Source organism: Diceros bicornis, chromosome 3 (assembly GCF_020826845.1).
Source record: "Diceros bicornis minor isolate mBicDic1 chromosome 3, mDicBic1.mat.cur, whole genome shotgun sequence".
Taxonomy (NCBI): domain Eukaryota; kingdom Metazoa; phylum Chordata; class Mammalia; order Perissodactyla; family Rhinocerotidae; genus Diceros; species Diceros bicornis.
In genome coordinates this window covers 66,979,768-67,123,946 of record NC_080742.1, presented here as the reverse complement: position 1 = coordinate 67,123,946, position 144,179 = coordinate 66,979,768, and the positions used below count along the sequence as shown (strand labels likewise).

General features: G+C 34.7%; 1 protein-coding gene across 3 annotated transcripts; it reads left to right on the top strand.

Annotated features, from left to right (window-relative positions):
• The first annotated feature begins 52,956 nt into the window (after positions 1-52,956).
• On the top strand, positions 52,957-123,335 carry TFEC (transcription factor EC). 3 transcript variants are annotated; one of them, XM_058528711.1, is made up of 8 exons: positions 52,957-53,057; positions 80,270-80,521; positions 87,500-87,586; positions 104,947-105,061; positions 107,068-107,124; positions 110,835-110,910; positions 116,814-116,961; positions 118,146-123,335. In XM_058528711.1, exons 2-8 carry the CDS (start codon positions 80,342-80,344, stop codon positions 118,524-118,526), a joined length of 1,044 nt encoding a protein of 347 aa, XP_058384694.1. In that variant the 5' UTR covers positions 52,957-53,057; positions 80,270-80,341; the 3' UTR covers positions 118,527-123,335. The 3 variants fall into 3 exon arrangements, with proteins under 3 accessions (XP_058384694.1, XP_058384685.1, XP_058384676.1); XM_058528693.1 differs by lacking the exon at positions 52,957-53,057 and adding an exon at positions 63,595-63,802; XM_058528702.1 differs by lacking the exons at positions 52,957-53,057; positions 87,500-87,586 and adding an exon at positions 63,593-63,802.
• The last annotated feature ends 20,844 nt before the right edge of the window (positions 123,336-144,179 follow it).

Sequence of the window (144,179 nt, the reverse complement as noted above, 5' to 3'; positions counted from 1 at the left end):
TCAATAAATTGGAGACTTATGCAACACATACTTATCTAAAGAAATTGTAGGATAGAACTTCTAAATGTCTAACAACTGGAAATTTCTCATCTTGAGCTTTAGACACTGAAGATAAGGAAAGACATCTGCTTCATTACCCCCATCTGGCTTTTACACATGCATTCCAGACTCAGTATGCTCTTGTTCTTTGTTTTATCTGTGCCCATCTGCTTGTGTGGTGTGTCCCATCCTAACACATTTTCAGACCCTTGCCATAGGGCAGAAGTGCCAAGCAATTATTTGTTGAGATAGATAGCCCACATAATACTGTAAGTGACATCTGTTCGCTAGGAAATCCCTCCCTTGCGGCAGTAGTGTCATATTTGTAGCTCATAGGAATACTGGAATTGACATACAGGAACAATTGAATGTTTTGTTTTATCCTGAATTCTCACTCAGAGAACATCCAATACCAGATGCTTTAGAGGGCCATGTAACCCCCTGACTCTTTCTCTTGTTCTCTCTACACCTATGGTAATTGGCAATACTATGCTGTGAGGAAAATTTCTTCCTGACCTCAGTTGGTAACCAAATTATGCCCTAAAGCATGAAGATTGGCATATTTTAAAGTTTATTGTAGCTAAGATGGTGAAAAATGGGATGTTTTTCATATTAGTGTGCTTACTGGATTGTTTGATCTAAATAATAGCTTGAATAATAAATTCCACAAAGTACTCCTCATACCTTATTATTTGGCAAAATTTCAATAACAAATGAACATTATAATCGTTTAAGGGTGCTGATCCCTATGTTTGGAAATTGGTTCTTCTTCTTTTAAACTATTTCAAACAGAGGGTAAGAAAAATAGTCCACAGTCTATAAGGGTTCAAGACTTGCATCTTGTATAAAGGTGTTATTTGATAAAACATTAATTATGTTTTAAGTTCTGAGTAAACTGAATTTATTGATTTCTAGCCATTTGATGTTAAGAATGCAGGCAGAATTTGGAGCCAAAATCATTACTGGTAAATTAAAAATACAATATGCAAGGCAGGGGCTGGCCCAGTGGTATAGTGGTTAAGTTCACATGCTCTGCTTTGGTGGCCCGGAGTTCAAGGGTTTGGATCCCTGGCAGGTACCTACACACCACTCATCAAGCCATGCTGTGGCAGTATCCCACATACAAAAAATAGAAGACGACTGGCAACAGATGTTAGCTCAGGGCCAATCTTCCTCACCAAAAAAAAAAAAAAGAAGGCAATATACAAAGTAGGTTCTGGATAAATTCACACCTAATTCAATTTCCCAAACAATCTACGTTGATGCTGTTACTCTCTTCCATGATCCTTAGAACATCATGAACAATTTCAGATTCGAAAGAGTTAGAATGGTATAATTATGAGAGGCTTTTAAAATTAGTGTTGATATAAAAGTATTCAATTACATAACTGGATCAACCCATTTACTTAAGTTTAAGTAAGATTTAAACATTTAGTAATAGTAAGCTGTATTAGCTATGTGTTGTTGCAATACCTACTAATATGAAAATTGGTGACCTAAAACAACAACTATTTTACTTCTTTATAATTCTCTGGGTCAGCAAATGGGCTTGGTTCATTTTGGTGGTTCTTTTGCTGCTCATTGTGCATGCTATCTTATGACTACCCTGGGGTTCAATGGTCTAAGATGATGGTCAAAAATCTGATTGTTGGCATTGGCTATCTTGCTGGATCATTTGTCTCTAGTACGATAACTTGGCTTCTTCAAATGTAGTAGGGTTCTAAAAGCAGGAAGAAAGGGGGCCAGCCTAAATGTGGAAATTATTTTAAATTTCTGCTAGCATAATGTTCCATTGGCCAAGCTAACATGGCTAAACCTAGACTAAATGTGAGAGGAAACTACATAATAGAGTGGATACAGAGAGATATGATTTTTTTGGATGCTCTCACTGAAATAATGTAGCACGTATTGCTATCTGGGATTATCAATTGGCAGAAGATTACTTTCCTGATTACTTAACACAGTACAGCCATTACCAGAATATGGTGTTAAATTTCGTAAATCTACAAGAGAAGAGAATTGTGTAGATAACATAAAGATCAGTGAAACTAATTTTTTACTTTATCTGTCCCTCTTTTTATATATTTTACATACAGGTTCTTTGTCAGATATGTGGTTTGCAAATATTTTCTCCCAAACTAGTCTTTTTATCCTCTTAATAAGATCTTTCACAGGGCAAAAATTTTAGTTTTGATGAAATCCAGTTTATCAATTATTTATTTTATGGATTGTATTTTTGGTATCATGTTTAAGAACTCTTTTTATACATTGCTAGATTTGATTTGCTAATATTTTATTAAGGATTTTTGCACTTAAGTCCATGAAAGATATTGATCTATAGTTTTCTTTATTTCTTTTCTTTTTTTATATTGTTTTTGTCTGACTTCGATATCAGGGTAATGTTGATCTTATCTGATGAGTTGGAAAATGTTAGCTCCTCTTCTATTGTCTGGAGAAGATTATACAGTGTTGATGCCAATTCTTATTTAATATTTGGTAGATTCTTCTACTGAAGCCATCTGGGCCTAGAGATTTCTTTTTTGTGAGTTTTTAAACAACAAATTCAATTACTTTAACAGTTATAAGGTGTCAAAATCCCCAGTTAAAATTGTGGATTAGTTTATTTTTCCTTTCAGTTCTATTAGTTCTTGTTTCATGTATTTTTATGCTCTGTTGCTTGGTGCATGCACATGTAGGATCAGTATGTCTTCTTGGTAGTTTGACCCATTTATTATTATGTAATATCTTTCTTTGTTGCTGGTAATTTTGTTTGCTCAGAAGTCTATTTTACATGATATTAATAGAAGTACTCTCGCTTTTTTAAAAAATTAAAGTTTGCATGGAATATCTTTTTACTATTCTTTCAATCTGCTATATCATTATGTTTGAGGTCTCTTGTAGACAGCATATAATTTGTGTTTTTATCCATCTTGTTAATCTCTGTCTTTTAATTGATATATTTAGAACAGTTACAATTAGTGTAATTATTGATAGATTAGAGAATAAGTCTTCTATTTTATTATTTGTTTTCTGTTTATTCTCTCTGTTTCCTATTCTTTTGTTTCCTTTTCCTTTCCTGCCTATGGATTACTTGAACATTATTTAGAATTTCATTTGATTTATTTACAGTGTTTCTGAGTATATATCATTGTATAGTTTTTTAGTGGTTGGTCTGGGTATTACAGTATATACACTATATAGTAGTATATATATCTACTGTCACAGTCCACATATGTCTCAGTCTACTGGTATTGACATTTTACTACTTTGAATAAAGTGTAGAAAATTGACTTCCATTTAGATCCCTTTTCCCTGCCCACTGTTAAAATATAATTTTCTTAATTAGTTTTTCCACATGTTTTGAGCACACATTAGATGGCATTATAATTTTTGCTTCAACCATCAAATGTGATTTTAAAAACTCATGAAGAAAGAACTCATAAAACTCAACAATAAGAAAACAAATGACCTAATTAAAAACTGGGCAAAAGATCTGAACAGATACCTCACCATAGATGATATGCAGATGTAAATTAAGCATATGAAAAGATGCTCAATATCATGTCTTTAGGGAATTTCAAATTAGAACAACGAGGAGATACCACTACATACCTATTAGAATGACCAAAATCTAAAACACTCAGAATATCAAGTACTGACAAAGATGTGGAGCAACAGGAACTCTTATTTATTGCTGGTGGGAATGCAAAATCCCCTTTGGAAGACATTTCGCTGACTTTTTACAAAGCTAAACATACTCTTTCAAATTTTCTGCATAGACAATCACGTCATTTGCGAACAAAGACAGTTTTATTTATTCTTTCCCAATGTGTATTTTTATTTGCTTTTCTTGTCTTATTGCATTAGCTAGGACTTCCGGGAGGATGCTGGAAAACATTGATGAAAAGGGTCATTCTTGCTTTGTTGTTGATTTTATTGAGAAAGCTTCAAGTTTCTCACCATTAAGTGTGATGTTAGCTGTAGGTTTTTTGTAGATGTTATTTATCAAATTGAGGAAGTTCTGCTCTATTCCTAGTTTGCTAAGAGTTTTTATCATGAATAGGTGTTGGATTTTGTCAAATTATTTTTTGCATCTATTGATATAATTATGTGATTTTTCTTCTTTAGCCTGTTGAAGTGAAGGATTACATTAATTGATTTTTTAATGTTGAACCAGCCTTGCATACCTGGGTTAAATCCCACTTGGCTATGGTGTAAAATTATATATATTGTTGGATTCAATTTGTTAATATTTTGTTGAGGATTTTTCATTTATATTGATGAGAGATATTGGTCTGTAGTTTTCTTTTCTTGTACTATCTGTTTGTTTTTGGTAATTAGGGTAATGCTGACCTCACAGAATGACTTAGGAAATATTCCCTCTACTATCTTCTGGAAGGGATTGTAGAGAATTGGTATAATTTCTTCCTTAAATATTTGGTAGAATTCAACAGTGATCCCACCTGGGTCTAGTGTTTTCTGTTTTGGAAGGTTATTAATTATTGATTCAATTGCTTTAACAAGTATAGGCCTATTCGGGTTGTCTACTTCTTCTTGTGTGAGTATTGGCAAATTGTGTCTTTCAAGGAATTGGTCCTTTCAATCTAGGTTATCAAATTTGTGGGAATAGAGTTGTTCATAATATTCCTTTATTATCTTTTTAATGTCCATGGGATCTGTAGTGATGTCCCTCTTTCATTTCCGATATTGATAATTTGTTTTCTTTTTTTTTTCTCAGTCTTACTAGAGGCTTATTGATTTTATTGATATTTTCAAAAGTACCAGCTTTTGGTTTTGTTGATTTTCTCTGTTGATTTCCTGTTTTCAATTTCACTGATTTCTGCTCTAATTTTTATTATTTCTTCTCTTTTGCTTACTTTGGATTTAATTTGCTTTTCTTTTTCTAATTTTCTTAGATTATTGATTTTAGATCTTTCTTTTTTAGCATATGCATTCAATGCTGTAAATTTCCTTTGAAGCACTTCTTTCATTGCATCCCATGAATTTTGATAAGTTTTATTTTCATTTTCATTTAGTTTAAAATATTTTAAAATTTCTCTGGAACTTTCCTCTTTGAATCATGTGTCATCTAGAAGAATGTTGTTTAATCTCCAAGTATTTTGGGATTTCAGGCTTTTTTTTGTTTTATTGATTTCTAGTTTAAATCCACTGTGATCCGAGAGGATGCAGTGTATGATTTCTATTCTTTTAAATTTATTAAGATGTATTTTATGGCCCAGAATGTGGTCTATCTTAGTGCATGTTCCATATAAGCTTGAGAAACATGTGCATTCTGCTGTTGTTGGATGAAGTAGCCTATAGATGTCAATCGTATCCAGTTGATCAATGGTGTTGTTGAATTCAGCTACATCTTGAATGACTTTCTGCCAGCTGGATCTGTCCATTTCTGATAGCAGGGTGTTGAAGTCTCCAATCATAATAGTGTATTTATCTATTTCTCCTTGAAATTCTATCAGTTTTTGCCTCATGTATTCTATAGTTAGGTGCATACATGTTAAGGATTGTTATGTCTTCTTGGAGAACTGACTTTTTTTGTCATTATTTAACACCTCTCTTTATCTCTGGTAACATTACTTGCTCTGAAGTCCACTCTGTCTGAAATTAATATAGATACTCCCATTTTCTATTGATTAGTGTTAGTATTGTATATCTTTCTCCATTCATTTACTTTTAGTCTGTGTATTATATAATATATAGATATATATAAATATAATCTTTGTATTTATAGTGAGTTTCTTGTGACAACATAGAGTTGGGTCTTGTTTTTTGATCCACTCTGACAATCTCTGTCTTTTAATTGGTGCATATAGACCATTGATGTTCAAAGTGATTACTGATATAGTTGGTTTAATATTTACCACATTTGCTACTGTTTTCTCTTTGTTGTCCTTGTTCTTTGTTCCTATTTTTGTCTTCTACTTTTTTTGCTTTTTGTGGTTTTCACTGAGCATTTTATGTTATTCCATTTTCTCTCCTTTCTTAGCGTATCCATTTTATTTTTTTAACTTTTTCAGTGTTTGCCTAGAGTTTTCAGTATACATTTACAACCAATCCAAGTCCATTTTCAAAAAAGCATTATATCACTTCACAGTAGTGCAAGTAACTCCTAATACCAAAATGAGTTCCTCCCTCTTGTTATTTGTATTATGCTGTCATCTATTTCACTTATATATAAGTGTGCACATACACACAAGCATACATATTCGAATACACTGTTGCTATTATTATTTTGAATTATCTGTTTTCTGTTAGATCAATTAGGAATAAAAAAAATAAAATCTTTTATTTTACCTTAACTTACTTCTTCTCTGATGTTCTTCCTTTCTTTATGTAGATCTGAGTTTCTGAATTATATCATTTTCCTTCTCTCTAAAGAACTTCTTTTAACATTTCTTGCCAGGCAAGTGTACTGGCAACAGATTCCCTCAATTTTTGCATGCCTGAGAAAGTCTTTATTTGTCCTTCACTTTTGAAGAACGATTTTGCAGGTTACAGAATTCTAGGTTGGTGTTTTTTTTCTCTCAGCTCTTTAAATATTTCACTCCACTCTCTTTTAGCTTGCATGTTTTCTGAGGAGAAATCAATGTAAATCTTATTTTTGCTCCTCTATAGGTAAGGTGTTTTTCCCTCTGGTTTCTTTCAAGATTTTTTTCTTTATCTTTGATTTTCTAAAGTTTGGATATGATATACATAAATGTATTCTTTTAAGGATTTATCTTGCTTGGTGTTTTTTAAGCTCCCTGGTTCTGTGGTTTGGTGTCTGACATAAATTTGTGGAAATTCTCGGTCACTATTGGTTCAAATATTTCTTCCGTTCCTCTTTCTCTTCCTTTTCCTTTTGGTATTCCCATTACGTGTATATTACACCTTTTGTGGTTGTTCCACAGTTCTTGAATATTCTATTCTGCTTTTTTTCAGTCTTTGTTCTCTTTCCTTTTAGCTTTGAAAGTTTTTATTGTCACATCCTTAAACTCAGAGATTCTTTTCTCAGTTATGTCGTCTACTAATAAGCCTATCAAAGGCATTCTTCATTTCTATTATAGTGTTTTTGATCTCTAATATTTCTTTTTGATTGTTTTTCAGGATTTCCATCTCTCTGCTTATATGATCCATCTGTTCTTGCATGTTTATTTATTTTTTCTACTAAAGCCCTTAGCATTTTAATCATAGTTTTTTTTTTTTTTTTTTTTAAATTCCTGGTCTTATAATTTCAAAATCCCTGCCGTATCTGACTCTGGTTCTGATGTTTGTTCAACCTCCTCAAACCATGTTTTTTGCCTTTTAGCACGCCTTGTAATTTTTTTGTTGCAAATTGGAGATATTGAGTGAAAGAATCTGCTGTAAATAGGCCTTTAGTAATATAGTGGTGAGTTGTGGGGAAAGGGAAATATTCTATAGTCCTGCAATTAGGTCCAGTCTTTTGATAAGCCTATGCCTCTGGACTGTGAACTTCACACCTTCTCAATCCCCACTTCCACATACCTTAGGTGGGAGAAGAGGGCTAGGTGGGGCTGATGTTGAGAATTTCCTTCTCCCAGGCAGGTGGGTTAAGATCTGGTAAAATAGTTTCTCCTGAGGGAAGGTCTTGTTAATAATAACAGAATGCTCTGGTGTATTTCAAAATAGTTACTTTTCCCCTCCCTCTGCCAGAAGCAGGAGGGAATTTTTCTCTGATTATTCACTACGAGAACCTGGTAGAGCTCCTGCAGGTAAAGATCATAAACGCATGAGGGCCCCATACGTCTGGGAACCCATAGAGTTTTTAACACTCAATCTTGTCCTCACTGGGCCTCCAGCAATTTGTCAGTTACAGTTTAGATTTTCCTACCATGCTGCTGGTTCCCAAGGAGGTGTCTGCATATGGATTTCTGCTTGGGTAAGTCGTGATTCTCTATATCTGCCTGTCTGTCTCTCCAATTTAGGGAACAACAGTTTGCCCTGTGACTTCACTTTTCTGACAGATCTAAGAGGAGTTGTTGATTTTTCAGTTGGTTTAGCTTTTCACTTGTTTTTAGGATGGAGTGGCTACTTTTAAGCTCCTTACATTCTGGACCAAAGCCAGAAGTCATACACTTACTTTTTCTTTTGCAGTAGGTATAGTGGCATTAGTGAAATGTTTTTCATTTTCAATAAAACAGAAACACTTCACAGAGAACATAGGTTTTAAGGTGAGCTAAGGCAACAAAGTCTTGAAAATTCAGTGGTGGCCAAATATTAGACTGCATTTTGAAAAGCTCAAACTCTAAAAGGAATATTAACTAACCAACTCTGTATTATAAATTCTGTAAATCTTGGGTACCATTTTAATGATATCTTTGCAAGTGGGTATTGCACCTGTTAATTAAAGTTGAAAAAATGACCAACATCCTCATTATTAGTATCTATAAGTAGCAATTCATCTGCTGAGTATACCAGGTATATATATTTAAAGCGCAATGTGCCACGTAAAATCAGTGATAGTCAGTTTAATTAGCATCTGATGGGAGTTAACAATTTAACTTCAATTTACAGCATAAAGGTTAGGTGTGGTGAGCTCATTCTATAATCCTGGTGCTATTATAATAATGAACCGTAAATTGACCACTGAATAAAAAATAACAATAGAGGAAAACCATCCAGAAGTTTGGTAATCTATAAAGCTACTACATCCCAATAAAAAATGTACTCTAATTTTTAATTTTTAAATACATTTGTCATTACATGGTAGTGCTTATGGGAAGCTAAAACTTGGAGACTAGTCTAGATCTAGGCATAATGAGAAAAAAGTAATCACATTACCAGCAGTTGGTCTTACTCATCTGACTTCAAACCAATTCTGATTTTTATAAAATTGTTCAGATTACCAGATGCTGGGGGTAAATTCTCTGTAGTGTTTGTGATCTCACACTCAGGAATTAAGATTATTTACGTCCTTTTCTATCTCCTTAATGTATTTAAAACTATCTTATATATTATTTTGTTGGTCTCCAACCTGTTTCAGTGGTTTCTCTATGTATTCCTTATGCTTTTAAATTTTTTTTGTGGCGTTTGTTTAATAATAACTCACCTTACTTTCATAAAAAATAATGAATTCTATCAATTTGTACTGCCTGGGGGAAAATGGAAAATGAAACAAAACAACAGCAAGACCCCATGTTCAGCAGTTTAGCAACCACCTTTAAAAAGTTGGTATCTCAGGAAGATGAGACAAGTGAACGTAATCAAATTGTTGACATTGATTTTTTTTCTGGGTGGGGTTTTGCCTATACCAACTTTCAATAATCAATGAAGTTGTAATATTTGGAAAAAAGGTAGGGGTTTTCCTATAAAAAGTAAGAGATTATTTTAGGCGTAAACAGGTGTAAGGAAAAAAGTATGGAAAGTGAAGTTACAAAGAGAGCATGCATTTGGTAAGAGCATGGTGACATAATTTTGTTTAATAAAATTAAACAAAAAAGAAACAAAAAGCAAAAGCAAATCCACTGTAAAACCATCTAATAGGGTAAGTCGTATATTAAATTGAAGATTAGGTAAATTTAATTTTAAGAATTCAAAGCTACAAATTCTGCCTTCTTTATTTTTCTTCCTAGAGCCCTTTCTTGCCCATTTTGTTGCCTTGTGCCTTTACGATCTCTCTTCCTCACACGTGTGTCCTTGAGAAATTTTCTTTTGCTTTAAAAAATAAAAATGAAGGCCTCTTCTATTAACTCAACATGTAGATTTTTCTTTTTCTTTTCCTTTTTCAAGTGTATCTATTCTATAGACCACACTGCAGAGTTCATGTATCAACTTACCATGATTTCATGGATGTCACGTCTTACATCTTACTAGAAAATTTTCCCTTGAGGATAAGGCCCAAGTCTACTGCTTTCTTTGAAACTTCAAAGTATTCAGTCTGCGGATGTGTTAACTCAATAGGTACTCAGTAAATGTTAATTGGTTGAATAAATGAGCCAGTGAAAGGAATGCAAATTCTTTTACCTTTGTTAAAAATGGCTAATCTGTTCTTCCTTAGGACTGGTTTAAATTGCTGTAAGGGCATTTGTTGGGGCTGTTTGTTAAGTTAACATGCTTTTTATTGTAGAGCCTATGGACCGATGCTGGTTTCTGGTAACGATCATATTCAATTACGTAGTGCACTTTTTGGACACAGGATTAGAGATCCAATCTGGCAATTACTCAGTGACTCTTGAGGTGACCTACATTTTCTACACTTAAAAAAATAATATAGATAAAGGGAGCAGTAGTGACCATCATGGAAATCTGCCTTGTTTACTTGGTGGAGATTGCCCAACTCAAACAAATTAATTAAATTTATTAATGTGGTGAGTATCTCCTTTAGCCATGGCCTTGGTTTTAAGTTAGAAGAATACTACCAAGAAAGATCGTATATTGAGTAAAACTTTAATTCATACACACACACATATCAATCTTTCTTTTTAAACTTTGGGTTTTAAAACTTCTCTATAATGGGAAAACATATTTTAGGTGAAAAGTAAAATACTAAAATATCTGATTATGCTTATTTTGCCTCAGGTAAGCTATTTATTTTAGAATGAATGGGATACATGAAAGATGTATTTGCCAAGATTTTTGTCCATTTAAATCTGCAGTTCCAAGGCAGGGTTTTAATCCTATTAAAGCTAATTGAATGGACTCTGCAGGCTTTGTCAGTTAGGTGAAGTTCAAGTTGTAACTAGTACTAAAGTAAGAAAAACATAAGAACCAAACAGTAACATCTAACTTCTGCCATTTATTCTTTCTACTTGAACCTTAGGGCAATGTGAAAGAGTGCTTTCTGAGTTCACAGGGCAAGTCATTGGAGACATTGGGATGAGATCTGATCCCTGAAAGGATGATTAGTAGGTGAAAAAGACCCCTGTGTTTGGATGTTTATATTGTGTCTTAATGGGGGATCCAGTAGCTTTACTGGAGACAAAGGTCTGGCAGTGTTTCCATCAAAACACCACTTCCCACAGCAAACACTGTCAGTTTAAAAATTTGCCATGGGCTAAAGTGTGCATCCAGATTCTAGCCTAGAAGCTATTTAGTTTTAGAAATTCAGCTGGGCCAGTTTAGGTCAATGGTTAAAAGGGATGAATATATGTGTCTGATAGCCATTTTTTTTAGTGTAGTTATTAAATTATTTTTCCAATGGCATTTGCAAATGCACTTTTTTTTTCTATACAACTAAACAGACACATGTTTATAAAAAGAGCAGTTTGGAATGAGGCAAATTTTCTATCTTGAATGATTTTGTAAATTGAGTTAAGTGATTAGAGTTCTTGTTTATTTTTATTTTCAAACTTCACGTTGGAGATGTTTCTCCATTTAGAGTGCAACTCAGTCAATTTTGACTTCCATTTGGAAGCCAAATGTCTTTGTTTATGTAGAATCTTGAGTCTCTGTTCTTATTCTCCCATGGAAAGATTTTGTAAATAAAGAATGCTGATTTTCTAATGGCAGGGACATTACAACTGTTTATGAATTGCCTATAGTAAGAATTTCCTGTTAGTGATGACCTAAGTGGGGGAAAAGCAAATGGGGGATAATACAACCCTAAATTTTTATATGAATGGCAGGACCAATAACTTGTCATCATTTACATAGTATTTGCTTTTATTTAGGATCTTATATCATTTAACAGGTTTTGCAAAAATTGACAGCTATGTATAATCTAACCCGCGAGATTTTAGAAAGGAGACCACTCTTGAAGCTAACGCTCTCTCCCACTATATTATTCGATGTTCTTCACACAATTCTGATCTATATAATGAATTTCTCTAGAGGATTTTTTTCTGCATAAGGAATTGGAAGAAAGGGCATTTTCTGTGTATTCTCTTTTAAGTCCACAGTTGAGATCTCTAGAATAACCTCTCCAATGTTTTAATATTGCATGACTCTATTGCTAAGACATTTTTGAGCACCTGCGAATTATGTATGTTTTTTTACATTTTAAAATTTATACTCATAATATTGTACTAATATATTTTTCAGATAAAAATAGTTTTATCTTTTATTTTTGAGAAAAAAATAAACAGTAGTAAAATTTCTAGTATTTTCAACTTTCCCCCTAATGGTGAGAACTCCTTTTGGAGACCAGCATCCTAGATATCAGCTGCCCGTTTGTCTGATGGTATGATATGTCTGGGAGAAGCCACGCTGGGCCTCTGGGGTTAGGGATCTCTTCCAGAGGGCTGGACGTATGTGATCCAAACCTTGACAGCCTGGGCCTCTGGACAAAATAGAAGTTCCAGTGGCTAGGTGGACAGAGGAAAGAACTTACCCTTTTCATTTTAAAATCAGCTTCTCCACACATTCCTATTTGTGTGCATCCTTGTGTAGACATAGTTTAACATTAGCTTATGTGAAAAAGGAAGGGGTTTTAGTCAACCACAAAAAATAATAACCAAGATTTATTGAAACCTTCCTATGTTGTAAGGACTTTTCTTAGATTTATATATATATATATTTACTCAATTGATCTTTACAATACCCTCAAGAAGTGAATACTGTTTTCATTTCCATTTTTTTTTGGTGAGGAAGATTAGCCCTGTGCTAACATCCGTTGCCCATCCTCCTCTTTTTCCTGAGGAAGATTGGCCCTGAGCTAACAGCTGTGCCCATCTCCCTCTATTTTATATGTGGGATGCCTGCCACAGCATGGCTTGATAAGTAGTGCATAGGTCCACGCTGAATCTGCGAACTCCAGGCTGCCGAAGCCGAGTGCATGAACTTAACTGCTATGCCACCAGGCTGGCCCCTTGTTTCCATTTTATGTGTAAAGAAATTGAGGAACACAGATGTTCATCATCCTGCCTCATTCTTTGGTTTTCCAATTATTTGACAATTAGCTGACTTTTACCACATTCTCAGTTTTGGAGACGTATCAGTGATTAAGGCAGTTCCTGTCATCAGAGAGCTGGCAGTCTAATTGGAAAGATAGAGAAAAAAAGAGAGAATTACAACACACTATGAAAAGTCTCATAATGGGTCAGCACACAGTTCTATAGCAACACAACACTAAGGGTAGAGGTGGGGGTGGTTATCCAACCCATTCTTTGAGAGCATTAGAGAAAGCTTCCCAAAGCAAGTTATCCCTAGGTTAAGATCTGGTGAATGAGAACCAGTTAGCCTGGAGCAGTGAGGGGCCAGGAAATAATGCTCCAAACAGAGGGAACAGCAGGTGCAAAAACTGAGGTGAAAGAGGTCATGAAGAGCTTGATGACAAAGTCATACAAAGAATGATGAAGGAATAAGTACGTACTTATCTCAGAGATTGGATTTAAGGGAAATGTGGTAGCAAATAGTTCTTGAAGGATTGTTATATGGAGAAAATAATCTTATTCTACAAGGAAGAATGACCAACAGAAATTAACATGTTAATTAACATTTTAACATGTTAGAATGTGGTGATTTACAGTTTAAGATTAAAAATAAACATTTAAGCTATTAGATTGATCCAACAGTAGAATGGATTTGAGATCCCCGTTACTAGGGTCATTTAATTACCGGTTGGAAGATTTTCCTTTTTCATGAATACTGGAAGGTTATTTTTTTCTTTCTCCCATTGGAAAGGAAGTTTTGTTCTCAAACATAACTTCCCACCTCACCTACCCCTGAAATCATTACTATGTTGGAAAGGGTGATGTTAAGAAAAGATGAACAATGGAAGTAGCACTCTAATTTACCCAGTACAGAATTTGTAGAAAAGGAGACATATCTGGTAATATTTGAAGTTCAATTTGTGAGCAATCTTGTAGCCTATGGGTCAAAACCCTATGTACTTTGGAGAAGTAGTGAAGGAATATAAAGTGACGGTCTTTTATTACATATGTTTTCAGTATAGATGTGGAGAGTAGGATATATGTATCATAGGCAATACTAGTCAATATTTCTTAGTATCCTAAGCATTCTATTTTGATAGGATACATATTTTAGAGGGCCCAGACATTAATGGAGCAATTTATATATATATATATTTATTGTGAGGAAGATCAGCCCTGAGCTAACATCCATGCCAATCCTCCTCTTTTTGCCGAGGAAGACCGCCCCTGGGCTAACATCCATGCCCATCTTCCTCTATTTTATTTGGGATGCCGCCACAGCGTGGCTTGACAAGCAATGTGTTGGTGCACGCGTGGGATCCAAACCTGCGAACCCCGGGCCATTGAAGCGGAGTGCGCATACTTAACCTCTGTGCCACCGGGCCGGCCCCAGCAATTTATACTTTTTAATTTTCACCTGAAAAAGTCCCTTAAAAGAGAAATAATTTCATTGAATTTATGAAATGGTCTAGTAAAATAGATATTTAACACTATTTTTAATGTAGTTTATCCTGAATAAGTGTATTTTAAGCACAGTCTCATTGGGATAAAATTCTGAACACAAGAATGTGAGTTGGTGGCATCTAGTTTTAGTTGGAAGTTTTTAACATTAGCTGAGATATCTTCTCTTCTCTGATCTATAACTGATTGTGGATCATATACCAATTTTGCCATAAAATTCCCAGTAATGGTCCAAATAGTGGCAGATCAAGCCAGAGAGTTAACAACTTTACCAGTGGAAAATAGCTCAATTATTAGTGTTGCTGCTCTAAGGATATCACTTCACTTCTTTTACAACATTTTGCAGATTCAGGACTATCTCATCTATAGATCCAAAAGGGAATATATTGGAAGACTAATCATGTTGATAAATGACGAAGCAAATATAGGAGCAGAAATTACATAATTATATAATTTCCATTCTATTTCAGTGCAAGCAGTTTACTAGTAGCTTATAAATAGGGGAGGGAAGTTTAAAATCATGACCTGGCAGAACATTCCACTTTCTCTCTTTCCTGTTGAATGCTGAGTTACCCTTCTTTTAGAATCTGATTTGTAAAGGTAAGATTCAACTTTCTCAAAGTATAAATATTGTCACTTTGCATTTGCTAACAATTCATTGGGAGAAATGCAGTGTTTTATAGCATTGCAAGTTGAGAAACAATGGGGAGGGTGATGATAAAGAAACATGAAAGATCTTAAAAAATGAGAACAAGAACAACTGAATGGTCATTTGGAGTTGGCCTTTCTCAAATTCCCTGGTCCTAAATATAGTATCATTATTTTAGGAAAGTGCCCATTACCATGACTAGTCAGAAATAGAGAGATAAATATTTAGTTTGACAAACTGGGCCAAGGGAGATGAAAGAGACAGGAATGAAGCAAATAAGTCCTTTGAATTCTGAAGGGGGTGGCCAACCTCAATCTAGAGCACTCTTCTTTACTTCAAGTATGGAACTTTGAGTTAAGACACGAAAATCATCAGAATGAAACTACTTTTTAAAACTACCATTTACCTTTAATTTTTATTAAGAAAAATAGCTTAACATCTTAATAAATCATGTGTGAAAGAAGTTAAATTTAAAAGAGAATAATTGGCATTCTAAAAATGAGGACTAGACAAGCAACAGGCTCTGAAAGATGTATTTTTGCAGATGTTATGTAAGAGTCAATTAATTCATGGAACTATTTTTGCCATCCTAATGTTAATGTTAGAGCGTCTTATGAAAGAGAGGTTAAAAGGATACATTTAATAACTTTGGAATCATGGTTGGTTATTTTTGTGTTAGCTTTATCAAAAGGTCAATCTTAAAAGTTCTGTCAGTGATAACACTATGAATAAACTAACTAAATACATTTAATACACACTTTCAGCTAAAGGTGACTTCTATGTAACTTTGAATGAATGGTGGGTCTAACTTCACTGGAGCTAATAATTTCATTTTAGCTTCATTTTGGGCTTATTTTATTCTTGTGACATTTAATGAGATCTATAAACAAACTTTTAAAAAATCTTATTCAACAATTACATACTTTGGGCTTTTAAACATGTTTTTATTAAAGCCAAGATGTTATTGGCCTGTTCTTCTGACATAGTTGCTTTGTGGAGTATGCGATTCTATCATCTGCTTAAGGCAGATTAACAAATGCAGTCCATGTGGTCAAACTAGTTCTGTAAATTAGAATTTTAAGTAAAGTTTTATCAGTATGGGCAAAGAACTCTCTCCACCGTGGCAGTAATTACAAGGCTTATGAAATTTACACGTAAAAACTGATCCCTGGCTTCACTTCTCTCTTGGTTTAAAAACTCTTCGATGTATTCTTCTCAGCACTACAAAAATCAGTCACATCATATGCATTGTTCCTTAAATAAAATATAACTTCTTGTCTGAAACACCCTGCGTGATCTGGTTCCTATCCATCTTCCTAATCCAGTCCCAAATCCTTCTTCTCCCGCTCACGGTACTGCAAACTGACAGAAACTCAGTTTCTCAACTTCAGCAGGCTTACTTCTAACGAAGAGCTTGTGCATATGCTGTTCCTTCTCCCCTACTCTTTGCCTACCTGGCTCCTTTTCATTCTTCAAGTTAATGGTCCTGTTTGTTCACGGGCCTCTTTATTCTTTGTTAGCCTCTGTTTATTAGTATTTATACTGGTGCTTGTTTATCTGTTGGTCTTTTGACAATGCCGTTAGCCTAAAGTTCTGTGAGGGCGGAGACCCTGTTGACTAATTCACTGTTTATCCACAGCAGCCAGCAAATGCTTGGTATGTAGTAGCTGCTCAATAATTACCAATCAATGAAAACACAACTGCAATAACTGAAAAGAAATCAAGTACTTAGTTAGTGCATGCTCCTGAAACAGGTACCTTCAGACGATTGCCAGATACTTATTGAAAGTGAAATATATGGAAAGCAATGGATTCTTAAAAATTTTGAAGGATATAAAGAAGTATAAGGCATGGTGTATCTTATACATCCCAGGAAACAATGCAAGGCATGATTATTTATTTTTGGAATTGTATTTCAGAATTATAATAACGGTCAAATATTGAAAATTACCAGAAACTGTGTAAACTGAGCAGTTGATTCCATTAAACATCCTGTATATTATGGAAACCTCATCAACATGCCGTACAAAAATGGAATCTTCTCAGTTCAGATCTTGGCTAGCAAATTGCAAAAAAGTCATTTTTACTAGAATGGGCTATAACTCAGTGTAGGAGGGGAGAATGAATGATTTGATGTTGCTAAATGCTCAGCAGTTGGTTAGTTAAAATATTTTTATTTGTTATAAATAATGTTGTATTTATGATATAGTTAGTACAGAAGAAAATTTAATTGTATCATTAGAAGTTTAGGAAAGATTATATCATGAAATAAGTTTTAATCCAATCTTAAAGGTGCCTTGGTTTATTCCGTAGGCAACCCAGTGAAAATATTTTAGGCAAAGCTTGAAAAGATGCTTGAAGGCCAAGCAAAAATGCCAAGAATTGGGTTAATTGGCATAATACAAGGTGGCTGGGCACAGTTGGGGAAAAGTGTCAGAGTAGGGAGAATCCCTACCAAGAAAGACGGTTTGTGCAATTAGCTCTCTGAACTTTAACCCTTCCAGAATAATTAATGAGTAACAGAGGGGATCAAGACAAAGACACAAAGTGATACGGTGGGTGCTAGCAAGTAATACATCAAAGAATGCTCGTAATTGGCCCTGTGGCTTTCATTCTTTGCCCTATTTCTTTCAATTCATTGACTCAAAATAATGGGTTCAGGTTCATTATCAACAGGTTTTTAGCTGTAAGAGCACAACATTACAACAAAGCTTGGATTGTGGCAGTGTTGATGGCTGAGTAAGAAGTTGTAGTTGGTAACCACTCTTTGAGGAGGGGAAAATAGCAGATTTCTTCTGAATGAATCAACAACACTTATACATATATTCAGAATCTTGAAAGCCTTATATTCTCCAACTTTACAATGCTGGAATATGGTTGGTGTGGGCAGGTATGTATATTTCCATTTGAATGATGTATGAAGCTGTGGTGGAAGGTTTATTCTTCCTATATTATTTTAAATAAAACTGAATTATTGGCATATGACATGTAAAGACACCAAGAGTTTTGTCACTCCAAACATGTAACTGTAGACTATTTCTTATATTTTTGAATTATATAGTTTGCAGAAGTTTTATTTACTTTAGGTCATAATGGGAGAAAAAGTGAAGAGTTCCCTAAAAATTTCTAAGACAAGTGCTCTGAATTATTCTAAAAGTAAACTAAATTTGTTTCATATATAGATATGTTTTAATAACAATTTATATTGTTGTGCACAACATGTATGCATATATTTTCACAATTTATGCTTTGTTATTTTATTTAATTTTGTGTGGTCATTATGTAAGGGAAGAAACATTTTATTTTTGCACTTGGATACTTGAAAAATATCTTTCTTTACTAATCACTCCAAAGTCTTTAAAAGAAGTTAGCATTATGGTTATTAATTTACAATACCTTATTATTCTACTAATTTCAATTTTATAAATTAGACATCATTATACAATTGCAAGTATCTGAGTCTAAAGATAATTGACGCATATGATGATTATTATTTAAAATTTCAAATATTTTCATAGTAGTTAATATTATCATTTTATCTAAAAACTTAGCTATATATTTTAAACTAGAATTTTATTAAAAGCCTCTATATTTTTAGCTATTTATTATATTTTCTTTCTCAAAGCATACTGTATATTGGTAATTAAGCCATATATTTGTTGTTAAATGTTTCGATCAAATTTCTTTCAAACTTTAGACACAAATTGGAGTCAAATACCAAATATGAGATTGAGTTATTAATTTAGAGAAATTTAGATTTGTGATTCCCATTAGTTAAACATCTATTAAAATGCATTGAAAATGATGAATGGATATGAGACTGACTAGAAACATATATATATATATACACATATGTATATACATATATATATATATGTTCATTATCTCATATAATAAAATCTGTACTAATTACCTAGGATGTGTCTGCTGAGAATATAATTTTCCAACAAAAAATTTTATGGCTTCATCACTAATTCGTATGAGCATATTGTTGGAAAATAATTATGATTCACTATAATAAATTCATGAATCTACAAATTTAGCTTTTACATTTCCTAGTGGACAGTTTTTAACTTAGCGTGTTTTCTTTTGTTTTAGATCATAATGGTACATTAGATTTTAAATGAAAAAGATACTCATTTTTTTCTTCATCAGTAACAGAAAACGCCTTTTCATTTTGGTTAATAAATGATTTGTTAATACATAATATTGTCCAAATACTTCCTGTGGTGAGTTAAAATTTTTTTGGACTTATAGTTTAGGAGTGTTAAGAGTCCTTAGAGACCATCTTTTGACTTTAGTTTATCAAGTTAATCTATCAAAAGGTCCTCCTAGCTTTAATATGCTATGCCAAATCTGGGTGAAGTAGGGAATTTGGGAGTGAGGTTTTTGGAGGATTCGCCTCTCTGGTGTTAAAGTCTCCACTCACCCTGAAGCAAATGTGCATGTACACACATTTGTTACTTCTGCATACATTCATGCTTTAATTAATATTAACTAAGCATTTCCTGATAACAAGCATTGTCAAAATGGATTAGAATATCAAAGATGGATAAAAGCATCATCGCTAATCTCACAGTCTCTTGGGGGAGACAGAATTGTAAACAAATAATAATATGATAGTGTTCAATACTGGAATGAAGATATGAATAAAATTGTTCCCAAGCAAAAGAAAGAAGCCACTAAATATGTCTGAGGGGTCTCCTAGAAGACTTCATAGAAAACGCAGCATTTAGACTTGAGTCTTGACTGATAGATAAACATGAATCAGGCAGGAAGGGTCAAAGAGGAAGGGGACGTACTACACGAAATTGCTGAGGCATAAAGAGCATACTGTATTCACAAAGCAGCAAGTTAAGTTGCTTAAAAGATTACCTTGAGTACTGAGTTCTGGTTAGAAAGTTGCAGGGATATTAGGCTAATTCATTGCGTGGAGTCAGGCTGAAAAGTACCTTGTATCTGTGCTAAAGATTTTGGCCTTAATTTGGGAGCTATGGGGGAACTTGGAATATCTACAAGAGCGTGTGCTTTAGGAAGTCCAGTGTGGTGGCAGTGAGTAGCTGGTCTGGAGAGAGTAAAGACTGGTGATTTGTAGCAAGAACTTCTGGGAAGCTATTGTGATTATTTAGACGCTAAACTATGACCTACTCAATGGAGGCAGGGGCAGTGAGCATGGCAAAGAGTAGGGCTGATTTATAGAAGATTGCTGAGATAGACTCCACAGGATTTGATACTGCCAGGTAAAGAAGTTGGTATCGTTGAGGGAAAGCCCTAAGATTCATATGTTTGGTATTTGGGACAATGTAGGTGTATCATTTCTTTGTGAGAAGATAATGAGATGAACATTTAAAAAAATAGTGTCATTAAGACATACAGGAGTCCCTCATTATCTGCGGAGGATATGTTCCAAGACCCCCAGTGGATGCCTGAAACCACAGATAGTACTGAACTCTGTGTATACTATGTTTTTCATATACATATTTGCCTGTGATAAAGTTTAATTTATAAATCAGGCACAGTACAAGATTAACAACAATAACTAAAAATAAAATAGAGCAACTATAACAATATACTGTAACAAAAGTTACCCAAGATCTTAGCAACCTCAGCATAAGATTTTTTTTCCTTTCCTTACTAAGTTGAGAACTTTCACCTTTTCACTTAAAGGAAGCACTCTACAGCTTCTCTTTGGCATATCTGAATTGCCAGCATCACTACTCTTGCGTTTTAGGGCCATTATGAAGCAAAATAAGGGTTACTTGAACACAAACACTACCATACTGTGACAGTCAATCTGATCACTAAGCGACTAATGGGCAGGTAGTGTATACAGTGTGGATACAGTGGACAAAGGGATAATTCATGTCTCAGGCGGGATGGATTTTATCATCAGAAAACATCGTACCTCTTAGCAGTCACTCCCTATGATCCCTGTTTTCCCAATTCTGAGCAATCACTGTTGTGTTTTCTATTTTTTGTCTATTCTGGCCATTTCATATAAATACATATGTATCATACAATATACAGTCTTTTGCAAATGGCTTCCTGGACTTACCATGTTTTCAAGGTTCATCTATGTTGTAGCATGTATCAGAACTTAATTCTTTATTATTTTATTAGCAAATAATATTTCATTATGTAGACATACTACTTTTTATTCATCCATTGACTGGTTGACGGGACATTGATTTGCTTCTACTTTTGGCTCTTGTGAATAATGCTGCTATAATATACGTGTATAAGTTCTTGTTTGGATGTGTGTTTTCATTTCACTTGGATATGTATATACCTAGGTGTGGAATTACTGGGTCATACAGTAACTCTTTGTTTAACATTTTAAAGAATTTTCAAATTGTTTTCCAAAGTGGCTGCAAAGTTTTACATTCTCACCAGAAATGTATGAATGTTCCAATTTCTCCACATCCTTACCAACACTTGTTATTGTCCTTTTGTCATAGCCATCATAGTGTGCGTGAAGTCATTTTGGTTTTGATTTACATTTCCCTATTGAATAATGATGTTTAGTGTCTTTTCATGTGCTAATTGATGATTTTTATATCTTCTTTGGAGAAATATCTATGCAAACCCTTTGCCCATTTTTAAATTGGATTCCTTAGATTTTTTGTTATTGAGTTGTAAGAATTCTTTATATATTTTAGATCAAGTCCATTGTCAAGTATATGATTTGCAAATATTTTCTGCCATTACGTGGGTTATCTTTTTGCTTTCTTGATGGTGTCCTTTGGAGGACAAACATTTTTAACTTTGGAGGTTTGGTTTATATATTTTTTGTTTTGTCACTTGGGCTTTGAATGTCATATCTAAGAAACCATTGCCTAGCCCAAAGCCACACAGATTTTCTTCTAAGAATTTTTCAGTTTTAGCTCTTATGTTTAGATCTATGATCCATTTTAAGTCAATTTTTGTGTTTGGTGTGAGGAAGGGGTTTGGCTTCATTCTTGTGTATGTGGATATCTAGTTGTCTCAGCTTCCCATTTTATTGTCTGAGCACCCTTGTTGTAAATCAACTGACCATAAATATAAGGGTTTATTTCTGAACTCTCAATTCTATTCCACTAATTTATGTCTATCCTAGGCCAGTAGCTTCGTTGTAAGTTTTGGAATTGAGGATTGTGTCTTCCAACTTAGTTCTTTGTTGTTCTTTTTCAACACTTATTTTGGACATTCTGGGTCCATTGACTTCTATATAAATTTTAGGAATGGCTTGTCAATTTCTGCAAAAACAGCCTGCTACGATTTTGATGGGATTTCATTGAATCTGTAGATCAGTTTGGTGAGTATTGCAATCTTAACAGAATTGAATATTGCTATCCATAACCATAGGATATCTCTTCAAATATTTAGATCATTATTTTCTTTCAACAATATTTTATAGGTTTGGATACACATCTTGCACTTTTATTAAATTTATTCCTAGGTATTTTATTCTCTTTGGCGCTGTTGTAAGTGGAATTGTTTTCTTAATTTCATCTTTTGGATTGCTTGTTGTAGTGTATAGAAATATAATTTTTTTTGTTTGTTGATTTCATATCCTGCAACTTTGCTGAACTCGTTTATTAGTTTTAATAGTTTTTCTTAGAATTTTTTATGTACCAGATCATGTCATTTGCAAATAGAGATAGTTTTTCTTCCTTTCCAATGTGGATGCCTTTTATTCATTTTTCTTGCCTAATTGCCCTGGCTAGACTCTCTAGTACAGCATTGAATACAAGTGTTAAGAGTGGACATCTTTGTCTTTTTCCTGATCTTAAAAGGAAAGCACCCAGTCATTCACCATTAACTATTATCTTAGCTTTGTTTTTTTCAAAGATACTCTTTGTCAAGTTGACGATGTGCCCTTGTTATTCCTAGTTTGTTGGCTGTCTTTTATCATGAAAATGTGTTGGATTTTATCAGACGCTTTCTCTGCATCTATTGAGATGATCCTGTAGTTTTGAGGAGATGGAATTAAAAAAATCTTAAATTTAGCAGTCCCTGGATACATATCAATACAACATTATAAGCCTACTTAAACATATTTGTAACAAATCTGTATTTTTAATAATGTATATTTTAAAGAAAAATCTTTGAGCCCAGTTACAAAGGCATGATCTGTATATCCCATACTTCAGTATCCCATACTGAATATACTCTTCTGTATAAGATTTTAAATACGTTTTTTATCTATAAAATAAAATTAACTTATTTCTTAAACACACACGAGTATACAGCAGCAGCTATATTTTTTATGCATTTTTCAATAAAGACAGAATAGGGGCTAATCTTTGGGAAAGAAATGAACAATGAATAAATTTACTTCTTAGAGTCTTGTATGTATTTCTATTATGACAAATACATATTTTCTAGTTTAAATAATATTATAAATTTTACTTAAAATGGCAGCATACATAACGTAAGTGAAAATGGATTTCTCTTTGATATGTGGTGTTTAAACTTGAGCAAATCCAAGCACATTATAGACAGTGAAGCATCATAAGCAGATGTTTAGATCAGAATAGGAAGTTATTAGTATTCATAAGAGAATTATTTAAAATAGGATTTGTGTATTATGTGGCAGTTGTAGTTCTCTCACTGCACCCTTTACGTAAATATAGCAATCAATATAAATAGACTAAAGAAATTTCTTTATATTTAGTCAAGTACACTTTTTAGGAAAAGGAAGGAGGGATATTTTTCAAATTTACTATTTATTCTTAAAATAATAAGTCATTTCTTAAAAATACCTTTGATTATATAGTATATTAAAATTTCAGTTCAAGATAAATATTTCTGTATTGCTACATACCTAAGTTGCCCTTTAAATGCTTAATACCTTGATTCATATTCAGGTTTTTTTTTTTTTTTTTAACTTTAGTTTGCCTGCTGTGATGAAAGAGTCATCTCATCTTGTATTAGTTTCATTTGATATATAGAATATCATTATGTCATAGCTATTGGGGTGAGCTGAAATTTCATAGAATCTCTAAGCTTTAAAAGTAATATTTTAAACTTTTTTTGTGTTGGGAGTACTTTTCTTTTCATTAAGGTGTCTATTTTAACATCACCTAAATATAGTAAAAATGTTAACTTGTTGATTATCAAAGTATTTTATCTAAAAAATTCCCTTTCTTATACAATAACCAGATAAAATATCTTAAAATGTGTGTGTACATGTATTTTATCATTTGAATCTTTTCCCTTTTTTCCCTTAATCATTCTGCACAGAGAATACAGACCATGTTTAGGTTTATAGTTAAGAGGAATATTTTAAGTCAATTTCATTGTGCATTACTTGAGTATGTGTGTGTTTCTATGTTACTTTGGAGTTTGTGCCCTCACTTTTTTGTTCTGTCCTGCTCTTCCAAGGGGGTTATTTCTTTAAATACATTTTCAAAAAAATATTTTTTTTCATGCTTCTCTGATAAAAGTAACGTGGATAGTCACATTGTTAAATTTGATTTTAAATACATGATAAAGATATCTAAAGTGTTCCATAATTTGGTCATAGGAGAATCTTATCACTTTAAAACTAAATTTTTTCATTGAAATTTCAACTTAGATCTAATAGATCTGTTTTTCTTCAGGTTTATCTCACAACCCAATGATATTCACTTTTGGCGGTGTAATACTAGATTCCTAAGCATCAAAATACTAAGGTACCTAACACTATAATTTTGTATTAGGTGATCTGAGTTTATTAGCCCAATATTTGTACATAAATATTAGATTTGTAAATAATCTTATTTTTTCAGATAAATACATATTAGAGTATTTTTGTATAAATAAAAATGATCCACTTATTTGCTCTAGGGATTAATTTGATCTCTTGCTTTGGTGACAAAGAAGTAATAAACGAAAATACTTGATATTTTAATACAGCAAAGCATATTGAACTTTATAGATTTTACTAAAAATGAACAAGATTGGATTTCTTTAGAAAGTTTGAAAATGGCTATACACACATATTTATATTACTTATATATTGCTTTATATATGCATACATTTATATATTTATAAAATAAATATGTATATATATTTGTATAGTTTTTATATTATTATATAAATGATTTTATATTATTTTATGTGTGTATATATTTATATGCATATATATATTTATATTGTTTTAAAAAAATGCAGATCTGAGAGAATCAGAGTACACTTCATCACTGGAGGCTAAAAATGGTCAAATATCTTGGTAGATTAAAATTACTCTCAACCAGTAATTTGAGGTAAATTTCTAAAAATATTTTAAAATTGATTAGTAGAAAGATTAATTAATTGTGATTGGCAAAAAAACGTTTAGGAAGCTTTTATAATTTTTCAGATAAGAAACCAGGGACCCATCAACTAAGGCAAGAACAGTAAGAAGGAGAAAAGTGAGAAGATTTTTAAACTGCTGATTAACACATTAGTGGTATAGGATTAAACATTAATTATGACCTCTTTGAAAAGGGAAGCAGTGCTCACTAAAAACCTACATGAATAAATCATGTCATTCTAAAATTATAGTTAAGAATCATGACAACAGACTATTACATTGTTGATTAATCTTGTTCTCTTAACCTGGAGGTAAGGCTCTAGCAGCATTTCAGAGAATATAGGCTTTGAATTTTTCAACATTTTTATCATCAACATGAAGAGGCAATATGTATCAAATATGTGCATAGGATTACTCAAGCTTTTCATTTCTTATTGAGTCAATTCCATTGAGACATATTTTTAGGAATTTGTAAATTTTGTTTTCAAAATCATGGCCATACAGGTATTGATAATATTCTCTTTTTAGTCTTTTCTTTATCTGTGGTTATGGTTTGTTTATGTCTTCTCTATTCTTTTGATCAAGTTTGCCAGAGGTTTGTCAGTTTTGTTAGGCTTTTTATCCTGAAAGAATCAACTTCAACTTTGTTGATCTTCTCTAGAGTACCTCTGATTTCTATTTCATTGAATTTGAAAAATAATTACTCTTTCTATGTGTGAGGCTCAGCATGTTAGTTAAGAATCAAGTATGGAGAAATGTAACACTACAAACCCGAAATTTAATAGCCTTTAATGAGTTATATTTATTTTTCCTATTTTTTAAAAGTTGTGTTCATATTTCTATTATTTCTTTGTGTGTAGTGTTTGTATTCATTTTTATTATTTCAATATGTTCAAGTTCAATATATTCTATTCTTGGAAATATCCTTTGAAAATAAAAATTTTATTGTAAAAATGAGAAAGTGGATCTTTATTAAATAGCCTGCATATAAATTGAACTGAAGAACCAGATATATCTAACAGATTTTATGCAGTTGCTTTGTGACTTTGGGATGTATATTTTGCCTTTGACTTTTAGATTTATTGTTTATTATTAGGACTTGTGAAGGCAAAGCATTCTTTTCTGGTAATGTTAAAATAATCATTAAAATTTTATTTCATAGGTAATCTGTTTATATACAAGTCAACTTTTCTTTCACTTTGTTAATTATTCCAAAAATCTGCAATCAAATTATTCAGAGAATTGTGACTATAATGTATTGTACATGTTGTTTGGAATATTAGAACTTTTTAGTGTCAGGAACTTAGCTTAATTATTTCTTAGACATAGATGTATATTTTCCAGCTTTTTGCCGTGCCGTTTACTTATACACCAAAATTTCCTGTCCTACCCTTTTAGGTTTTTAGAATCAGTTTCTCTGAATGCTTGTTTTTAGGTTGCACTTAATGTGATACTTAATCAAACTATTTCCATGCTTAGCAACATTGAAATAATTTGCCCAGGTTCTGCGAAATCAGGGCTGGGCTTATAGGAAAAAGAGGTAATCCTTCAGTCAAACAATGTAAGGGAAGAAGGAACTCCAAGTCTCCCCACTCCCTTCAAAAATACAAAAAGGAAATTGCTTCTGTCTTATTTAAAATCCTCATTTCATTTTGCAACACTCCCTACCAATTAAATTCTACCAATTAAACATTCCTCTGAAATGCTATGTACTCCCTTTCAAAACAAACAAGAAAAGATTCTCAAATGGTGGGCACTTATATAGATTTATCTTTTTAAAGTATCTTAGATAAATTGGAGAGATAGAATAGGACTTCCGAGAGGAGAAAACAGTGAGAAAATTCTAGGTCAAGATTTTCAGTGAAGGACAGGCTTAGGTGACATGTTGTACTTTAGGTTAGAAATGAGATGAGAGCTCCTCCCCTTCCCTCCTCCCTCAGTGAATTTGATTTACCAAGGAGCAGCTTGACAGCACTGAGCGCGGCAGGTTAATGGCCAAACACAGTATTAGGTGGGGGAGGAATATAGAGTAAGTGGAAGAAAGCATTTAGTCGAGGACACGTCCATTTTGACTAGAGATGGATTATATGAATGAGTTTGGGAGTAATAGCTGCAATTAGCACATAGTAGATCTTAATAAATATTTGCTAAATTAACAAATGCATTTTCAAAGAAGGTAGAAGCAGATGTCAACATTCAAAGCAATTGAGACAGGACGACGTGCCATTAATTGCCCTGTGCACCTGGTCTAAGCAATACAAAATGAAAATCGGTCAGGCTGAATGCTTGTAGTCATGGGTATCCAAAACGCTTCATCTAACTACAGGTTTTTCTATATTTCTTTTGTTGTCATTTCTTTTTTCACCTTCTGTTCTATAATTCAGAGCCAAGGATGGTCAACATCTCACTGGAGGTGCCATTGTGTTTTTGCAGAAACTAGAGGCATCGCAGACATTCTCAAATTAGCTCCTGATGCATCTCTGCCTTATACACGGAAACGTTCATGAAAATTAGGTCTTGCCTAATCATCTGAAATGAGTAAATCAAAGTTTTTGAAAAATCAGGGAATCCTAAGGAATAATAGCTATGGAAGATGAAGAGCTTTTCCCAGGTCCTGCCCCATGTTTTATGGTCTTATCCTTCTGGGCCAGAAGGGGTGTCCCAAGGATCCTCCTAACTCTCCCCTTTATGAGACTCCATATGCAATAATTAGAATCTAAGAAATGTCAGTAGACAAATCAGAATTTAAACATTCATTTAAAATATACTTAATATTTTACACAAATAGATCTCAAAGCTTGTGATATCCTTTTGGTCTTTTTTCTTTTTTTTTTTTGTGAGGAGGACTAGCCCTGAGCTAACATCCGACGCCAATCCTCCCCTTTATTCTTAAGGAAGATTGGCCCTGGGCTAACATCCGTGCCCATCCTCCTCTACTTTATATGAGACGCTGCCACAGCATGGTTTAGCAAGTGGTGCGTCCGTGCACGCCTGGGATCTGAACTCGTGAACCCTGGGCCGCTGCAGCGGAGCGCGCGCACTTAACCACTGCCACTGGGAGGCCTCCGTTTTTTTTCTTAAATACAAATAATTCTTAGGTGACAGAATGACTGAAGTCCAAATATTTCACTTGAAATTGCCACTTGGCCAAAATGAATTATGGTCTTTACATAAATTGTACTTTGACTTTAATGGGTCATATATCCCTATTGTGTAAACTGCCTAGGGAATAATTTAGTAAATTGTAAATTGCATTATCTTCTCAAAGCTACTAGGGCACCATTCAGCTTACTGAAGAGGTGATTTACACAGTAGACATAATCCGTGTTATGTATTCAGGTCCAGAGCTTTTTCTTTTTTAATTTTGTAAGTGTACCTTTTTAAACATCACACAAAACAATTACAATTTGGCTAAATTGCTTTATCTGAACTACTTTAACACTTTCCCAGTTAAGTTCAAAGCTCTTGAGCATTTTTAACTTTTCCCAGGCTCATTACAGCTCAGAGAAAGAAAATTTTTATTCCCAAATGGAATCTGATATTTCAAAATTAGAAAGTATGTTGCTCTTTAGATTTATCTCGTATACATGTTCCCTGACAGTTTTTAAAACATGATCTCCTCTTTCATCTCCACGAACCCAGCATTACAAACTGAAAAAGATCTTATTCTCTGGCATATTAACTGTTGACTAATCTCTTAGGGAGAAACCTACATTAACCTAGATCAAAAGAAACATGTAAATTATATTAATTTCCAACAAGAAATGCAATACCAAGAGTGTTACATATGTGTCTTCTGGGGAGTACATATGATCTTTATAGCTTTGTGGTAGGCGTGGAGTCAGAATAAAGGGGAGTTGGCTACGTGACTCAAATGTTTGATGGCAGCAGGTAATGAAAGATGGGTGAATTCATTTTCTCAATAGGGACAGAAGAACCACTGAGACCATCAGACTGTGTTCTGTAAGCAGGACATCTTCTTCCTTGGATGGACATTGCCATCAGAAGATTCTAATTTTACTTTGTTTCCTTTGCTGACCAAACTTCCTTCTGTTAGAGGTATTCTTTCTTTAGGTACGATAATAGCTTCAGTCAGGATGTACTCAATTTTTTTGCCAGCTGGGAAGCCCTTTTGTGTCTTTAAGATGACACTGAGTAACTTTGATGTGATCCGTTATATCTCAATTCTGCTGCAGAGGGCCATCTGATATTCCTAGGGGAACATCATCCACATCAAATCCATACATACGTGTGTACATATGTATACACACCTTTGTATTAGCCACTATCAGACAGTAGATAATGAAGACTGTGGCAAATTTAAATGGTGAAATATTTTTTGCTGTAAGAGTCGATTTCTAATTCATGCTATAGTAAGTTCATGTGCTATAATTAAAAGTCTCTACTGGATATAAATCTGTTTATTGGTTTCCATTTTTACTAATTATACATACTCAAATAGTTCAACAAGGCTTTTATGAAAATTAGTAGTAGTCTACCACCCTCACTTCCTCCCTCCATTTTTCCTGCCCCGGAAGCAACTCCATTCACAACTTTAGCTGGAGCTGATTTGTTTGGTACTAGTCAAGTCTCTAAATAATGTACTTGTAGGATGGACTCCAATAAGTCATGATTATTTTTTCCATTTGATATATTGTTGAATTCAATTTGCAAAATCTTTGTTTAATATTCTCACTTTTATGTTCATAAAGGATATTGATTTATAGTTTTCTTGTTTTGTAAAATCTGGTTTTGGTTCAGGGTTATACTGACCTCGTGGAATGAGTAGGAAGGTATTCCTTCATTTTCAATTTTCTGGAGGAGTTAGTGTAGACCTAGTATTATTATTTTTATTTTTTTATTGATGTTTTAATGGTTTTTAACATTGTGCAATTTTCGGTTGTCCATTTTTGTTTGTCCATCAACATATACATGTCTCCCTTCATCCCTTGTGCCCACTCCCCGCCCCCACTGCCCCTGGTAACCACAGTACAGTTTTCTCTGTCCATGTGTTGGTTTATATTCCACATATGAGTGAGATCATACAGTGTTTGTCTTTCTCTTTCTGGCTTATTTCACTTAACATAATACGCTCCAGGCCCATCCATGTTGTTGCAAACGGGACGATTTTGTCTTTTTTTATGGCTGAGTAGTATTCCATTGTATATATTTACCACATTTTCTTAATCCAATTGTCAGTCGAGGAACACTTAGGTTGCTTCCACTTCTTGGCTATGGTGAATAATGCTGCAACGAACATAGGGGTGCATAAGCCTCTTTGGATTGTTGATTTCAGGTTTGTTGGATAGATTCCCAGTAGTGGGATGGCTGGATCATAGGGCATCTCTATTTTTAATTCTTTGAGGAATCTCCATACCATTTTCCACAGAGGCTGCACCAGTTTGCATTCCCACCAGATGTGTATGAGGGTTCCTGTTTCTCCACATCCTCTCCCACACTTGCTGTTTTTTGTCTTGGTGATTATAGCCATTCTAACGGGCGTGAGGTACTATCTTAGTGTTGTTTTGATTTGCATTTCCCTGATGATTAGTGATGTTGAACATCTTTTCATGTGCCTATTGGCCATCTGTATATCTTCTTTGGAGAAGTGTCTGTTCATTTCCTCTGCCCATTTTTTGATCGGGTTGTTTGTTTTTTTGTTGTTCAGTTGTGTGAGTTCTTTATATATTATGGAGATCAACCCCTTGTCAGATGTATGTTTTGCAAATATTCTATCCCAGCTGGTGGGTTGTCTGTTCATCTTGATTCTGGTTTCGTTTGTCTTATAGAAGCTCTTTAATCTGATAAAGTCCCACTTGTTTATTTTTTCTTTAGTTTCCCTAGTCTGGGTAGGCATGTCATCCAAAAAGATTCCATCAAATAGTGTGTTGCCTATATTTTCTTCTATGAGTTTTATAGTTTCAGGTCTCACCTTCAGGTCTTTGATCCATTTTGAGTTAATTTTTGTGAATGGCGATAGCACATGGTCCACTTTCATTCTTTTGCATGTGGCTGTCCAGTTTTCCCAACACCATTTATTGAAGAGACTTTCCTTTCTCCATTGTATGTTCTTAGCACCTTTGTTGAAAATTAGCTGTCCGTATACGTGTGGTTTTATTTCTGGGCTTTCAATTCTGTGCCATTGATCTGTGTGTCTGTTTTTGTACCAGTACCATGCTGTTTTGATTACTATTGCTTTGTAGTATGTTTTGAAGTCAGGGATTGTGATGCCTCCTGCTTTGCTCTTTTTTCTTAGGATTTCTTTAGCTATTCGCGGTGTTTTGTTGCCCCATATAAATTTTAGTATTCTTTTTTCTATTTCTGTGAAGAAAGTCATTGGGATTCTGATTGGGATTGCATTGAATCTGTAGATTGCTTTAGGTAATATAAACATTTTAACTATGTTTATTCTTCCAATCCATGTGCATGGGATATCTTTCCATTTCTTTATGTCATCATGGATTTCTTTCAATAATGTCTTGTAGTTCTCATTGTATATAGACCCAGTATTATTTTATCCTTAAAAGTTTGGTGAAATTTGCCAGTGATGCCATCTCAGCTTGGAATTTTCTTTTTGGGAAAGTTTTTAAGTTTATATTCTTTTTCTTTAATAGATATAGGTTATCAATTTCTTCTTGAAATCTTCTTTGTGTCTTTTAAAGAATTTGTCCATTTAATTTTTTAAAAGTTCTGATTTTTTTGGCGTAAAGTTGTTTATGGTATATACTGATCATCCTTTTAATATCTGTAATATCTGTAATGATGCCACCTTTTTCATTCTTTATTGGGTGATTTGTATTTCCTCTCTTTTTTCTGATCAGTCTGGCTAGAATTTTGTCAATTGTATTGATTTTTCTCGAATGACCAGTTTTTGGTTTCATTGATTTTCTTTATTTCTATTTCACTAATTTTTCTTCTGATCTTATTATTTCCTTACTTTTTCTTACTTTGGGTTTAATCTGCCTTCTTTTTCTAGTTTCTTAAGGTAGAATCTGAGGTCTTTGACTTGAGATGTTTCTTTTTTTCAATATAGGCATTTAGTGGTAAAAATTCCTCCCTGAATACTGCTTTACCAGCATTTCACATGTTTAGCTCTATTTTATTTTTATTTTCATTTAGTTCACAATACTTCCCAATTTCCCTTTTGATTTGTTTTTTGACCATGGGTTATTTAGAAGTATATTATTTTGTTCCTAATGTTTGGTGATTTTCCAGAGATCTTTCTGTTTTGATTTCTAATTTAATTACTATACTGGAAACATACTTGGTATGACATGATTCCTTTTAAGTGTATTGATATTTGTTTTATTGCCTATAATATAGTCTATCTTGGTAAAATTTCTATCTGCGCATGAAAACAATGTGAATTTGTGGTTGTTGTGTGGAGTGTTCTATAGATATCAATTAGGTCAAGTCAGTTGATAATGTTTTTCAAGACTTCTACATTCTAATTGATTTTCTTTTATCAATTATTGAGAGAGGGTTATTAAAATCTCTAAAATTGCAAAATTTTCTATTTCTCATTGTAGTTCTATCCGTTTTTGCTTCATATATTTTGAACCTCTCTCGTTAGGTACATAAGTTTAAAATTGCTGCGTCCTCTTAACACTCTGGTTATTGTGAAGTGATCTTCTTTATCTTTGTTAATATTCTTTGCTCAGAAACCTACTTCAACTGATATTAATATAGCCACTCCAATTTTCTTTCAACAAGTGTCAGTTTGGTAAAGCTTTTTTCATCCTTTCATTTTTAACTTTTTACTTTATATTTAAAGTGCATTTTTTGTAGGAAGCATATACTGTAGTTGGGTCTTTACTTTTTTAAAAAATACAATCTTACAATCTTTGCCTGTGAATTGAGGTAATAAGACCATTTACATTTAATGTAAATTATTAATTCAGGTCATTTAAATCTATCATCTTAATATTGTTTTCTATTTTTTCCACTTATTCTTTGTTCCCCTTCTCCTCTTTTTCTGCTTCCTTTTGGATTAGTCAAACAAATATTGTTTATGATTCCACCTTATCTTCTTTGTTGGCTTATTCATGATGACTCCTTGTTTAGTTATTTGAAAGGTTACTTTAGGGTTTAAAGATTACATCCTTGACTTATCACAGTTTACCTTCAGTTGATGTTATACTTCTTTATGGGTACTATTAGAACCTTACAATAGTAGATTTCCAGTTCTCCTTTCTCCACTTGTGTGCTATGTTTGCAGTAATTTTACTTTTACATATATTATAAACCTCATATTGCATTGTTATTATTTTTGTTTAAATAGTCAATTATCTTTTAGAGAGATTTAAATAATAAGAAAAAATCTTATGTATTTATCAGTAAATTACTATTTCTAGTCCTCTTCTTCCTTTAACATTTCTTGTAGTATAAGTCTGCTGGTGATGAATTCTTTCAGATTTTGTTTGTCTGGAAAAGTATTTCACCTTCATTTTCAAAAGATATTTTTGTTGAGTTTAGAAATCTAGGTTTACCATTTTTATCTTTTCAGTAACTTGATGCTGTTTCACTGTCTCCAGTGACAGAAATGTGCTGTCATCCTTAGCTTTGTTCCTCTGTACATAACATGTTTTTCTTCTCTGGCTGCTTTTAAGGTTTTATCTTTATCATCGGCTTTGAAGAATTTGGTAATGGTATGTCATGATGTGTAGGGCTTGGGGTTAATTGAGCTTCTCAGATCTGTGGGTGTGTAGTTTTCATCATAGTTGAAAAGTTTTTGGCCATTATTTCTCCCAATATTTTTTCTGTTTGCCCTCTTTTTCTAACTCTGGGGACTACAATTACACATATTTTAGGCTGCTTGAAATTGTCCCACAGCTAACTGATGCTGTGTTCATTTTTATTGTTGTTGTTATTCTTGTTTACTCTGTGTTTCATTTTGGATTGTTTATTTTATGATGACTTTAAGTTTCCTAGTCTTTTTTTATCCCAGCAGCGTCTAATCTGCTGTTATTTCCATCCAGAGCACTTTGTATCTCCCACGTTGTGATTTTCGTCGGTCAAAGTTCAATTTGAGTCATTTTTATCTCTTGTATATCTTTTTTTTTTTTTTTTGTGAGGAAGATCAGCCCTGAGCTAACATCCACGCCAATCTTCCTCTTTTTGCTGAGGAAGACTGGCCCTGAGCTAACATCTATTGCCCATCCTCCTCCACCCCATATGGGAAGCCGCCACAGCATGGCCTGACAAGCAGTGCGCCAGTGCGCCCCTGGGATCTGAACCACGGCCGCCGCAGCGGAGCACGTGCACCCAACCACCACGCCATGGGGCCGGCCCCCTCTTGTATATCTTTACAAAATTTTTCAAACATATGCAGTACAGTTTTATAATGTTTTGTGATTTTCTTCTTATTCTAACATCTGTATCAGTTTTGATTGTTTGATTTTTCTCCTCATTATAGGTTGTGTTTTCCTGCCTTTTTGCATATTTGATAGTTTTTTTTTTTTTTTTTGGTGAGGAAGGTCAGCTCTGAGCTAACATCCGTGCCAATCTTCCTCTTTTTGCTGAGGAAGACCGGCCCTGAGCTAACATCTATCAATCTTCCTCCTTTTTTTTCTCCTTTTTCTCCCCAAAGCCCCAGTAGATAGTTGTATGTCATAGTTGCACATCCTTCTAGTATGTGGGACGTGGCCTCAGCATGGCCGGACAAGCAGTGCGTCAGTGCGCCCCCAGGATCCGAACCTGGGCCGTCAGTAGTGGAGTGCGCACACTTAACTGCTAAGCCACGGGGCTGACCCCATATTTGATAATTTTTTATTGCATGCCAGACATTGTGAATTTTACCTTATTAGGTGCTGGATATTTTTGCATTCTTGTAAATATTTTTGAACTTTGTTCTGGGACACAATTTAGTTACTTGGAAAGAGTTTGAAATTTTGGGGTCAAGTTTATAAGATTTCTTTTAGATGGGACCAGAGCAGTGCTAGATCTAGGGCTAATTATCCTCATAATTGAGGCAAGATCCTTCTTTCTCTACCAATGCCCATGAATCGTGTATTTTCTAGTATGGCTGTTACCTCTTCTCATTCCATGTGGTTCTTTTTCTGGTTTGGGATATTTTCCTCACACACATGCACTAATTAGTACTTAGCTGAATACCTGGACAGAAACACCTGCAGATATCTGGAGTTTTCTCTCTGAGTGGCTCTTTACTCCCCACTATACTGTCTTGAGAACTCTTGCCATCTTGTTCTCCTCATATTCTCAGATCTCCTCCACTCATGGAGTCTGCCAGCTTCTGCTTGGGTTTACTCTCTTTGTACCACATCCTGAAACTTTCCCATGGCAGTGAGCTAGGGAAATCATTGAGCTCATTTTTTTTCTTTAATGTTTCCTGCTCTTAGGGATCACTCTGTTTATTGACTTATGTCCAGTCTCTTGAAAGCTGGTGTTCCAAGTGTTTTGTCTGTGTTTTGGTTGTCTTATGTAGGAGGGTAAATCTGGTCCCTATTACTCGGTCTTGGTCAGCTATAGTAACATCCAGTTTGTGCTTTCTTAGCAATATTTTTGCTACTGTTTTAGTGAGATTTCAACAATGTGCTAGCAATAACTACAAAGTGATCTGTAACAGCTGTTAATTATAATACCAATAAAAAAGAAAAAGTATGGTACAGTATGCACCCAATTGGAGCATCTGAGGATGTAGATTATTGTAGTAAAAAGATCACAGAAACAACAATAGGAATATCTGGTCCTTGAATGAAACTTGCCATTGATTAGCTTGTCACATTTTAAACTTTCTGTATATTCTTGATTTTCTTATTTGCAAAAAAAAGAGATTATTACAGCTATACTATCTTCTTCAAAAAACTGTGCAATCATTGGGATGATGTATGTAAAATTACTTTGAGAAATCAACATTTTATGTAAATACAAGATCTCCTTAAATGTCTTGTTTTAATTTTATAAAATATTTATTACAAATATTTTTGCTGTACATAATCCATGTATATTTTCTACATTACTTATATGTTTTTCAGGAAAAACCCATAATACGAAAACACTAAAAGAGTCCTAATAGATTATAAAATCACCATATAAGTAATATTAGAAAATATTTGTACGTTTAATTCATTTGAAATTTAGATTTCTATTCTTTTTTATACATATATATTCTTACCTTTCTTGATTTTGTCTACATAATTCAATAGGGATTTAAATTAAAGATGAAATAACGTTGGAAAAAGCAAAAAAAAGAGAGCCATATTCAAATGACAGACATTACTATAGCATTGATTCCAAACTATGGGGCCTATTGCTTTTAAAAGCATAACTTCAAACACAATGTTAAATTTGTTTTAAATATAACTATGGAATTACTGAGAGGAATCTTTTCCCATTTATGTCAAAGATGAAAGGTGATTTGTGATAATGCATAGCTATTTTCCTGTCATCATAATTGGACTTATTCACAAAACTGTATTAACAACAGAGATGATCGGGGAGCCTACCCATTGATATCTTTAACTAGTGATAAAAATTTTAGATCACAGTTAATGCTTTTAAAATACTTTTGCTTTCATAAGATGCCATATGCATTTATATATTCATGTGAATATGATATTGTAAGATCATGGAATGCTTTTACTCTGATTTAGCAAACTAGGAGTATAGTTTTGACTTGGTAAGACTTATTCATTACTTTATTTGCTTACATTAATACTCGTAATATAGATATATCAAGTTTAGGAACACAATCTGTGAGTCAGACAAATCTGAATTCAGATGCTGGCTACATTAGTCAAGTTGCCAGATGAAATACAAGATGCCCAGCTACATTTGAGTTTCAGGTGACCAATACATAATTTTTTTGGTATATGTATGTCCCATGCAATATTTGGGACATATTTATACTAAAGAAAATTCATTTTTCTTATCTGAAATTAAAATGTATCTGAGCATCTTGTATTTTCATTTGCTGTATCTGGTAACCCTATCCATCAGTCACCATCTGAGTATCAATCTCATTTATTCTCTGGACATTTTAGCCCCTGGTCTATGTCATTCTCCAAGAACCTGGTTCTGTCTTGATGATTTCAATACCTTTACAGATAATATCTCCAATATTCTGATCTCTTACTTCCCTGATCTCTTTTCTTCCAGTGATCTTACTCTATTATGTTAACCACTCTTTTACATGATTATATTCTTGACCTGATCATTCCAAATATATGCATCTCTCTCATAATCTTTAATTCCAAGAATCCCACACTGTAACTAATACTTCCTATTTTTTTATTTTACATCATTGAATACCCACAATTCCAGCATTTTTTCTTTTTTACTCCACTGGGACCTACAATCCATTGATCCTTCCACCATTTCATTGCTTTCATTCTCCATGTTCTTAATTCTCTCCTTATTTGACAGATTCCACAGTTCTTCATGGCCGAATGGAATTATTGTTATATGGAGCCAGACTACCTGGAATTAAAGGGCTTAAATCCTGCCTTCACAATTTACTAGCTATAACCTTCAATAATTTACTTACTCTCTCTGCCTTAGTTTACTCATCTGTAAAATGGCAATAATGATAGTTACACATGCCACATGAAGTTACTGTGAAGAATAAATACTTTATATAATGTGCTTAGAACAGTTCCTTCCTGGTACATAGTATGCACTATAAGCTTAGCTTTTGTTATCATTTTCATCATCATTAACATTATCATCATTGACAGTGTCAAAATGTTCATACTCTTAAATCCTTGTTCATCTCTTAAATCCTTTGTCTATCTCTTCCTTCACCTTTCTTGTCTGGCAAAACCTCAATCCTATTTAAATCCAACTGTACTCTACGTGCATAAAGAAAGTAGAGAGGAAAAAACACCCAAAACAAACAGGCTGTGTGGTTTCACTTTAAATTAATAACTGTGAACATCAAATTGGCCCTTTCTGCTACCCAGAAATCCAATTACATGTCCAACATTCATTCCATCTCTGTTTCCCACCTCTCCTTTCTCACCAGCCTTGAATACTTTTCCCCCACCCTTACATTCTACTTCACTGAGGAAATGTAAGCCATCAGAAGAGAACTTCCCCAAACGGTTTCCCAGCCTCTCTGAGCCTGAAAACACTCTTTGGCTTCCCTTCTTTCACTCCGAATGGACGTCCGTTCCCCCACCTTGCCATCCCTGCATCGCTGCACTGCATCTCTGCCCCTCCTGTATGGTTGCATTTGGATATCTGACAGGCTCCTCAAGTTAACATGTCCAAACCACGCTGCTGATTTCCCCAGCAGATTACCCCATCTCAGGAAATGGCAGCCCCATCCTTAGAGCTCCTCAGGACAAAGCACGTGGCTCCTCCCTTCCTCTCACACCTCACGTCCTTTGTACGAGACTCCAAAGATCACCTGACGTACCAAAAAGTTAATTTATCCAATTCTTAGTTTTATAATTTGAAAAAAGTAGATGATAAAAAATAGTAGCACCTATCAAGAAATTTTGGGAGAATTAATCTAATAATGCATGAAAAGTACTGACCACAGTGTCTGGTATGTAGTAAATATTCAGTAAATGTTTGCAGCTAGTTTTACTATTATTAATACTGTTTTTTTTTCTGTTTCTCCTCCTCCAGACTGTGCTAATGTAGATAATACACACACATACACCTGAATATAAAGTGGCTTAAATGTCATCAGCTGTGTATTAATACAAAATACACCATTTGCCCCACTTCTGTAGAAGAGCAGTTCATTTTGGACTACTTATATGAGCTTAGTTTGAGAGGCGCCCAGAGATTCTCACTAGAAGTGATGTTGTATAATGTTAAGAATTCAACTTGATCCAGAATTCTTGAGCTTGAATTTTGCCTCCAGTATGGCTTTGGTGACTTATTTGAACTCTATGCATCAGTTTTCTCATCTGTAATATGGGAATTATAATAGTACCCCCTCATAGGATTGGTCAATTTTTTCATATTTGGGCAGTTTTTAGTGCAGCTACTAAAGAGATATTATAAGTGCTTTGTAAGTGTTCACCATTTTTTTTTTTTTTTTTTTTTGCTGAGGAAGATTTGTCCTGAGCTAACATCTCTTGCCAACCTTCTTTTTGCTTGAGGAAGATTCACCCTGAGCTAACATCTTTGCCAATCTTCCTCTATTTTGTATGTGGGTCACCGCCACAGCATGGCTGACAAGTGGTGTAGATCCACGCCCAGGATCCAAACCTGTGAATCTGGGCTGCAGGCAAAGCGAGCACGCCAGACTTAACCCTTAGGCCACAGGGCCAGCCCCAGCACTTTTGTTTTTATTGTAATAAAGTGATCTTCTCCATAAGACACAAATTCAAAGGATTGTATTATAGCTCATCTCTCTTCCAGGTGTTATGGTCTATGCATATGGGAATAGTTTTTCACAACTTCAAAAATGTAAATCACAGCATGACTTTGCCCCAGATCTTTTGCCATTTTTTGTATATACATATTTTGGAACAAAAAAGGATGATTTCAGCTGTGCTAAAAGTGTGGGGAACATAATCAGCATCAAATGTCTGTCAGTTTCATCCATTCAACAGAGAGCTATTAAGCACTAATTGTATGTTGTGCCCTAAGTTTTGTAGTGGGGTATAATGGTGATTAAGCTGAAAAAGTTTCTGCCTTCTTTGAACTTATGGTACAAAACAAGGAAGAGATATTTTTCACTTAAAATACTATAAGCCCAACTATTTCTTTTCTTTTTGATACCGGTGTTGGATTAAGGATCTGGCTAACTTCACAGCATCATAGGGTGCCAGTTTTTAGATGGCACTGCAACAACACTGGGATGCTTGGATCCAGGGTGCTAGTGTGCTCAGGTTTCCCCCATGCAATTCCTTACACAACTGGTAAAAGCTAATTTGGTCTCCCTTCCACTAAAGTAGACAGTGCTGCTCAGTGGAAATAAATTTGGAAAAGGGAAACCTCTTCACGGATGCTGGCCTGTCCTAGTTGAGTATTTTGTATTTTACATAGGCAGGTTCTAAGCGTAACTGCAGATTATGCCTCCGAGCCTGAGACCAGGCAGCTGTCAGAGGCCTGAAGTCAGCAGGTGTAGGCAGTCAAAGTGCCGAAGCGTCTGAATGACGTTCAGCATCTGGCTGTTTACCGGGAACCAGGATTCACTTGATTACCTAAACTTTAAATCTTTAAATATGCTTCCCAAATAGTTGCTGCTCAAAAAGCTGAGGAGAACACAAGAACTAAAGAAATAAAAGACATTTTGCTGATAGAGTAACCAGAAGAAAGTAAACACATTCTGATAAGATTTTATAAAAAAATAAGTATAGGTTAGTTACGTCTATTCTTAGTGACTATAACACTGTGAAAGGAAAGAGTATTCCGAATAATTTAATTTTATGTTCAGAGCATGTCAGAAATCTCTTAGTTTGAATGTAAAGAGGTATACTATTAGTACTAATTAATAGCAAATTCTTGCTCTCATTAAATAAATTTTGTAGAAATACCTTAAAATATCAGTTGGAAAGGGGTAACACATTATTAGCCTGTGCAGTAACCCATAAGCCTTGCTCTGGCCATGATGGAGAACAGGCACAGGAAAACTTTAGAATATTCAATGAATCCCACTCCTGTCCTCTTTGGGGCAAGTCACTTCTTTGTTTAATGTTCAGAGGCCCGAGTTCACAACTTCTGGGTAAAACTTCACATCGTTCACTTTGGAAGACTTAGATTCTAATCCTGCCGTAAATTTAAAAGATATAATTTCAGAGACTGTAGATTACCTTTTTATTTTTGAGGAAATACCTAAGCATTATATGGCAGCTGAAAGTCGCAGAAATTGGATACTAGTGGCTTTGTGGTTTACAGGAAGGTCCCATATAGCACCCAGAAGAGTCTTTCTTCATAGTATCACTATTCCCTCCCGTACATTCTACTTTATTAATCAAAGAGATCAATAGTGTTTGGTTCATTTTATGGCCCCCAAGTAGACCGAATATGCATAAGAAGTCCACCTTGGATTCGCCATTGTAAACCCACTGGTGACCTCCCATGACATTTCCTAGTAGCAGCATCTCAAATAGTCACATTTGGTTAAATACTTAGACATGCAATTTCATACGGGTTTCTTTCGTTTTTCTTCTTTTTTTTTTTGTGAGGAAGATCAGCCTTGAGCTAACATCCATGCCAATCCTCCTCTTTTTTTTTTGCTGGGGAAGACTGGCCCTAAGCTAACATCTATTGCCAATCCTCCTTCTTTTTTTCCCCTTTTTTCTCTCCAAAGCCCCAGTAGATAGTTGTATGTCATAGTTGCACACCCTTCTAGTTGCTGTATGTGGGATGCCGCCTCAGCATGGCCGGACAAGCTGTGTGTTGGTGCACACCCAGATCCGAACCCGGGCTGCCAATAGCGGACCATGTGCACCCAACCACTAAGCCACAGGGCTGGCCCCCCTTTTTCTTCTTAACTACTATTTGCAGGTAAAACTATATTGTTTTTAATACTTTTTTGTGTGTGTGTGTGTGAGGAGGATCAGCCCTGAGCTAACATCTGCCAATCCTCCTCTTTTTGCTGAAGAAGACTGGCCCTAGGCCAACATCCATGCCCATCTTCCTCCACTTTATATAGGATGCTGCCACAGCGTGTCCTGACAAGCAGTGCATCGGTGCGTGCCCGGGATCCGAACCGGTGAACCTGGGGCCGCCGCAGCAGAGCGCACGCACTTAACCACTTGCGCCACCAGGCGGGCCCAATACTTTGTTTTGAGAATAAGAAATGGTTTATTTTTAACATATTTTGAAAAATTTAAATGGCTATCTCAAATTTGATCATAGCTTGCATAGCAAGATTTGCTAGACGAGAGTCCCCTATTTTTTACTTAAATCCTTATGTTTTAACAATTCATGTTTTAGCCCATCATTTTCTTGTAAGAATTTGATGAGGGATTTTTTAATGACTTTTTCCATTTATGAGCTTATTCCCTTTTGTATAGCCTTCACTTATAGTGCACATAGTTTTTCAAAAACTTTGGTCCTCTGTTTGTAGAGTGTGAGGCATCTATTATTAATGAAATATTGGTGGATTTTTTTTCTGAGTTGTCTTGAGAGAATAGTGTTCTCTTACTCAGAAAAAAAGTCCTTCAGAATGAGGTATTCTTACAGAAAAATCATTATATCCACATATGTTCATAAGATACACTATTAAATTTAGTAGTCCCATCACATGTAAGCTCCAGATATTGTTGCTTTAATGCATTCCCTCACTACTTTGATAAAAGCCTTAAGATGTTGCCACTAGTTCTTTGATGATTTCCTCTGATGTTACAGAATCTTTCTTTTTTTCTCCAAAAAATCTGTTTTGCATAAACATGAGAAGTCAAGGCAGTTTGAGTTAACGAGTAAAAAGATTCAAGTTTTAGCAACAAAAGTACATATATTTGTGATCAGTTCTCTCACACATTATAACCTTCTCTCTCAATATAAGGGTAGTTTATTTTAGGTTTCTGGAAAATCTGAGCCGTTAGCTTTAAAAGGAGCCCAAATATGTTGTTCAAGTTTATAATTTTTGAGGTTTATTCTGCTATTTCCCCATTGAATTGAGATTTATTAATGGAATTTAGAGGGAGAAGAGTCAAATTGACCTAGATATTGACTTATTCTTGTTCATTTTCCCAATCATCCCTGCCTGACTTCCAAAGGAGTCCTGTATTCTGTCGGATTCAGGCATGGATGATTTTTTAAACGTTTAGTTCTAGCTTCCAAATCATTTTGTGGCAATTATGTCTAATAAAAAGCCATTGTGGATTACTTATTATGTGCATAGTTAGGTTTAATATTCCTGTAAGGATGAACTATTAGCAAATTAATAATGAACTTAAATTTGTCCATTTTAACTGCAAAGTTCTGCTTTCAACTAGACTATAGTTAGTAAAACGTTATTGTATACTTGAAATTTGCTGAGAGTAGATCTTAAGTGTTCTCACCATAGAAAACAGTTAACTATGTGAAGTGATGGATGTGTTAATAATCTTGATTGTGGTAACCATTTTGCAATGTGTATGTATATCAAATCAATACCTTGTATACTTTCCCTATATACAATTATATTTTTTCATTATTCCTCAACAAAACTGGAAAAAAATAAAATAAAAACACTTAATATTCAGAATTAAATAATATTAGCCAAACAACTCAAAACTTACTTGTGATATGAGATGGTGCCTGTCTCACATTACTCCTCTTTTTATCAATGTCTGGTCAAAATTGTCTACATTGTGAATGTTTCCCTGAGCCTACGTAACCCATTTAATTGTTTCCTCTTCATATGCAATGCAATCTTTCTAAGGCTTATGCTGTATTATATACATGTGTATCGTTTTTTTGGTGAGGAAGAGTAGCCCTGAGCTAACATCTGTTGCCAATCCTCCTCTTTTTGCTGAGGAAGATTGACCCTGGGCTAACATCTGTGCCCATGTTGCTCTACTTTATATGTGGGACACCTGTCACAGCATGGCTTGATAAGTGATGCGTAAGTCGATGCCTGTGATCCTAACCTGCGAACCCCGGGCCACTGAAGCAGAGTGCGCAAACACAACCACTACACCACTGGGCCGGCCCCCGTATTATACATTTTTTAAAATCAAGCGTGTTCTTCTGAGGCTCTATTCTAGAAAAGAATGCCATTCTACCAGCTCTCAGTGGTACCTGTGAGATTGCATTTATTTCATTGGGCTAAAATGTCATTTTTACTTTGCTACCTATACTCTGTGAATTGATAATACAGACATCTAAAATCTAACTATAGTGCCTGATACTTTTACCTGTTTTTTTTTCTTTAAAATTAAGGTTACTAGGCACCACTTTCACTATTCTTCCTTCTTTGTCACACCTGTTGTGTTTCCCCACTACCTGATTTATAGCTTTATATCAGATTGCCAGCAGACGGTGGACTGTTGTCGGTCTGCATATTGTGTGAGAAATGCATCTCCTGCCCCTTGTTTCGGGAACTGGCTGATCATAAAGCTCTGTCTTGGAAGAATTAGAGTCACCAACAGCCGTATTATTTGCATATGTGCGTGCATGTGTGCATGTGTGTATGTGTGTGTCTTTATTTCAGAACTGTCATCCAAAACATGCACAGCATAACAGCGTAAAACCTGTGAAATCCGTGACAATGAATTACAGCTTTCTACATGATTAGCGAGATCTACACACAGGAGAAAACAATCACTTCTGAGCACACCATTACTTGTCATAGATTTACAGATATACCAACATGGTCACTGCCACTTACCAGCTCTCTTTTTCTTTTATTTAACATAGGAACTTTTCAAGTCGTTGAATTTCCCAATCTTCTAACTTTATAATTTCTGAAGTCTGTTACCTGTTTTATTTATTAATCACTGCATTCCATAATATATGCAAGTGAAAGCCCTCAACACAGCTCCTGGCACATAACACACATGCCTTCAATTACTTGAATCTAGATCTGATATTTGAATAGAGTTGTGCTTATATTTTATAATAGTTGGCCTTCTCTAGCACTTAATTGGATACACTTTCATTTCTTTTTTTTTTTATGTCTTCTTCCTTTTTCCTCATTAGTTGATAGCAAAATGAAAGGAAGCATTATCATATGGGAAGTGTGATACATGCAAATGTTTTATTGAAAGATAAGGCAACTCACATGGTTCGCAGTGTAATTAGCAGGTTTACATGCTAGTCTAGACACACCCAGTTATTTATATTTTGGGAAATATTTCACTTGGCAAATTTAGCAGATTCTTCTCATTTCAGCATCATGATAGGAGATAGATACTCAAGCAACATGAACTAAGTATGCTGGGAAATTAAGTATTAACATTCACTTGATGGAAACTGCTACCTAATAAGAATGTATTCCATTTTAAATTTCCTAAGCCATGGCAATATATCTAATTTATGTTGTCATTTGAACTCTGTCAAAATAAAAGTGAATAATCCAATGTTAATTCTTTCCCATTTGGCATAAGAATCACAATTCTCACAAATGCAAAGGCCACCCATGGAGTATGGCAAATCTGGGGTAAACCATAACAGATGAGTCCCAAATGGCAAAGGTGGGATTAGAAAGGTGGTTTGGAAAGTGTAGGACAGTTTTCATTGTCCATGACATTAGTGGCTAGACTTTGTGAATGTGCAACTACGTGTTTGTGCTTGCCAGGTTCAATGTCATTGGCCTGGACACTCAAAGTTGATCATCACAACACTGTGCAATTTCAGCATTATAATAGATTCTTAACCTGGGGAGAGAAAGTAAATAAAAATTGAGTACTTAAAAAGCAATTGTAAAACAAAAATAATATTAAAATATCAGGTCTTGCTATTTATAATTAATTTCTATTTTATATGTCCCTGTAAAAATTTAAGGGAAAGAATATTTCAAATGCTGATTTGGGTATTTATTTTGGCTTCTCTCTTCTGAACCCGAATGAGATTAAAAATCTTGTTAATAGAAAATATTAATCCTTCTCTCTCTCTCTCCATATATATATATAATGCATATTTATTTATTAAATTAGAAAATAAGAACAAATCATGTTGGCTACTTCCTAAGATACTACCAATTAGAAAAAGACTATTCCTGCCAGTGCAATCATTTTCTTGGGATTTGTTGACACTCGTACTGAAGTCCTATGAGCCGCATTTTCCTTTGTTTTATTCCTGCACCATGAGGCACCTACTGACCAAAGTGAATTTAGATACCCCTGACGTTTCTTGTTACCAAGAGTATGAGTTACTCCTAAGAGAACATTTATATCTCACTTTACTCTACTCTCTTTGTCCAGGTCGCATCTAGATTTTGTTAGATTGTTGCATATTACAGCCTGTCTTACTTGAGGAACAAGAGAATCTTACTCCCTTCTCTTCCCTCTTTTGTTTATTCTTATCTTACTTTGTCAGAGTGCAGTTTTATCATAGTCAAAAATGTCAACCAAAAATTATAAATTAAAACAAGAAGTGGTCATTGATGATTCTTTGGTATGCATGTACATTTTTTTTTTTTGCTAAGGAAGATTGTCCCTGAGCTAACATCTGTGCCCATCCTCCTCTATTTCTTTGTATGTGGGATGCCGCCACAGCACGGCTTGATGAGTGATGTGTAGGTTCACACCCAGGATCCAAACCCTGAACCCCAGGCCACCAAAGCAGAGCAGGCAAACTTAATCACTATGCCCAAGGGCATTTTTTTTAAACCTCTAAAGGAACAAAAAAAAACCACCCTCAAAGTAGAAATATGGGAAAATATTTCTACATTTTCTTTCTCTATATATCTGATCTTATTACCCTTTCCAGATTTTCTTCTTTTAAAAATAATTGTATTATTATAATTATTATAATTTCCTCAGGAAAACTTTGCTTATAGCAAAATATGAATTTGTGAAATATCTCTCTCATATTTTTATGCTCTTCTGAAAGATGACAATTTCCCCCTTGCAGATAGATTCTGGAAGGTGTTTTTGGCATAGATCTTAGGGACAAAAATCATGATACTGAGAAACACAATACACTCATACAGTTTTTCTTTTATTTTAGTTATCTCCCCAAATCAGGATAACCAAAATTATCCTCTTCGGTTATCCATCTATCCACTCCCTCTCTTATTCCTGTGCCTACTCTCTCTTCTTATTTGTATTTATAGTGAAATGGTTCTGAATAAAGCTCAAAGCTTATTACTGGATGGCTGAATTTGTTTCCTAAGTGACATTATAGAAGAACCGTCTTTGCTAAAGAGTGATTCCCTGGGAAAAGTTGATATGTTAACGGCTGTTAGGAGAGTGTTATAGTCGTTTGTCCTAATAGCAAATATCCTAGTTCTCCCTTCTTAATACATGGGAAGACTGCAGGTTAGTTTCCTTTGAACTAGGGATGGCCATCGACAGCTTTGGCCAGTGGATGAAGAACAGAAATGAAGAGTGTCACTTCCTTCAGAAGCTTTAAAAATCTGTACATGGTTCTCCACACCCTGTTTCCCTGCCTCAGTGGTGTTAAAAAGCATATATGGAGATGGAGCCTCTATTATCCTGGGTCCTGGAGTAACTATGTGGAGCAGAGCTCCCCACCAATCCACACTGCACATGTAGAGCATGAAACAACATTTTGTTTTTAAAACTCTGTTTTTTTTGTAGTTGTTTGTTATGACAGCATATCCTATCCTCCCCTGTTTGACAGAGAGCAACTGTACGGTTTTGGCAGACTGTAGAAGACTTGTCATTTTTCTAATCTCTAGGGAGTGGCAGTGTCAATCATGAGAGATGCCATCTCATTTGGAACATCCTAATATTACAAAAGAAGAAACTTTATACTTTTATTTATTTTATGGATAATACATTGTCTAGTCTGAGTATAGCGGTGCTCAGGTTAGGTGGCAGCCTCCCTGGAATATTTTTGATTTCTGGAAATTTGTATATAATCATCCTTTCCCAATTTTAAATGTATCTTCCCTTCTTTACCTTAAGGATTCATTATCTTCCAAATGCAAATGCTTTTGGGAGGGAGAATATTTTAAGTCTTATCAGTCGTTTATACCTTAGTGAATAAAGTATGTAATGAATTAATTAGAGTTTTCTAAAAATAGTTTTAGATAGTGGCAAAGTGGGGAGATGATAAGGGATCATGGCACCTGTCTGGCAAAAGGGAAAAGGACATAGAGATTGCATGCTAAAGACAAATTTCGCCTACTTCGTAATTTTCAGAAGGGCTGGTTCTTTGTTTAATACTCTAGCGCATGCCAAGATTAAACATAAGCTCTAGAGAAATCTTAAAGCCCTTGGCATCATAGAAAAATTAAATTATATTAATGCCTTAAAGGTTTCTAGAGACTCGTTGTTCTTCAAAACTGAGTTGCTGGGACAGAAAAACTTGGGAAAGTCATTTGATTCTCTTGATTGAATTGACCCATTTCTCATGGAGCAATGATAAGTCCATGCGCTTCCGCTGACACTGGTGGAGTGATGAGTTGATGTTTCTGAAGTTCACAGAGGTAAAGGAAGAGCATTTTGGAAGTGCAAAAGTCCTACTATTGCAACTGTACGGTGATACGCACATTTTACATGTGTCCACAGCTCTCGTGACTGTCATGCTTCCTGTTAAGGACATAATAACTTTAATGGAATAAACTTAAGTGCAATTTTAAAAGATTTTTTAGAAGTTTACAAATGTTATACTTGCTAAGTGTGCTAGTGAAATAGTAGAAATCTAAATTAGTTTCAATGTTAGTATTTTAACGGGAAGAACTTCTGTATATTAGATAGTCTATATTTCTTAAATAATATTGGAATTCAAGATCAGATTTGACATTTAGTGTTTATCTTAAAGTGCTATTCAGACAAAGTCTGGAGTTATCACATAAAAACGGGGAACATTCACTTTCTAACTTCTGCACTTCCCCAAACTGGTAATGAAATCAGACTTTTGAATAATCAATGCCAATTATTTGCCAAGTGATTTAATCATAATATTAATCTCTCTAAAAGTATAATTCCTATTCATGAATGACATATAAATTCCAGTTCTATATACTCACACCTGATTTTGTTTGCTTATTTTCTGTGGTAATATTGATTCTGGACATCTTTTCAAATTTCTTAGGAGAGATATCTTTTCCTTTGATTTAGCTTTTTAAAAGAGAAGCTAGATTTCTTTAGTGTTTATCAGATTGTAAATTTTTCATAAATTAATGATGTCTTTAACTAGGCTACTTGTTGGTAAGAAAAAAGGCATACTTAAGGGCATAAAGAACTTCAACATCCCAGGGGTATATGTATAAAATCAATGATCATTAAAGGGATTTTTACCAATAACCTTCTATCTTGGAGACTTGTGTGAAAGCAATCTGAGGTAACAACGAATGTATTGTTTTTCTTTTTTGAAGGGCTAATATGCTATATTCTTGTCTGCTTTTTATTTACCTGTAGAATTGCTTTAGGAGGCAGTTTCCAGAAGTGTGTTAGCTGCCATTTGGCAAGCAGCAATTTTTTTCTGTATGATCTGTTAATATTTTTAACTTAAACATTATCTAACTTAGGTATTATTTATTATTGATTGTTACCTTAGTGCCCCCAAATACATTTGACTTTAGAAACCAAACAATCTCTGCTTTCATGACATTTCTTATGTCAGTGTCCTATTGCCTCCCAAAAGTCAGATGTAAGAAAACACTCCTTTTACTCCTGACATCATTGTTTGTTTGCTATTTCAAATATTACCACATTAAATTATTGTTTTTCTGTTTTTAACTAATCTAAACCATGGGGTAATTTATCTTCTGAAATCTGTCTGATTTTAATCTCCTTGAGGGTAAGGACCATGACTGTTTGTCTTTGTATCCTAGTGCTTGATACACGGTGGACATTCAACAGAAGCTTATTAATGAATGAATAAATATGGTATTAGTTTTGATGGGGAGGTTAATGTAAAGAATATTAAGGCTTAGTATTTAACATACACTGTTTACTGTGTGACAGGACCAATTCTAAGTACTTGGAGCAGATGCTGTTGGTGTTCTGTCTGTATTTCTATATACTCCTTACCATTTCGGTGAATGACAGCTTGTCTTGCAACAGCCTGCAATGGAAGTTTTGTCAGAGGGCTGCCCTCAGCGTGACGGAATCCATTTTGCTTGTGTGTAACTTGGGCAGGATGTGCCTGGGAATTAATGTTCGCCTGGAGGCAGCCTGAAACCAGTGACTGATAGATTGTGCGGGGTATAGCTATCCCAGATCCTTTGCTCCCTTCCTGGGATAAATCTGAGATATGTATTTTATATAATTTTCAGTGCCATAAAACTAAGACAGAATTATTAATAAAAGAAGAAAATGTTATGGTCTAATCCAGTAATAAGCACATTTGCAGGTAAGAAGATAAACAAATAATCAAACATTTATAATGCAGTGTAACAATTATTTACATATTATATGTTTTAAAGCTATGGCAAAGAGCATTTTCCCAGTTTTTGTGTTGTCAAATTAAAAAAAATACTTCTTTTCTTAGAGAGGTTTTAATATTTATGTGATCAAATATGTTAGACTTTGTTGATATTTTCTCCACTCTACAGATTACAAAATAATCACTCATGTTTTTCTGAATGATGTTTTAAAATTTTTATATTTAAATCTCTAAGATTTTGAAATTGAATTTTTGGTATAGTAGAAATATGGGTCTTTCTCTACTTCTTTTTTTCTCTTTCTCTCAACAAATTGTTAGTTACTTGCCCTTAAAGTATTTATGGAAGAATATATCTATTTCCTACTGATGTGAAATACAATCTTCAATATATACTAAGTTTCTAAAAATGCACAAGGTTTGGGTTTTCTGTCTACTATATACCAGCAGTAAACCATCTTAATTAGTGTGGTTTTATAATATGTTCAATATCTCCTTGTTCAAGTTCTTCCTCACTATTTTTTATTTTCAAAATATTTAGCTATGTTTTTCATTTATTCTTCCCAGTAAATAATAAATAATAGTAAATAATAATAAAAATTCTTTTTACCCAACAGAGTGTAACTAGAATTTTGATGGATATTATATTGGATTTATAAATTTATTTGGGATTAAAATATATTGACATTAACACTTATACTAGATGTATGTGTAAAGTCCCATCTGTTCACACACACACAAGTCCATTTAATTCTTGTCTTTCAGGGAAAGCTTATAGACAGGAGGTCAGATATAGTCTAGACTTTGAAAAAAGGAGTCTTGCAGCAGGACATTCTAAGCAGAAGGAAGGGAGGATGTTTATGATAAAGCTTGACATCCAGACCCAGATTTGGTTGTGAGGACTTTTATAAGCTATTCTAGATAATTTGGACTTGAAGTTTAGGCAGTAGGAAGTTTCCTATGGTTATAAACAAGGAGAATAAAGTGATCAAATCTGATTTAGAAAGATAACCGTCTAATCACATGGTTGGTTCCTCTGCAACCAGTCCCCATCCTGAAGCTATCTAGGGGCTCATCAAGTCACTTCATTAACATAAACTCATATATGATTGAAAGGGGCTTACTATGAATAACAAAAGAGGCTCCTTTCACTCCTATAAGGGACCAGGAACCAGGAACTAGGGATGAAGACCAAACGTTTATTCATTATATCACAAAATCACACAAGTAGTATAATATCCCTAAATGTCTTGATGTATAAACTATTTTTAAAATTAAAACTATATTTCAGTACAAATAATGTACATGTTTATTATATAAAATACAGAAGCTATAGGTACACAAAAACTTTTACAATCATAACTACTTCATTGGACCACCATTAGCAGATAAACACTGATAACACATAGGTGCTTGTTCCTTCAGTTGCATGTATCCATATGTGCATTTCCAATTTTTCAAAACCAAAATGTATGCTCATATAGTAATACAGCTTCAAAACTTACCTTCTGAATCCCATAAATGTATTTAAACTCTAATGTTAGTTAAAGTAGTTTCTAACGTAGGTTTCTAATATAAATGAAAATCTCCAATGTTTCTCTTTGTTAACAATGTTTCATATTAATCTTGTTTCTTTATTTCTAATATTAATCTAAGTCAATAAATTTTACTCTAAATTAAATATTTACTCCTTTCCATCACCTTAGGAAATTTAAATGTATGATAACATCATCAGAAAATGTAAGGTGACTCAAAAATTTGCCATTGATAATGAGAGAACTTTTTTTTACTTAATAGTTTTGCAGTTCTTCAAGAAAGACATAAAGTGCTGAGATATTTTCACATAGCCTCCACTCCTCGACAAATGTAAATGTCAATTTAATTGCGTGAGTTTTTAAAACACAGAGGCAAGGGAAATTTGAATGTAACCTTTGCATGAAACTTCAGTAATTAACACAAATTCTTTGCTTCATATATTTTTTTCAAAATATAGATAAAATAAGCATGTGGTGTAACTGTTATAGAATGAATGCAAATTTTCACAGCACAAATTATACTATGGGAACAAGATGGTATCTTTAGATTTTTAACTTCATGCAGACAACTAATACATAAAATGAGACCTCTTGAGAAGTTTCATTTGTAAAGGCAGTGAGTGAGTAACCAGTGTTCATATCCCTTAAAAATACAGATCACACTGGGATATGAAAAATAATAATAATAAAAATTAGAAATCTTACAAACTAAATTGTATCTCTCCCATCTACATGGGAAGATAAAATATCCTTGGACAAGATGAAAATTATCCTGGGGTCACTTTAAGAGCAAAATCATATGTAAGGAAAATGTGATTTTAAGAAATATGGGAAATCTGATGGCTGTAAGCAAAAACTTGAAGTCTGTTAATAATCTAAACAAAACTGCAATTCTTAAAAACAGAAAACTGGTGCAGGCCAGTTTGATGAAGAAATGTTAAATGTGAGACATAACATGTTGCAATAAATGTGGGATCTTAGTCCATTTTGACAACAACCATATACCACTTGTGTATATTATGGGAAGAAATGTTGATTATGGGGCAATAATGGGATCAACGAGAGCTTTTACTGTGGCCACCTTACTGTGGAGTAGTTTTGTTGAAGTGCTGTTTCTCAAACTGGTAGCATATTTCAGACAAAGAAAGGAAGTCCCCGTACTTGAAACTGCTGTGTCATTTCTTCTTCCTTAACTGAAATTCCAACCAGGGTTCAGGAAATGCTCTAATGAGCCACTTCTCTTTTCTCTTTCCTCAACTAAGTGGATTCCAACCAGCATAAACTATTCATTATTCATGACCAGATCGTTGACTTTGGTCGCCTCTTTTGGCGTTGTGCTTATGTTATGGGCAGAGGGATTATAATTTGGTGCTGTTTGTAGAAGTGATAATACTGATAGAATCCAATCATTGCTGGTAGGTACCTAAACTGACAGGTTAATTTTCTGTACTTTAAACAAACTATGAAGATAAGTCTAATCAATACCTATTTTACTTTGATATGTGCAGCTTGCTTATAATTATGGTTTCATCTTGCATGATCACTAGGTATCATGATATTAGAGCAGTCAAGCTGTGATTTGCTGTAATTTGGGTAAAATATATCTGAAACTCTATTAGTGTCTTATTTTAATCAAGATGTAGAAATCACCGTTTTAGTTCACGATAACCAAAGCAATTTCTTTCTTGCAGTTTAATATTCTTGGATATTTACTAAATTGGAACATGATTTAATATTTTATTGCATCTTATATATTATTTTATGAGTAAATGTTAATTACCGTTTACATTTTAGCAATATATATTTTATTGGCTTTTAAAGGTAAGAAAATATGAATACTGTTCATAGCAGAAATAACACTAGATAGTACTTTAGCGTATGTTATTTTTCCAGGGTTAAAAATTATTCTGTTTTTTCATAAAGATTTGGATTTGAAGTTTGTGTAGGAGATGTCAAGTATCCCAAAGCAATAACTTTTTATGGTAATAGTTTTCAATTGTAATAATTAGTGGAGTCATAGTAGGGACTTGAGGACTATATATCTGTATATATACACATATATTTTCTATATATTTATCTATAGGAATTATAATCACATACTTTCAATATTGTCTTAAACTATTTCATTGGGAATAGACATTTTGAGAAAAAATAAACCTGAGGTAATCTTTAATTAATTTTGGGTAGCTTATTAGTAACTTATTTACTAGAAACTTCATTTAATGTTGAGACTTTAAAATAATCTTCACAATTCTTCCCTGTTAGAAACTGTGTCAACAAAGCAAAGTGAAACAGAATGTGGAGTTCATTATCAAGATTCTTCAGACAATTCTGCTTCACTTCTATTTTAGATGAATCTGAGCATAGCTTTACACTTTCAAGTAGCTTTTGAATTAATACTACGTCTTTTACATTTTTGGTGGAAGCTACCTTAAATAGGCCAAACTTTGTGATGTCCATTTTGACAATAAAAAATATTTTTTAGCTATAAAACAAATGGAATATATATAATTTTCATGTTGTCTATTTCTTTGATTTTTAGTATTACTGTTTTTTAAGTTTTCATTTCATTACAAAGCAGTAGAATAGTTCAATTCATGAGTATATTTTGTTGAACTGAAACTTGGAGCTGATGTCAAAACTGAAACAAGCTGAGAAACGTTTCTTAAAAGTCAGCTTAATTTTAACAACTGTGGCACAAGGGTTTGTTATAAGTTCTGGATAGCCAAAGTAATTATGAAGCATTCATATGGTGTAAATTTTTGGCGTAAGTGAAATTTTCAGAAATTGTGGTAATTAACACAGTGGAAGTGGAAAATAATTTTGAAAACAATGGTTTGAATAGTCAGAAAGGAGAAATAAAGAAAGGAGAAATTGAAAGAAATGAAATAGTCTTACACAGTGTTTTCAAATAAACTAATGAAATACGATTAAAAGGGAATAATGATGGACATTGATAAAATAATAAACATACATGTGGAAATGCATTTATTTTTTTATAAATCAATGTACAAATAAAATGATCTGAAATCAGCTAGACATGCCAGATTCTTCATGGAGGTAACTATAACTCTTATACTAAAAAATATTGGATTAAGCGCTGGAGTGATAGAAGATCCAGAAAGGTGATTTTACAAATACCAGGTCGCAAATTTTATACTATTTGGCAAAATAAAACAAATGTATAGTGCCAAATGTAGTTCCTACTCTGGTTTTACAGATTATGTTGACTAAGATCAGGAAGAAGGGTCTGTGAGGATAGTGCAGAGGACATACAAGGAAAGCGGTAAAAATCACATATCTTCAAAAATATAACCTATGAAGGGAGAGCTTAACAGTCTTGCAGGAAAAATGAGTGGCAAAAACTAATGTAATAAAATATTTCTTATTTTATAGAGTTGTGAATTACCAGCCAGTTAAGGAATCTGCAGGTTGGGGTGCAGATGTTTGGAGATATACCAAAATTTGGCGGACAGTACTTTGCCTATAAGAGCTTGGTTGATAGATAATTTTGTGATTCCGTTAAATTGTATTTATTGGAGCATGGAAAGTCTTGGCTACTTACTCATCAACAAAACGGAAGAATGATATGAGAATGTATCGCAGGTAGTTTATGTTAAACGTTAGGATAATTAGGGGAATCTGTATTATTGAAAAGTGAAATAGTAAGGAAGGTTGTAGAATTTCCTCAGGTGACTAGTTTTAAGAGTAGATGGGTCAAGGAGAGAAAGACCTTGTTCCTGATTTTGTAATTGCTCTCAAGATATGGTGGAAGGTTGAGCCTAAAGATCTTAAAGACTCATTAGGTTGCTGTTTTTCTTTTTATCTCTTCAGGTTTGAAAGAATAGGTGAGAATTTGAAAATAGAACCAAAAAAGACAATTGAAGGAAATGAGTCTAGGAAATAGGATTGAGTTTTAATAAGGATTCCCATGCCCCCTTATGTTGATTCCTAAGAGTTACCATGGAAGAGTATTTTCAAATCTTCTCTTGACTTCCCTGAAATACTCCCTCCCAGCATGTGTACTGGAACAGACTGTGACTCACTTTCTAGCTTCTCCCACTGGGCCATAGAATCCTTCTATCCTTCCTTTTGTTTTTTTTTTCCTTTATTTCTTATTTTGTGAATGTTTCCAGTACAGAAGTTCATATGCACATGAACAAACTAAGTTCTGAAAAATATTCAGCTTCCTTAGACGTATTTCCATCCAAATAAGAATTTGAGCCAGGACTTTCTATCTGTTCAGTCAGATATTTCACTGTATCCTTTTTCCCTCCGTTTGCCCAAATTTATTCTATCAAGCATCTTTCCCCATTCCCCGAAAGTCTAGACCAGTATCTACCACAATGAAAGTTTGTCTTTAGACAGGTAATAACCTCCCGTAGTGTCTGTAGGGAATTTCTCAGCAGCTAAGATGTTCACACTCTCTGCTTCTTTTGATCCTGTGCAAATTCAAATGGATTTGAATCTACTGAACCACCTGAGGTCTGCAACAGAAATTTTGTCAGCAGCATCAGACTTTTTGGTTTTTACCATCAGACTTCAAGTTCTGGTAAACTTTTAGTCTTCTCCTTAATCAGTTTTAGGCTAAGAGGCATCTGATGCTTTAATCATACTCTCAAATGTTTCTTTCTCTCCATGTAGTCAATCACTTTTCCTCTTCTATAGCTTATGATTGTCCTTCACAAATGCAAGGCACTTTTCACATGATGGATGATTTGCTCTTTCCATCAGAATTATACCTACCATTAAAGATTTTTCCTGTAAGCATATTCAACCTTCTTTACTTTCTCTCTGCTGTCAAATTGTAAAATAGCTATTGTTTTTATTGCAAACAATCATTTTTTCTTATTAGCCTTTTGAACACTTATTGTGGACATGTGGGGATACAGTGTTTGGGAAACTCTGAGCATATCCACCCTTAGAGTAGGAACAAACCAAGGGATGAGTCTGCTCAGTGAGATGACCGGTGACATTATTCTCTGGAGAAGGTAGAGAATGTGTGATTTTGCCTTGATCAGTAACTTAGTAATAACCATGTAAGTTTGGTTAAGCTGAAGGTGTATAAGTGGAAGAATGTACCACGTGCTATACTAGGTTTCAAGAATGCTACGATGCATAAGATATGGTACCTGTCAATGAGCAGTTAAGGCATTCAACAATTAATTGCACTGACAAGTGTTATAAAAAAAAGTATATATGAATTCTCTATGAGTCTGGGGCTTTGGGAAGGGTTCAAAGAGATGACGGTTGAAGTATATTTTGAAAAATAATTAGCTATTCTCTAGGCAGGCAAAGGGTAGGAGAAAGGCATTGGACTAAAAGACTAGCTTGTGCAGAGTTGTGAAAAGCATGGCACGTTCAGGGGTCTTTGATTAGAACTTGGGATCATTGTGGGGAATAACGTAAAGTAGGGCTGGAGAGTTAAGGCAGGGGCAGACCATAAGAGCTATGCTTTTAAGGGTTGTAGGATTTTAACAAAAGGAGTAGCTTGATCTGATTGTGTTTTAGCAGGCTATCTCTTGGCCATTTGGAACATAGATTGGAGGGGTGAAAGACTCGCGTCATCAGTTTTAGATTTTGTGTATAGTGTGCGTCTGTATCTGCTTTAAGACAGCAAGGACGAGTAAGTGTCTCTGAGTAATACTTTGCAAAGTGGTTGCACCTCTGGCAAGAACAGAAGGCAAGTGCTTTGCTAAAAATATGATAGAACCTACTTCATAAGAAAATCAAAGTTAGTGGACTGCATCATTTTCCACTGTAGAAATAACCACTTAAACTGAGCATGGATTAGCTCCCAAACCAGTGGGCAAAGCAAATATTTGCAAGTGATTCAGTGATTTCCTTGTGGTTGCTTAGTTTAGTGCTGATAGATCAACACCGTGAAATAGGAAGTCAGAAGTTCAGCATTTTTAGCTTGCTACTGACTTGCCATGTGACTTTGAATAAGTCTGTGTGTGTGTGTGTGTGTATGTGTGTGTGTGTGTGTGTTTGCTGAATATTTTAAGTTGAATTAATATCTAGTGTGGAGTGTGAAGGACGAGGGGTCTGGTGGTGTTCAAGTTTAGGTTTCCTGTGCCTGAAGAGTAGTTCTGAATTTACTCCTGGGATATCAAAGTTAGATGGGATATAGGAGCTCTAAGATTGGAAATCCAGGTCACAGCCCAAAGCGAGGACCTCTCTGCTTCTCCTTATGGGATCCTTGATCTCACATGTCTGACAGATTTTCAGAGCACGAAAAATAACCATGGGCAACTAGCTCATATGTCCTCTTCTATGAAAACAGCCTTAGAGGACTCTGCATCAGGACAGTAGAGAATGAAGTAACTCTGCACAATTTGAAGTAAACTTTAGTTTGCCTTTTCCTTACAGATCACCTCTACTTTTCCATATTTTCTAAATATGTATTTGCCAATTCATTCTCATTTCTACTTGTTTCAACATGAAACACTGGTTGTACTAAGTAGTATCTAAATTCACTAGATTCAGCCCCACTGAACACACCTAGTAAAATGTGTGACAAAACTTTTGACCAGTTGCTTAAGCTGTGTTTGTCCAAAGACAAAACAAACAACAATAATAGCAAAATAGCAAGCAAAGATATTCCAGAATATGCTAGGAGAAGGAAAGAATTTATAAAATAAATGCATAAGCCAAAATATTAAGTCTTCTACTGGGGGATAAAAGAGAGAGAGTGAATGTTAACCACTTCTGCTTGAGTAGCCATCATCTTAGAAGAGTTTTAGTGAGTATCAAAATCAGCTATATTACAGGAAATCTTTTCTCTTCAACAGTTGATAATAGCTAACAGTGATTGGGCTCTCATCATGGACTAAAGGCTTTACATGTATCTCTTTGTTTGAGCCTGACAATGCTCTTGAAGCAAGTGCTGCTATCTCTATTGTTCAGAAGAGAAAAGTGAGGTTTCTGAAGGATAAGTACCTTTCCCAAGGTGACCAGTGAGTAAGTGATGGGGCAGGGACTTGACCTAGGTCTGTATGGTGGTTAGACCTAGGTAAATTATACAATCTTTTTAAATTTTAAATATAAACTTTATCTATGTTCTATTTCATTCATTTTGAACAAGATTCCATCTTTATAGCAGAGAAGGGGAAATAGTTCAAGCGAGAAGGGTTGGGGGAAATTAGAAGCCACGGCTATGCTAAAAATGGTTCCTAGGCTTACACACGGATAACGAGGTCTTTGACTGTATTAGATTTGCAAAAATAGCAGTTGCAGAGGTAACAAGGGACCAGAATAGATGGCTCTATTTCATAAAAGAAAGGGGCAAAGTGAAGAGACTCATTAATGTTGAAGCAGTAGATGGATAACCAGTGACAAATATCAAGTAGATTTGCGTCAGTTTGGTCACAGAAAGGTCATTGATTATTTTTGGTTAAACTGGTTCACAGAGGCCAGGTCTCCACTAAAAAAGAGAATTAATTGCTTCCATTTCCCACTAATTGCCTCAACATTTCCCTTTGCTTTGTCATTGGAGATTTGGTCAGAGAGGCAAAAAGTCAAAAGTCAGAGTTTGATGGAATCTACATAAAAAGGGAATCTGAGGAGACCAAATTATGGCGTTTGGTGTAATAATGATAATGATATTTAGCATTTTTCCCTGGGAGTGCTGTGGATTTTTAGAGACCTTTTCAATCTTTAATCAGACTATAGGGCACATTTAAGAGAGTTCACTGTTTTTATTTCCATCTAGAGGATAAGGCATCACAGAGAGATGAACTGACCTAGGGCAAGTCTCCTGAGATGTTAATCCTGTGTGTTGGATTACAGCCTCCTATGTTGAGTTTTAGCTAGAAGCTTGGGCTCTTCCCAGAGGTATCATTCATTCATGTTCCTTCAGAGCCTTTAGGCTTTTTGCACTTTATTGTCTGAGATTACTACCTCTATCAATGACAGAAAAATCACCCAAGAAAATAGCATGAAACAACATCTTGACGTCACAAGAATTGCTTAGTTTTCAGGCTATTAATTGATGCTTGAGCCATCTTCAATTAACGAGACATTCTACCTTGTATTTGCTTAATTAACCAGTCTTTGAAATCCTTTCCAGCTTTAAATCCTTTGGAATATGTCAGTTTTATCTTCCAGACATTTTGTTTTATTTTTTTGGAATCTAAAATGGCAATGTAGAAAGTGGAAAGAACATGGTCCTCTGGATATGACAGGTCAGTGTTCGATCATTCTAGCTCCTCTGATTTGCTTGTAATACCTTCAGAGGCCCAATAAACAAATGTTTCTGTTTAGGAACTCCCAAACCTGCAATATTGTGGGGGAAGAGGGAGAATCCCCCTCTGCCCCTTCCCTTAAGGTTCTTCTGGCTGGCCAAATAATTAACAAGACAGGTTAGCAGGAGAAAATAATACCAAGTTTAATAACATGTATACATGGGAGAAAGCAAGGACACTGCGTTTCTCAACACAATAGCAGAAATTCTCATCTTAAATACCATGTTCAGCCAATGGCAAAGGAGGATGTTGGGGGTGGGGGGAGTCAGTTACAGGAGATTACCACTAAAGCACAGTAAACAAGAGTAAGGTTATTATGCAGATTTAAGGCCTCACTTTCCACATTGATAAGTTTCTAGAAATGAGGTCATCCCCCCTCTTCCCAATACAGCGAGGGAGATACCTTTACAAATGGAGATTTCCCTTATAAATGTAAATGTTTGTCTGGCAACTCCTTGGCAGGGCCATCCAGAGAATGTGGCCAGAGAGACAGAATTTCCAGTAAGATGGGCTTGTTGGTGCCTTTTCTATTGTAACATCTATTTTACATTATATTACAGCCATCAGATAGAAAATCTGTTCCAGGAAGGAGTTACTATGTCAAATTCTTTAGGCAGGTAGTGGGGGAGGTCAAATGTCCGTCAGAGAAAATGATCAAGGTGAAGAGATATATTTTAGGGTGGCCAAATCTTGATCTCCCACAATATCAACTACCCTTCTTTGCTAGAAGAACCAGAAATATAAGTTATTATTTATTAGATGTTTATTACATTATAGGCTCCTAGAAACATGGTGTATTAGAATGAGCATAGGTTTTAAAGCAAGATGGTTAGGTTTTAAAACCAGCTCTGTCATAACCAGCTGTTTGATCCCAGACAGGTCATGTAATTTGATTGAAACTTAATTTCTTCATGTGTAAACCTGACATCCCTCATTGGATTTCATGGTTATTAAATGAGAAAGTGAGGGCAAAGCTCCTGGCTCAATGCCTGCACAGAATGGGGACCTAGAAACATTAGCCACATGCTTATTAGCATTGTTATTAGAAATTGTAAAGATATTAAGTGATAAAATTGGGGCATGAGCTAAAACAAACATAAGATGCTGGTATAAAAGTCCAGTACCTTATAAAAAATCGTTTATTTGAACAAGATGCTCTCACAGTTAGGGGGAACTTGAGCTGGACCACCTTCTCCTAGTCTGATGCTTCTCCACAGCGAGTCCTCCTTACCCCATGCTATTGAAAGTGCTTTGCTCACATTAATTCATTTCATAATCAGAACAATCCTGCAAATTGAGTAGTGTTATTGCACTCATTGTACGGATAAGAGTTTTTCTATACGGGGAGAGAAATATTTGGCCCAGAGCACACAGCTGATCAGTGAGGAGCCTGAGTTTGAAGCCAGGTGGGCTGGTTCCAAACCCTTCGATCCTAGCTGCTGCTCTAACAATGCCTTTGAAACATCAGGCTGCAATTCGAGGTTGTCATTTGTGCAAGCTGAGAAATTAAATCACTCTCACCTCCATTTTTAAATGAACTAAGGGGATTCTTAAAGCTTGTCTTTCATCTGACAAAAATGGCTATTCACACTAAGAGTAGAAAACCATGGTCAACAGTGACATCTATGTCATCAAGCCCTACATTGGGTTCTTTCTAAGTGTTTTTATTTAATCTCAAAAAGTACAGCTAGTCCATTCCCTGATGAGAACATGTGTCTGTGTCCTCTGACCAAGAAATGTTAGGAGCTGAGCATGTGGGTCTTTCCTGCTCCCATGGTGCTTTTCTCTTGCCTGCCCCTCCCCCTTGCCTCCCTTCTGTAGCTCACAGACAGGTCCAATGAGCCATTTCTCCACAGTGCCGAAGCTGAGCACCAACTCTGAAGAGAGCCCTAACGGTCAAACTAGTTGCTCGCAACTTTTTTGACTTGTTTCCCTTAAACAATGTAACTTAATAAAACTCCTTTCAAATATCTAAACAGGGCACATCTACTAACACAGGAAGAGCTAAGACTGTGTATACATGGGAAACCTGGTTTGACTGTTTTGATTAACTTGACTGCTCGAGTCAGTCAAAAAGTTAAGCAAACCATTTTGACAGATTTTTGGCCCACTTATTTGACTGGCTTGCCTGTCAGCTCGAAGTGGTCAGATTGACTGGAGACAGTCATACTGGAAAATTTAAGTTTGGAGGACGTGGGTGTCTGTATACCAGAATCTACTTTAAATAACTTTATTTGAAATCTGTATCTATTTTCCTGGGACCAGTGAGAGAAGTTTGAAAGTGACACATTGCAGCATTTGACTTTCTAGAGTGAGATGACTTGTCGCCTCCTAGGGCTGACAATATATTTATAGGCTACAAAATAATCACATTTTTCCTGTGCACATATAGAGTTCAATAAGATTGAAACTCTACCCTAACTTGGCCAAGTCCTAATAACGCATCATATTTTCTTACCCTTCTGAAGGGTTGATGATAGATGTATGACAGCAAATGACTTCTCAGATATCAGGTTACCCATTCAGTCATTAGTGACTTGTAGTAAGGCACAGTCGACCTTGCCGCTAACAGTAGTCCTTCTAAGAAGAAGAATTTATGAGAGAAAGAAAAAAAATCAAAACACCAAACAAAGCTGTTGATGAGAGGCAAGAGAATCTGGTTGACATTATTATTTGAGCTACTTTTTAAAAGCAAGCTCCTTTATATGTCCATGCTTATGTTCCTTTAGGATATTTACTTTGAAATGAGCTCCCATGTCTGCCCAAGACATAAACAACACCATAGGGTTGGGAAGAATGATTTATTCTCATAATTTAGTGCTGGATTTTATGCGGAGAACATAATGAGGTTATTGTCTGCTGTAAGCACATTTTTATAAGGTCTGGTTTACATTGGTTGAGTATCCTGATGCATTGACATCGAGAATTTGAAATATCCTATTATTGTTTGAAAGACCTTCATATACTGCTCTTCAGTGCTCCTAAAATTCTAACTTTTCCCATGGAAATGTTTTGTTAATATTCAAGACTTAGGTGCTATCTTATGTACTTTTATTAAATACGTTCAATGGCAAGATTAGATAGAAGTTAGGGCCAGAGTGTCAGTAGTAACTAAAATAATGACATTTTTCTTAAAACAGCTTCCTTAATAGTCATAGTTTATCTTGTGTTAGAGTCACATGACGTATCATTCTATTTTTAAAGATTTTGTGATTAATAGAGAGAAAGGAAGCTCACTTTAGCTTTGCTTTCAAAGTTTATGCTTTCTAGTCATTTTATGATTAAGTGTTTTCAGCAATAAAGCTCTTTGACCCGAGTAAAAGAAGGAAATTAAGTCTCACAGTTTGAAGAACGCTATGGAGATTCCATCGGGGTATATATTTAAATTTTATATGTTCTCTACATTATAGAATTATTAATAATGTTTCAGTGATCATCTTGATGCTTCAAATCTTTTACACATTTAAGATTATTTCCTTAAGCTTTGCAAATGTACAAATTTACCTCCCTGGCAGCAACTCATGTGGGGGCCTGTTGCCTTGTTCCCTCCTCAGCACTAGGTATTCTCATTTAAAATATTTGTTCATTTGAAAGGCAACCTGCTTTGTTTTAATAATCACTTTTGATGAGGAACAAAGACTCAGTAGTGAGACTTGTGAGGATCTGAACTCTTGCTTTGCTTCAGAGCTCCTTAAACTATCCTTAATCTCCCCATTCTCATGTGGACTGCAGAGAGAACAAGACTGCTCATCTCACTGGCTTGCTGTGGGGATTACATGAGACAAGGCGGGTAGAGCTGCAAGCTCTGTGCCTGACCCAAAGCAAACCTGCTATACTTATCAGCAATGTATGCCATTATTATCATTATGATTATTAACATAATTTTTGACTTGGAAGAGAGCGCCAAGACAGAGGTGAGCAGACTTGGATTGATTTTTAACTCTGGTGCTACTTTAATAACTTGCTTAATGTCTCTGAGCCTTAGTTAGCTTATCAATAAAATGCATCAGATGAGGAATCATAATTATAAGGGATCAAATAAGAGATCATAAAAGGGATCAATGGATAAAAAAGTGCTCTATAAATAGTAAAATACTGTATAAAATACATTACACTGTAAGTCTTATTCATTCTATTCATTACTGTCTTTGGATTCCATGCCAGTTGTCTGCTTGCTCTATAATCTTGTGGCTGCATATTAAAAAATTCAATTTCAATGACAGAGAAGACTCACATAAACTGTGACACCGATAGTGAAAGCTATTAAATGGTAGAAATGCTTAGAAACCAAATTATTTCTGCAAATAATTGGTTAAGTCTCATGAAAACATATTTAAAGTTAAGAAAATGGCCACCACTTTGTCATTGTAAGATATTCTACAAACAGTAAGGAAGAGGATTAAAAGCACGTTTGACAGTGCAATTTTTGAAGATAATTTCCCACTGGGAGGAGGAAGCGTGGTTGACAGACAAGTATACTTTACCAATAAATCTTTTATGGTAGAATTTTTGCCACTACCAAACAAGTGATCATGTTAACAAGCGTGGATATTTATGGGAATTTTGAGTGGTCTCCTTAAGCAGTGGGTTAGTGAGCAATTGAAGAGAAAGATGAAAATGTAAAAGTCGGTGGGGGTAGGTTGTAGAGCACTTTGTTTCCCAGGCTCAGGAGCTGTCAGAGGACGATCCAATGTCCTAGGCTGGGCCACAGCTCTCAGCCCTCCAGTTCTGTTGCTCTCTCACTCTTTATACTTTCTCTTTTGTCTGATTGAGTCTTCTAACCCATTGGCTACTCCATTTTCTCAGCTTTTGACCTTTGCTATCTTCCACATCCAACCTTTACCTCACTCATTTCAGTCAGTTCTTATAATTAGAGTGACTTTTTGTCCCATTGTTCTGTTATAAGTGACCATCCTTGACCAGTGCAGCCTCTCAGCTCAGCCTCCAGGCAGGTGTCCATCTCACCTAGCGGTCTCCAATCTCAGCTGGGCCCTCCACCCAGCTGGCTTCATTCTAGGCTATTATCTTCCATTCCGTTTGGTGGATTTTGTATACTTTACTTCTCTCATCCGACCTTATACCTTATCACCTCCACCCACACTCAGCAGATGAATTTGCCTATAATTTTACCGAGAAAATTTAATAAAAAAATAAGAAATTTTCAACTTGCTCCCCAGAAATCTAAAATATCTTTATCAAAGCATATTGTTTCTTTTTTCTCCTGTTTCATTGAAAGAGAATGTTTCTGCCAAAGCTAGGTCCCTTGCTTTAGGTCCCACTCAACACCTGTTTTTTCAGTCTCCTACTTAGTCATTCTTTCTTGCTTATATCTACTGTCTCGCCTTAATTACATGTTACCCTCTGCATGTAAACAAGGTGAAGTCTCTCTGCTTATAAACACACACACACACGCACGCACACAAACATTCCTATGTATTAAACCTCCAGCCATATATAATAACTAAAGTCTCCCAAGATTTCTCTTTCTGTTTATTATCAAGCATTCTGAAACCTTTAAAGCAGATTAAGAGTGTAAATTCTGTAACCGGACTTCCTAGGTTCAAATCTTGGTTCTATTAGCTGTTCTTCCTTTGGCATATTAGTTAACTTCTCTTTGCCTCAGTGTTTTCATCATTGAAATTGGGATAGTAATAGTTACTATGCCATAGGAATATTGGGAAGATTAAAAGATTATTACATGTAAAATGCTTTGAATAGTTTTTAGCATGTAAGCACTCAATATACGGTAGTCATTATTACTTTTGATTTTTTCCTCATTCACTCATTTATTTATTTCAAAAATCTTTATTGAGAACCTACCATATACCAGACGCTGTGCACAGCACTGGATGTCTAATTATAAATGAAAGAGACAAATTCTCTGTCCTAAAGCAGCTTAGAATGTAGTCAATAAGACTGTTTATAAACAAATAATGACATGTGAATAACTAGTTAGAAAATGCCAACACTATGCAGGTTTCAAAAGTGGAAAATATTAGAGAAGGACTTATTTAAACACAGTGTTCAGGAGACATTATAACCAAGTCCTGAAAGGTAAGAAGTCAGCCCTTTAAAGAAGCAAAGAAAAAAGCATGTCTACAGGCTGTATGGGGAATAATGCTTTGCTTATTGCAATAACTGAAAAAAAAAGTCCAGTGTGGCTAGACCTCAGTGAGCATAGGGGAGAGTGGTGTGAGATGAAGTTGGATAGGTAAGTGGGGACCACCTATGCAACTTGTAGGCCATGATAAGGAAACTGGATTTTATTCTAGATGAAATGGGAAGCAACTGAAAGATTTTAAGCAGGAGAGAAGATAATCCATTGTATGATTTTAAAAGTCCATTCTAAAGGCTGCATGAAGAACGATTGATGAGAGCCATGGAGGGAGCTGGGAGATCAGTAACAAGGGATTCACAGTGAGGGAAGATGGTGGCTTGGACTAACTAGAGCTCTGGTGGTAGAGAGAAAGATAGATCTGTTTGAGATACATTTGCGAGCTAGAATGGACAGGTGGATTATATATTGGGGGTCTGGAAAATGAAGAAACAGGTTTAGAAAGGATAATCATGAGTGCTTGGGCATGTAAGTTTTAAATTATGAGAGATTTGTGAGATATTTATCTATCATCTGTTTATCCAATATATACAAAGCTGGCCCTCCTAGAAAGAAGGAAAATTTGGGATTTATGTTTTATTAGTATGTAAATGGTATTTATAACTGTGGGAATAGATGATATCATCTACATAGACGAGAAAGAGGAGCGGGTGCCCAGTGCAGAGTACTGTGGCATCTCCAATTCACTTCTCAAGTCATTGCATTCCAGCATCCTTCCTCATGGAGAGTTCTAGAAGAGAAATGCAAATTTGGGAGTCATTAGCATGTAGGTGATATTTAAAGCCATGGGAACCGATGAGATCCTCCTCCAGGAGAGTGTGGAGACAGGGGAGAAAGTGCCTACTGCAGAGCCCTGAGGTCTCCTCATTTACGATTGCAATGTCCCTCCAGTCCCTGCAGGCTGACTTCCATTCTAAGTCTCTGAGATGATTCTCCTGAGGGTCACCAATGATCCAATTATTTCCCAGTCTGCCAGCAATATCTCCTACTCCTCTCTTCCCTCATCCCTGTGGCATTTGACTTTGTTAACCACTTTTTTCTTGAAACTCTATTCTATATTGGCTTTGTGGTATCACTCAGTCTTGATTTTCCTTATAGCATTTTGAGATTCCTTTAGTCTTTCCTGCCTATTACATGTTGATATTCCTCAGAGTTCTTTACTTGGCATTCTGTCTTTTTAATTCAACTTCTTGATCTTGTGTGATTTTAGCTAAAACTCTGATTCAATGACTTCTTCTAAGCTGGCCACCAAATCTGTATCTGTAAATCCACACATCTATCTGGTTGTTAGGCCTTCCTCTTGAATGTTGCACAGGCACTCTGATTTCATTAAGTCCAATACTGAAGTTGTCATCTTTCCTTCAAAACTTTTGCCTCCACTTTTATTCCTTCTTTTGATGAATGCCATCTTCTCCACTACTTCCCGTTTCAGACTGATGCATCATATATGAATCTTCCTTCCCCTTCACTACATGTATGAATCAATCAGAAGTCCTGTACATATTTTTCATTTAATTTCTCTATATTATGGGTAATATTTGACCTATCTTTCCAATATCAAATACTATTGCCTTAGCTTGGGCCCTCTATTCTCTCTCCTGGAATATTATTGAAAACTCGTAATTGTTCTCCTTGTGCCCAGTCTGGACTTTCAATAATTCAGTCTCTATATTATTGCCTGAGGGATATGTCTGAATACTATTTGATCATGTTACTATCCTGCTAAGAGCCTTATATGGCATATCAAGGCTGTAAGCACAAAGCTTAGGGTAGTATTTATTCCTCTTTATGAGCTGGCTTCTGCCTAGTTTTCTATTTTCATTTGTCCCACTTATAATTTTCTTCAGATCATACTGAGAAAGGAAGAAGTAAGACAGACAGGAAGGAAGGGAGGAAGGGAATAAGAAAGAACCTTTTGCCTGTATAGCTTCTACTACTGGAGCATTTTAATAACATCAAGAGGTTAGTTAAAGGCATTAGATTTAGGGAGCTGACCTTTGTTAGGATTTTCCTCAAGTGATGGCAGCTAGGATGGGGAAATCCCATAGTACCAGCATTTCCAGGCAGGGTGTTTCTTAGAAGCCATTAGCAAATTCTTAATGCTGCAAGAGTAAGAAAATAAAACTCAGAATTAAGAAGAACTATGTATCAGTTTCCTATTGATGCTGTAATAAAATTACCACAACCTTAGTGATTTAAAACAATGCACATTTATTATCTTACAGTTCTAGGGGACAGGAGTCCAAAATCATTTTCACAAGGCTAAAATCAAAGTGTCGGGAGGGCTTAGTTCTTTTCTAAAGGTTCTGGGGAGAATCTATTTTCTTGCCTTTCCAGCTTCTAGAGGCTGCCTGAATTCTTTGACTCAATGCTTATCACTATGGCATCTGCTTCCATAATCACATCTCCTTTTGTCTGATTCTGACTCTCTTGTCTCCCTTTTATGAGGACCATCTTTTGAGATTACATTGGGCCCTTCCAGATAATCCAGGATAATTTCCCCAATTTCAAGATCCTTGAGTTAGTCACAACTACAAAGTCCCTTTTGTAATGTAAGGTTACATATCCACAGGTTCTAGGGATCAAGATGTGGATATTTTTGGTGAGGGAGGCATTATTTTACCTACCACAGAATAATTGAAAAAAAGGTAAAAAAAGCTAAAACAAATATTTTCAAATATATTTTTGTTTTCTCCTTTTAGTTTTCAAGGAAAAAGTTTTATTTTACTTGGTTTGTCTGCTCAAATTAGTATGGAAAATAGAATCCTGGATTCTCATCTCTGAAGTTACAGTAAAAATATTTTCCACATTTTCCAAAGCTATAATATTAACTAGCATTTTGATTTTTTTTCCTTTATTTCTCAAAAGTAATTGACACAAAAGAAAGATCTTACAGAGAACTTTTCTATTATTTCAATTCTTGCCAACTTTTTATATGCATTTGTTCATTTCTCAAATTTATCCCTTGGTGTAAGAAGTTTAAAGATACTAAATAGAATCGTCAAGATATTTAATTAGAATAAGCCAAGCTGAAAATAATATTATTTTCTGCCTTCTCCACTCCCTCCATCCCCATCCACCCTTTCTCTCTTGTGAAAAGGAGTTAGAGGTTTTTAGAAAGAAACACAAAGGTAAAAGTAAAGATGATATAAGCAAAATAAAATTTCTTCTGGGGAAGAGGGTTAGGACCCTTCAGAACAGTGTACAGTTAATACATAGATCTAGAGACTAAAGTAGAAAAAGTACCTTAAAGGAAATGCTCATCTAGAGTGAATATTTTCTGATGGTAGATTTCAGTTATAGCATTGTCCCACACTGTGTGGAGAACCTAGAGTTTGCAACACATGGTGGTTACAAGATAGATGAAGTGAAACACAAAGTAAGAAAAAAACACAGTCAAGAGTGAATCAAGTCCAACTCAATTAATAGTTGGGAAGCAACTCCAAAGGTTTTTCCTCCAGAGAATGGAGTCAGTTGATTCATATTTGTATATAGATATAAGACATGTTTTTTTTCCTAATAATGGGAGCTGGAGTTAAATTTTATTATCCTTGTAAGCATATAATAAATAAGAAAGAATGCCCTACTTGGAATCAAAAAATGGGAAATAGAGGTCACTATTTTGCCTGTGTGGTTGTGAGCAAGTCTGACAACCTGTCTGAGCTTCAGTTTCTTCATCTATAAAATGAAGATAAAAGTCCTTACTCCAATCATTGGAAAGTTTGATTCAACTTGTGACTGTAGCTACTATTATTTTGCATTCTGGGGCTTTCAACTAGTCCATGAAGTCCTGTGATCAACCTCCTCAATGAATTAATGTTTCATGGCTATGTACTTTCTATAACCATAAAAAATTTAAAACAGAAGTATGTTTCTTTGATTCTAAAGGAACATTGTTCTTCAGTGACAAGGGGAAAGTGAAACTACAGCAGCTGTGTAACTGAAGGCCTTTCCTACGTGAAGGCACAATTACTTGAAGAATTTGATTTATGTAAATAATGTAATAACGGGTGAATTTAAAACATAGGGAGCAAAAAATAATCATATTTACTAGTTAAGTAGAACAAAGAAAATATAAATATTATCCTCTTTTTTCCAGAAATACTAGTAATGTCTACAAAAATTGAGTGATAGAAATGTACTTATGAAACAAAGCCATTTTCTGCAGTTTGTCAATCAAAATGAATAATTTCAAAGTCTCATTTTCAATTAGATTATTTTAATATTTAACTACCTAAAATGCCCCAATCATATTCTTTAGAAAATGGTTAGACTAGAATACTGCAGTTCTAATGATGACATTTTATTATGATAAAAATGACTTTATTAATTGATGATCATATATCAACTCATAAAGTAGATAAAGGATCTAAAAACTTTTTAAGCCTAAGATGATTTAAACATTTGAATTCTTTAGAATTTTTTTTCAGGAATAAACCTTTATGATCCCTTTATTCTTACAAAAATATATAAATTTACTTGTTATAAATTCAACTACATCAAGTGGTCTGTGAGTATCTTTAACAAGGTCTGCCTAAGTTGGCTGTGTATTGATATTATCCCAAATCTTACCATTAAGATACAATAAAAGTGAAAAATATAATGCATTTGGAGCAGAATTGTACAAGAGATGACAAGGATTATAGGGAGGTTTGGATTTTTTGTCCCAGATGTTCCTATTTATGGCTTTGGATCTATTTTAGAACACATAAAATGAAAAAAAATGCATTGATGACTTTCCAAGATATTTGAAATATGACCTTTTAAAGAAGTCAGTCTTATTTCTCCTTTATTCTCTGCATTCTTGAAAGAACATTCACAACTTCATAATGAAAATGATATCAAAAGGTCACTATACTGAGGATGAAAAATAGTACATTTAAGCATTACATGAGAGCTTTAAGTTGAAAGTAACTGTGAAGTGTAAAGCATCGTCGAAATACAATTGTTGATTTCTGAAGCAGGATGTCTTTTGCTTTATAAAAGTTTTCTTAATAAATATTAATGTTTAAGCTTTAATGCAGTCAGATAAACATTTTTTTAAAAAAAATTTAAGACTTTTTACTGAATCTAGCATAAATAATTAACTTATACATTTCCACATTTACAGAATCAATTTAATTGTGTAATAAACTTCTAAAAAGCATATAAACTGTAATATTAGTTTATTTAAATACAGCCATAAACATAAATATGTCTAATAATATCGAAATATAATGTTACACCTGGACAATTCCTTCTTCTTAAAGGAAAAATACATCTTTAATTCATTCAATTGTTTTGTTGAATTAGAAAGAACATTTTCTCATTTCATTATTTCTCCAAGAGATAGCATATGCTCAATTTGAATTTTAATTTTTGATACATTATAATTTTTGAAAATAAAATACACTTAAATATTGCACTGAAGTTTTAAAAAATACTTGTGGAGGCCCAATTGAGTTTTTATTTATGATATTGGTAAGATTAAACAAGATAATATATGCAAAGCCTATAGCATAGTCCTTTCTGCAGGCTGTCCACTTAATAAACAAAAAGAGGTACGAAATCTATTATCCCAAAATCTAAGGCTAGATGTGTTTCAGAATTCTCAATATTTCAAATTTTGGTAGGTAATATTGTACACATGCTATTTATTCCTTGACACCCCCAGAGAGGCCCCAGACAGCATCTTGTAATCAAACCCATTAATAGATCTGCAGCAATGCATGTGAATAGCTGCTATAAGTGGTATAAAGAAAGACTATAAATAGCTTTACTTCATTTCAGGTCAGATTTTGCCATCAAATGAATTTGTGCCAAACATAAAAACTTTTGATTTTCAGAGTTTCTTGGATTTTCGAATTGCAGTTATGAGGTTAAGAACAGATAATATGAGAGTTGTAATGCAGTTCGACTAGAAAAATAAGGCTTTACCTATATCAAAGGGTCAAATGCATAATTTTGGGAACAGGGTAAGCTAATAATTATTTAATTAAGGAGGATTTACCTAAAGGTGTAACACACACAAACTTCAAATAAACATTTTGCAAAATATGTGAAAAAAAAAATCAGTGGAACCCAGGGGAAAAATAGAGTTTAGAACTAGAATAGATTGCCCTATGTGTAATTAGAACTTGGGAGTCCACCACGTTCAGTTCTAGGCCCTCTCATCTTCTAATTCTGTACACCCTCCAACGACCATCTCATCAGTTATCACTTAAGTGTAAATGTCATATGAATTTTATCCACAGTCCATACCTTACTTCCGAGTTCTAGACCCATATATTCAGCTGCTTACTTCACACACCCTCTTGGACACCTTCAAAACATCACAAACTCAATGTGTTCAAAACCAAACTTGTGATTCTCTCCTTCCCCAAAATCCCAATCTTCTCTGTGAAGAGCATCACTATCTATTCAGTCACATAAGCTAGAAATTCGGGCATCATTTCTTAATCCATTTCTAAGCATCTCTCAAATCCAACTGCTTGTTTCCATGTGACTACCTCACCCTTGTCACAGGATCCTAGTTCAAGCAGCCTTTTTTCTTTCCTGGATTCTCATTTTACCCATCTAAAATTCATCCAGCTGAACTACTACTGTCCCCTTCCTTGTGATAAAGAGAATGAGACACTTTTATATACCCAAAGGATTGCATGGACTGGCCCTACTGGCCCCCCTGCTCCATACCACACCATAATCTCTCTGCTCTAGTCCCATCACCTCCTTTCAGTGCATTTTTCTCATCTTGCTTCCTCCCACCAGGGTCTTCGCACATGCTGCTCCATCTCCCTGGAATGCTTTTTATACTCTTCCTCTAGTTACTTCCTACTCATCCTCCAGATCCAGCCCTACCCTTCAGCCTTTCTTCAGGGAAGTTGTGCCTAACTTCTGTCTGGATAATCTTTTTCTACATGCTCACAGTGGTGTGTATCCCTCCTTCCTATCACTTACAGCGCTTGAAAATTACTCATTTGTGTGACTGTTTGATTAAAAGCTGTCTCTTCCACCCGTCCGTAAGCTGCATGCGGGGAGGGACCATGTTTCACTTTGCTCACCATTGTTACCCACACAAGTGGCTAGTGTACATAGACACACATGTATCGATTAAGTGAATCAATCAGTGAAATTAGTAGCAGAAACTGACTGCCATTTGAATGACTTGTTCCCATTTTATCTAGATCTTTCTGCTTGGTTTCATGACACCTTTTACTTTCACAGAGTTTATCACATCGTGTTGTAATCATATGGTTAATTATCTTTCTCTCCTAATAGACTGTGAACTCTTTGAATGCCTGTTTTGTTCATAATTATATCCCCAGAGCTTATTACAGTAGCATAAAAGCTGATGTGTAGAAGGCTTTCAAAAATATTTATAGACTTAATGAATGCTAAACCTGCGAATGCAATGTCAAATATATTTTAAAGTATTATGACTTAAGTTATCTGCATGTTTCATTTGAACTTATTTTGGTTCTTGATTATGTTGCCAGTTGACTTTAGCATGTATGTGGCTGTTGTGTTGTTTTGAAGCCAACATGAGATGGCCAATCTCTGATGTGATTCTTAATTGATATTTATGGCTCAAAAATTCCAAATACACAGATTTTAAAAAACACATCAGACTAAACAAGCCCTGGTTATTACTGGCATTTGTTTTAATTCTTTTAAAGGTATAAAATGGTAATTTTCCTGAGATACTAACATAAAACAAATTAATGCAAGTATAAATGGAGCTAGATGGAGTTGTAAGGGAAGCTTAGACTTTATAGTATAAATATGAGTGCTCATGGAGTGCAAGCATTTTCACTGCTAGAACACTGTTGAATTAGGAAAATTCTGCTTTATAATATGCATGCCTCTTTAAGTCTCTTAAGAGTGAGTCTCTCCTCTAAGAGACACCATTGGAATTATCCAAATTCAAATAATTGAGACTGAAGGAATATGTTACAATCACATTTTATATTCTTATCCATTAAATGGCTTTGGATTATATAATACTCTGCTGAAATATGCTGACAGTTGTTCAGAAACCTAAGCAAAACTTTTGATGAACTGGCCCTACTTTGTTCAGTAGTTACATCTCAATCAGACCAGCTCGACTGTATAATTTTAGGTTTAGTCAAGATGAGATTTATGGGTATATCATATCCAAAGACTGCTGTGAAGAAAGTAAGATTTGAAGAAATGAGTTATTAATCTTTGCTACAGAACATTAACAAGTGTCATGTGGCTTTTATGAGTAGGTATCTGGGAGGTAGTTGATTTGTGAGCCCCCCAAAATAGATTTCTTCTTATATACCTCTGATATTAGGAACATAATTAATAGTTACCTATTACTCACTTGTGAAGTCTAAGTTTTTACTTCGTTTATTAAACTCATGCTTAGTACAAAATTAACAAAATGAAATAAGGACCATCATGTTGTAGTGAATGAGATTGTCTGTCTTGCTTTTTGATGAGTGTGTGTGTTTGTGCGTGTGTGTGTGTTTGGTGAGAGTCTATGTGTTTTTATTTGCTATCACCAGGTAATATATTTAGAATAGATCTATTTCTTATTTAATATTACTTCTGTTTCTCTCCTCCCAGATAGTCTAAACATGCTTATTAGGTAGGCACCCATGTTTGCCTGATTGATTTGTTTGGCTAGTCAAATTAACGGTGATAAAAAGTCTTGTTATTGACACAATTGCTTGTGCAATGTTTTCCATCACTTTTTAGTTTTGAATTTCAAAAGACCCGTACCCAGAAGGTGTTTCATCTTCTCCCAGGTTCCGTGCCCTCAGTTTAGATAGGTGGTCTCCAGGTGGATGGTGACACATGCGTCACAGACCTGCTTTCTGGAGAGGAATGACTTTCTCTTGTGACTGGCTTTAAAACAAAGAGCAAACTCTCATTAAATGTTTGCTGAGTGAACACTGAAGCAATTAGCTGAGGGCGTTCACCATTATTTTATGATTTTTCTATAAAAAGATAACATTTTTGAAGAAGCTAATGTATATATATATCTATATATGCCTGAATAAATGTGAATTGTTTAAAAGTATTTATATGATGTGTAGCAATATTTAAGGAGATATGATACAAGTAGACAATGTTATAGATAGAGAATCACAGGGTTGGTGAAGTCTTTCAAAGTTTTTTTGGTACGGCTACCCATTTGTTTCTAAAGTTTCCTCATACAATATACTCTCCTGTTGTTATCCATTAGATAGGATCTAAAACCCATGTAAGAACTAGGTCAAAAGACTATAGCACAGAACACTAAGAAGTAAATTGGGGGGATGAACTCATGTATCTAGGAGCATCATTTGAAAACCACTGTGTATAAATAGAAATGACTCCTTGTGGGACACAGAAAGCTCTTCCAGCCAGAGCTGCTTGGCTGGCCTGCATTACTCCACAGCTCTTCTACCTACCAAGAGATTTTAAATCCAAATGCAAATAGGGCCACATAACTTTTTGTTAATCTTAATTAATTTCTAACTAAATATTTGCTGATTTATAGAGTTTAAAACTCCCAAGACTGATTTAAACTTGAGGATTTAAAAATAAATCATCAGAAATCAAATACCCTAAATCATCATCTGTTGTTTCAACTGCTATTGTCAGAGAATGAGATCTGACTTTTTTCTATGACATTAGGCTGCTTTCTCAGGGATCGCCATCAATTCTCTCAACAGTCAGGATCCCTGCATCTATTCTAGTCTAAAAACAGGAATTGAAAAAGGAAAAAAATAGAAACCGCAGATTACATACGTTTTGTATTTGCGACTGTGACTCCCCAGTGATGACGTTTTCCGCAACCAAGAGGATGCTTTTTTTTCTTCCCGACCAACTCCTTCCCTTCAGCTCGTACTTGCAGGAATTTTTGTGACTCAAATTTTTAAAAAAATACTTCAGTTTACCCATTAAGCACATTACCCTGGTTCGCTTGTTAATGGATCTAGCATTTTCATAGTTTACCAATACATATATTTCTAATTTTTTATAAGACCCACGTCTCTTTACTGGAATATGAGAATTTAACTACATTTGAAACATATTTCAAAAAAATAGACTTTTTAAGCTAAGTTTTTCATTTTTGTAACTCTAAATGATGGAACTATTTTTTTTAAACAACGTAATTTCTATACAAAGCCTAGTTTGAGACAATTGATGGTGGGGTAATGATCTAACCAGGTGGTCCAAATATGGCATCTGCAGTATAAATTGGTTTGGAAAACAGTGTTCTGCCCTGTCTAGGTGCTATCTAAGGGTCAAGTCAGATCAATACAAAGTTATATATTTGGGTTTTTCACTTGAGCTGATTCGTATTATACTTTGGGCCTTTGATCAAAAATAAACATAGAGGATGTTATGGTGCATGGCCTAGAGTATCCCCTTCATGACTGAACCCCGTTCCCTCCCCCGACCCTGCTTTCCTCACTTTGCTTTGGCCCAGGTTCTGAAAGCAGCACCCCCCCCCATTCCCCCGATAAACCTCCTGCAGGCAAGTCTCAGAGTATGTTTCCCGGCTAACCCAATTTAAGACAATAAATATTTTTTTAAAACACGAGGAATTTCACTGCATATTTTGCAAAAGCTGCTATTGGAATTTTGTTCAATATATCATTTAAGTCCTCCATGAAAAAATCTAGTTTATAACTTCTCAGATATTATTCTTAAAAATATTTGTATCTCTTCAGAACCTGTATGATTTAATTACTTAATAAGAAGTATGTATTAGGTTGAACCATAAGGAACTGACATTTTGTAGACCAAAAATGGCCAAAAGTCTGCAATTTTATAAGATTCCACCTAAGAATCTTTTTATTTTCCTTTTCCTTGGCTGCCAGGATGCTCATGGGTAAATTTTTTGTACTTGATTATAAAATTAACCTTCCACCTACATTTTCTGGTGTAAATACCTCTCACCACATTCATATCTCATATTTATTTACAATATTTTGGAAAATAGGGAACTATAAGTAAATAAATTCTTTTAAGTGAAATAAAACAGATTTCTGCACATAGACAAAACTTTGGACAAAAACCAACCATCATTATTTTTAGTTTGCAATAGCAGTATGTCAGAGTGATAATGTTGAGACATAATTCAGAGTTCTGGAGATATGATTTATCTATTGTTTTCCATAGCAAAATTTCCCGACATCTGGATGGTCTTAATCTCTTGACAGCCCAATGAACCAAATCACAATCTATAGCTGCTCCAGCCTTCTAGGTGAAGACTTCAGTATTCTGATTATGGTTTACCTGCTCAAGTAGATTCCCAGAGCTCTCTGTGGTTGCCATAGTTACTCATACACTATACCTTAATGACTCATTATTTCATTCATTCATTGAACACGTATGAACACATATTTTAAAATGCCTGCTGTGTGTGCCCTACTCTGGGTTATGTATAGAAAGTATGGCAAAAAAAAAAAAAAAAGTATTGCAGTACGGCAGCCAGCGAGATAGACACAGTCCTTGCCCTTGGAGATCTCATATTTTTCTTCCCTGTCTAGACTCTTTGAAGGCAGACAAGGTGGTTAGTTCCCTTCCACCTTCAGTTCACCACTCAGTGCACACACACTTGGCACTCAAAAAATATTTCTTGAATAAGTGAATAAATGAACAATGGCAACTTATAATTTTGTTTACTTCACCCAACCACATACTGGACCTTCAGTAAAACAAATCCAATAGATAGTTTTATGGTTGTGTCTTCAGACCCTAGGCAATTTAAAAGTATCTTAAAATTGGCTGCACATGGTTTAACTGGTGTTATACACTTAGCTGTCTCCATTGTTCTGATGTCAGTCCATGATTGGAAAAGACAGAGATTTTCTGGGGAGTGGTTTAATCACATTCCATTGAATCTTCCCCTGCTCTCTAAGCTTTTAGACTCTTATGCTTACTTTACAGATGTTGTATAGGTAGGATCCAAGACAGTCCCCCCCGCCTGCTAAACCTTTGTGATTCCCTATAAATAACTGATAATTTAGGCAGAATTAGAGTTGGTTCCATTTTATATTTTATTCTGTGTCTGTATAGGGTGGTATCAAGAGGAGATGGTAGTCTTGCTTGGAGAAAGAAAAAATATCTGTGAGTTCCTTTTCATGACTAACATTTCTGACTGTTTCCCAGCTTCTCGTCTCCTTTCCTTTTGATCTTTTCATTTGAGATTTCCTTCCTTTTGCCACCCTATGCAGGACCATCTCTTTCCAACACCTGATTTATAACCATCTTCTCTTCCAATTAGTTTTTAAAAATCATGCTTTCTATGGCACTTTTAATTCATTGTATACATGACTGAGGTTTTGCTTTGTATTCCAGTCATTTCAGTCAGGAGGCAATATTGTACAGTGTTTAGGGAGGCAGGCTTTGCATTCCACTTCCATCCCTCCCTAGCAGAGTGATAACAGGCACGTCCTTTAACCTCTCTAAGTCTCCATGGCTTCATCTCTATGGTGCAATGGAGATACTAATGATACTTATCTCCTAAGGCTGTAACAAGGGTTAAATGAACCACTGTATGTAATTGCTTAGCACAGTGCCTGGTATCTGTTGCATATTACTATTATCATTATTATTGTTTTTGCTGTAGTTGATATTAACCTTGCCCAACTAGATCATAAACGCCCAGAGCCCTGGGATCACATTTCCGACTTCTCTTGTACTCTTGATGTGACACAACATGCAATAAGTACTCTAATGGCTTTTAGAGTCAATGGATGAAAAGTGGAAAATGAATCAGTCAATGAATGTTGTAAATTCCAATTCAACGTACTTTTCTTAGAACAAGAGATATTTTCCATTTGTAGGTATACAGTGTTCTTTAGCATTCAGTTACATTGTTTGAAAGATCATTCAGATTTGTGAATCTGGAAATGCTATTTATAATGTACATTTTGTAAATGTATACAGATTAAGAAGGATTAACTTAAAACTGGAGGATAATCTAAATAGCTACCCTAAAAAAATTACCACTGGCATTTTAATGAAATGTTATTCTACAACTTTAAAGCTCAAAGCAATATAATTAGTAATATGTGTAATCTTTATTACCAATCTTAATCTTTTTTATATGACTGAAAAATTATTTTATGGTAGTACAATTAAAATAATGCTAAAAATGTCAGCATAACAGAATTAAACTAAAGTAACTACTACAATATTGTACCCCAAACCAGCTAATTTAAATGCAAAATACTCTGTAAAGGCTATTTATCTGGGGTAATGCATGTTAAGGGATTTAAGGAGTAGTTTATGTAACTGATATAAAAGGAAAAATAAGCGCTGTACAGCAATCTTTACTATTGTTTAACATGAGGGAAGTATTAAATAGGTTAATATATAGGCCACTTGAGGAAAATGTATTAGAAGCCAAATCCTAGCATAGTAAATATAAAGAGAACTGGCAGGCAATACTACTTTCAGAGGTTTTTAATACGAAAGCTTGAAATGTTTAAAATTGTTCTTATACAAATAAATCGTTAACTGTGATAACTAGATTGAAGATGGCCAGAACTTTAAGTTTATGTTTTGAAAAAAGGATTTCAAAATACTGGACAGTTTAGTTAGCACATGACCCTGGTTAGATCTTTCTCTGACTATTTCTTTCTGTCATTTCACAATGACTCTACCAAATTATTATTATTATAAAGTAAGAATATGGAAGGGTTTAAAAATAAGCTCAGTATAGAAATCTTGGAAAACATAGAAAAGTGAAAAAAAAATCGCCTAAATTTTCACCACCCATAAAGCATCACACTTAATATTAATATATTAATTAACATGCTAATATTAATTAATTAATTAATATATTAATATATATTTCTAGTTTCTGCTCCTTCAAGGATAATTTTTTAAAATTCTTGGTAAAAAATAGTAGTGATTATATCCCACGGAATATTTATATGTAATATAAAGGAATCCAAGAAATACGTAATCACTAGTAATAGTGAATCGGCTGTATTTTTCTTATGTTATTTTACGCCTCTCAAAATGTATTGCTGTTTATATATTTTTTCCAAATTTTGTTTCAGTGGCATGTTATTTTGGGGGCTATTCCTAAAAATTTGGTTAGCATTTAAAATACTTTAGTAAAGTTTAAATTACTTCTTAAAAATTATCATCCATTAATATCTTATGTAAATTATGACAGAAGCATAGACTGTAAATTTGAGAGAAACTAGACATTATAGTGTGTTTATTGTCATAATTCAATTGTTGAAAGTGGAACTCTGATTTACCAGATGATGCTACACGTTGCATTTGTTTGTTTTCTGTTTTGTAGGTCTCAGCACACTTGGAAAGTCCTGCGAGGACTCAGCTACAGAAAGTCCAGAGGCAGCAAGTAAAACCCTTCATGACCCTTGACCACCAGATTGTCAACCAGACTCTTAAACGGTCACACCCTCCAACCCCAAGCAGTGCACTTCTGGTACAGCAGGGACACCCGTCGCCCGAGAGTGACACTGGCTTCACTGGAAATCCGCTCACAAAGTTGCTAAGTCTTAGGAAAGAAGATGACAATGCGGAATGGCATGTATGTCTAATAGCTGCTTATAAAAATATATAATCAGTTTTTGGAAAAAAAACACTATTAAAGAAATTGAAGTTGACATTTTTATAGTACACATTCCAAATGCAAATTCAGTTCACAAATGGGTTGTCTTTATTAATTTTTAATAATTAATAATACCTATATTAATTACTATGCATAATAAAATATAACAATCCATTTTTAGTATTCATTTCAGTTATGTATTAATGTGAGTCAAATGGCCTCTAACATTAAGAGACATCTGATGTTAAGAAGATTTAGCTTTAATTGTAAAGATTTTCTGGTAACTTTAGTTAAAATATTTATCGATAGTTATATTATCTTAGATACCCATTAAAATAAAACAGGCAGAAGTTGTTTAAATAGCAGTAAATACGTGCCCTAGAAATGTTCATTAGAATAAGACTATAGTCTTCTTGCCCTTAATATTTTATGGAATTATATCTGGATTTTTTACTATCAATTATCTATTCATTTATTTCTATTTTCAACTAATACTTGCCTACCATTTACTAAATAATGGAAATTTACAGGTGTTGAGGATGTAAAACGAATAAGAGTGTCTATCCTAGTGGAGTTTATGATGATTTGCTTGTAAATGCACCTTTAAAAAATACTGAAATATGAATAGAACTGGGAATAACTAGAACTGAGAAAAAGATTTCCTTTAATTTCTCAATGCAGAAAAACTACATTAATAACTGAGATTTCTTGTCTTGTCTTTTTCTTTTTTTCCATTTGATTTGTTAGATGGAGCCATGGTCCTCTGATCTCCCAGGTTTAATCTCCCAATCTACATTTCTGGTGCTTATTACTGATTTCAGGTCGCTGCTTTTTAGCTATTAAGTCTGTAGCCTCCAGGTACAAAAGAGTAATGCTCAGTATCCCATTAGTTGAATTCCAAATGATAGAGGAAGTTTCTTTTTTTACAAATTTTATGTTAGTCTGGAAAAGGGAAAAGAACAAGGATCTGTTAGATTGTTTAATGAAATATAAAACAACCACAAAGAAGGACTTGAAATCCAAATCTGAGCATAAATCTCTACGTGAGTTTTGCTTAAATTTTTCAGTAGTGGATATATAAAGAATTTTTCACACACAAAAAGATGAATATAGAACTAGGTTCTCTCTTCATTCTATGAGGATCATAAAAATATATTTAGGATAAAAATCATCTGCACAGTAAATATTAGAGCTCACCCAATACAATTTATCTTAGAACCACCTTCTTCCAAAGTTCACTTTATTGTGTGGGAGATTGATTTCTAAAGGGAAAAAAATCCCAAATGATATACATTTGCCACTGAATTCTAGGCAAAACCCAGAAAATGATCTTATTGTGTATCTTATGAAATATGTTTTCTAAAAAATAAGAAAGAATAAGTAACATATATCAGTTTTTTCGATTTTTCTTAGTAAATATTTTTATTCCTAAGGCACACAGTTTACCTTTTCCTTTATAATAAATTTGTGCATTATAAAGGAAATTTACGTGATCTTAGTGGTCCTTCAAGTGGTATCAGTCAAAGGGAGTTGCATGGCTGGGAAAGGTTGAAATCCCCAAGAGGTATAGTGGGCTAGGAGCAATGTACACACTGACTACACACAAAATTTTTTCCACTTTTTTTTTTTTTTTTTTTCGTGAGGAGATCAGCCCTGAGCTAACATCCGCCAATCCTCCTCTTTTTTTTTGCTGAGGAAGACGGCCCTGGGCTAACATCGGTGCCCATCTTCCTCCACTTTATATGGGACGCCGCCACAGCATGGCTTACCAAGCAGTGCGTCGGTGCGCGCCCGGGATCCGAACCAGCGAACCCCGGGCCGCCGCAGCGGAGCGCGCGCACTTAACCGCTTGCGCCACCGGGCCGGCCCTTAACCATTGTACTTTAAACTATGTATGTAGAAGTCTCTTCCATCATTAATGTCCATTTAATCATAATTTTATTGTCAGTTATATTTTTAATCAGTGTGTGTTCACTTTGAATTTGACTTATCGAGTGCACATTTTCACGTACTGCCATCATTCACAGTCTTGTTATCTTTAATAGCTAGGGTGTATCCTAAGTTCTTGCAATTTCCTAGTATTCTCTGATTGGTGCTAGGAGTCCACGACACAAAGCAGAAGGTGTGCGGTCTTTAAGGTCAGACAGCAGGAGATTAGAACCACTACTTGCCAGCTGTGTGGTCTCAACCCTTATGCTCTCTCACCAACAATTCTACACCTTGAAGAGTTGTTTTGATGCTTCCATTTTTAAAGTTCCTCATACAAGGACAGAGTGGGGGCTCAGGAGATGGTGGCAGTTGCCATCTTTTGGTGTTTCTTTCTACTAAGCTTGTCCTCCCGTGACAGCAGGGAACATTGCGTTAATTCAAAGAAGATCCCAGAAATCGTGGCTGCCACAGAGTAAGTCTGTGAGAACATCTTTAGATTCAGTATTTAGAGGTTGGAATTAGGAGTAACTTGGTGATTAAAGGTCTCCAAGACAACAAAATATAAAATCAAAAGAAACACTTAATAGCATGTGTCTTTCTGGGATAAAATCCAAATTTGTACTCATGGCACACAGGACCCTTCTACACCTAACCCTCGCCTCCTGACCCAAACTTATCATTTGGCATCCCCAGGTTGCTCTGTGCTTTAGCCATAGGAGTTCACTAGTAATTCTCATGGTGGCCAGGTTCTCTCTTCTTATATCCTTTCTTTATCAACTACTCATTCAATCTCTACCATTCGTCTAGATAATTCCAACTCACTCTTCAAAATTCATTTCAGGTTTCTTATCTAAGGTGCTTTTCCTGGTGGTTCTCTGTGTGGATTAGGTGCCTATTCTCTGACTTTACATGGTAACACCTATATCATATGGATAGAAATTGTACTTATAGCATTTTCATAGCTCATGATACATTTTAATTATTTATTGTCTTATTTTTCTTATCCACTGTACCCTCTAGGAGCTCCAAGTTGAGGGGAGGAGAAAAAAAGTAAGCAAATAATTATAATATTATGTAGAAAGGGCAATGGGATAATAGGAGCACAGAAGTGCTGTTCTTATCAGAAGTATATCAATAGTAAGACTTCGAGGATGATGGCTAGTAGGGCATTTGGCCAGGTGAGATAGCATAAGCAAAGAATAGAGATGGGAAACAGCATGAGGTGAGCAAAAATGAGAGGCAGATGGTGGTAAAAGGTGACACCAGAGAAGTAGGTAATAGACAAATCACAGAAAGGCTGACACTCCATGTTAAGCAATATCAAATCCTTGAAGGGCTTTCTCTTGTGAGGGCTGGGGTGGCATAATCAGATTTGACTTTAATATCGCTCTGTCAGCTATGTGGTGGAAAAAGCCTTGAGGGAGGGCAGGTTATTTCCATAACACAGTGAGAGATGATGGAGTTGATTAGAACACGTTAGAGCTGAGGTATCTGTGAGAGCATCATACGGAGATGTTGGTTTGCCTTGAGGAGAAAGAATCTAGACCAGAGGAAGAGATTTGAGAGTTGTCAGCATGTAGGTGGTACTAGAAAACTTGAATGAGAAAGAGAGCTGGAGAACATGAATATAGAGAAGAGAGTGGTGAGCCAAGGGTAGGATTGAGGAGATCACCAACATTTAAGGGGTAGTCAGAGGAGAGGGGCCGTGAAGGTAAAGTATAAAGATAACCAGGAGAGTGTGGTGTCCCTGAAGCCAAAGATAGAGTTAGTTTAAAAATGGAGGGAATGATCCACACGCTCAAATGTAGCAGCTGAGTCCAATAAAATATGGACTGATAAATATCTATTGAATTTGGCAGTCAAAGAAAATAGCAACAAAAGGAATTTTGGTAGGATGGTTGGCAGAAAGCATTCTACCTTGAATTCAGAGTTAACAGGAGGTGAAGAGATTAAACTCCTGGTATGTTTGGGATGGTTGGGCAGAAAGATACTAGGGCAAAGGCATAGAGGGTCATAAAGTGAAAATTGTTCAGTTGATCTGCTACAGCGTCTAGACTGGATCTAAAGGAAGATTGCATCTAATGAGTGAGATAATGGAATTTAAGATTTCAGAAATGAAGCAGTTTAGAGGATGAGAAGACCCAAGGCATGGGCTGGAGAATAGGTAAAGAAAAGGCTAAATTCAGATTCATGATTTTGAGAGGGCTGAGCTAAAATATTCAGCATTATTTTGCCATACAATGCTGACTGTTGTTGCTGTAGACGTTTTTAGGTGCAATGTGCATTCCTTTGTCCTTGAACCTCATCCTCTCTATGCCTATTATCTCCATTTTGATTTTAGTCAAAAGAATTTATTCCTTCTTTGTATTTCATTTCATTTATCACTCTGAAGTACTTATTACGCTGACTTGTAATTCTTTTGTCTAATCTTTTAATTCTGTTTCATTTGATATAAAATGTTGTGTTTGTTGTCTTTTTTAAAGTAACAACTGGATTCTGTAGTGATTAATTATGAAGATTCCTGGAAGCTGTGAAGCAAATTTTAAATCTTAAAATCAATTTAGGATAATGGAAGAACCAATATCTTCAATAAATTAGAGAAAAATATAGTCTTGTATGTAGACGACAGAAACGAGGGATGGAGGTGTTGAAGGCAAAAGCAGAGCCTCCAAGAAGGATGAACATTCATATATAGGAAAGAAAGATTTCCTTCTGGAAGAGGAGAAACCTAAGCATGTTTATAGGCAAGAGGGAAAAATTAGAGATTCAAAAGACTGGATCATTTGTAATGTAAGCTTCCAGAAAGAAAAGGATAAATGACTTATGTGTAATTTTACTGAAACTATCAGAAGTACCCCAAAGAAAAGCATTTACCATAAATTATGCATAATTAGTATCCTTCTTCCCTTCGGTCTTCTTCACATCTGTTCAGTGTAAATTTGTTGTCCATTTAATGGCGGAATGTGAATGAAAGAAATATTGTGAAATTAAAATTTGAGTTTAGTAACAATCAATAATGTACTTTAAAACCTTCAGAGACTGGACAAACCAAAAGATACAAAGCATGCATATGTATTATCCTAGATCCTTTAAAGATCTCTCAATGCACACAGAATTACATCTAAAGTCCAGACCACGGCCTCTGGCTACACTTTTGGATATGGTACCCACTAGCCACATGTGGCTCTTTCAATTTAATTTTAAATTAATTCAAATTCAACGCAATCTTCAAAAATTGAATGAAAGAAAAAATTTAGTTCCTCAGTTATACTAGCTACATTTCAAGTGCTCAGTAGCCATATGTGGTAAGTTGCTACTGTATTGAATAGTGCAGACATAGGATGTTCCCATTATTGCAGAAATTTTTGTTGGACTCCATTGGTCCAAAGGGTTGTACAATGTAAGTTCCTTGCTTACTTTTCAGCTTTATCTCAAATCTTTCTTGCCCTTGCTCACTCCGCTCCATTCCCATTGGCCCTCTTACTCTTTCTCGTACACTCTGAGTTTGTTCCTACCTTACAGTCTTATTTTTTGCTTCCTTTCCAAGGACTATCCTTCTCCATGTTATTCATGTCTCTGTTCAAATATTGGTAAATCCTTTTCTGACCATTTTCTAAAATAACACTCATTCCCATTAAACTCTATCCACCTACCTGCTTTAATTTCTTCAGACCACTGTTTGTTATGAAGCTGTTTATTGTCTATTTCCTCAATAGAGTTTGAGCTCCATGAGGGCAGAGACTTTGTGCTGTTTGCTTTTATAGCTCCAGTACCTACAACAAGGTCTTGCAACAAATATCGCTCAATAAATATTGTTAAATTAATATATGAATAGTGTTCCAATTTTTTTGGCATATCACCTTTGGAAGTATCTTTGTAGAAGTCTTTGAACATTTGATTTTATAAGGTTCTCAGAAATCTTGCTTAGAAAATAACATTAACATAATCATAAAATAATTTTATATCTCTTCCAGAATTTACTACTGGCTGTTTCTGCACATCTTGGGAAATTCAGAGTACTACAGTTATATAAATTCAACATTCTCATGATCTTTGAGTTTACATCATATTTAAAATTTCACTACAGAGAATATGATGGGAGAGAAGAGAGCTAGAGCTAGAGAGAAGAAAAGGGGGGCAAGCATGCTATTTTAAAAATGTAAGGTTTTTAAATCTCCTCCAGCTAATGTACAGAAAAGAAGGAAGACTATTTTAGAAAGGAGTTGAGAAAGGGAGTAGAAAGCTGATTTAAATTAGGACTACAGAGCCAGATTTCCAGGATTTCAATCCTGCCTCTGTTACTCACTAGCTATATAATCTGGAGCAAGTTATTGGACTTCTTTTTCTCTGAGTCTCCTCATCTGTGCAATGGAGATAATGATGGTATCCACCTCATAGGATTGTTGTGAAGAGTAAATGAGCTGATGTATGCAGAGCACATAGAACAGTGCCTGGCACATCTCCTGCACTGTTACTTTTAATGTTTCAAGTGTCTATGATTATCATTGTTGTTGTTATTATTGCTGTTATTGTTATTGGTCATTAGGGAAAGTTGGATAATATGTTTACATGTAGTTGTATCCATGTGGACTAATCAGCTAAAGTTCAACCACTGATGTTTGGATATCTACCTGTAAGATGCAATCAGAACATTTTAAAAGAAAAATAAGTTTGTAGGAAGTCATCTCTCTACATGTTAAGTACATGGGCTCTGGCTTGAGGTACATCGTGGTAACCACTTGGTTTATATAGATACTGACTTCCAAGGGACCAGCCCAGGGTAATGTGCCCAGCCACCACCTGTCAGCGGTGGAAGCAAATGCAAGGAAAAGCAGCACAGGGCAAAGGGTGTCAGGATTACTTCATTTTAAGTTCTAAAATATTCTGGGTTTTGATACACCTATAACCTTAATTTATACATGCTAAAAAATACTTTTAAAGATTGCTGAAATTTTTCTTTCTAAATTCAGGCTGAAGTACAACCTTTATCATTACGTGCAGTATTCTAAATGTATTATATTTTGCTAGATGGAGGACGTTATTGAGGATATAATCGGTATGGAATCAAGTTTTAAAGAGGAAGGAACAGACTCTCCTCTGCTAATGCAAAGAACAGTAAGTGTTTCCAGACCTGAGGAGGTCAATTAGAACGAAATACATAATAGTTTCTGATGATAAAAAAGAAATTTATTTGATTAGCAAATGGTGCTTTCTTCTGTACGTTTGGAACAGACACAAGATCACAGAGGAATATTAGAAAATATTTATTGGTGCAGGAAAAAGATTCTATAATGTTATTGAGGAAGATAGATGATAGGGCTTGTACTATCCTATCTATCTATCATCTATCTATCTACCTACCTACCTTCCTACCTACCTATCTATCTATCACAGATTCCTGGGATATTATGTAATGAAGGGATGATATCTCCTATTTGATTGCTGTTGTCTTCTCATTGTTCATTTGTTAATTACTAAAAATGTTATCTGTAAAGGGTGTGCAAGCTCTTTCCACACATTTTGAAGAGTTATTTTGGGTTTGTTTGTTTATGGTTTTAGATCTTTTAGAAAACATGAGAAAAAATATGAAAGATTATAATTGAATTGCTACTTTAAACATTTCACTTAAAGAAAGTGAATTCTGAATATAATGCATAGTGTGGATACTTTTTATCAGCAAATCAATGGGCAGGTCTATGTTAATGATGGACCTCTTAAATTTAAGACCTTAAGAAAAAATTGGAGAAAGCACCCCTTTTTTCTTTATTAATTCCCAAATAGACTATCTAAAAAGAGAAATATCTCTTTCTTCCACTTCTATGGTATGCAGGACCTCTACTTTATAACGAGTCACTAATACTGGTATTATCTGACAAAGATCAAATGAGGTTTAAAACTTTGTGTTTTATACAGATTTTTTGTTTAGAAGGGAGCGACAATTCTTTCTACCTCTTGTCTTCAGATTTCAAGCAGTATAGTGAGATGAAATCTAACCAATTTTCTAGATAAATATGTTATTAATGCTAATTTCTGCCTGTCTAATTTCATAGCATGAGTATACAATTTTCTTAACCGGTATTCAACTTCTGGGTTTGAGGAAATGACATTAATTTCCCACAATCTTCTCTCTCTTGAATGTGGTACTTACTTCATTGAAATTATATATTGAAACGTTCTCTTTGTCAGATTATCTTACTTGTTTTGTAGAGGCTGTATAGAATGGCTTACTCAGTACAAATTGGTGGCAATAGCCATCCTGAATTTGCTTTTGATATACAGAATGTACTTTTAAAAAGATAGATACTACTGGCCTATCTGTAGCTATATAAAGAAATACCTGCTGTTGACCCATTAGCAATCATTGATCAATCTAGATCTACATATAAAACCAAGCAGTTCAATTAACCAAATATTTATTATGTGCAAAGCATAATACATACACCATAGGAAACTAAAAATTGAGACACAATTCACATGTCATGAGGCCACTTGACAGTGGGGCAGGGCAGTGAGGCCCACCTGAGAGGCAGGAGGGAAAGAGTGCGGATCTTGGTGTTAAACCCAGGTCCTAATCTAGACACTGGGTAAGTCACTTAAACTCTCTTTGCTTTGCTTTCTTCTGCATTAAGAGAATAATAAAAATATTAGTCTCCAAGGCTGTTTTTATATTAAATCTTGCTAGACTACAGGTGTATATTTTAAATGCTCGTCAGAGAGTTGCTCTGGAGTTTGAGGGAGAAACCATGTTAAATTGAGATTTTTTGGGAAATGCTTTATGAAGAGATGATGTTTGAAATATAGTTATGAAAGGTGGTTAAGATTTTAAGAGGAAGATATGAAGGCAGAAAAGTAGCAAGTCAAGAGAACAACATAAGAAAAGGCAGCAGTGAGATAAAAAGAGAATATATCAGAATGGCTGGTAGAACAGAGGTAGGAAAATATATAAAAAACTATTAAAGAAAAGAATTTTTATAGTTCATGTGGATAAAAATAAAGACCTGTTTGATTCAGAGGAATGCTTTGAGTAAGCACATTAGCTAGGGAACTTTTGGCTGCAGATGGCGGAACCTGGCTCATTTGGGGCTTAAGAATGAAAGGAATTTGTTGGTTCACGTCATCTAAAAATTCCTAAGTAATATTGTATGTAGACATTCCTCCATAAAACTTTGCTTTTGTTTTCTTCTGTGCTGGCTTTACTCTCAGCTGCTGAGCAGACGCTATCGTAGCATATTCCTAGCTGTGCACACAGTTCTTTCTTGCTAACACAGTTTTTTTTTTCAGACATTCACTCCTTCACAAGAAGGAGGAAGTTTCTGATTAATTTAAGCCAACCCTGGTGGCCCCATTTCCCTCATCAGAGATTGTTTTAAGCATGCGCTTGTCTTGCAATTCTGGCATGTTGAGCAGGTTACTGGGGCCTTCCAGGAATTTTCTTCAGTCTTTAAAAGAAACCCAAGAAAGAGAAGATTTTTGCCTCTCCATGATGTTGTAAGACAATGTGACTTATGTAGTCATTTTGTGGCTCAGAAGGTAAATAAACTAAGGAGAAACAAAAGAAAAGGAAAGGAAAAGCCAAGAGAAATGCAAAGAAATGCTGCTTATATGCCCCTGGAGAATTCTTTACCTATGGATTTCACATTATGTAAATTTTTTTTCCTTTATTTTATAAGCTAGTTGTGTCAGGATTTTTTGATTGTCATAACCAAATGCATCCCAATGAATACATTTGGCCAGGCTTGTCAACCTAAGAGAAGGACAGCTTCCTTTTCTCCTTAGTTCCAGTTCAATTCCTGGGATAATTCTTATTGGAGCAAGTTCTGTCATATATCTATCCCTAAGCTGATTTCTCTGGGTCTTGGGCCCACCCTAGAGCTGTGGATTGAGCAGCCCTACACAACAAATTACCTAGACTAAGAGTGAGAACCAGGAGAATAGGCATTTTTACCAAAATAAATGTGAATGAATTCTAGAGACGCTCAACAAACAGATACCCATTATGGTAAGCTTCAAAAGTGAGAATATTTATCAATAGTAGTAATTATTATTGATTTCTCACCTCTATATGGCAGGTACTTTTCTAATTATTTTACATATATTTTCTCTTGTTCTCAGAGAAATATGTGAAGTCTCAGGGGCGATCTATTGGGTGGGCTATTAGTCACTTTGGGGCTCCCTGGCTGTAGCCTAAGCAGAAAACCTTGGATGTCACTTAGCTAAGATTTATCCAAGGACCACTGCACATAGGCTTAACTAAATGTCATGTTATAACTTCTGTGGGTGGGAAACTTGGAAGCTGCTGAGGGGAAGCTTGGACCACTTGTGATGGTTCTTCAAATTTATCCAGGTTGAGTGAAGTAGTTCAAGGTTTTCATGGACCAATTTAGCCCAGGTATTTCTGACCCAGAAGTGACTGTTCAGTGATTAGTGACTAGACTCTGAATAGTTAAGCAGAAGCTACCTCTCAATTCTATTTGATCAAGAGAGTTAGTCACCTGTCAATTAGCTCTTACTGCAACAACTGTGTAAACTGGACTGAAAAGAGCCCAAGTGCAAGGAATATTCAGCCCAATCGGTCATTCTTTCGTTAACACCTCGACCTCTCAGTTTCTCAATCTCTTTAATGTCAATGATATTTTTCTCCTCCCTATTTAGTCATCTCCTCACATGATGATATCTTAGATCTTGTTATCGCCAATTCCTCTATCTCATAACATTTTTATTTCACACATTTTGACCATTATATTCTATTTTTTCGGTGTACCCGCACTAGTGCTCTTACTTCACCAATTGTTCAAACTTGTGGAGACTCCAAATCAATGGACTCTATCAATGTTTTCAGTGGCTATTACTTCCCACTCACAACATATTGGAAATTTATTCCTTAACCTGTCTAATGTCCTTGGTCAAACACTATAACTAATTTTCTTGCAAACAGTCTTAGCATGTCCCCATTTTCCTTCATTTTACTTTCCCAGCAAAACCGCAACCCAACTCATTTCTCATCTCACTCTGCATCTTAACCCAAGCAGCTGAGGGGCTAATATTTCACCACATTAGTCATTATACTCAACTCAAATATATCACCAAAATTTCACAGGGGCTTTCACTACTACCAGACAAATACTACAACTATTCCCTAGTGAAAAGTCCCATTAATTGAGACAACTCTTTTATACTTTCTCTCCTCAAATTTCCATAATTCCCCATCCATTCTCCATTCCTCAGCTGATTTCTCTTTCACAGCATATTTTAGAGAGAAAATATATGCAATCAGATTAGGATTTACGCATTAGCTTTGGTTCACCAATTCTACTAAACCACTTGCATCTATTTTCATTTTTTTCTGCCATCCCTTCTATTACAATAGAATAATTGTCCCAGCCCATAATTTAAAGCCAGCCTCACCACTTGTGTCCTGGATCCCACTCATTCTTACCTTCCCAAGGAATTTCCTTCTCTAAGTAGCTCTTTCTTTTCATATATAATCGGCATATTCTGATCTATTGGATTATTAATATCAGCATTACATTAGTCTTTAATAACACTCCCTGAAAATCAAAACAAACCAAATTCCTTTTGAACACATTTCCTTTCTAACTACCATGTCATTTCACAACTCCCTTACCCACCTAAAACTCACTACTTCCATTTTCGCCCTGCCTCCATTTCCTCACCTCCCATTCTCTACTCTCTAATAGAGCTTTTGTCTTCATAATTCTAAAAGAGCTCTTAAAACCAACCAATGCAGAAGCCAATAGTAAATTCTCCCTTCTCATCTGACTTGGCTTTTCAGTGGCATTTGCCATGGTAGACCACTCCCTCCTTCTTGAAGCACAATATGGGCTTCTGGGCACCATACTTTCTGTTTTTCCACCCACCTTGCAGGTTCTTTCTCCTCTAAAACAGATGTCTAAATGCTAAAATGTCCCAAGGCTCAGTCTTCAGCTGTCTTTTCTCGTGTATCTATATACCTTATAGGTGATCCCAACCCATCTCCAGCTGGACATCTCCTCTATATGCCAGACTCAAATATCCTGCTGCTTACTTGACATGTTTTGTGCTTTTAACAGACGTCTCAAACTTACAATGACTAAAAAAAAGCTTTTGCACCCCCGTCCCAAATCTGCTTTTGGTTCATCTAGAACCAAAAAAGAGTCATTTTTCTCTTCTCTTTCTTACTTGCATACCCCCACATCTATCAGTATGCCCTTTTAATCAGCAGCCAAGATTTCCTGAATCTCACGGCTTCGTTATCATCTCCTCTACTAAAACTCTTTTCCAGGCTACCATCATCTCTCACTTGAACTTCAGAAACAGGCTCCAATCTAACTTCCCTGCTACTTCTTGCCCCCTTACAGCTGTTCTTCACACAGCAGCCAGATGATCTTCACAAAGCAAAAATCAGATCCTGTTTCTCCTTGCTTAACATTCTATTCACTTCCTGAAATCCTCAGAAAGTAATCCAGACACTTTACCATAGTCAGCACTTCCCTTTAACTTTAATCTCTGGCCTTGATAGCCTTCTTCCTGCTCCTTGAACATGACACGCATATTATCACGGTAGGTCCATTAAACTTCCTTTTTTGGGGTTGGAATACTTTTGTCTCAGATCTTTGCATGACTGCCTCTTTATGCTTCTTTAGTCAGTTATCACCTTGTCAGAGAGCCTTCCACAATCTCCTTTGCTAAAAGACCCCCCGATCACTCCCTAAATCAAAGTCTTATGATTAGAGTAACAAAAATCATCTTATTTATTATTTTATTTATCTATTTGTTGTGTACTCCTATCCCTAAAATGTAAACTCCTTGAAGATAGTGATTTTGTCCGTCTTGTTCACTGCTGTGTCCTGGAGCCCAGAACAGTGACCTGTTCATTATTCTGTTCTCTCGCCCAGCACAATCCCCAGCACATGATAGGTGCTCAGCAAATGCATATTCGAGAAATAATCTAAAATTCACACATGATATCGAAAGAAATTTTCCCATTATACATTACTATTTAGGATTTTTTTAACAGCAGCAGTAAGGATAAGAACAATGATAATAGTAGCTACTATGCCTTGGATACTTGCTACATGACGAGGATTGTGCAAAACACTTTTTGTGAAAAATTTAATCACCACAACCAACCTATGAGATAGAGACTATTACCACCTGTTGTCATTTTACAAATGAGGAAAGAGGCTTAGACACGTTCAGTAACTTACTCAAGTTCATACAGTTAGTGAGTTGCAGGGTAGGAGTTTGAATCCAGTCCTGTATGACACTGAATGCAACAATCCTACCCACGCTGCTGTGCCAGCAGCCTAAGAAGGAAGCCATTTATAGAACTGTGGAATCTTAGAATCTGAAGGGACCTTAGGCTGATCCTCTGTCCCACTCAAGCTGAATAATTGTTTAGCCTCTGAGTTTAGATCTGTCTCCCTATAATTTCCACCCATTGGTATTAGTTTGACCCCTTCATTTCAGAACTGTGGTTGTGCATAGTAACTCATTCTTTTATCATAGACGGGTATTTTTCAACCAGGTGCCTAAATGCTGGTGGCATTTGGCAATCTCAGTAAACTATTATAGTTCAAGACCATTCCAGAGACGAGGACTGAGTAAATATTAACAAACCCCTGTGCTTGGTTGGAGCTTGAAAGGACTACACAACTTCAACAAGAAAGCTTTTGTCAATCACAGTCTAGACGAGATTAGTCTTAAAGTCCAAGGAAGAAACAAAGTTCACCTTAGTGCAGAAGTTTCTGCATGACTCTCTTGGTTATTGTTTACAAGTTTAAGGAAAAGAAAATGATGAAGGAGAAAGAGAAAACCATTGCTATTGTGAAGGTTATAGACACTTCCAAGTTAAAACTGGTGAGCAAGTGCATTTTGGAATTCTTTCAATGTTTAGAGATAAAACCACCTTAAATACTGAATTTAAACTTTATAAGCTAGTAGTCAATAAAATAAGATATGTAGAAATTGAGCTTTGAAACGCATAATATATAATCTGCTGTATTGACAAGCTTGTTCACCTACAAGATAGTTTTTGTGCTCTGACTATAGTAAAAATATTTTTATAGTCTATTTAGTGAAAACATTGTTAAAAATAATGTTTTATTGTGACTTTTTAATCAAAAAGTGAGGATTCCACTGATTATTTGTTGCAGTGTTTACATTAAATTAATAACTGTTTTTATTAATTTAGTACTAAATAGGTCATATGCATATAAAGTGTGTGATGCACAAGTATTTGTAAGTTACCATTCTATGTTTTGTATTTTATCTTTTCTATTCGAGTTATAAGCCAGCTGCCAAGGACAAGGGATCTCCCACTCCCACTCAATGCATTATTTTTATTCATTCATAATATAACAATAATAATAATAATAATAATAATAATAACTCAGAGGGACTTCTCTGTTCAATGTTTGTCATTCAAAACCCATAGCCATGCTTTAGCAAATAAGATAAAGTCAGAGGGAGATCAACTGTGTGTGTCCTAAAACTGGAAAAATCTAGTTTATTGCATTTAAATGAATAAATACACAAAGGAAAGAAATAATGTTTTAAATACCACTTTATTGTGTATGCATACATTGTGTGGTATATGTTCCCCACAGTGCTCACTCTTTACGCCTGAAGTTTATCTTCTTTTTATGTCTACGGTTATTCTGTCTAATAGTCTCATGCTCATTTTTACCATTTGAGGTTCATAATGAAAGACTTCTCAAAAAGCAAAATACAAATCCAAACAACTCAAAATTTCCCCTCAGTTTCCCATGAAACTCACACTAAATATGTGATATAGGTATAGATATATAGATATAACACATACACATATATATGTAAGGTTTAGGGTTATTTTTTCCTTTTAGTATTTATACTGAAAAATTATCTGGAAATATAATACGTAACCACATAAATATATATAAATAAAAGATTTTATTTCATTTTTTGTATTTATAATGAGATTTTCTAGGAGATAGATATATCACACATACACCACAAACACATACATAATATATATAATACATATAATATATAAATATATACATATATTATATATATGTATACATATACACACACAGACATGTATCTCCAGAAAATTCTTAGGGTTTTAGATAAATAATCAATTTTCAGGAACATGATGAGTATATACTATGGTACCCTCTCTCTTGCTGAGTAAATATAAGTGAAGACAGGTAAAACAATAAATAAAAATTAAATTATTAAATTTATGGCCAGCTTTATTAGTCCTATAGTGTTTTGGTGAAGAGAAAAATAAACGAGGCTGCCATGAGGGAGAGTGTTGGAGGTGGTTTGGAAGTTAAGTTGAGAGTAGCTTGATTTTTGATACTTAAGGAGTGAGGCCATTTGAGGTGTAGAAAACAGCAATGTGACAGAATAAAACAGAAAAATATAGTTCAATGGCTTCCAAGTTTTTTGAGTATTCAAAACACTTACCTTTAAAAGTGTTAAGGGAAGGACTCTTCCACAATAGGTTAGGTAGTAAAGAATCCAGCCTTTGTGTTAGACAGACCTAGTTCTGTATCCCAAGCCCACTAGTTATGCAACTATATGATCTTGAGATAATTACTTAATTTTGCAAAGTTTTAATTATTTTATATTTACAATGGGAATTATGATACTTACCCCACTGAGGTGTTATAAAGATTACTTGAGATACTGTTATTTGTTATTATTATCAAACATGCGTAGCTTAATACCTGGTATATAACAAGTAAACAGCTATCTACGACAGAGTATATATGTTATGATAATGTTTGCATTTTATTAATTTTTTAAAAAAATTCCGCAATGTGGATTCATAGGTTCCTTGTGGCAACACTCTTTCCTCCCACCCCTGCCCTCCCATTGGAGTCTGAAATCTACTTTTGGAAGCCATGGCATTGTGTATATGTATGTGGCGACGAGATATTTTTCAGAACTGGAGAGTAGTGGTAAATAATGTTGACTAGATAATGTGAGGCCATTTAATGAGATTTAGAAAGCTAGATGCAAGAGTTTGAGCTTAATATATGAGTTAAAGGGGAGAGATTTTAGATTTTAGATTTTTGAGCTGGGAGAGATCAGAAGACAGTTATATTTTTAAAACATGAATTGGTCTGAGAGGAGCAGTTGGGAATTAATTGAGAGGGATGGAGGGACATAATTTAGGCCTAGGGCTCTGAGAATCTTAAGATATAAGAATAGAGAAGAAAATTCAGACTGATAAAGGACTTAAAAGAAAAAAGTGTCATAACTGGGTGATAGATTGGACATAGTATATGGAGAGGGAAGGGGTTGGAAAAAACACATGTGGAATTTAGGTCAGATTATTTATGTTGTCCTTTACTATGTGTGGCCTGATAAGAATAAATGAATATATGAACATTTTCATAGTTTACTTAGATGTTTCTACAATAATTTTGGACGAAGATTTTATTTTCTCATAGCACAGCACTGATTTTAAACATAGGCAAAACTATATTTTTCTAGAGTCATGAAAAGTTATCTTCTCAAAAACTAAGAATTTTATTGTAAATGGGATTGAATTTTATCAGCTACTTTTTCTGAAACTATTGAGATGATCATAGATTTGTTTTTCTCTTTTAACATCATAAAGCATATTTATGGGAAACCAAACTTAACTATGGCAAATTATCTTGTTTATATTCTCTTGGTCTCAAATTGCTAGAAATATTTTGCTTAAGATTTACAGTCATGAATGAAATGGGGATAATTTTTCTTTCTTATAATGTCTTTGTATGGTTTCAGTCTCAGTGAATCGGGACATATTCTCTCTCGTCTCTGTTGTCTGGAAATGTTTGTACAAAATTGAGATGATATATTTCTTGAAAATGTGACACTTTTGCCCATAAAACCATCTATTACAGATTTTTTTTGTGGAATATGTTTAAAGTTTGTTTTGATTTCTTCAGTAATCATAAGACTGATCGATCTATTAATTACTTTTTTAGTCAGTTCTACTAAATAACATTTTTTTAGAAATTTATGTACTTTGTCTAAGCATTCACAACCATCAGCAAATAATTACAGGTAGTATCTCTTATTATCTTTTTCATTGCGGCAAAATATACATAACATAAAATTCACTGTTGTAAACATGTACAATTCAGTGGCATTACATGGATTTACAATGTTGTGTAACCATCACCTACCCATTTTCAGACCTTTTTCATTATCCCAAACAGAAACTCTGTACCCATTAAACAATAGCCACCCATTTTCCCCTACCCCCCAGACCCTCGTCACCTCTATCCTCTTTTCTGCCTGTATGAATGACTGTTCTAGATACCTCGTATAAGAGGACTCATATAATATTTGCCCTTTTATGTTTGGTTTATTTCACTTACCATAATGTACAAGAGTCATATGCGTTGTAGCATGTATCAGAATTTTATTCCTTTTTAAGGCTGCATACTACTCCATTAGATGTGTATACCACATTTTATTTATCTGTTTATCTGTTGATGGACATTTGGGTTGTTTCCACCTTTTGGCTATTGTGAATAATGCTTCTATGAACATTGGAGTGCAAGTATCTGGTTGAGTTTCTGCTTTTAAATCTTTTTGGTATATACCTAGAGGTGGAGAATTGCTGGTCATATGGTAACTTTATGTTTAACTTTGAGGAACTGTCATACTGTTTTCCACAATAGCTGCACCATTTCATATTCTCAGCAGCAATGTAGCAGGGTTCCAATTTCTCCATATCCTCACCAACACTTATTTTCCTTTCTTTTGATAATAGGCAACTTAATGAGCATGAAGTGGTATCACAGTGTGGTTTTAATTTACATTTCCCTAATGACTAATGCTATGGACACCTTTTCATGTCCTTACTTGCCATTTGTATATCTTTTTTTGGAGAAATGTCTATTCGAGTCCTTTGCCCATTTTTTAATCGGGTTGTTTTTGTTGTTGTTGTTGAGTTGTAGGAGTTTTCTTTAATATAGTCTGGATATTAATCTCTTAACAGATATATGATTTGCAAATAATTCCTCACAGTCTGTGGGTTGTCACTCTTTCGCTAGTGTTCTTTGATGTACAAAAGTTTTAAATTTTGATGAAGTCCAGTTTACCTATTTTGTTATTGTCATTGCCTGTGCTTTGACATCACATCCAAAAAGTCATCGCCAAACCCAATATCATGGAGATCTTCCCCTATGTTTTCTTCTAGGAGTGTTATAGTTTTAGTTCTTATGTTTACGTCTTTGGTCCATTTTGAGTGATTTTTGCATATTGTGTAAGATAAGGGTCCAACTTCAATCTTTCACGTGTGGATATCCAGCTTTCCCAAGATCATTTGTTGAAAAAACCATCCTTTCTCCATTGAAGGGTCTTGGCACCTTTGTCAAAAATCATTTGACCGTATATTTGAGAGTTACATTTCCAGGCTGTCTATTCCACTCCGTTAGTCTATACGTCTGTCTTTATGCCAGTACCATACTGTTTTGATTACTGATGCTGTGTAGTAAGTTTTGAATTCTGGAAATGTGAGTCTTCCAACTTTGTTTTTCTTTTTCAAGGTTGTTTTTGCTTGTCAGGGTGGCTCGAGATTCCATATGAATTTTAGTATGGGTTTTCCTATTTCTGCAAAAACCACTGTTAGGATTTTAATAGGGATTTGAATTGAATCTGTAGATTGCTTTGGGTAGTATTGTCATCTTAACAATATTAAGTATTCTCATGAAAGAATATGGGATGTGTTTCCATTTATTTATGTCTTTTTAAATTTTTTTAAGCAATATTTTTTAGTTTTCAGAGTACAAGTCTTTTCTTCCTTGGGTAAATTTATTTTATGTTATTCTTTTTGATATTATTGTAAATTGAATTGCTTTAATTTCCTTTTCAGATTGTTTATTGTTAGTGTATAAAGATGCAATTTACTTTTGCACATTGATTTTGTATCCTGCTACTTTGCCGAATTCATTTATTAGCTCTAATAGCTTTGTGTGTGTGTGTGTGTGTGTAGTCTCATAGTTTTCTAAATATAAGACCATGTCATTTCTGAACAAAGATCATTTTACTTATTCTTTTCCAACTTGGATGACTTTTGTTTTGTCTTCTTGCCTAATTGCACTGGCTAGAACTTCTATTACTATGTTGAATAGAAGTGGTGAAAGCAGGTATCCTGGTCTTGCTTGTTCCTAATCCTAGGGGGAAAGGTTATTATCTTTTAAATCTCAACTTGTAGTGTAGTTATAGCCTCCTTTAATTTAGAATATTATTTATTTAGTCTTCCTCCTTTTTAATGTCTTGCCAGAAGCATGTCAAGTTTGTTAATTAAAGAAAAAAACTCTGCCTTGTGGGTCTTCTCTTGTATTATTTTTGACTGATTTATTTTATTAGCTATTCTACTTTCTTTGGGTTTATTTGTTAGTTTTTCTAACTTTTTGAAAATTATACATTTATCAAATTTTAAAATTTTACCTGTTTTTATCTTATTATTATTTAACAGGTATAAATTTCCTTCAAAGCACTGCTTTACTGTGTCCCAGAAGTTGTTTTATGTGTGTTTTGGTATCTTTCACTTTTTTTAAATTCCAGTGTGATTTTGACGTTACTCTTCAGTCATTTAAAAAGTTTCCAAATATTTGGGAAATCAGGGACTCTATGAAATGTGTTGAAGGTTTTTTTGGCTGAATACATAATCAATATTTTATATGTTCCATATGTAATTGGGAAATCTGTGTATTCTCTAATTTTTAGACATAGAACTACATACATGTCTATTAGGCCACAATTTTAGTTTTATTGTTCAAATCTATAACATTACTGATTATTTTTTGTCTGCTTGACTTTTCAAAAATTGGGAGAAGTGTGTTGAAATATCTCACTACATTGGTGGATTTATTGATTTCTCCTTGTAGTTCAAAACATTTTGTGTCACATATTTTGAAATTATTTTATTAGGTACATTCATGCTCATAATTGCAGTGCCTTTTGAAGAATTGAATTCTTTATTATTTTATAGTGACTCTCTCTAACCCTAATAATTTTTATAATTTGAAAGCCTATTTTCTCTGATGTTAATATAGCTACGTCAGTTTTCCTATGGTTATTGTTTGCTGGATGTATCTTTTTACACCCTTTAACTTTCAACCTTGTGTATCTTTTTACTATGTAGGTATGTCTCTTGTAAGCTACATATATCTAAATACTGTGTTCTTACCCAAACTGTCAACATTTTAGCTGAGGAGTTTGCTCTATTTAAACTGATTATTATTATTGATATATTTTCACCTGTTTCTCTCATCTTAATTTATTATTTGTGTGTCCCATATTTTAATATATTTCTCCTTAGTACATTTTTACCACTTTCACATTCTTTGGTTTCTTTACTACAGCAACCCAATCATACTGATATTATCTAGACTTTAATACTGAGTTAAATGGTGATATATTTCACTTTGTCTTTGGTCTTGATTCCCTTCTTCTTTTTATGACTACAACCACTTTACCAAGATATTTGATTATTTTTATTTTATATTTTTGAAGCATATCTTTTAAATATCTCATTCTATTTAGGCACTTCATCCAAAACTGTTTTCAATGTTTGTCTTTGTTGGTAAACATTCCTAAGCATTTTATGCCTCTAAGAATGTTTTTATCATGGCCTCATATGTGAATGACATTTGGGCTGGATATAAAACTCTGTGTTTTAAGTTCTTTTCTTTCAACATTTAAAAAATACTGATTCACTTTCTTCTTTCATCCAATTTTGCCATTGAAAAATCTTATGTTAATCAGATTCCTGTCCTTTGGATGTAATCTTCTCTTTTTCTCTTTAGAGCTTTTAGATTTTTCTCCTTGTCATTGTATATTCTTTAATTTAACTATAATGTGTCTAAATGTAGGCTTTTCCTATTTTTCTTCTTTGGCATTCTATAGGCCCTTTGATTTTTAAATAAAAATAAAATAATGATAAAATAAGATAAAATAAAAGCCTTTAGGGTTTTATTTGGTGTTAATTCCCAGAAATGTATCTCCACTATTTCTTAAAATATTTTCTTCCTTCCAATTTTATTTTTCTCTCTCTGAGACTCCCAATATCTATATTTTATTTCTAATAATTCTATCCTCTATACAGATTAGATTTTCTTTCATATGTTCTATTTCTTGGTTCTTTTATTCATCCTCTTGAGAGATTAATTTGGTTTTATAATTTACTAATTCCTTTATTCTTTTCTTAGTGTATCCATTATGCTATTTTTTCCATTCTATAGTTTTCTTTTTTTCAAGTATTATATTTTCATACCTCCTATTTCTGCTTGATCAATTTGGCCATTTTTATGTTTACTTGTTGTTATTTTATATTATAAATATCTTTATTTCTTTTAGAATGTACATTAGGCTAATTTAAGAAACTTGGTTTCATGTGATTTTTTATTTTTGCTTTTGATGTTACTTCTAACAGTGCATGTTGTTTTACTTGTGAAATAGTTATTTTCTTCAAATGTTTTTATATTTTGACCTGTGAGTTCATTATCTTCAGGGAATATCCACTACTGTGAGAGGCTGTATACATGTGAGAAGGTCACATCCCCACCCATTTCAGTCTCTATGATCTTAGTAGTGGAGATGTGAATAAATCTAGGGTAGAGAATCTCAGACACCAGGAACCACTGTCAATCACTCCTCACATAAAGGAACTTCTCAGATGAGGAGTGCACGTTTTTGTATATGTAGTATTATCTTGAAGTATTGAAAGAAAAAAAGAAGTATTGTCTTGAGGAATATGTTGTATCTTGTTGGAAAGATTTTATGATAAATTCTTTATTATATGTCTTTAAAATTTTGGTTTTTAATAATAATATGTTCTCCTACTGTTATGTCAAAGATTTTGCTTTCTGTTCTTTTAACCAGAATAATAAATATTTCTTCATAAAATACCTAGCCAGTTCCTACTAAACTGCAAAATAAAGACCTAGATCTTATTATCTAAGTCACTTATACTTTTGACAAAAGTAGGTATAATTTTGCTTTGTAGGCCCTTTCAGATGTGTGTGTAATCTTTAAATTTTCACTAACATTGTAGTCGTCTATCTTTTAATGGAGAAAATGCACTTTAGATTACATGAAGTGTATTACATACTTCGAAATTGAAACCAATTGTCTAATGATATTCAAAAAGTGATTAGCCATTTACATGAAATAGAGTAGTACCTACAGCATAAAATTAAATAGGATATTAATCATTGTGCTTCAGGGCATAAATTAGACAATAACCAAGGTCGAGAGAAGATGTAATGTAGCTATAGTTATACAGGATTAGATTCATTATCAGAATTCTAGCCCTATTTCTAGGGAAAAACACATTGGGTATAGTCTGAGCAAGTAATATGGGCCCAGTGAAATGCTATAGTTAGGAACCCATCACTTTATTGTTGCAGAGTGTATGTAATATGGTTCCTTTTCTTCTTAAACATTTCTGCAATTTGCCACTGCTGCATTGAAATCCATCTGAATTCAAGCTCTTCAGAGAAAAGTGCCATTTCCCTAATTCCTTCTCTCTTACTCCCTGTCTTTTTGTTCAGCACGTCCATTATGTTTCTCAAAGGCACAGTGGAAATGTACAATTCAGGTTAGTGATGCCTTAGTTTATAATCAACAGAGTTTTCAAAAAAGATCTTGGAAACTTTATACTTTTACAAATATGACTAAATGACCCACACATTAGGGAAATATCTGCTTTTAGGATTTCTTCCTAATTGTATTGTTCTGATACTAACACTCACCATCTATCCAATTTCATCAACTTTGTCGCTATTTTTCAGATGAGGAAATTGAGAAGGAATAAATACTCTACTTAAGTAGCTCCCTTCCAAGATCCAAGAAGTAAAAATACTTTTTAAAACAATGAGTTTATATAAAATAGAGATGAGGAGTCCTTATAGAGTAAACAATGAAAAGAACCAATATGTGAAAATATACATTAAAATACCATATGCAGTCTATAGTGTCCTTACTGATATGCATATATACTTTCATATTAGCCTGATTTCCACTGTATTTTTAAAGTTTTCTTCCCTGTGAAATATACAATATTTATATCATATAGTTTAATGGATTATTATGTCAGAAACTAATTTTGGTCCTCAGATGTCCTTTCTTCACATTTATTTGCAGTCTGATTTTATAAGTATCAAAAAAACTCCCTCAGGAAAAGAAAAAAACAAACTCCCTCAGTCTGAACTGGAGTTTTACAAAAAGTGGGAAAGGGAAGTTAAAATCTCCATAATAATCTGGCTATGGCGTTGTTTGATTATTTGTATTTTTTCTAGACCTCAAGGAAAGAAAAAAGTTGCTACTTATTACTGCCCAGAAATGAAATAAAGATACTTAGAATGGAAATATTTTATTTTATTATTATTTTTTTTGTGAGGAAGATCGGCCCTGAGCTAACATCTGCCAATCTTCCTCTTTTTTTGCTGAGGAAGACTGGCCCTGGGCTAACATCCATGCCCATCTTCCTCCACTTTATATGGGATGCCACCACAGCATGGTTTGACAAGCGGTGTGTTGGTGCACGCCCGGGATCCAAACCGGCGAACCCCGGGCTGCCACAGTGGAACGCGCGCTCTTAACCACTTGCGCCACCAGGCAGGCCCCAGAATGGAAATATTTTAAATGTTCAAATCCTACATTTTAAATGTGGCTTTTTATGGAATAATGAATATTAACTTAAATTATGGATATTATTTACATTTAATTTTCTTTGGAGATAAGTCAATAAGCATATTTTAAATAACAAATTGGTACAATTTTGAATTGTGTATAAAGCATCTTAGCTTTCTGAAAAACTGTTCCCAAGAAGTTCTTTAAGAATTGCAGTATTGCTATAATTAGATGTACCCTATATCCACTAGAGGCAAAAGTAGTTTTAGGCTACTTTTAGTTACCAGCTGGGATATTTATAATAATCCAGAACATTAAGTGTACAATGAGAAAAAGTATGCCTTCCAGGAAGGAAGTTTCTCACTTAATTAACAGTGTAAAACACCTCCTGACTGTGTGTTGCTGGTAGCACTGATGGTATTAAGAAGGTTTCCAAAATGTTCAACCATTATACCTAACTTATGATACACAATGAACTTTCCAGCTTTGCTAATATGTATATTGATTTTTGTCCAAAAGGGTATTTTTAATCTTATTCATTTATAACCAGATAATGTGCTGGATCAAACTTCCATAACTTTGTAAATATCGATCAGAATTTCCCTTCGTGAGTGAACTAATTTCTCTTTTTGCTTAAATACAAAAAGTTTTTTTCAACATATCTTATCTAAAAGCATCCCATAATGATTTAAAAAAGTTAATGCATACTCATCTCTTGTTTAAAACTAAATGCTATATATTACAAATTATTGTTAGTAAAATGGCAAATTTAAAATATACAACAAAATATATCAATGTCTACAGAAGGTTTGATTGATCTTTTCTTCCTTTTTCCTCTGAAGTTATCTGGAAGTATTTTGGATGTGTATAGTGGTGAGCAGGGAATTTCACCAGTTAATATGGGACTTACAAGTGCTTCCTGTCCAAGTAGTCTACCAATGAAAAGAGAAATTACAGGTAATGTTGCTTTTATAGTTTTATCTTTCTTTATCAACTGCATAAGATATGAGTGACATATATTATCAAGCTAAATAGAATTTTAAAAATATTATCAAAATAGTTAAAATGGGAGACGTTTGGAAAGTAAATTCATTTTTTTCTATGACAATCAAGTAGTAAGTTAATATAACTTACGATTCAACTGAATTGATTCATTATTTTAGGAATTGCTCAAATATATACATATGCTCTACACATATATATAGACAGCTTGACTAAGTTCTTCACTTAACATAGGTTCATTTTAATATAGAATAGATGCAATTTATTAACATGGTTGCAAAATAATAGATTACTAGATTAGGGAAAATTAGTCTTTTTATATGTAGAGTTTGATATAAAACAAACAACTAGATTTTTCCCTTTTTAGCTTGTTTCACGAATTTCATAATAGACTTGCATTTAACTTTCCGAAGTGGGTAAAAGCCCCTCAATTTTCAAAAGTGCATTTCAAAATTGTTACAACCCAAAGATATTGTAGGGGCACTGTCAAGTTCCTTTAATACATAGATGAGGAAATCAAGGGTTGGAGGAGTTATTTTCTCAAAGTCATACAGCAGATTACAGGCAGAAGTGGATCAAAGTAAGGATTTCCTGACCTACAAGCCCAGTATTAGTTCCTCCATAAGAATAAAATAAAATTCAGTTGAAATTTCTGTAACAAGCTTTTGGTTTGTAGCCCAAACATGGATCTTTAATAATTTTTACACAGTTGACATGAACATTTTCAGTGAATACAGTATGTCGATTCTTGGAGTCTAATCAGTAATCCAAAAGTGTCTGTGCATTCAAATTATTTAGATTAAAATTAATGAATATAGTTTTAAATAAACAAATTTAAATAAATGTATTCCAGTATTACCTATTTTAAAAACTAGAATAATTCAAGGAACACTGTATTAATTACCTATTGCTATATAACAAATTATCCCCAAAACCTAACAGCTTGAAATAATAAACATTTATTATCTCATACAATCTCTATAAGTCAGAAATCCAAGGGTGGCTTAGAATATGGGTTCTGACTCAGAGTCAAGACATCAGCCAGAGATACAGACATCCGTGACTTGACAGGCTGGAGGATGTGCTCCCATGGTGGCTCACTCACAGGTCTTGCAAGTTAGTGCTGCTTGTTGGCAAGACGCCTTGGTTCTTTACCATGTGGACGTCTCCTTAGGGCTGCTTGTGTCCTCATGACATGACAACTATTGATCCTAGAGACACCAAAATGGAAGCTGAAAATGTCTTTTATGACCTAGTTTTGGAAGCCACACTAGTCGTTTCCACAATATTCTATTGGTTTCACAGGTCAGCTCTAGTCATTGTGGGAGTGAGCTGCCAAGGGTGTGAATATCACCAGTGAGAATCAGTGTGGGCCGAGTTAGAGGCTGACTACCACGAACACAACCACACAGCACGCAAAGTATGGTGTCATTTACTGGAAGTGTGGAATTGTTTGATAGGAATATCTGAGAAATGTAGTTAGTTCCAACTCCTGGGATGTACAAATCATAATTTTTTATGAAAAAATGTAAGTTGTAAAAATTTAGATTGGAATAATTTTGAATAATCTTAAAATTCTGAAAATAAAAATTAAGCAGTTTAATATGTGCTGTGCACTGAACCTCTTTTAATCATCACAATGATTATCAGGCAGGTACTATATTATACCAGTTTTATTCAGAAGAGGAGCCTGAGACACAGAATTTAGATAATAGATCACATGGTGATTAAATGGAGGGTCAGAATACAAATCCAGGTTTTACTACTCAAAGCCTAAAGGGTTTGCCATTGTCTCTTACCAGGGTACTCTGCTCCAAATTTCTAAATATTTGCATAAAAATATTATTATACCGTTTGGAGCAAGAAATATTGTATTTTCACCTAACATTTCTGAATTAGTTTGACTGGAGAGGTTATAAAGTAAAACTAAGTGCTGTTTCAATTATCTTCCCTTTGATCAGAAACTGATACTCGAGCTTTGGCAAAAGAGAGACAAAAAAAGGACAATCACAACCTCAGTGAGTATATTTTCCTTTTTTCCAAACAAAATTAGTTAATGCAAGAGGAAATGAATGGAGGTCAAAATGTGTGGTCTTTTATTGTCACTCCGTAAGTATTTTGAGGTCAGATGACCAAAATTAATAGTACATGCTCACTAAGTGAGCTATTTTTGGAAATTCAAATGATGTGAACTTGCAGAAAAGCTATACATTTTTACGAAGTGAAACATCTCAAATTCTCTCCTTGATCGCTCTCTTTCAAGAAGCCTGCATGTGACCGAGATGATTGCACTTGGCTACATTTGAACTCCGTTGTGACTCATTGACTCAAAGGTTTAAAGAGATAAAAATGACTTTAGAAAATGTACACCACTTAAATAGCAAGAAACATAACTCCAGGTCTTCAGCTTTCTGTGTCAATCTGATCCTCCCTTCCTAACCATGAGTTATCTGAAAGGTATTGCTTATGTTGCAGTGCTGAATTCCACCTCTGCAAAAAAATGGCTCTGAAGTCTTCCTGGAGTCAATTTGACTCTGATAACGGGTCACATGAGATGGAGAAACGCAGGCAAGGGAAGTAGTTTAGCTGCAAGGTTGAGCTTGAAAGTGCTTGGTCATGTCTCAAGTGCTTAACTGTTTCAAGTGAGCTTGACTAATTGAGTGTGAAGTCATTTTTTTCTGGGAACCAAATCCAAAAATGAGACAGAATAAAATAGAATAAAAATAAATAAAAACTTTAAAGCTCTGAAACAAACCAGTAATTTCTTTATATGCAATTAGCTGAAATTGATTTTACATCTACCTGTGAAACCTGCATCTGATTGTTCACCATGCACCTTCCTATGTCACAGAGGGAGCAGAGTTTGCTGACTAGGTGACTGCAAGGAAAGAGCTGTCATGTGGTTATAACAGTTCTTTGGGTAGTGATCTGATTCTGATAGCCCTTAGTGGTAGAGCAGATAAGCTTTGGTCCAGATTACAAGATAAGCAGAACATGAAAGGGAGAGCTAATTGTTTATAGCAAGGAATTAATGCATCAAGGAACTACAGCTTCTCTCTTAGTTTTAAATTTGCTAACTATTACTCTCCTTCCTCCTTTCTTCTCTCTTCTGTGTCCACAACTTAAACAACAGGTCATTTAATGAAAGTATGATAGGTACCTGGTATGTCTATTATCAAAGTGTTTTCTAATCTAGATTCCCTTACTGAGTGATCTTGCTTTTTGGAGATATCAATGCAAAAAAAATCAATATCACATTTTAAATATAATGAATCTAGGAAAACCCCTAAAACTTGTAAGGATCATGGCAAGAGGACAAATGAAGTCTCACTTACCAGATGTCTAAATATCTAAAAGTCATAGCTCAAGCTAGAAAGTGCTACATTAAGTATGCTCTGTCTTTCCTAAAGACAGGAAGGCCAGGTGTGAATTAGATTCTCAGGTCCTTGGAGTTCTGAGTGGGAATGTCAGGATGGGACAATGCCAGCCCTCAGCCAGCAGCCTATCTCTCTTCTCTCCCCACCCCCAATTCCATTCTGTGCTGCAAGTTGCCTCAGACATGAGTGTGAACACCTCATCCAGTACATTCAATACATACACATCTCTGCGAACAACTGCCCCTTGTCCACATCTTGGGTCTAGGGATGAGCACACTGGTGTTATGGTCCTCCCTCAGGAGGATAGACCTGGGAAGTGGCCTGCATAGGTTCTAAAAGTGGGCTCAGGGCATTTGGGAGGATATTCCCAGTGCAAATTACCCGGAGTGTAGTTTAGAAGGGGTTCCCTTGACCCTGTGGCTGCCTTGCTCAGTGGGAAGGTGTGTGGTGAGAGAAGGCCAAAGTGGCTTCTCCTAAGTATGGGATCTGGGATAGGGGCTCCTCTTGCCTGGATCTAAGGACGAGAACGAATGAATATATCAAAAACTTTGTGAAGAGTGAAACCACACATGGCGTGAAATAACAAAATTTCTTAAAATTTGACTCCTTTACAAATAACTAGTACTGAATATGAAAACATTGAAGAACCAAAGTTCTCATTATAATTATCCATTAAAAAATTTATCAATCACAATCTAAGAAGAGTAGAGTAGAAACTTCTGATATTTTACATAAGGTGAATTTAAATAATAGATTTTGGAGAATTATAGGACTAAACCAGCCCCCTATTTTGAGATAAAACTGTGAACATCCTTAGTAGCTGTTCTTCATCCTATATTTAAAAGTCTGTTATATAATATAAGAGTGAGTATGTATGAACATAGAATTATTAACAAATTCTCACTGTGAAATATATATATATTTCTATCAGCTTTACCTTTGTTTATTTTCTTTTCAGTTTTTTTATGTGGTGTCACTGTTTTTTGCATTACATGTACAAAGAAAACAGGAGTGGTAAAGAGGCAAAATAAACTCTCTCAGGAATCAATTATGTCCTAATTTTAGAGGAATCCCAATGTATTTTTCCTGAAGGTCAAATCCATTCATGGTAAATTGCTTTGTAGGGTAGGTTCACCAAGACAACTGATATTCTTTCACGACTTCCCATGTTTCCATAGCAGATCTTAATTTTCAAGTGTGTATTGTTTAAATATTTTCCAATATTTTTGATATATGATTTTCTTCTTCTTCATGACTTTTTTCTTCCTTCATTTCCCTGGAAAGCTTTAAAAATATTGTCTATTAAAAAAATATTATGTATAAGCATATATTGTAGTTCTTGACTCTAGGAATGTAGAGTAGACTCAAGAGTATTCCCTATGAGACTGTTCTAGATAAGTGTTAATATGGGAAGTTTTACTTATTTATATATATATTGTTTATTGTTTATTGAAGATTTACTAGATGCATAAACTTTCCATAAGCAATAAATGCATGGAAATACAAACAGAGTAAACAGTCTCTGAATGAAAACCTATATCAGTAGTTCTCAAGGTGTGGGCCCTTGACAAACAGCATCGATACCACCTGGGAACTTGTTATAAATGCAGATTCTTGGGCCCCAATCCAGATCTACCAGGTCCCTAGGTGTGGGGGTAGATCTCTAGGTGTGGGTGCAAATCTATTTTAATAATCCCTCCAGGTATGTCTGATGCATACCAAAGTTTGAAAACCACTGCTCTATATATTATTGAAAAATTTTAAATTAGAAAAATATATTTATGGTCTAATTGACATATATTTATTTAGCATCTCCTGTATGCTAAATATGCTCATCATAAGCTTCCTCATATGCTATACGAGGAAGAAATGGTCCCTGCCCTCAAGGAGGTGATAGTTTAGTTGAGCACACACATCTACTAACACAAACTTTGTGTTAGGCTTTCTGGGGAGTATATGAGAAGAGTAAAGCATGGTCCAGACCTCAAAAGATTGTAATTTTGGTGGACTGACAAAATGCATGTGTTTGAAATAATGATCAAATAGGGTATATATATACATTTCAGTATAAGTGAATATTACAGCATTTCAAAGAATGAAAAAAATGTTGGTTTTGAGAGAAAGTGTTTTTAAAGCATTGTGAATAATAGAATCACAATTCTAATAGTGTTATTTTTACTTTTAGAATAAAATATGTTTGAATTTTTATTTTATTTTTGAACATACTCTTTGGACTGAATGGAAATTTTTTGCTTATTGTTTTTTAAAGACCGTGAAGAAAGTTTACCAAAAGTGACCAAAAGTGAATTGTGCTTTAATGAGAATAATCAATAATATTTCTTTTTTAATAGTTGAAAGAAGAAGAAGGTATAATATTAATTACCGAATCAAGGAGCTTGGCACTCTTATTCCAAAGTCTAATGATCCGTGAGTTTAACATTCATTTCTATAATAATGTTATGGTTTCAATACCCCACAAAATGGGCCAGAGGGAAGAGGGGGAGGGGAGAACCAATGACTAGAAAACTAAGTAGCTTATGGCAAAGATAGGGCTACTGTTGGTCTCATTTTCAAATATCTATTGAAGGCTGATAGTTATTAAGCATCAAGTTTGTTATTAACGCTTATCCTTTTGAGCTATAGGAAATAAGTAAATTATTTCTTCTCAGTTCATAGTGGGTCTTTCTGTATGACAGTGTCAAATGCTGTCTACAATATTGATTGTTATATACTTAATTTATGGTTATAGCAATTCTTCTAATTTAAGATTTATGTGTATATGAAAATTGAATTGTTGGATTTTCAGAGGTTCCAAAATTCTGGAGACATACAAGTAAAAAATGGAATTGTAAAATATGCTGATTGATGCCAACCAATAATTGGTTATTGTAATTAAGTTTTCAACCAGGTTTTGGTGTCATATACACACACAGTCAGTTAAACAAGATGTTGGAGGTTGTAAATTTCAAGAAATACTTGATTACTCAAAGTATCAATTTAGAATGTTGAATGTTTCTCCAAAAACACGATCTATAGAATTAATGGTGACTTGAAAAAATGTTTTGTTCAAACTAAGAACTGGCCTCTCCAAATACTGGCAATTGTCCGTTATTCAAAAACAATGATATTTGATAGATAAAGTGATATTTGTGGAACTTGGAAGCACTTTTTCCCTAAATCCAAATGTGCTAATTCACTCGGACAATTCAACCATCTGCAGTAGAAGGGAATGTAATATTTATCCTCATGGATAGACTAGATAGCAAAGGCATCTAGAGTAAATGACAGAAGGAGCACTGGGTAGAGAGTCCACAGAGCTCAGTCTTAGTCTAGGCCCTACCAAGAACCCTTCAAATCTTTTAAAGTCTCTAAGCACACAACTCTTTTTATTAGCAGAAGAGAATACCCATTTTCCTGATAGGACTTTTTTTTAACACTTAAAATATAAATGCACGTTTATTCACCACACATTTGATGTAAGGCCAAGGCCTTTTTGTTTGAATATGTGTTTCAATTTTTCTTTCTTAATAAACTGCACTAAAATGTATAGTCTATTTCAATTTCTTTAAAATAACACAAAAACTTAGATAACCTAAGTAGAGATGGATTTTAAAAATGTTTACTCCCTAATTTGTTACAGCATTTTTTTCAGCAACCTACATTTACTGACATTTTGAGTTTTTCCAAAGCTTTTAATATAATTTTCCTAGAAACAGTAACTATTTTTTATAAATACTCTTTCTTTTTTTGTGTTCGTATTTCATTAATGTACATATAATTTAATTATACTACTATAATAACGAGTGCAATGGGCATTAATTTAACAGCCTCTCAGTAAGCACATGCCACCATAAGGATAACAGAAGTACCTGGGTGTATCAGAAGGTAGCCTAGTGGCCTCTGTTAACTACTTTGTTCTGACAACAGTCCATAGGTGTCACAAAGTGGATGGAGAATATTAATTAATCCTGAAAGTGATTAGATAAACGTCAGTTAAGAGAGCTTCTCTTAACTGGTAGAACTAACTGTCGGTGCCAGGGCAAGGTTATATGCAGAAGGTGGATGAGCCTATGAGATTAGACTCTGAAGCCTAACTAAACGTCTTCAGATGTCACCATGCCTTGAAGGTACCAATTGTGTGACTGGGTTTTTATAAAAATAAAATCAAATAATATGTCTGAGGATACATATTATAAAGCTTGTGTGAAGGATTGTTAGTACTCTACATTTTTATAGAAGCTTTGGTTATAAAAAGGCTCCTTTCTAGTTCTAATTCATTGTCTAAAGCAGAAGATGGCAAAGTTTTCCTGTAAAGGACCGGATAATAAATATTTCAAGCTTTGTGGGCCTTATGGTCTCTGTTGCAATTATTCAACTCTGCCACTGTAACATGAAAGCAGACAGAGACATGTACATAGATGAGCATGACCATGTCCAATGAAACCTTATTGACAAAAATAGGCTGTGGGCTGTACTTTGTCTACCCCCAATCTAGAATATGGAAAATCAATTTATCATAGAATCGTATCTGAAAGGGACCATAATTGGGAAAACTTCATTGTAAGCACTCTTAAGTGTCTTTCTCTTCTTTATGGATCTCAGAAAGGAGGATTATTATTTGTTTTAATTGCATTATGTTATATGTAGGCAAATTATATTTGAGTCTAATTGAAACCATTAATTAGTCAGATGTTGAATATGTCTATATGTGGATCTGTCTGCATAGCACAGACAGAAAAGACATTTCACTGATGGCTGTGGCATTCCAGACATCTCAAGACCAATTCTGTTTCAATGCATCTTATCCCTTGGCATGCTGTGGCCTCACCGGTTACGCTAGTGCCTCTTTTTAGGGTTTACCAATATAAGTCCTATTGTTGAATCCAAAATTCAGCCTCTTAAAATGGACTTTACTTGAGAAATAGAGTCTGGATCCATGGACTTAAGGAGTAACCATTAACTCTATGAAATTATTTTGGATTCATTTGTTGAATTTTCAGATGCTACATTGAATAATCTAAAAATGACAGATAATGAAATTAATAGAGAAAGAGTGTGGAGATAAAACAGAGGAGGCAAGTTTCACTTTGAAATTGGAAAATAAATGAATAACTGTTATTACCAAGTTAGGGCAATGATGAAGTTAACAAAAAGTGGATCTAAAAAAAAAGCCAAATGATTTTAGTTTGAGTTTAACAAGTTTCAGACTGATTTGTTGAATGGGTGACTACAACCATTAAAATGAATAAGATCAGTTCCTTTTTTAAAAAGTGAGAAAATACGTCAGATTATAAAATTATCTAGTGTGAGATTTTTCAAATTGTGTGTCATAACCTATTAATGGATCATGAAATCAATCAAATGGGACAGATCCAGCATTTTTAAAGAAAGAAGGAAGAAAGCATTGAAAATATCAGAGAGTATTACATACTACACATAAGGAGGATAGTAATGTCTTGTGAAACCTTTGTTGCAGTTTAATGCACTGAGTGCTCTGGGTCACAATAGAAAACATATTTCTTATGGCAGATGCATTTGAAAAAGGCAGGAAAGCCACAGATTTGCAGAAAGAGCACTGAATTGAGTGAAGACACCTGGGGCTCATCTAAACACCACAGGATCTTGGGCAAATAGCAGATACTGTGAAGTCATTGACCTCTGAGGACCTTTCCAGCTCATGATTAGAATAACTTAGGAGTTGCCTTAGGAAATCAAAGTTAATACCAAAGATATTTTGAATTCTATGGAGATGCCATTTTATGTTTCAAAAACATTCAGAAATGTGTATTTCTAGGTCAAAATATTAAGGTCAGAAGGGAAAATGATGTAGCAAACAGCTGTAGTTGAGATATATAGATTGGGAAAACTAAATGAAAAAACCAACTACCAGGAATCACAATCTCTTCGCCACTGGTAAAAAAATAAAACCAAACAAAACTAACGAACACAAAAAGTGAAGAGCTTCTATGGATGTGTGGTAGTGGTCTATTTCATATGTGCTTTTTATGAATCGTATTTATGAAAAAAATCATAGTAGAAATAAAAAATATCAGATCATGAATTATTCTATTAGTGATATCAAATTACTCTTGTTTTTCTACTTTTTTATTTATAAAATAGATTACAGTTGTTTTACTAAATTGATCTTTTTTTTCCTCTAAAGTCAGAACTTTCTCCTCCTTGTGTGTAAGAATGGTAGTTGAGATAGTAAATGAGACCTAACAAGACTTTCTAAATTAGAAGTTGTAAAATGTTGATCAAAGCAAGAAAACTCAAACCTGTCATGGTTTCTTCTTTCTTTCTTTTCTATTTTTTAATGTTTTAAGTGGATGTGTACTCCTAAGATGACAACAGATTGTACATTTTCCATAGTTTTGCCCAGCTGCACTCCTACTTCAATGTACATATTTCTATTACTTTGCCTTAGCCTTAAACGCATTCAAGCTTTTAACTTCCCAAAAGTTTTAAGTTCTTCAAAGAAAATTATTTTGTGGAAAGTGAAAAGCCAGGATCAACATTCATTTTTAGGCATGTCTTTATATGTGTTAGTGTTACTGTCACATAAGGTGTTTTTAATGCTTAACTGCTTGAAATTATCTTGGGAAACAGGAAAATATCTCCTTAATAAATTTGGAAAACTTAGAATATTTTAAGAAGAAACCTCATATATTAAAATGGCTTTACAGTAGAGTGAACTTTTAAAAATATAGTGCAAATGACATCAGGTAGAAATTATAGAAAGACCCATAGTGTGGTCTCTACCACCATTTTGAAGGTTTACTTTAGACCTAAATAAACAGTACCTTAAGCTTCAAAGTTGACTAGAGTTATCCTTTTTATTTTATTCCTTCTGTCCTTCAAGTTTTTCTTCCCATGAGAAGAAATGAAACACAATTAGGGCCATAAGGCTCCTGCTGCCACTTAGAGTTTTAATTCAGGAGTTCACCGCACTCTTCAGGTACAGATAACCTTCTTGGTTTGATGACAAAAGTAGCCTCTCTTGCTCTAGCCTTCCCCCCACCAGATAAATCACTGTGAGTGGAATGAGACCAATGGCTATTATGGCCCTAGAGAACTGACAAAGCATTTTCAAACTTGAGACAGACTCTGATAATGGTTTGGTGCATTTCAGTAGAAGACAGCTTATCTAGGCCCTAAAAAGCATTTTCCCCTGTCAGTGGAAAAATGTATCTTCTGTTAATTTGTTACAGCTAATGGGGTTGTCATCTAACCTGAACTTCCAATGAGGCATTTGCAAGTCAGATTTTTCATAAACTATATTTTCCCAATTCTGTTCACTTAAGAAATACATATTAAGTTCAATATATTTCATGTAGATCACATAAAATAAATATATATGCAGTGTAATGTCTTTTTAAAATCTCCTTATATGCTTACTTTATGCTGTATTTAAAAAAAATCTCAAGACTCTAAACTGAAAATTCATCAAGGTTTTCCAACTGTTCTGATTAACTTTTAGCAATTAGTTTGGCCTCATTCTCCACACATATTATCAATTCTCACACAGCATTAAATTCATTGTTGTATGCTTTCAGATATTAAAATTGGTAGCCTGTTCCATAATTCCAGATTTATCATTTCTCCTGTCTTAAAAATAAGTTTCAATAAAATATTTTTTCTATGCTACAGTCTGAAAGGTTATCCGGTAATGTTTCATTGTATTTACTTATCTTAAACTTATTTAAAAATAGATATCCAGCTTTTTAAAAAAGGATTGATGCTTTTTGTGCAGAAAAATTTTCCTAATGCTTTTAGAAAGTTTTGCTCTATTGCATAAAGTGATGTTGCCAAACTCTGATTTGTTTCACAATCACTCAAGATCACCATTGGGAGGAACTTTATTATTTTCTTAGAAGCATAAAAGCAACCTTATTAGAAAGTAGGTTAAAAGATTGGTACATTTGAAATGATCTTAAAAAATTTAGGCTTAAGTCCTCAGTAACTTACATTTCCTAGTTCATTAATGCAGAAATACCGCACATAGATTTTAATCTCGGAGTTAATAATAAAAGCAATTTTCACTAAAAATATAAAAACTGTAATGGTAGAATCATGATATTGCATTTAGCTCTCCCACAAAAAGTCACTTTATTACTTTCTTTTGACACTTATTTTCATTCTGGGATTAATTTTACTATATAAGGGCTTCTTAACTATTCTATTAAAATTTCTATTCAGAAGCAATAATATCTAAGAGTGAATAATAGTCATGTAAATCATGATTTCATATTAATGTAAAAGATTTTGTAAGTTCTTATGAATTCTGCTGACATGCACAATTGTGAAAAGGTTATCTCTCCGTTCTACAGTGATATGCGTTGGAACAAAGGAACCATTCTAAAAGCATCAGTGGAGTACATCAAGTGGCTACAAAAAGAACAACAGAGAGCTCGAGAATTAGAACACAGACAGAAGAAATTAGAGCAGGCTAACAGGCGGCTTATACTCCGGATTCAGGTTTTTATAAGAATGTTGCCATGAACCACATAGCTTACAAATGACTTACCTACGTCATCTGTTTTATTCACTGGTCTCATTTATTTTTTTCGTATTAACAATTATTTTTGTTCTGAAGGATAATTTTATTGACTTTTAGAAGTTCATGAATTGGGTTGTTTCAATTAGGTTCTCATTAGAAATCCAGGATCATGATGACTTAAAAAATATATAATGAATGACAACAACTAATTGCAAAATGCAGAAAATAGAATCCATTTTATAAAAACATACAATATTGGGCCGGCCCTGTGGCTTAGTGGTTAAGTGCACGCGCTCTGCTACTGACAGCCCGGGTTTGGATCCCAGGCGCGCACCTACGCACCGCTTGTCTGGCCATGCTGAGGCCGCGTCCCACATACAGCAACTAGAAGGATGTGCAACTATGACATACAACTATCTACTGGGGCTTTGGGGAAAAAAAAAAAAGGAGGAGGATTGGCAATAGATGTTAGCTCAGAGCTGGTCTTCCGCAGCAAAAAGAGGAGGATTAACATGGATGTTAGCTCAGGGCTGATCTTCCTCAAAAAAATAAAAACAACAACAAAAAAACCCAGCCCAAAGAAAAATAAGCAGAACATTTGTTTCTGTAGAGAATACTGGACACTAAATTCTTCCCTCCTCCTTTTATTTCTTTAGTAACATTGCTATGGATTTCATTGCCTCTAAGCATATTGCGCTAATTTATATTAGGTCACTCCTCATCTCTTCGTGTGACACAAAATAGCAAAATATGGGTTTTCATAACTCACAAGTTTGTTTTTATATGAGCACATTTATTGCTAGGTAAAGCATTGTGAAATTGTCCTATAGTGAGAAATTATTCGGGAAGAATAAATGGAAGATTTTCCACTATTTCCAAATAACTGTATGGTAGTCTGAGCCACTATGGGAGCATTATACATCATCTATTCCTTTAAAGAACAATGGAAGGAGAATTTTTAAAAAGTCTTAGTGTTTTTCTCAGGGTTATTTTTCAGGCGTTAGAAATATATCACATTCCATTATTTGCAAAGAGTATTTATAATATGTATTACTCTTCATTTTCAGTGCTTGTTAATATTTTGGTTCTATTTCTGCTGTATTCTTTAGAGTTAAGACCACTTTCAAAGTCAATATTTAATTATTTTTGTTTGAAATTGCAGGAACTAGAAATACAGGCTCGTGCTCATGGTCTACCAACCATGGCTTCACTCGGCACAGTTGATTTAGGTGCTCACGTCACCAAACCACAGACTCATCTTGAACAGAATTCAGTAGACTATTCCCAGCAATTGACTCTGTCTCAGGGGACAAGCCCTGACCTCTGTGATCAAGCTATGGCCTTCTCTGATCCTTTGTCACATTTCACAGATTTATCATTTAGTGCCGCTTTGAAAGAGGAACAAAGATTGGGTGACATGCTACTGGATGACACAATATCTCCGTTTGGAACCGATCCTCTGCTGTCTGCTACTTCCCCTGCAGTTTCCAAAGAGAGCAGTAGGAGAAGTAGTTTTAGCTCAGATGATGGGGATGACTTATAAAAAATAAACAGGCTCAATTCATCAACCGGGAAGCAATTCTATGCTGGTGCTATGCATTTCTGTCCTATGTTTTATATATTGCCTTGGCTTAATTTTTCTGAAAGGAATATATTGTTCATAAAAAACTGATTAGAAACAACAGAAGAATTCACAGGAAGAAGAAACATGGTGTTGAAGAAATATTGAGGGCTAAAAGAGATTTTTTCCTCTTTGACTACGGAGTCCAAATCTACTTAAATTTTGTTTTCCTGGAAGGAGGTACAACATAAGGAATAGCTCTCTACTGATGTTGTAAAAGATGTACTATTGGAATTAACAGACTGAAAAGAGTAAACCTACCGAAATATACAAATTTTTTCTAAGTTGTTCACTTTCATCTCCTTCCTCTTGAACTCTCACAACATTAGTTTTCAAGAATCAAGATCAACAAATCTGGTGGTTCATTGCCTTTTTCCACTGTCTGGTGGACATTGTCTAAAGTTCAAGCCTTATATGGGAAATAATTAAAGGATAGATTATCTGTCACTTGTAATTGAAAAGTAAATCTACAATAAACATTAGAATTTTTCACAATAAAATATAGAAAATTTATAAAAATTTTAGTTTCTAAAATTAGACCCTAATTCCCTTAGTCAGTTCAATTACACTAATTCTAAAAGCATCTTTGCATATTCATGGAGACATGCTCTGTTCAGAAAAAGGAGCACATTGAATAATTTCCTCAAGAATCTGGGCTAGAATTTTATTGCTTCACGCAAACATATCCCCACACACAAAGGCACACAATGCAGGTAGTATATGTTCTTTTTTTTCCTTCGCTCTCTTGATTTTCTAATCAGCTTCAGAAATCACATTCCAAATCTTCTTTTCTTCATCAAGAAGAGATACTGGATAATCAATTTCAGTAAATAAAATATAAAAAGTCTCCCTAGTAGGACAATTTTTCAGGTGTTTAAAATTTATCACTGTCTCCAAAATTGGATGTAAATTAGTTAGTTGATACAGCTTTTCTTCAAATTGACAAAATATTGAAAATTGGATTGACAACTGTTAAAACAATTAGTAAAATAGAAACTTTCTTGTTACATTCAGCTTCGAGTGGAGAATAAAGTTCCATTCTCATAAGTACCTAGAATACCCTATGAGCTTTGCCAACTTTGTAAGTTTTTATTAAGAATATTTATATCTATTATGCTTTACTCAAATTTTTCTCTTGAGCTTATTTTAGGATTGGGAATTGACTTACCAAGCATGTTGCCCTGTGCTGGACCTCTGTGAATGATCATCTGATCAATGAGTATTTATGGAGTGATACTCGAAAGTGCAATGGGTCCTGTACAATGTAGAACAGATGAGCAAGATATGGTCTTACTCCTCAGGGAGTTAACAAGACTACAAGAGAAACAACAACACTTAGAAGACATACAGAATTAAAGATTACATGGTGCAGCACAAGCTGTAAATACAGGTTAGAGAAAATGAAAATGAATGAAGGTTGGAGAATCACAAAAATCTATGGGAAGAGCAAAACTGAATTTCTTTTAAAAGCATTACTTTGGTGAAGGGGAGGGCATTTAGGGGAATAATATAAATCAAATGATAAAAGTAAGAATAAGTTGGGGAGGTATCTTCATGGGACGTTCATTAGAAAGATCTGGCCACCCTTGATGATGCCTGTTGGGAGTCCTGGAGAATCATATTGGCAAGAGGTTGTAGAAGCTCTTGAAAACTAGAATGAAACGATATAGTAGAAACAGAGTTTTTTTACTAGGAGGGAGAAGCCTAAAAATTAAAATGCTACTGTATATTACTAATGTGATTGAGATGTAATCTTTCATGGATATTAACTTTGGGATAAGTTTTTGAAAGGATGTTTCAGATATTACTCACGTGGAAAATACACCATCACAAAACTTGAGACTGTAATGCTAAAGAAAGTGGGAGAATAATAAATCCTTATGGTATAATAATTATCTCAGGCTTAGCTTATAGTAATAGCTCAGAGTTTGGAGAATTAAAATAATTTTCATTGTTTGACATGGCAAAAAATAATTTTTAATTTATAAGAATAATCGTTAAAGCCAGATAGAAAAATTTATCTGAAATATGCCACATGAAAGAGAGGAATAAGATACACTTCCTCAAGAAATTTAAGAGAATATTATATACTTTTATGACAAAATTCCACTTTATTATCTGAGGCGATAATTTAATTTGACATTGCAAGTCACAGAGAAGGAATATCTCTTGAGTCCATGGAAAACACATCACTTTGAATAAAGGCTAATTCTGTTCTCATTTTATCCATTATTCTCATTTCTTCATATTCTGAGAAGAATTGCACTGATGATGTCATTACTCTGTCATCATTTTCCATTTTGTTAAAATGCTGCTACCCAGCCCTGAAACCCATTCCTCATAATCTCAGCAAATGTGAGAGCTTGACACAGGATGGTAGAAGCTGGATGAAAGAGATCTGGAAAGAGTACTGATATTTGCTTCTACTTTCAGATTACAGCAGCTATCAGGGGATTGTAAAATGGGTAGTGGATCTTTAAAGGCAGAGTAAAGAGCGGTGCTGTGTCACAGTCGACTGAAATAGATTAAAAAATTGATTTTAGTCAGTAGTTCTTAACTTTCTAAGGCCTTGAGGATCTAGTGCAAGTTATAGACCCTCTTCCCAAAAAAATACAGAGTTGTGCATACGGCCCCCATTTACATGCACCGAGAGGTTTTAGGGACCTCCTGAATGTCTCCTTGAATCCCAGGTGAAGAATTCCTGCATCAAGTCTGTTACTAACAGACAGCATTGTAGCTATGCATCTTTCAAGAGCCAAGGACACAGTTAATGTCGTATATAATGATGGAGGAGGGAGCCCTGGTTATCTGAATATCATTATCCCAACCCCAGTAGTGATGAGGTTGTGTAGGAAACTGAAACTGTACCAAACACTAGACTATTCACTAAGGAACTTGTTTACTTACAAAGTAGTCCCTTTAAACATCCCCTGTTATATATATACGCCTCCTGTTATATACATATATTATATATTTATGGGTCAGTTTCTTTATGGTTATTGGATATTGTAAATATATGACATTAACATTTTCAAATGATACACATATAAATACCAAAGTAAAAAGAACATAAATTCAAAAGCAAATTACTTGAATATCTAAGAATCAAGAGAAATCCTTGGGAAAATTGATGGATGTCTAGAATATTTTTGCAGAAATGAGACTTATAACAGTAAAAGAAGCATATTGTTTATCAAAAAACTTTGTCACAAAAAGCATTGGATATCACTGGTCTATGAATATACAATTAACCAGGTCATGTTCATTCAAAGAATTAATGCATAATTGCATTACTTGCATAATTGCATCTGTTAAAAAATAATTTTATTTTTATTATATTTAGTTATCTTTTCAAGAAAACATCCCATCCAATCTCTTTTCTCTATTGTAAAATACTGGCCACATTTTCATGGATTTACCTTAAGCAACATTTCCAACTCCCAATTATCTTAAAATAACGAGTGCCTCCTATGAATAGATATAGCTCTTCATAATCTTTTTTTCTTTTTAGTGTCCTTTCTTCTTGAACTTTTCCCGTTAACTGGAGAATATATGTATACAGACTATATTTCCTCAGTTTACAGATGTGATATCAGTAACTGTAGCCTTCTTTGTGTGGGTATAAAACCTCTAAATAATAAATAGACAGATGAGCTGAGGACATTGAGAAATAGCCTTCCTCCTCCTTCTTTTTTAGCTCATTTTTTTCACTCACATGAGTGTAAATAAAATATTTAATAGCTCTTATTTAAAAAAATTAAATACAATGAGTTTCTTGATTTGGCATGCTCATTTGCCTTCATGTCAGGGGAGAGGTTAGATTTTATAAAGTAAAAAAGAATGTATTTTTTCTTTGTTTCGATAGATTGAGTCTTATGAGAATTTTCTTATACTTCAAGGTATCGTGAAAATACTTTTTGTTGTTCTGATATTGTGAAATTTTGATATTTAAATAAATAAATGACAGAACTGTTTCAATGTTTGTATAATATCTCCAGGCTGATATTTACTGACCTCATTATATGTAAGATGTAGATGAAAACTGGAATCAATTAATCATTTTGCTGTGTTATCAGCACTAGATCAACCATCTGGATCTCTTGAAAACACCTGAAGGATTGAATTTTGCTTTGATATTAATAATGGCACAGCCTATATGCTACGTGGGATTACATCATTTGCCCCTCCGGTGCCCTGCATGTTAAATATAAGATGTCAATTTGAGTTAGTGTAAGTTAATATATACAGAGATTTCCTTACACTTACTTAATAAATACTAAAGACTTTTAGAGTGTTGTTGATCTAATGTGTCATATGACCTTATAATCATTATTTATTGCCTACACCAATATTTTATCATGTGTATGATGTTTAATTTGTAAACAAAGACGCCATTCAACAACTGATAGAAATAGTTTTCTTAAAATTTTTCTCTGCTCCATTTGTTTTTCTGTGAGGTTCATAGAGAATTTGAGTGTATAGAAGATTATCAGAAAATAGTTATTTTGATTAAAAGAAGCTCCCACTGGATTCAACTAATTTAATGATGAAATACTATTCTCTGTTTTGTACATAAAAGGGAACTTTTTATCTTCTTGCAAAAGGATTTGTGTACATATTTCTACATATCCAAATGATTTCTATTGTGTTTTTTACTGATGAAATCCTCAGTAAAATGTCTTTTTACTACATTGATCCAACAGGCTTCAAGAATAAAGTTAAAGACTTTTGTATTTGCAATCCTACCTGTCTCATTCCTGCATTACTATTTTATTTAAAAAATTCTGTATTTTCAACTTTGCTTTTTGCACAGAAATGAATTTTATTTGTGTGTTATTTAAAGCTAGAGGTTATACATAACAAACGAAATAGAAAATAAGCAAAAGAAAGGAGAGACTATCATTTTGCTGAAAGAATTATATACAATCAGGAAGTTACATATTATGTTATTCTTTAATACATGACTACTAACGTTTAAAAGCTAAATTCAAGGATCTTATCTAACAGCATTGCAGTTGCTTATGGCGTACAAGGCTAAAATTAATTCAGCTATTTAATCTTAATAATAACAATGTAGTTAAAAATCTTTGACTTTAATAGCATTTTCTATGTATGAATAGCTGAAGTAATATTCCTATAATTTTAATCTAACATTGGTTAGATCCGAAAACATTGTTAGTGTAATAAGACTGTAGAATTTATAATTATTGCTATTTTTCATTTTTAATAGCAAAGTAATGTGTCTTATTTTCTAAGAAAATGAAGAACACTGGTGTACTCTAATACATACATGAATCTTTATAAATGTTCTTTAAAAAATATGCCAGTATTTTCTTTGCATATATTAAATGAAAGCATAGAATCATTAAACGCTTTAATATACTTTTTGTTCTACCTTTGTATATGGACTGCGCTGGAAAATACAGAATGTGGGTTAATCATCTGAAACGATACTTAACAGCTATGAGACTTCACAAATGACAACTGCTCACTACGTAGTCCATGCTGAAAACGACGATCCAAAATTTCCCTATTAATGAAAACAATTGTTACATTCTTCAGTATAGTCTCCTGCCATCTGCTTCTCATGCTGTTATGGTTTTGATTTATGGAAAATGTTTATCAAAATGTTGCAAAATTGCTAAGAGGCATAATTGTAGCGGTGAAATCACTAAGAAACTCTGCAAAATCTTTTAATATACTAGATGGTCCCCAGACAATCTAGGATAAATAGAATACTGTATTTTAATATGTAAAACATTTTAAAACTGCTAATTGGTATTGACTAGACCTATCCCTTGATAATGAAATTAATAAGGTTTTCAGTTAAATGTTAAGACTCTCTAATACTTAATACCATGTTTATGAATTTTCTTTTCTACATATCTGCTTCAAAAATAATAAAACAGGATGGCTCTGAGTTGACTATAAAAGATGCTGTTCTATGTTCAAATATAGGTTCATTGCTTTTTTAAAAAGTTATACCATATGAATATTTTTCTTAAAGCATTATCAATGCCAAGAAATACTGATCATTGTAATAATTTCTGTATGGAAAGGTATAACCAATCTAATACAGGTAAAAACAAGTCAGGATGATTTTTTGACACTATATAGACTGAAAAGATGGATAACTGAATGGAGTTTATACTTGATTGTTTATTATGTACATATGTGTATATTTGGGTATAGATAAATGTGTTTCCATGCGGGAGCTTATTAAAAAAAACTATTTTAATCTCTTGATATTAGAAAGGACTCTACATATAAGAATTGTTATTCTTTATTGGAATCTACATCTAGGCAACATTTGAAGCTATCTCCAAATCTCTTCCATTAGAAACGCACACATACACACACATATCTTATTCTGAGTTGAGTCAAAAAGATGAAAAAGATGAAAAAAGTTGTAGCAAGTTTTAATATTTTTGGTAAATTATGTGATATATGCAGCTATAAGCCATTTAGATATAATAAAAGCATTGATTTTATTGATCATCAAAAGGAATATTAAAACTCATCTAAAAATTTGTTATTATTATAACCTGCAGAGTTCTAGCTATGGGGTGGTTAAGTGGTCAAATATAATAAAGCTGATTGGTCAAGTAATGGATATCCATCATGTTAAATATATATCAGTTTCACTAATTGGCAACCATAAGACAAGAGTACAACATCCTAGATGGTGATGATTTTGATAGGACCGACCACATTGTGGTTAAGTATATGATTCATGTAAGAAGAAAAAGGTGCCTGCAGGCTATTGTTCCTAATGTGGATTAAAATTTACATATTGCTTCTCCTTATGTCAAAACATCTGGTGCCTGCAAATGCTAACGTTTTGTTAAAAAGTTTCACAAGCCAGAAAAAGTAGATTGGAAACATTACATGTGAATCGTTCAAGCATTATAATAGAATAAGAGCTATGTTCAGGAAAAATTAAATTGCTGCAAACAATACTATAGTCAAGATTATAATTTATTTGCTTACACATGTGAAAGGTGATGCTGTGTGTATCTGTCGAGAAAAATACTGTTGAAGTTATGTGGTTATCTCTTCAAAAATACTTATTTAATATAATTACATGGAATAAGTAGGTTTCTAAGTCCTTCAAGCCTTTACAATCACTCTAACTATGTTAGAAACAGTACATAGTTGTATAACACCCATTCTGATATTCCTGAGGGTAGAAGAGTGGGATACCAGAGACTTGATTCATTCTGGCATTAAATCTCTGTTCATTGACAAATATAAAAAGCAGATTTGGGATATAAATGAATTACCTTTTCTACACAGGTCCTCAAATCAATAAAGATAGTCAATTCTTGCAACTTCCATCCTAGTCTGGCCTTCTATTCTTTAATCTAATAAGGCCACTTCAAGATTTTCTTACTTTTAATGCTTTCTTTACTAGCCCAGTCAACGGTTATCATCATCATGGTCGCTGCTGGCTATAGCAGCTAGCTGCTACTTAAACTTGATCTTTGTGTTGCTGTTTATTATAGACATGCATAGATTACCTTCCTCACTAGATGGATGGGCATTGGAAACAAGAATTATGCCTTAGCTTTCTCTATATCCCACATTACTTAACACAGTATCTTTCTTAACATGATTTCCTTAATAAATGGTTAAGTGATGGTTAACTGTAGGTAAGGGAAGTGTGCAAGTGTCAAATTCTTCAGATAATAAAATAGTGCTCACTCAAAGCTGTGACCATTCATTGAAATTAATCTCTTCCCTTCTCTCTTTGACAATTCTTTCAATTGCAGTGAGATAAGTATTTGTGTTTTCTTTTGGCTTATCTAAAAGATGAGTTCCAGAAATAAAAATAATATCAAATTTTGCAACAATGGATACAGAGAAATCTTCTACTCTAGACTTCATCCATTAATTCACTCACTGCTCCTTTAATAAGTAACCCCCAAAGAACAATGGTCATTGCTGAGGGGCTATAAAAGATGAAAGTAACTGAGCTTGTTCAATAAAGTGACTAGTAAGTGATATGCTGGCAGAATTAAGAGTGCTATAGAATTACAGATCAGGGCATCTGGACCAGTCTCAGGGAAACTGAGACACAAGGGCAGAGTGGGAGGCCAGCCTGGTGCAACAGGGTGGGGAGGGTGAGAGAGAGAAGGAGGAGGGTTCTTTAAGCAGAGGCAACCAGTCAGATTACTATTACTACTTCAGGGGGCTCATCAATACTTTCAGTACATGGAATGTAACTCTGGGGTCAGATAATGTGGGTTTATTTGGAATAATTAGTCTTAAAATCTCACTTGTTTATTATACAGGGCCAGGTTATTCAGGCACTTGGTCAGAGGAACCTTGTGCTGTTCTTCCTAGGCCCAGAGTGAGAAAACACATATTTCAGTGTGAGTGTGTGAGAGTGTGTGTGTGTGTGTGTGTGTGTGTGTGTGTAGGAAGGGGAGGTGGAGGAAGAGGAGGAAGTGAGGAAGTGTACTGATATGGTGAACCAAGGTACGCTGTTCTCAAATAGCTCCCACTGCTTGCCTCTCCTTCCCAGACAAGGGAGTAGGGTGTTCTTTTTCTCTTATTAATATTAAACATATAGTAAAGTCTATGCTTACAGTTAGAAGTTCCCCCATTTATGCACCTTACCCACACTGTCTATGAATGCCCAACAGTACTCAATAACACCTTGCCTTTTAAAATTAATATTCCACATATTTTATTTAAGAAACCCAGTGTGAAAAGAAAGCTGCATAAGTAGAAAGGTATACTCTATCCTTGGATGGGACAACTCAATTTAATAAAGGTTTCCATTTTCCCTAAATTTACTTATAAATTTAATTGATACCAATAGGTTTTTGTAAACCATACGGGTTGATATTAAACTTTATAAGGAAAAATAAACAAAAAAAATAAAGGAAACATCTGAAGAAAAGAGCAACGAGGGAATAAAAGAGCTACTAGATATTAAAATATATCTTAAAGTCTCACTGATTAAAACTGTGTGGTATGGGATATGAATAAACCGGCAGTCCAAAAGACAGAGATAAGCCTAACTACATATCAGAACTAAACACAAAGGAAGTGTTGCAAATCAATAGAGAAGAAATTGTCCTATAAATGGTGTTGGAATTATACCAAATGCCCATCTATATGAGGATTACTGTACATTCATAAAATGGAATACTACGTCCCTGCAATGAGAAATGAATAAAACCACTCTGTGTTCTGAAATGGAAAGTTGCTATGAACAGTTTTTTACTTAGTAATATATGGTATGGAATTGCATGTATAGGATGTTCTCTTTTGGGTGATAAAGAGAGAAAGATAGGAACACGTATTTTTATTTGCTGTATATGCAAAAAATAAACTGCTGAAGGAGATACAAGAAGCTAATAACGGTGCTAAAGGGGGAGCAGATGTGAGAATACTTTTAATACATATCTTTTTATTCTTTTTTCCTAATTTTTGAAGAATATAAATGTTTTTGTTTAAGGAAAAAATTCAGATGCACGGCATGTTTATTTATTTATTTATTTATTTAAATTTTTGTTTATTGCAGTAGCATTGGTTTATAACATTGTACAAATTTCAGGTGTACATCGTTATACTTCTATTTCTGCATAGATTGCATCATGTTCACCACTCAAATACCAATTACAACCCATCACCACACACATGTGCCAAATTATCCCTTTTGCCCTCCTCCCTCCCTACTTCCCCCCTGGTAACCACCAATCCAATCTCTGTCTCTATGTGTTTGTTTATTATTGTTATTATCTACTACTTAATGAAGGAAATCATATGGTATTTGACCTTCTCCCTCTGACTTATTTCACTTTGCATAATACCCTCAATGTCCATCCATGTTGTCACAAATGGCTGGATTTCATCGTTTCTTATGGCTGAGTAGTATTCCGTTGTGTATATATACCACATCTTCTTTATCCATTCGTCCCTTGATGGGCACTTAGGTTGCTTCCAAGTCTTGGCTATTGTGAATAACGCTGCAATGAACACAGGAGTGCATGTATCTTTACGCATTGGTGTTTTCAAGTTCTTTGGATAAATACCCAGCAGTGGGATAGCTGGATCATATGGTAGTTCTATCCTTGATTTTTTGAGGAATCTCCATACTGTTTTCCATAGTGGCTGCACCAGTTTGCACTCCCACCAGCAGTGTATGAGAGTTCCCTTCTCTCCACATCCTCTCCAACACATGTTGTTTCCTGTCTTGTTGATTATAGCCATTCTGACGGGCGTGAGATGATATCTCATGGTAGATTTGATTTGCATTTCCCTGATAGTTAATGATTTTGAACATCTTTTCATGTGTCTGTTGGCCATCTGTATATCTTCTTTGGAGAAATGTCTGTTCAGGTCTTTTGCCCATTTTTTAATTGGGTTGTTAGCTTTTATGTGGTTGAGATGCATGAGTTCTTTATATATTTTGGAGATTAAGCCCTTATCAGATGTATTCTTTGCAAATATCTTCTCCCAATTGTTAGGTTGTCTTTTCGTCTTGTTGATGGTTTCCTTTGCTGTGCAGAAGCTTTTTAGTTTGATGTAGTCCCATTTGTTTATTTTTTCTATTGTTTCTCTTGCCCGGTTAGACATGGTGCTGGAAAATATGTTGCTAAGACTTATGTCGAAGAACGTACTGCCTATGTTTTCTTCTAGAAGTTTCATAGTTTCAGGTCTTAAATTCAAGTCTTTAACCCATTTGGAGTTCATTTTTGTGTATGGTGTAAGGTAAGGGTCTACTTTCGTTTTTTTGCACGTGGCTATAGAGTTTTCCCCACACCATTTGCTGAAGAGACTTTCTTTTCTCCATTGTATGTTCTTGCCTCCTTTGTCAAAGATTAGCTGTCCATAGATGTGTGGGTTTATTTCTGGGCTTTGGATTCTATTCCATTGATCTGTGTATCTGTTTTTGTGCCAGTACCATGCTGTTTTGGTCACTATAGCTTTGTAGTATATTTTGAAATCAGGGAGTGTGATACCTCCAGCTTTGTTCTTTTTTCTCAGGATTCTTTTAGCTATTCGGGGTCTTTTGTTGTTCCATATAAATTTTAGGATTCTTTGTTGTATTTCTGTGAAAAATGTTGTTGGAACTTGGAAAGGGATTGCATTGAATCTATAGATTGTTTTAGGAAGTATAGACATCTTAACTATGTTAATTCTTCCAATCCAAGAGCATGGAATATCTTTCCATTTCTTTGTGTCTTCTTCAATTTCTTTCAGCAATGTTTTATAGTTTTCGGTGTACAGATCTTTCACCTCTTTGGTTAAGTTTATTCCTAGGTATTTTATTCCTTTTGTTGCAATTGTAAATGGGGTTGTATTCTTAATGTCTCTTTCTGCTACTTCATTGATAGTGTATAGAAATGCAACTGATTTTGAATGTTGATTTTGTATCCTGCAACTTTACCGTATTCGTTTATTACTTCTAAAAGTTTTCTGGTGGATTCTTTAGGGTCTTCTATATATAAAATCATGTCATCTGCAAACAGTGACAGTTTCACTTCTTCCTTTCCAATTTGAATCCCTTTTATTTCTTTCTCTTGCCTGATTGCTCTGGTTAGGACTTCCAGTACTATGTTAAATAGGAGTGGTGACAGTGGGCATCCTTGTCTGGTTCCTGTTCTTAGAGGGATGGGTTTCAGTTCACCATTGAGGATGATATTAGCTGTGCGTTTGTCATATATGGCCTTTATTATGTTGAGGTACTTTCCTTCTATACCCATTTTATTCAGAGTTTTTATCATAAATGGATGCTGTATCTTGTCAAATTCTTTCTCTGCATCTATTGAGATGATCATGTGATTTTTATTCTTCATTTTATTAATGTGGTGTGTTATGTTGATTGATTTGCGAATGTTGAACCATCCCTGCATACCTGGAATAAATCCCACTTGATCGTGGTGTATAATATTTTTAACATATTGTTGTATGCGATTTGCTAGTATTTTGTTGAGGATTTTTGCATCGATGTTCATCAGAGATATTGGCCTGTAATTTTCTTTTTTTGTGTTGTCCTTGTCTGGTTTTGGTATCAGGGTAATGTCAGCTTCGTAGAATGAGTTAGGGAGCTTCCCCACCTCCTCAATTTTTTGGAAGAGTTTGAGAAGGATAGGTATTAAGTCTTCTTTGAATGTTTGGTAGAATTCACCAGGGAAGCCATCTGGTCCTGGACTTTTATTTTTGGGGAGGTTTTTGATTACTGTTTCGATCTCCTTACTGGTGATTTGTCTATTCAAATTCTCTACTTCTTCTTGATCCAGTTTTGGAAGGTTGTATGATTCTAAGAATTTATCCATTTCTTCCATATTGTCGAATTGGTTGACATATAGCTTTTCATAGTATTCTCTTATAATCATTTGTATTTCTGAAGTGTCTGTTGTAACTTCTCCTCTTTCATTTCTGATTTTACTTATTTGTGACTTCTCTCTTTTTTTCTTGGTGAGTCTAGCTAAAGGTTTGTCAATTTTGTTGATCTTTTCAAAGAACCAGCTCTTGGTTTTATTAATTTTTTCTATTATTTTTTTAGTCTCTATTTCATTTATTTCTGTTCTGATTTTTATTATTTCCCTTCTTCTACTGATTTTGGGCTTTGTTTGTTCTTCTTTTTTCAGTTCCTTTAGGTGCATTGTTAGATTGTTTATTTGAAATTTTTCTTGTTTGTTGAGATAGGTCTGTATTGCTATAAACTTCCCTCTCAGGACCACTGTAGCTGTATCCCATAAATTCTGGCATGTCGTATTTTCATTTTCATTTGTCTCCAGGTATTTTTTGATTTCTTCTTTGATTTCTTCTTTGATCCAGTCGTTGTTCAGTAGCATTTTGTTTAATCTCCTTGTATTTGTGGCTTTTCTGATTTTCTTTCTATAGTTGATTTCTAGTTTCATACTGTTGTGGTCAGAAAAGATGCTTGGTATTATTTCAATCTTCTTAAATTTATGGAGACTTGTTTTGTGGCCTAATATGTGGTCAATCCATAGAATGTTCCATGTGCATTTGAAAAGAACGTGTATTCTTCGGTTTTTGGATGAAATGTTCTGTAGATATCTGCTATGTCCATCTGTTCTAGTGTGTCATTTAAGGCCAATGTTTCCTTATTGATCTTCTGTTTGGATGATCTATCCGTTGGTGTAAGTGGAGTGTTAAAGTCCCCTACTATTATTATGTTACTGTCTATTTCTCTTTTTATGTCTGTGAATAATTGCTTTATATATTTAGGTGCACCTACATTGGGTGCGTAGATATTTACAAGTGTTATATCCTCTTGTTGGATCGTTCCTTGATCATTATGTAATGCCCTTCTTTGTCTCTTTTTACAGTTTTTGTTTTAAAGTCTATTTTGTCTGATATGAGTACTGCTACCCCAGCTTTCTTTTCATTGCCATTTGCGTATAGTATCTTTTTCCATCCCTTCACTTTCGGTTTGTGAGTGTCTTTAGGTCTGAAGTGTGTCTCTTGTATGCAGCATATATATGGGTCTTGTTGTTTTATCCAATCAGCCACCCTATGCCTTTTAATTGGAGCATTTAGTCCATTGACATTTAAAGTAGCTATTGATAAGTATGTACTTACTGCCATTTTTTAACTTTTTTTTTCTCGATGTTTTAGTAGTCCTTGTCTGTTCCTTTCTCTTTCTATACAGAATTGATGGTCTCTTTATTTTGACCTCTGTCTGAAAGCTCTACTCTTTAACTCCCCTCCTCCCTCATTTTATGTTTTTGATACATATCTAACTTCTTTTTTGTGCATTTGTATCCATTACCCTCTTATCATGGAAATAGATAATTTTTCCTATTTGTGGTCTTCTCTTTTCCCCTTAAATCAGTCCCTTTAACATTTCTTGTAGCACTGGTTTCTTGGTGAAAAACTCCTTTAATTTTTGCTTGTCTGGGAAATTTTGATCTCTCCTTCCATTTTGAATGATAACCTTGCTGGGTAAAGTATTCTTGGCTGTAAGTTTTTTCCTTTTAGCACTTTAAATATATCGTGCCTCTCTCGTCTAGCCTGTAAGCTTTCTGCTGAGAAGTCAACTGATAGCCTTATGGGGTTTCCTTTGTATGTAACTTGTCTTTCTCTTGCAGCTTTTAGGATTCTCTATTTATCTTTAATTCTGGACATTTTGATTATGATGTGTCTTGGTGTGGGCCTCTTTGGGTTTATCTTGTTTGGGGCTCTCTGTGCTTCCTGTACCTGGATGTCTGTTTTCTTCCTTAGGTTAGGGAAGTTTTCATCTATTATTTCTTGAAATAGATTCCTTGCCCCTTTGTCTCGCTCTTCTCCTTCTGGGACACCTATAACATAAATGTTAGTGCGTCTGATGTTGTCCCAGATGTCCCTTAGACTGTCCTCACTCTTTTTAATTCTTTTCTCTTTTACCTGTTCAGCTTGGGTAATTTCTTCTAGTCTTTTATCCAGCTCACTGATCCGTTCTTCTGTATCCTCTACTCTGCTTTTGAGTCCCTCTAGTGAATTTTTCATTTCCAGTATCGTATTCTTCATTTCTGATTGGTTCTTTTTTATATCTTCCATTTCTTTGTTGACATTCTCACTGAGTTCATCTATTCTTCTCTCCACATCAGTGAGCATCCTTAACACTCTTAGTTTGAACTCTCTGTTGGGTAGGTTGCTCATTTCTGTTTCACTTAGTTCATTTTCTGGAGTTTTGTCCTGTTCCCTTACTTGGAATGTATTCCTTTGCCTCCTCATTTTGCCTCTTTTCCTGTGCTTGTGTCTACGTATTAGGTAGGTCAGCTATGTCTCCTGGTCTTGGATAGGTGACCGTATACAAGTGATGCCTTAGGAGTCCTGCAATGTGCTTCCCTCAGTTCTCAATGTTCCAGGGGTGACCTCTATGTGGGCTACTTGTGTCCTTCTGTTGTGGCCTGTTTGCTTTCCCTGTACGTGCTCAGGTAGGCTGAGTTATGCTACTGGTCAGCTGTTGTAATGCTCAGCTGTTTGTAGTTGTTGTGAGCCCTTCAGTCTCTTTATCAGGTGTGGGGAGCCCCAGCACAGTTGGCTGCAAGTTCTAATAGCACATTTGTGTTGCAGTGTTTCTTTTAAGTGTGTAGGCCCCCAGCGTGGCAGGTTGTTAGGCTCAGGGGCTTACAATTGCTGTAAGCCTCCAGGCTTTAGGTCTCTTGTCAGCTCTCTGAGGATTGCAGCTGGGTGGGGCTGGCCTCAGGCATGGTAGCACCCAATTGTTTCAGGCTTTGGATGGTGGGGCAAACCCCCTATGTGGGTCCTTGAGAAACACAAGTCTTCTGCAGCTGACAAGCCGTGCCGCCCACAGGCCCACACACACAGTCAACACTGTCCTGGCCCGTGCGCGCCCCCTGACCTCCTGAAGTGGACCCAGTCTCTCCATGGTGGGAGCCCCACACACCCCACCACCACCCCACACTCTCCACCCACTCCTTGTGCACACCCTGCCCCACTGAAGTCGGCTCAGTTGCCAGGCTACAGAAAATCCAGTCACCAATCTATGCAGGCCCACAAGTTGCCTGAGGGCTTGTTGTTGGGTGGGGCCAGTCTCTAGGGTGGGCTGCCTGCCCTGGCTCCAGGGAGAACTCCAATGGCGTCTGTGTCAGCACGCTCACACCAGGCCACAACAATGGCCGCCGCCAATGTCCCAGTCCCTGGAGAGGTCTCACCTCTCACCGAGATGCACTCAGTGCCTATCAGGTGAGTCTCTTTTCACCAAAGCACTATGCACCTTTCTTTCCGGTGATTTTAGGTTGCTTTCTGAAATGAGTGAGTTTGCGTGTGGGCCCTTTAAGAGCCAGTTTTAATTTCTTTGTGAACCAGCTTTTCTGGGGGTACTCCCCAATGTTTTAGTAGCAGGTTAAGTCAGATATTATGCCACTGGTCTCGATTGTGCTGGGTCCACAAAATGCCTACAGCGGGGGCGCTCCCCGGCTCAGGGCCCTGCTCCTCCAGGGAGGGCTGCGGACCTGTGGGCTGCTCTCGGCGGCCGTGACACTGGCGGCTTGTGAAGGCAGCGTTTTTCCTCTCCAGAAGGGAGTTTCTGCCTCTTCCATCTCAGTTAGGGTTGTCCCTTGTTGCAAGAGTTCCTCTTATCCAGTTTTCAGTTCTCTCTCAGGCGCAATTTTTCTACGAGTAGTTGTACATTGGCTGTGTCCGTGGGAGGAGGTGAGTTCAGAGTCTGTTTACTGCCACATGGCATGTTTATACTAATGGTTTCTTTCTCCAGTTGTCTCTATTTCCATTCTCTTCATTTACCCGTAGTACTTTGTGCAATCTTGGTTTTCAAGTTCCTTTGGCCAGTGACAGTTCTAAGTTTCTCATTTGAAAACAAGAAAGGCAGATGAAGCAAAACAGAAGTGGAGTATTTGTATTTATTTTGTGGGGGGTTTCTTAGAAGTAACTAGATCTTCACCCTGATACAAACATTAGCCTTAAGAGCCCTGTGGTAGGCAGAATAATGGCCCCCTAAAGAGTCCACATCCTAATCCCTGGAGCCTGTGAGTACTTTACTGGCAAAAGGGACTTTGCAGATGTGGTTAAATTAAGGATCTTAAAATGAGAGATTATCTATATGGGCCCAATCTAATCATATGGGTCCTTAAAAGCGGAGAAGCTTTCCCAGCTGTGGTCAGAAGGAGACATGGCTTTATCATTTTCTTGATATCCAACACTCAACTGAGATAGGAGAAGTTGTGTAACTTGTCACCATCACAGAACTAGACCTAGGATTATAATCCCAGGTCAACTGGTCTCAGACGAACGTGCTGTTACCCAGATTGTAGGACCCCCTGTTTAGCTACAGAAGCAGCTGATATAGTGCTTGCAGTACAGTTATTTATTCAATAATGGTTTACTGGATGAATAGGACTTAGAATTTGTAGTAGATGGAGGAGTACCCAGTAAAGAATTAGGTCAAGGCTTTGTACCTTAAAGATGAGGAAAATCATAATACCTATACAGACTGGGGCTTTAAAAGCATCCAGTTGAGAGTGGTGTGGGTACTATGCATAGTTTATTAGAAGGTGCAGTGGAAGAGTGGTAGTTTTTGTGGACCACTGAAGGTAGCATCAAGGAGATATGGTTTATTCAAAACCATGAGTGTCGGTGGGTCTCAGAAAAGGCAAAAACAGAAAAAGAAGGATAGAGGGGCCAAGAATAAAAGGGAATAGAAGAGGAGAGAGAAGGAAGGAAAAAAGGAAATAAGGGGAAAAGAGGGGGGAGGAGGAGGAAGAGGAACAGGATGAAGAAGAGGAGGAGATGAAGATGAATCACTTCAATGGAAAAAGCCTATTTGTTTTTTTTAATTACTCATAAAAGGAAGGGAGGAAGGTTGAGGTTTTTTTTTTTTTTTTTTTTTTTTGTGAGGAGATCAGCCCTGAGCTAACATCCGCCAATCCTCCTCTTTTTTTGCTGAGGAAGACGGCCCTGGGCTAACATCGGTGCCTATCTTCCTCCACTTTATATGGGACGCCGCCACAGCATGGCCTACCAAGCAGTACCTCGGTGCGCGCCCGGGATCCGAACCAGCGAACCCCGGGCCGCCGCAGCGGAGCGCGCGCACTTAACCGCTTGCGCCACCGGGCCGGCCCCTAAGGTTGAGGTTTTGAATGACTTTTTGCTTTTCAAATTGTAGTCTCCACTCTAGATCCTATTGTTTGCAGCAACTCTTTTGAGTAACTTTGCTCACTTGAGGTATTTTTCCAGACGGATCACATTCATTTAACAGATAAGAAAATGCAAAGGGTCTTGGAGACTTTCAGATTAGATTCTGACAGTATGCAATATATGAGATATTTGTAATATTTGAGAGCCGCACAGTCTTTGTTGTCAGACAGAGTTGGTTCAAGTCCCTGCTCTGCAATTTAAGGGCAGCATGACCTTGAGGATTCACATAATCTCTCTGTATATCAGTCTCCTCATGTAAAATGGGAACAAATTTAATAACTACCATATTAAGCTGTTAGCAGGGAGTAAATGAGAGAAAGTGCATAAAGAATTTAGCATAATCTCTTGCATATATTCAGTTAGCACCCAGTAAATAATAGCTATGGTAATTATTATCAAAGATGAGGTGCTTCTCTTTATTGTTGTTTCCTACCAATTTTTGTTTATTTAATTTTTAGGTAAGTTACTTGGTGACGTGCTATTACCATAGTTTCTATTGCACATTCCAGCATTTCTTTCTGTCTGTCTATCTACCCATCCATCAACCAACTTTCGTATTACAGAAAGAATTTGAAGTGCATAGGATTTTATAATTTTCAAGGTGCTTTCCCATACAATAGCTCATTTATACATCATGAATATCCAAAATCTCAGCATGTAAGTGATGAATGACTGGCCTCACATCATGTAACCAAGACCACAGCTTCTAGCTCTAAAGCATTTTCACTTTTTACCACAAAAGGTGGTGTTTGCACTCTGTTAGGCATTGTTATAGACATGGAGACATTATAGTAAAAAAGACCAAGACCCTGCCTTCATTTAGCTTATATTTAAATAGGAAACATTGGCCATTAACAACTTTAAAAAAATAATAAACAGTAAAAATTAGTAAAAAATTTATATAATATTTATATTATAGAAATATATATTATATATTTATATTTATTTAAATATATGTATTTAAATTAAATTATTAAATTATTTAAATTAAATATATTTATTTAAATATATATATAAATTTATATAAAAATTTATATATAATAAAGTAGCATTAGTCCTATGAAGAAAATAAAGGATGATAATATGATAGACAGTGACAAAAGTAGAGATAACTGCTTTGAACATGTGATCAGAGAGAGCATCACAGATTAGGTGACATTTGAACAGAGATCACAAAGCTATAAGTGTACAAGCTGTGCAGAGGACCAGGTCAGGGAGAAGAGAGAGTAAATGTTAAAAAGGTCTCACCATGGAAACAACTTGGCTTGTCTGAGGAATGGTAAGGCCAGTATTCTGTATAGTAGAGAAAGAGGAAGAATGTGTTAGGAGACGTGGGTATAGATACAGGTAGAGTCTTTCAGTTCTGCAGCTATCATCTGTATATCTTCCTGCTACAGCTTAATCTTCCAAACTCACCACATAATAGGGCAGTCTGAATTTACTCATGGGCTAGAATTATGGTCATATGTGTCTGGTAATACTAGCTTGTTTATTCCCCAATTTTACCATAACTAGACTATTACCTGTTAGGATACAAGCAAGTTATTTATCACTACTTCTCCTTTATAATACTAATTGAAGTAGTGTGGTTAGTATTCTGGTTCCTAGGATATTTCTTTAGTCAGTCATTTGTATCATTGAATGTCTTTGTCTGCCAAATATTTTGCAGATAGAGATGACTCAAGGGTATGAGAAGGCATTATTCTTACAAACATGTCAAAAGCATCTCTAAAACATTTGAATGTTGGCAGAAGCGTTTAGGGCCTTCTTCAACAGCACAGAAATGGCATAGATCATCATCCATTCTAGCCCTTCCCTCATTGGCAGCAGCTGTGTCACTTTGGGGGCATTGATTCCATCCTGAGTTTCAAGTGTGGGTTCTTGCAATAGGGATTGGTTCAGGTAACCCAGTCGTACAACAATTGGTCCATGCTTTTCCTTGGCAACATAATTGGTTCAAGGGTGGTAAAGTACAGGAAGCTGAGAACTTTTGTTTGTCTTGCAAAGTGATTTGCTTGCAATGTCTCCACGTTTGTGAACAGGGCAGCATGTAGGACCACTTAATGCTGGCAGCCATCTCCTCATCTGGACACAAGTCAGATTGACTTTTCTCAGAGGACAAAACTGACATATGTGGGGTGGGAGGAGCTTCGAGAATTCCAGACAAACATGACTGGAGCCTTAACTTAATCCCACCTAAATCCTGCTCTATCACATGATTTTTAAGTTCTGTGGTTAAAAAAAGTCTCCTTTAAAGTGTCAGCTAGTTTTGGTGGGAATTTCTGTTACTGGCAAATGAAAACACACTAATGTACACACCAGAACTAAGGGAAAATTGCCTAATCTTCTGACAGACTTGTGTGTGTCACATGGTCACCTGCAGAGCAGTAGGGCATGACTCCCGTGTATTAATGTGTAAGACGGGAGCAGGAGATCGATTCTCCATCTGAGCTCTCTGCAGACAGCATAAAACTATTCACATATTAAAATCCCCTATTTCTGTGTTTTAGGGACATATCCAATGTGTTAAGTTCCTCTAGCTTGAGATATGCGCATGAGGAAATTTAGGTGTCAGAGAGACAGAACTTTTTCCATTTCAAATAGAGCAGAACTTGGTCACAATTCTTTTTTTATCACCCTTAATGTGACTAGATTCTCCTATTGGTGAAAATAAGTTGATTTATATCATTTATAAAGTTGTTCTCTTAAGATTCACAGAAATTTTAGTAATTCTGAATGCAAAATGGACAGGATCACTGTAAAAATGTAGCTTCTTCCATTCACCCATTTATCCACTTATCAAACATCTCTTGATTTCCTGCCAGGTGCCAGATATTTCACATTCTATCAGTGGTTGACAGAGATAAGATGTCATTAGTTCCCATTCTTAAGGAACTCATTGGTGGAGAAGAGGAACCAGTCTATCCACAATTAAACGGAGGATTACATAGGAGGCCCAAGTAACCCAGACTCATGGGGGTCAGAAGAAGATTCTTGAAGGAAGTGGCTTCTGCCCTTAGTTTGTCTTGAGTGCTGCTATTCCAAGTCACTGTAAGCAGGTTTCTTAAAATTTTGAGTACAGTAGTCCCCCCTTATCCACAGTTTCGCTTTCTGCGGTTTCAGTTACCTGTGGCCACCCATCGTCTGAAAATATTAAATGGAAAAGTCCAGAAATAAACAATTCATAAATTTTAAATCACACACCGTTATGAGTAGCGTGATGAAATCTTGCGCTGTCCTGCTCCGTCCCTCCCACCCAGGACGTGAATTAACCCTTTGTCCAGAGTATCCGATATGTATTTTACTATTTGCCTGTTAGTCGCTTAGTGGCCGTCTTGGTTATCAGATCAACTGTCCCGGTATTGGTATTGTAGTGCTTGTGTTCAAGTAACTCTTATTTTACTTAATAATAGGAAAAAGTGCAAGAGTAGCGATGCAGGCAATTCAGATATTCCAAAGAAATGCCGTAAAGTACTTCCTTTAAGTGAAAGGTGAAAGTTGTTGACTTAACAAGAAAAGAAAAAAAATCGTATGCTGAGGTTGCTAAGATCTATGGTAATTTTTATGACAAGTATATTGTTATAATTATTCTATTTTGTTATCAGTTACTGTTGTTAAATCTCTTACTGTGCCTAATTTATAAATTAAGCTTTATCATAGGTAGGTATGTATAGGGAAAAACATACTATATACAGGATTCAATACTATTCATACTTTTGAGGCATCCACTGGGGGTCTTGGAACGTATCCCCCGTGGATAAGGGGGGACTACTATAAATTATTTCTTTTGTTTTTTAAAGTAAATTAATATTTATCATTTTTTAAAGAAAAAGTTAATAGCTAAATAGTCTAAATATATAAGATAATATAAACAATATGATATATAAAAGATAAATATACAATTATATATAATAGTCCAAACTTCTAAAGTAATATATAAATATGCTTTATTAGTCAAAATATATAAAGGAAAATTTAGATACGAACACTCATATTCCCACTATGTAAAGAAAGATTTCTATTGATATTTTATCTTAACTTCTTCAAGTTTGTTGATGTGTGTGTGTGTGTGTGTGTGTGTGTGTGTGCGCGTGCGCGTGCGCGCGAATGTGTGACTCTGTACATAACGTGTATAAGATTTGTTTTTGCAAAAATTATATTATGGTTTACTTTTTTCACTTATTGTGTTGGGAATATTTTTCTTGTCCTGGGGTATTCTGCATTGTTATAACGGCTTCATAAGATCACATTGTGAAGATGTAACTTGTTTGCTTTAACCATCCTCCCTTGATGGACTTCAACTTCTCACTTTTACATACAATGAATGAACCTGCATGTGTGTGTCTCCTAGTATACATGTGGAACTTTTTCTCTGGGGTGTATATCTGGAAAAATAACAGCTAAAATGTAGGATAATAGCCTCCAAAGTAGTAGTAGTATTTTATCTCCCTACTTGAAGCATTTGATCATTCCCTGTGGCCATAACTCAACTCTTGATTTTGTCCTCTCTTTTATTTCTATCAATTTTATGGGATACAGCGTTATTGTTTTGCCTTATATTACATTTCACTAACTCCTACTAAGAATAAATTTTAAAAAATATTTTTGGCCATTCGGTTTCTTTTGTGAGTGTTCTCTTTCTATCCTTTGCCTCTTTTTCTGTTTTATTGTTTGTTGTCTGAAATATTTTTTAACTGATTATAAGAATTTTAAATATACTCTGGATGCCAATTCTTTGTTGGTTATACCTTTGAAGATATGTTTTGCTAGTCTGTGGCTTGTTTTCTTTTTTTAACTTTGTTTACAATACTTCCTTTGAAACGGAATTTTAAAACTTCGATGTAGGGCTGGCCCCATGGCTTAGCGGTTAAGTGCACGCGCTCCACTATTGGCGGCCCGGGTTCGGATCCCGGGTGCACAGCGACACACTGCTTCTCCGGCCATGCTGAGGCCGCGTCCCACATACAGCAACTAGAAGGATGTGCAACTATGACATACAATTATCTACTGGGGCTTTGGGGGGAAAAAAAAAGGAGGAGGATTGGCAATCGGCAATAGATGTTAGCTCAGAGCCGGTCTTCCTCAGCAAAAAAAAAAAAAAAAATCAACATAGTCAAATTTTTCAATCATCCTGTCTAAGTTGTATTTCATGTATCTTATCTAGGAAACATTTTTGTACCTTTGTTAATTGAAGATACTCCATATGTTAACTTATAATAGTTTAAGATTTTTACTTTACCCATCTGAGGCAAATTCTTCTGGAGCTTGTTCTAGTATATGTTGTGAGGCAGAGATCAAATTTTCTCTTAAATCGACTTATTCCAAAATCATTTATTAAGTAATCTCTCCTTTCTAAAATGATTGTAAAGTACGTTTATCAGATACTATATTACAATACACACTGGGTATTTTTCTGTGTTCTCCTATCGGGTATTTTTTTCTGTTAAATATCATTTGCCAGTTCCACACTGCAGTTTTATAATCAGCATTAATATACAGGAGACTATATTCCTACTCCCTCCCTCCAGAACTATCCTTGCTGCTTACAGGTCTTCAGGTGAATATGAAAAATAGTTTTCTAGTTTTGTGAATCATGTACATAAGTTTTTAAATTGCATTTAATTTAAAGATTAATTTGGGCAAAATTTATGTTTTTAATATGTCAAGACTTTCCCTCTATGCCTAATAGTGTTTTGTAATTTTTTTTCTAAGATCTTGCACACCTTTAATTAGGTTTATACCTCAATTTTTAAATTTTTTCTTCCATTACAGATGCAATTTTTTTACATTAAAATTTTTCTATGCTTACATTTGGGGTAGAGGAAAGCTGTTAATTTTTGTATTTCTAGGAATTTGTCCATTTCATCTAAGTTTTCTAGTTTGTTAGTAGACAGTTATTCATATTATTTCCTTATAATCCATTTTATTTTTGTAAGATTGGTAGTGAAGTTCTCTCTTTTGTTCCTGATTTGGGGTAATTGGAGTCTTCTCTCTTTTTTTCTTTTGGTCCGTCTAAGCTATTGATCTTTGTATGTTGACATTTAATCCAGAAATCTTGCTGGATTTTTTTTGTTAGTTATAATAATACGTTTGTAAATGTTCTTGGATTTTCTATATACACAATCTCTGAAAACTTGTTTCTTCCTTTGTAATGTTTATATCTTTTAGTTCATTTTACAAATATTAATTTATTGACTTCTATCACTAGTACGGTGTTAAATTACCAATGGTAGGGGCTTTCTGACTTCAGTAGTGTCAATAAAATTTATCCTTTCAAGAAAAAATATTCAAAATTGCAAAAGGGAATAGTGGGTGCTATTCCAGTGCTTGTAACTTTGATTGACATTTTATTGACCAAATGATTTTACAACTCTGAAGGGGTAGATGTGAAATTGATTGCAATATTACTTATTCTTATATTAGAAAAAAGCAGGTGATCCTCATCCATAGCAACACAAAGCAAAGGAGTTTTGTCTGGTAGTCATACCATTGATTTTAATACGAGTTCATTTTATGTTTGTATGAGAGTTATGTTTTAACTTTTTAAAACTATGTTTCAACAAGGGAAATGTTTATACATTTTTTAGCAATAAATATGAGGTTTGCTGTAAGTTTTAGTACATTGTTTTTATCAGTTTAAAGAAGTTCAATGCTCAACATCACTAATCATCAGGGAAATGCAAATCAAAACAACACTAAGATACCACCTCACACCTGTTAGAATGGCTATAATCACCAAGACAAAAAACAGCAAATGTTGGAGAGGATGTGGAGAAACAGGAACACTTATACACAGCTGGTGGGAATGCAAATTGGTGCAGCCTCTATGGAAAACGGTATGGAGATTCCTCAAAGAATTAAAAATAGAGATGCCCTATGATCCAGCCATCCCACTACTGGGAATCTATCCAACGCACCTGAAATCAACAATCCAAAGAGGCTTATGCACCCCTATGTTCATTGCAGCATTATTCACCATAGCCAAGAAGTGGAAGCAACCTAAGTGTCCCTCGACTGACGATTGGATTAAGAAAATGTGGTATATATATACAATGGAATACTACTCAGCCATAAAAAGACAAAATCGTCCCATTTGCAACAACATGGATGGGCCTGGAGCGTATTATGTTAAGTGAAATAAGCCAGAAAGAGAAAGACAAACACTGTATGATCTCACTCATATGTGGAATATAAACCAACACATGGACAGAGAAAACTGGACCGTGGTTACCGGGGGCAGTGAGGGTGGGGGTGGGGGATGGGGGGTGAGGGGTGGGCACAAGGGGTGAAGGGAGTCATATGTATGGTGATGGACAAACAAAAATGTACAACCCAAAATTTCACAATGTTAGAAACCATTAAAACATCAATAAAAAAAAAAAAAAGAAATTAAAAAAAAAAAAAAAGAAGTTCAAGTTCTTCATATTTGTGTGTATGTGGGTAGTGGGGGTGTTTGTCCTTAGTTCTTTTTACTTTCGTTTTGTTTAATTTAGCTTTTTCTTTCTTCTTTTTATTTTATGCATATGGTGATTCAGTTTTTCCAGTACCATTTGTTGAAAAGATTACCCTTCTTCCACCGAATTGTCTTTTCCACCTTTGTTGAAAATCAATCGTCCATATATTTGTAGGTGTATTTCTAGACTTTCTAGTCTGTTCCATTTACTTCTTTGAGTAATTTAAGTCAATAGCACACTGTCTGGATTACTGTACCCATATAACACAACTTGAAAGCGCATAATATAGTTTCCAGAACTTTTTTCTTCTTTTTCAAGATCCTTTACATTTCCTTACGGATTTTAGAATCAGCTTGTCAATTTTTGCAAATAGACAGCTGAAATTTTAATTGGGATTGTTTTGAATCTACAAATCAATTTTGAATCTATAAATCAATTTAAAATAATTTTGTCAATAAATCTTAACAATATTGAGCCT

Bases quoted from the DNA above. Each gene is read 5' to 3' on its own strand.
- TFEC (XM_058528693.1), top strand. From the start codon at position 63,734: ATGTATGCCATTATTATCATTATGATTATTAACATAATTTTTGACTTG. The intron at 107,125-110,834 runs GTGAGTATATTT...CTTTTTTAATAG, and splicing joins AAAGGACAATCACAACCTCA to TTGAAAGAAGAAGAAGGTAT. The intron at 110,911-116,813 runs GTGAGTTTAACA...TCCGTTCTACAG, and splicing joins ATTCCAAAGTCTAATGATCC to TGATATGCGTTGGAACAAAG.